Here is a 114798-nt window from a genome sequence, read left to right as displayed (position 1 = left end):
TAGGCCGATACACAGGGGCTAATCCCAAGCTAGGGAGGTGACTCGTACGAGAAAACTTTAATACATTAAGGAAGGGAAGAAACGGTCATGAAAACGTAGTCACCTCAATTTAAAAAATGAAGGGGAGCTCGAGAGGGTAAAGCACTCTCTGTCCCCGCTTTACAGTAAAAGAGATTTGTAGTTTATACATCGACTGAAAAGGAATTTACATTTTAAAGAGATGAGTTATATACTAAAGGTTTCAAACCCTCCCCGAGAGTTAGACTGCTGAGCTAGCAAGAAATAAAGATGTTAAAAGGCCATTACCTTGTTGAAGAACTGCTGTCTGAAGAACGAGGCGCTTCCCGCCCCCTGCTACATATTCACACACTGAGTTAGATGTTATACCAGTGGCCTGGAGACAAGAAAATCAGCAGTTTTTATACCCTCGTGGAAAATTCGAGACCTTTCAAGAATGAGTAGACACACACCCTCAATTTTTATTGGTTGACTAATAATTACACATGGAAATTCGAAGAAGAAAGCAATGATTGGAGGAAAATTCATTACAGAAATTACTGATTGGCTAAATTCAAAACAGGCGGAAAGAGAGGATTAATGTTGCCAACCCACAAACCGCAGAACTAAATTTAGTAAAGACAAAACTTATGAATTCAACATTTGTCCAAGAAGGTACATTCCTTTACACCAGAGTGCGTTATCATAGTTCTTGGTAGAGACCTCTGTTAGAGTCTGTCCACACTTCTTGAGTAATAGAAAACAAAAGCAAATCAAAAACACCCAGTGACATCTTCTGATAAACAGTAGAGTTAGTTCAGTTTTTAAAGTTCCGAGCTTCTCCTGTAGAGGAGTTTCAATTGGCGCAAGATTTGAACTTGCGTCGTAGAGGTGTACCGCCCGGTACAATTATTATTATTATTATTATTATTATTATTATTATTATTATTATTATTATTATTATTATTATTATTATTATTATTATTATTATTATTATTATTATTTCGTTTCGGCTAACTACGGACCACGTCATTTCAACTGTTTCCCTTGAGCTTTAATGTTGGTCCAGTATTACCTCATTCGTATACGGTGTTGCTCGTTTCGCTCTTTCGTCCATGCCTTTCCAGTTTTCATCTTCGGCTTTGGTTGGAAACTCTGATGTTCTTGGAGTTTTTTCTTAAGTGGGACACGCTCCTGGATATCTTCAAATGAGATCCCGATCTCCTGCAGATATTTCTGTACCTCACTGAACCATGCCCCCTTTGCCTTTTTCTCTTGGAGGAAGGTGAAAATGCGGTTGGTTAACCGTGTTGAATTCATTCGGGCCATGTGTCCATAAAAAGTAATCCTCCTTTTTCGCATCACATCAGTTATTTTTTCCACATGCGAGTACAACTCCTGGTTGTGCCGTCTCCTAAACTCGCTGTTTTCTTTGACTGGACCTAAGATTTTTCTCAAAATCTTTCTTTCCTTGGCCTCCAATTTCTCCATCATGCCTTTTTTATTCACGGCGAGGCATTCCGCTGCATATAGAGCCTCTGGCCGGATGACAGTGCAATAGTGTTTGATTTTTGCATTCAGAGATATAGATCTTTTGTTATAGACATTTTTAGTCAGATGGTAAGCCATTTCCATTTCATTCATGCGTGAAGAAAAGGCTTCTTTTCGGACATGTTAGGTTCTATCCATTCAGCAAGATACTTAAATTTGTCAACTCGCTTGACTTTTCCGTGAGTCCCTTCTAGTTCACTTGGCGCCAGTTTGATGTTTGTAATGAATTTCGTTCTCTCAAAGGAGATTTGGAGGCTCGCCTTTGCAGCTTGTGTTTGAAGCTGGTTGATCTGCTTCGTGGCCACATCCAAGGAATCAGCGAAAACAGCGAGATCGTCTGCAAATGCTAGACAGTCAATTGAAAGGCTCTTGTTCTTGTGGCCTAGTCTGACTCCGCTTTCGACTCCTTCATAACTCATTTCCCTGCGTCATTCACGGATCACTTTCTCAAGAACGCAGTTGAACAACAGAGATGAGAGACCATCTCCCTGCCTAACTCCTGTTCGTATTTCAAAGGTATCTGAAGTCTCTCCTCTAAACTTCACTTTTGAGATGATGTTGGCGAGAGTCTGTTGGATGATCACTCTTGTTTTACCGTCCAAATCAAATTCCTTTACGATCTGAAGTAGGGTAGTTCTATCAATTGAATCATAGGTCTTCTTAAAGTCGATGAACGTTACTACAAAAGGCTTGCTCCTTAGTATAAAATATGAAAGGACAGATTTCAAATTCATAATCTGCTCCACATATGACCGTACTTTCCTGAAACCTCCTTGGTAATCACCCAGCTCCAGATCTAGCTGTTCTTCTGCCCTGATTTGAAGAGCTTTCGAGAGAATTTTGTAGGTTATAAGTAGGATTGAGATGCCGCGATAGTTGTTAACATCCGACTTGACGCCTTTCTTATGAAGTGGGTGGATTAGGGCAGATGTCCAGTCACTTGGAAGTCTTTCAGTATTTCAGATTTCATGTATGATCCGTTAATTTCTCCACTGCATTGTCACTAGCAAACTTCCACAATTCAGCTATTATCGAATATTCACCCGGCGCTTCATTATTCTTCAAGGATTGGATAATCTGTCTGACTTCCTCTTTTGTAGGTGGAGCTGAATCTCGGTGGACTGTTGTTTTATCTTCAAATGTGAATCTGGACATTGGGGCCTCGCAGTTAAGAAGGGATTCGAAGTATTTTGCAAGGATCCGACAGTTTTCCTTGTCGTTATGGGCTTGTTTTCCATTGGAATCTCTGAACTGTAGGCTCGGTGGGTCGTATTTCCTCAAGTTGCTTTTAAATGTTTTATAAAAGTCGCGTGTATTGTTCTTCTTGAAATCCTGCTCAATTTGATCCAGCTGGTGTTTATCAAAAACACGTTTAACGCTGCGGATGGTTTTTGGTGCACACTTTCTCTCATTCAAGAAGTTTGTCCAGTTTACTTGGTTCTTTAGCGAGTTCCATTTCTGCCAGGCGAACTGTCTTTGCCTTATCGCTGCATCGCATTCACTGTTCCACCAAGCATGCTTCCTGGGCTTAGTAAGCTGAACCATCTCTTTAGCTGTTTTCACTAGGGCCTCGCGCAGTTGTTCCCAGTTCTCTGCATCCACCGATTGTAGTTTCTGAGTGAACTCATGGTTAGATCGTAGTTTTTCTCTATCAAATCTTTCAATCCTTTTGGCTTAAACTTTCCTTGTGTTTCTCGGGAGCAGTTTGATTTTTATCTTGGATAGATAGTGATCTGAGTCCAGTTTTGCTTGTCTTAGAACTTTCACATTCTGAATTTCTCTTTGAGCCTTCCGTGCGATCGCGACATGATCAGTCTGGAATTCACCAAGGTGATAATTTGGGGATTTCCAGGTCTTCTGTTTCTTGGGCAGGTGTTTAAAAACAGTAGACTTCATTACGAGGTTAAATGCCTTACACAGCTCTATTAGCCTTTCTCCGTTACGATTTGTTCGCTGGTGAGCAGGATAGTTTCGAACGATGTTTCGGAACTTTCTCTCTTTGCCTACATAGGCATTGAAATCTCCAAGCACGATTATGGTATGTTTGTCTGGAATCTTGGATAAAATCTCCTCAAGTTCTTCCCAGAATCTGTCGGTTCCCTCTCTTATTCGCTTGGTTGATCGGCGCATGAACGTTCACAATTGTATACATTGTGTTTGTGCTTCGAAAGGACAGAGTCAAGACTCTGCTATTCACAGAGGTGAAATTCGTTATTGAGTCCAGAATCATTTTGCTGACTACAAATCCTGTGCCGAGGTGGGGGACAGCTTGTATGACACGTTTACCAGGTTTACCCTTGAAGATCCTGTAACCTTCAGATTCAAAGGCCTGCTCATTTGTAGGCCTAAATCTCGTTTCCTGAATTGCTGCAATCAAAATTTGCTGTTCCGATAGGATATCTGTGAGCTGTTTCAGTTTTCCTACCTTCTGGAGAGAATTGGCATTATTATTATTATTATTATTATTATTATTATTATTATTATTATTATTATTATTATTATTATTATTATTATTATTATTATTATTATTATTATTATTCCAGGAATTTTGTGGATCACAGAGTTGTAAGAAAGTGGTAGGCTGAATGGATGGACAAGGAAACTGACAAGAGCTTAATTTAATGCACTAAATTTTGAAATTTTATTCCTTCCTTCTTGTTTTTCTTATTTAAAATTTGGTAAACAGAAGATCTGAATAAACAATAACAATACAATACTGAGCTCATTAGCTCCAACAACAATGACTTAAAGTCCAAAATCAGGTACAAAAGTAGAGAGAATTATCAGCATGATAATATATGAGGGATGAGTATTATATCTCTGAAACAGGTACACTATTTTATAAGAGCAAGTTTGCTTCATTAACTTCCATAGCCTAAGAGTCTGACACCAAGCTCGATAGCTGCAGTCTCTTAAGTGCGGCCAGTGTCCAGTATTCGGGAGATAGTGGGTTCGAACCCCACTGTCGGCAGCCCTGAAGATGGTTTTCCATGGTTTCCCATTTTCACAACAGGCAAATGCTGGGGGCTGTACCTTAATTAATGCCATGGCGCTTCCTTTCCCACTCCTAGCCCCTCCGGTCCCATCATCGCCATAAGACAACCCATCGGGCGATGCGTCCGGTATGACGGAGCCTAGGCAAAACCCAGCTGAGCGCCTGATTGTCAGTCTCCAATTCAAATTTAACGTGCTCATGGAAAGATAGAATTTTTCTAAGGCAAATAGGACGTCCAGTCCTTTTAACTCATAGTACTTGGCCTACTTAGGTGACAAGGCTCTAGATGTATAGGCAATTGACCTCCTTCCGAGTTCATATTCCTGAATAAGTACCGCCGCGACCGCAGATGAAGGGGTGTCTGTCTGTAAAATTAACTTCTTTCAGAAATCTGGTGTTAACAAGCCCAGGGCATTTCACAGAGCTAATTTCAGATCCTCAATCGCAGGTTGCTGCGACGGCCCCAGTTCAAACTTGACACCTTTCTTGCAGAGAAGGTGTAGGTGTGATGCCCAATTAGCGAAGTTTAGGAATTCACCATATTGATGAATCTGGCAACTCCTTTAATATCTTTGGGAGGCTTGAAGTTACGGATTGCGTGAGTTCTGGAATGATCGACCGAAACTCCACCAGGGAACACAATATGCCCCAAGAAAGGCACCTTTGACAACTTGACCGTCAATCCAGCTTTACGAAGGCGTTTCAGGCTTCCTCTAGTTGAGCGAAGTTTTCTTCAAAGGTCTAGAAGAAAATAACATCATACAGATAATAGTACAGATATTCAAATTTAATATCGGTGAAGAACCTAGTAACCTAGTAAGAACCCCCTCATCCGTAAGGAGCCCGGAAGGCATCCAGTTGTTTTCATACAGGTTCCATTCAGTAGGGAAAGCAGTCAGATATTTCGATTCTTCCGCCAGAGGTATCTGGTGAGAGGTTGTGAGTATTTTATATTTTAATTCCCCAACTCCCTCCGGACCTCATGGCAGAGTCGAGTGGGGGTCTAGGTATGGAGGAGGAAGCTATTGAAGTGGAGAGTCGGGAGTTCTCGATGGAAAACACGTTGGTGATCCCTGCACCAACCCCACCTAATAGTAACAATGCTCCATCTAACAATGTTGATTTATTTTCCTTAAAACCGGAAACACAGATTTATGATGATAAACATACAGGACCCTATTTTGTCTTCGTGGAGGCACTGGATGCCAGTAAGAAATTGGGAAGCATACATCCCATGGCGTTAGGGAAAATTTTTTATGATAGAAAATTTGAGGGTGTCACTCAAATTGCTAGGCGTGGTCGCCAGAGGATACAGATTGAATTCCAGAATAGACATAAAGCTAACCAATTCCTCACCAACCCGGTCCTAAAGGAAAAGCATCTGAAAGCATTTATCCCTTCAGCGGCTTTATATAAGATTGGCGTGATCCGTGGTGTTGATAAGGATTTGTCAGTGGAGGAAATATGTAAGGTAGCTGAATCGACCACCCCCATTGTGGGAGCTCAGCGCATGAAACGCCGTTCAGTTCAGGAGGGCAAGGTTCTTTATATTCCAACGGGCACCATTAAACTAACGTTTCAAAGTCAGACTTTACCTGCTTTCATTTAAATTTATCGCATGCGTACTCCGGTGGAACCATTTGTTTTCCCACCAACGATCTGCCGGCGATATCAACGATATGGCCGTACTAGAAAAACTGTAGAGCTCAAAACCCGAGATGCGCTAATTGCGCCCATGAGCATGAATCAACCGAATGTCAGAACTCGACATAACTCTGTCTCAATTGTTCAGGGGAACATTCAGTCGGATCGCTGCAATGTCCGGAACATAAGAGACAACAGGAACTGAAGAAAAAGCAGGCCTTGGAAGTCGCGACTTTCTCCTCAGATTCCTTTTTCACTCCGAACAACAATAGATTCAGCCCACTTTTATCTCTACACCAATTACCTCCTCTCCCGAGTGCTCCTCATGTTGTTCAACCTCAACTGCCTAGGAAATGTAAATTTACGGCGGTAGTTTCATCACCACCACCGCGTCAGGATCGGTCGCCAGGTTTTGATGTTCAGGGATATCGTGAACTCCTAAAAATGCCCCCTTCGGTCCCACCTAAACCAGCTCCTATAGCCTCTGTATCCGAGAAGATTCCTTCCAAACAGGTTGAGTCGACTGGGACGTCACAGCCAGAAAGGTCCCGGGTTTCGAACCGGCTTGTGGACGCCATTCCACAAATATCCGGCAAACTATCTGCGTATGCTAGAGCAGCTGAAAACGACCCACGATGGTAAAAAATGCTCCTCACGTTCCATGATGAAATTCTGGTACTCCTAAATAACTTAGCAGCTTCCCTTTCAGTAAAGGATAAGTCGCCCAAAGTAGGCAAGTAATATCGTTACCCAATCATACGACCTCCTTCCGTTACTTGCTTTTTCTATCCGCATATACTTTTGCATAATCTATTCGCGTTATACTTTTATTTGACGTGTTGGATACTAGATCCTACGCAAAATACGCTAGTTGCCTTCTCGAATTTTCTTTAGGTTAACCAAATATTCCTGTAGGTTATGTCCCTTTCTATCCCCTTTAAGTGTTGACCCGGTCTTGTATGTGATTGGTAGAAAGTCGCCAAGTTTCGGTCGCTATGGCGTGAAGCTTAGTACCTTGTGTCCTTGTGTTTTTCCTGTGTTGTAGGTGTATCGTTACATTCCATATTCCCTCCTTACGCTTTATTACTTTGTTCTCCGCCGCCTCCATGTTTTGTGTTGGATTATAGGAAACGTGGCTGGGTATACTGCTCCCAAGCGAAGCCCATTAAATTATCAAGACAAGACAAGACAAGACAAGACAAGACAGACAGAAATGGCAGCATGGTGAGCACTGAGTTGTGTTACTGATGAGGAAATACCGTATTTGCAGGATGAGTGTGTTGGTTTAGGTGGTTAAACCGATGAATGTGATAGGTACAGCAGTGGTGGTAGTGATTTTGAAATATAATTTGAAAGATTTGAAGATAAGGAGTGTTAACTGCAGGAAGATGTTGGACCTCCGCCAGCGAAGATTTCTCAATGAATTATTCATGTTCCGGTACAGTTGTCTAATAATTTGAATTATATCATTCCCGATCCCTTCACTGAAAATCAAGGTGCTTTCCAAAACTTACTTGTAAGATTAAGTGTGTTGGACTAATTTTCAATGTAATTTGGAGAGGAAAATTGTTTTCAACTTTTGGCAGACAATACAAACCAGTACGAAAAAATAAAGCAACAAAATAAAGTGGATAGAAGTGGGAGCCTAGAAGTATATAATTTATATTATAATGAAAATAAAATTTTCTAAAATAAATATGCGGTTAGAAAAAAAAATTGAACTATGAGTAAGGTTTCTCCGGTTGTTCAAATCACCCACTATAAATTTTCCAAATTATTTTAATTTGTCACAATTAAACTGCCCAATTTAGGTTAGTGAAATTTTCATTTCCCTTTGCCACAGTGTTACATGCATTTCTCGTAAGAATTACAGGTATATAAGAGTAGTAGTTTTATAATTACTACTCTACAGATCTGAAAAACAAAAAAGATGCCTGGATACTTGCATTTGAGTAGCCTCAAAGATCCGAGGAAGAGTGTTAAAGTCCCCTGACAGTTACTCTGACATCCTACTCCAGTATCTCCAGAAATGTATCTTCCTCTTTGCGTCCAATCTGGGATGTATACACTTTGATGCTGGAATGGAGACAAAGCAGGACTTCATTAAGATAAGTTCCAAATTTCAAATCCCTAGGTGCTTGGACAGAAATAAACATTAATATTTCCAAATATTGAGTGCGATTTCATAGAATCTTAGGATGTTCTTTTAAGAACAAAATATGTCATTCTCTGTTTGAGATTATATTTTCATTCCTTGTTTATTAGTGAATTAATTTTTTAAAGGTATGTCATAGAGTTCTCCAGCATATCTACGAAACCTCTTCAGCCTTCGTGAACATCAATGTGCCAACCACGGATTTTCCCATTCAAAGAGGTGCTAAGCAAGGCGACCACATATCTCCCAAGCTCTTCTCTGCAGTATTAGAAATGGCCATGTCAAAAATCAACTGGCAAAGCACAGGGGGAAAGGCTGAACAATTTAAGTTTTGCAGACGACATTACACTTTTGGCCAACGACATCGATGAACTACAAACTGTAATACAAGATCTTGTCTCAGCCTGTCAGAAACTGGGACTATCCATGAACCTTTCTAAAACCAAAGTAATGCTCAACAAATGGGCCCCATCAGGAAAGCTGCATGTGAGAAACACCACATTACAACAGGTCAATGAATTTGTCTATCTTGGGCAACTTGTAAACATGAAAGGGGACTTAAGACCGGAAATCTTCCGACGTATCAAACTAGGATGGCAAGCCTACGGAAGAAATTATTCAGTCTTCAAATCCAACATGCCACCCCACCTAAAGAAGATAGTCTTTGACCAGAGTGTTCTCCCCGTACTGACTTACGGTTGTGAAACCTGGACATTGAGCGAGTTTGTTAAGCAAAAACTCAGAACAACCCAAAGAGCTATGGAACGGTTCATGCTAGGCTTGACAAAGAAAGACAGGAAGAGAGGAGATTACATCAGGTCAGTCACAAAGGTCAGTGACATTTTAGAAAGGGTGTTTACCCTAAAATGGCAGTGGGCAGGCCATGTTGCTCGGAGAACTGATGGTAGGTGGACAAAGCTTGTGCTTGAGTGGTGTCCGAAAGATCATCTCAGACCAAGGGGAAGTCCACCGGACAGATGGGATAAAGACATCCGGAAGATTACTGGGATCAATTGGCAGAACATCGCTCAAGACCGTCCCAGATGGAGAGACCTCATGAAAACCTACCTTGCTTCGGATTTAAAGAGGCCACATAGTGAAAACGACTGAATATGGCTGATAGTGATAGTGATGTCATAGTGTAATATCTTTATTGAAATCGTGTGTTTGACAGGCTTAAAAGCTTTTAAGTTACATTTGGATGAAATCCTTCACTCCATTCTCTATACTTAACTGTATCATTTTTATTTTATCACTTATCTAGTCCTCTTTACTTTTATACTTATATTGTTTGTTATTCTGACCTCTCCATTATGTCCTCCACTCCAGTAGAGAGTGTATCCCTTCTTCAAGTCTTCTTTCCTTTTCCTCTCCACTTATGCTCACTCAATCTTATATTTTCCTTCTCCATGAAATCAATCACTTGTTCTTACTTTCCAGTCAGTGACATGAGGTTGATTATTGCCACCATCATAATGTTCTCTACTGGTCGCCCACCTTTCACAGTTCCCTGGCATAAGGACTGCACATCACTCTCAGGGGATGACCTGATCTTTCTGTGGCTGATTTAAAAGTCCCATTTTCATTTTAGGCAGTTATTATGTTGGGGTCACCACTTCCAAAGGCATTTCAGAGCTTCTGCCAGCAGGTAATAAGGCCTCCCCTAACTTGGGATCTGATGTTACTCAGTGGATTCCAGTGTCATTTCCTATACTGAGGGGACCATCGCCTCATTTAAGGAAGCTCGTCCATCCCTCATGCCGTTGGTCACCTTAAGGGATCGAGTTATAGGCTTGTTCCAAGAATTAGCAGTCCATACGACCACTTCCAGCAACTCAACTTCCATCTTATCAATGTTTCCCTCGCCTTCTTCCATGCCTAAGATTTGAGGTGAAATAATTTTTTGCCTATGGTTGCTTTTCTATGTTGTTAACATGACCCGATCCATTGCCTGTCATAATGAATACACATGACAATAGTTCAACTTGCAGCTCTTCACTGTCAGAGTATGATCAGGCTTTGACAAAGATGAAATGTAATTTTAATAGCATTTTTTTTCTTTTAAATCCTTTCCTCCAAAGAAACAAACTGTTCATGAATCCAGTCCTTGAAAATTACACCATCCATCTATCCATGGATTTGACTGGCTTCAGTACCAAACAGGCAGGTCATGAGAAGTGCTGTTCTTACCTGTGCACCTTTGTACATTTTTAAATGCACAAGGATTTTTTTTTACTTCCATGTAAGAGTACTTTCAACATATGTTTGCTTCTAGCTAGGACTGTAAATCTCTGTTTACTTCCTTTGTAGCCTGGGGCAGACTTTTCATCCCTGTATGCAAGAGCATTCAAAGGCAACATTTGACAATTCAGACTGAATTACGTGATCAGAATTGTAAATTCAATCTCAAGACGCCCTTCCTTCTACCAGCCCGTGAAAATTCTCCTTGAATTTATGAGAATACCTTCCATGAAAGCAGAAATCTTTTCTCCACAAACGCTCAGCTGCCTGATCCCACAGCAATTTTCTTTTTTTTTCTTTTTTTTACATGTCCAGCCAGCCAGTGTTTGCAGTAAATTCAGGCTCTCTTTTGTCATTAAATTCCTCATACAATGTGAGGATTCTCTTCTGCAGATTGAGTCCTGTAATTGGTGATCATTTTCCCCCTCTTGCACATAACAGATTTACAGAGACTCACTCACTATTTTGTATTTGCCTCCTGTAATACCTTTTGTTTGTTTAAAGAACCCCTTTCTATGCATCAGGCCTCCACCTCCAAGAGCTTTTCCCCAGCCTCATTTCACTGCCCACCTTATACCTAAATATTTTGCACATTTATTTATATTCCTCCACTTTATCTAGTTACTTCAGTAAATTTAATTTCACCTCCATTGTCACATTGTCATGTTTTCTCTTTTTTTAGACCTAATGTTTTAACTGAACTTACAATACATGCTTCTATAAATCGTTTCTGCACCTTGTCTCTGTTTATCCAAGTCAAAATTCTGCAGAAAACTGAAACAAGTAGGGTCAGGAAAAACTATTAAAATATTATAATCTTCTTTTGTTGCTCAACGGATGGCTCTCAAAATAGAAGGGCGAGTTGAGAGAAAAGCGCCAGTTTGCTTGACCTTCAACAATCTGTATTTGCAAACCCTGTTAGTGTTGTTGGCATTTCAAAGGATCAATTGAAATATTATTCAGAACTGTACCTGCATGGTTAGAATTATGAATGCAGCTGCAAGATAAACTGTTTGGGCAAAAGTAACCATAGCAATTTGTGAAAATAGAAAGCAATACAAATTCACAACAGCATAAATGGTTTTAATCATTTGATGTTATTTATGAAACATTCATGCATGACAGAGGTCCAATAGACTCTCACAAATAGTGCCGCTTCTTTCAGGAACCTTTGCCTCTCAAGTATCAACTGCAAAAATATTCATTACCAGGATTGTTTGGTATGAAATGACAACATTCCTTTAGCCGTAGTCTTGTGCCAGACAAATGCTGGGGCTGCACCTTAAATAAGGCCACGGTTGCTTCCCTCCCTCTTCTAGCCCTTTCCTGTTCCATCGTCGCCTTAAGACCTATCTGTGTCCGTGCAATGTAAAACAACTTGCAACTTGCTAGTCTTGTGACTCATCTACTAATTAAAATCCACAGCCTGTTTCCAGTCACTTGACCAGGTCAGGAATGGAATGAATGAAGCCCCAATCTAGCAGCGAGGATAGGAATAGTGCTGGCTGCCGAAGCCTGTCACATTCTTTTGGGGCAATTATTAATGACTGACAGATGAAATGAAATGATATTGGAGAGTGTTGCTGCAATGAAAGGTGACAGAGAAAATTGGAGTATCCAGGGAAAAATCTGTCCTGCCTCTGCTTTGTGCAGCACAAATGTCATATGGAGTGACCAGGATTTGAAACACGGAACCCAGTGGTGAGACGCCGGCATGCTGCCGTGTGAACCACGGAGGCACTGATTCATGTATGAGTACAAAATAAAAACAGAATATAGGCTTAATTTACGATCACAGATGGGTGATGATTTCAGTGGAATCATGCGTTATTGTGTGATGAGATTCACAACTGCACTGTGACCTATACAGTATCTATATTGACAGTTCATGGCAATACTATAGTAACTAGCATTTTTTACATTTTATATTAACGCAAATTAAAGTTCCTGTGTATGCCAGAAATCACTATTGCCTAGAACATTAACAACCATAATTCATGGTGTTTTCTGGGATACACAACCTTTTAATTTGCTTTAATATAAGATGTGAAAAATGGTAGTCATTATAGTATTGTTCTGATTGACCATGGCCTTAATTAAGGTACAGCCCCAGCATTTGCCGGGTGTGAAAGTGGGAAACCCCGTAAAACCATCTTCAGGCCTGCCAACAGTGGGGTTCGGACCCACTATCTCCCGGATGCGAGCTCACAGCTGCGCGCTCCTAACCGCTCGGCCAACTCCCCCGGTGTTTTGTAAGGTAGGTAGTGTCTTCGTTTGCCCCTCGGCTTACATCACCCTTTGTACCGTACTTCAGGATGGTGTTCCTCACATAGTGGTACCAATGACAGGTAAACACCAGATCCGTGGTTCCCTCGAAACGCAAACCCATTATGTTCCTCACATCGTTGTACAAATCTCAGGGACTCGTACTATACCTTGGAGTTCCTCACATAGTGGGTACTAATCACAGGGACCCGTACGATCCTGTGTTGTTCCTCATATAGTGGAACTAATGACAGGTAAAACCCAGACCCGTGGTTTTCGTAGAAACACGAACCCATGGTGTTTCTCACATAGTTGTAAGAATCACAGGTACCCGTACTATCCGGTAGTATTCCTCGGAATGCAGGCCCATGGCATTCCTCACACAGTTGTACAAATCTCAGGGAGCCGTACTATACCATGGTGTTCTTCACATAGTGAATACTACTCACAGATAAAAACCAGGCCCGTTTTGTTCCTTGGAATGCATACCCATGGTGTTCCTCACATACTGCTAGTAATCACAGGCACCCGTACCATACCGTGGTGTTCCTAACGTAGTGGCTATTAATCACAGGGACCCATACAATCCCATGGTGTTCCTCACACAGGGGTACTAATGACAGGTAAACACCAGACCCATTGTGTTCCTTGGAACGGAAACCCATGGTGTTCCTCACATAGTGGTACTAATCACAGGGACCCATACTATCCGGTGGTATTCCTTGGAATGCAAGCCCATGGTGTTCCTCACAAATCTTAGGGACCCGTACTATACCATGGTGTTCTTCACATAGTGAGTACTAATCACAGGGACCCGTACCATACCGTGGTGTTCCTAACGTAGTGGTTTTAATCACAGGGACCTATACAATCCCATGGTGTTCCTCACACAGGGGTACTGATGATAGGTAAACACCAGACCCAATTTGTTCCTTGGAGCGGAAACCCATGGTGTTCCTCACATAGTGGTACTAATCACAGGGACCCATACTATCCGGTGGTATTCCTCGGAATGCAAGCCCATGGTGTTCCTGACATAGTTATACAAATCTCAGGGACCCGTACTATACCGTGGTGTTCCTCACATAGTGGATACTAATCACAGGTAAACCCCAGACCCATGCTGTTCCTTGGATAGCAAACCCATGGTGTTCCTTACATAGTTGTACAAAATCTCAGGGATCCGTACTATCCTGTGGTGTTCCTCACATAGTGGGCACTAATGACAGATAAACCCCAGGTCCATGGTGTTCCTAACATAGTTGTACAAATATCTGGGACCTGTACTATCCCGTGGTGTTTCTCACAGAGATATTACTAATGACAGGTAAACCCCAGGCCCGTGGTGTTCCTCAGAACGAAAACCTATGATGTTCCACACATACTGATAATAATTATAGGGACCCGTAATATCCCGTGCTGTTCCTCACATAGTGGGTACTAATCACAAGGACCCATACTATCCCATGGTGTTCCTCACATAGTGGGTACTAATCACAGGTAAACCCCAGACCCATGCTGTTCCTCGGAACGCAATACCACGGTGTTCTTCAAATAGTTGTGCAAGTGTCAGGGACCCGTACTATCCCATAGTGTTCCTCACATAGTTGTGCAAATCTCTGGGACACGTACTAACCCGTGGTGTTCCTTGAACGCAAACCCATGGTGTTCCTTACATAGTTGTATATATCTCAGGGACCCGTACTATCCCGTGGTGTTCCTCACATAGTTGTGCAAATCTCTGTGACCAGTACAATCCCGTGGTGTTCCTCACATAGTTGTACATATCTCAGGGACCCGTACTATCCCGTGGAGTTCCTCGGAATACGGACCCATGATGTTCCTTACATAGGTTGTACACATCTCAGGGACCTGTACTACCCCGTGGTGTTCCTCGGAACGCGAACCCATAATGTCCACAACCAGATGCTGAAACACCCGAGCGAGGATAGCCTCTTTTTATATCCCTGGGATTCTCCAACCGAATCTGTGGAAAGGGTTAGCCTCCGTCATATTTTTGGGTACTGTAAACCCATAGTGATCCTCCAACAGAAACATGGTATTCTGCATTTTGAGATACTAATCACAAGGATAAAGGAACTAAGCACATGCAGTTTGGTTCAAAATTGAGCACCCCTTGGTCTCGTCCCCCACCTACAGTCGTTTGTATGATTTGTCCTCGAGAGCTCTTTTATTTCGCTCAAGTCGGCCGGCAAATCAGTTAGGACCCATCTACCCGCTACCTGGGACGCAGTACGTGAAAGTAACACCTCCCCTCCTGCTATGACAGCATAGTAGGATCGTGGTTAATCTGCCGTAATCTGATGTCGTCCATCCCTCCTGGCTTACCGCTCTTACAACTCTCAATGTCTGCCAAGCAGAAGAGCCGCATTAGATGACTAGACTCTAATTCTACTGACCGTAAAATTCTGATGGTGAGGTTTACCATTTTCCACGAGATGGCGGGCAGTCTGTTTGGCTGTTACATTAGCATGACCCTCTCTACCTGTTGGATCATAACTTAGACGCTTAAGAAACCTCCAAGCTTTCTGGCTACTCTTCCTTAGATCAGTCCCTTCAATCGCTTCTGTTATTAGATATCGCTTTTAAGAAATCTCTCCCAGCTTGGACGGTATCGGAGCTCAAAGGATCATTGTCAAAGAGATCATGATAGTTTCTCAGTATTTCACTAGTTTCTGTATATAGTGTGCAACCTCAGGGAACTGAGATACGAGAACAATGCTTCACGATATTTACATAATCATCATATGATTCAGGAAACAGCACTATATTTAGGATGATCTCGTCCAGTGAAATTGTACATTTCACCCAATCAGCCTTCTTAAAATGATATGTTTTTCAAAATGGAGCTCAGATTCTAATGATTTTAAGATAATACGTATAGAACTAAGACAAGGCCACAGAACTAGTTGCTAATAGAGGATTGTGGTGGCGTTTAGTAAATGCACAGAGGGTCACAGAATGAACGCCGGAAGCTACAACAGTCTGTAATGAATATTATAACCGTTCAATGGCATGTGAGTCAGTGGTTGAGCCATTGAAGGTTATACTAAGCAAAAAAGGTCAACCGGATTTACTCGGATAATACGTCCAGCATCCGCAGATCAAGTTATAATACATCCAGTTGTATCAAATACCCGGTATAACTCGCTCATTCAAATAAGAAATTGGATGGATATAAACTATAAACGGAAATTCATAAGCTCAGAACCCCGTGGTCACCGGCGGCTTACGGTCGTGAAATGTTAGTTAATATGTAAGAAGAAGTTAGCAAAAAAGTCTACATTTTAAACAGCATGGATAGCAAGTCTACCACATGATACTCAGGTCCAGTAATAACGCGGCGGAGGCCATGACTGGACGTTATAGGTCAAATGATCAAGAAGGCGCTGAAGAAATAAATCGATTGCTTACGTCATGAAGACAAACATATGGTAAAGTGTTCCTTTGCGCATCTGTCTAATCAGACGAGATGGTATTATCAAAATTAATTTCCTCAAATGTCAAAAACATATGGAAGAGAAATTACAAGTTAACGAACTTAGCCTAGGATATGAAACGTGGACCGATATTATTAATATAACAATTCTAAAAAGAACTTATGTTTTTTATGAACAATTGTATTAAATGAGAAATATCTGAGACAGAAGGTTGATCTTATGGCTGTGCACGCATTTTGATAAGGAGTATTTGGAATAATAGGATTCAAAGGCCAGTATGTAATGTCCTGTACAATTCTTATGTATGAGCCTGCAGGCTCGTTGGAATTAATTGAAATAAATGAATGAACGAATGAATGAAAGGAAATGTTTAGACATATTAAGGATATAATTACATTGCAGTATAACGATTCCGCATTTGTTGTTAAATAAGGCGAGTTTCCAAGAATAATAGTGGGAAATTATACAATGCCTATATCACTATGCTAACTGTATTTTATGTTTCAGGTCCTTGGAATCATAATGTATAAAGACTATTCCTGCGATGTGGTGATGAAATCATATATGAAGGCCTAAAATATTTAGCGTCCTAACAGGCCCGGGAGATGATGCTGAAATGAATGCCAAACCATGATCATGGAACGAAGGAAAGGATTGAGAGCAGTATCACCTGACGTTCATTGATGAATATCCATGATTTCATTTTCTTTTCTCTATCTTGTAGTTGCATAGTGGTAGTGTAGAGTTATGTTATTTTCATGATGAAGTGATATTGAAACAGCTTGAGTGACCTAAAGCGATCGTCATAAATGCCTTGTTGTACTCGTGATTACGGTTAAGTCTGATGCGAAGATATTCAGATCACTTGTCCTATGCGATATCTAACTCGTAGAATGCGTACTTTGCCGTGAATTACTCGGAATTTCTCTATGTTTACTGCAAATAAAAGGAGGCGTTGTCTTCGCAGTTTAAACCATACGAGCACTGCATGAATATTTTGTAAGGTGATGCGATGTAATGTCTATTTTAAGAAGGTTTTCCTGTGATTGTATCATGTGCGTATATTGTGCAGTTGTGTATATTAGGTAATATTGATGCCGTGATGATTGTGATATATTGGTAATGATTATAAGGTTCTTCGGACAGATGCTTGAGATTTTCTTGGGGTAAGCAATTTTATTTATGTGTTATGCGCTCGAATTGTGGTAAATAATATGAGGATAGTGTCGTCGAAAGTGTTTAATAATGAAATAATGTTGTTATAATAAAAGGCTTCCTTGAGAATAGGCATTATGAATCACAATGATTAAGTTTCGGGATTTTCAATGAACTTAGGAGTGAGAAGTGGATTTTAGCATCCATCATCCGAGATAGGCAAGCGTTAAGTATGTTATTAGTGTGCTGTGTGACATGTCCGAAGGTTATGAGTAGATTGGCTAGCGTATGATCGAGACATTATTTTACGGCATGATATGATACGGATATCCAATATATTTTGATCAAATAATGAGAGACAAGAGGTCTTCGACGTTGAATGAACATAATATGGATAAGGTAGGATGTCATATTGACCAATTTATCATCACCTAGTGTAATGTAGTTTGTGTTATCTATGTAGTTGCTTGTAGAGTGAAATTCTGTAGATAGTGGAACTTCACGACTCTCTTTCAGGAGGACAGTTCGGGTGAAACCAGATGCCATTAATCATTTTTTAGATGTTGTTGATTATGTAGTATCAGTTAGACATTGTGAGTCATTTTTAGGTGGTGAACGTGAGGTCCTGGCGCATGCTGTTTTATTTTAATTGAATCATTGATGAGTCCAACCATTATATATTTTAAATATTGGATGATCGCATTTTAGGATGGTCATGCTGATGACAGATCACTGTTGGGAAACTCAAGTTGATTAGCACTTAGGCAATTTATGAAAAGAGCGATAGATTGATAGGGCATTGAATATGATATCTTCGGTAAAATGAATGATGGAAATAAGTGAAGTATTTTTATTTATGGGCGGACAGATAACAATAATAATAATAATAATGAATCATTTTTTCTGAATGAGAATAAGCCTTCATCAAGTTCCATATTTGTTTTCATCAAGGTAGGGTTTCAGTTAAAATTAAAATTTTATTGATGGAATTATATAAATATCAGCCAACAAAGATTTTAATTTCACTCATCTGGCTATTTTCCAATCATCTTACGATGTAAAAATTGTTGTAATAGCTTAATAATTATAATTTTATTAAACTGGAAAGATCCTTCCAAGAAACTAACATTTGATATCTTCTTATTTTAAATGAGGTATATTTAGTCTTGCATAGTTTATTGACAATCATGTATTACGATAATGAGAATTTAGCGTTAAGTGCCAGTAGAACTGCATAGATTTTCTTCGAATGTCCATGCCCTGAGTGGAGACTTATGCATCAGCGTTGACTCCGGCCGAGGCTTAACTAAAACATCTGTGAACCCTCAATATCCCCGGGCAATGGACGGTTAAAACATATATGTATGAATAGGAACTGTCTGTGGTCAGATTGCAGCAGATATCTGGATATAACAGAACGATGAAGGATTAGATATGTGCTAGCTTACGCAGATACTGTAAGTTAATATCTGGATTATACCCATACCTCCAACCTGCACTGTTGAATGATGCTGGAAGTTTGTTAGCATACTGTAGAATTAGATCACACGAATCTGCCCATTCTACCTCAGCTTATCCGCATTTGTCGGTACCTGGGTAGCCCCATGTTGTACTATGAGTTTGAAATTACCAACCACAAACTTCACATATTGATGCTGGAAGGCTCCACAAATTTAAATACAGTATCTGGTGGCTAATTAATTGAGATCTACTGTGAGAGTTTCTACGCCATCACGGGAGAGGACCTGGATGCAGGATAGCACTGAGGGCGTTCAACCATTCAACGCATGCACTTGATTTTTGGACGGCGTTGATTCTAGCTTAGGTGAGTTTCCTGAATGCATATTGTTACCGGGTGGAGATAAATATTTTGTGTGGTCTTTCAGATTCTGAGAATTAAGTCAATAATAGAAATCGAATAATCAAAATGCTAAATATTATGAAATCTTGCGTAAAATAAACCAGTAAACACATACATACAAAGGACGACGATGAGCAGAAATGGGAGCTGATAAGTGTTAAATGAAGTCTGTGAAATCCAGTAACTTCTACAATGTAGTCCGGTGTATTTTGCTATGTATAGAGCTGATTTAACCTTGTATTATTTTCGTGAAAATTTATCACAGTTTCAACCATTAACTTTTGTGCTGAGAAGACACGAGGCAAAATTTGCAATACTTGCGTGTGTCACAAGTGTCACTTTGTTATAAGAAAAATTTTGTCACATTTTCCCTCAGGATGGGACCTGAAACTTAGTGCAATTCTCATCGAATTTGTTCAGACGTAATGAGGAACATGTTTGCAGTAGAGCAGTGAAATTTAGAGGAATTTTAAGTATGTAAATTTGTGAGATTTCATGTCCACATACGTAGAATTAGTTGTGTATGCAAATTGGAAAGTTTTGGTCAACTTGTAATTGGTAAATGTCAATAATTGTACCGGAAGGTACACCCGCCCCGTGCATTTAAATGAAAGAAAATGCCATCTCAAATCTAAAGCTTGCAAAAATGAGTGCAATAAGTTTGAACTTTTGTCAACAGATGTCTCTACTACAAACCGTCTTATGTCCTTTGGTGTGAAGATGGACTGTTAAAATATTTAAGTAATTTTGTATTCCTAGTTTTCCTAAACTGAGTTGATTATTCTTTGTTTCTGGTGTGTTAAAGTTTACAACACTTCTATCTCTTCCCGCCTACTTGAGATGCTGGCCAATAGAATTTTTTAAATATTTGTTAGCCAATAAGCATTGTCTTGTATCTATTTAATTACCCAATGAAAATTGGGGACTGTGTCAGACCTCAGCCCAGAGTTTTCTGGATCCTTCCTCTCGGGTATAAAAGTTGGCACATTTTTCGGGCCAGTTGTCTTATTCATTGCTCCAGTCCAGTGTGTGGTAGTGAAGGAGGCAGGGGTGCCGCTTCCACCGGCGAAAAGTCCATCAGCTCAAGGTAATGGCAGTCCTGGTTTAATTAAGTAATAATCTTTGACGGCTAGCTCGAGGGGAATGTTTCTAATCCTAATGATGTAGCTTTAAAATGTAAATTCCAAGCTTCTAATGTAAAGTTCAGGCAAACCATAGGAACATAACTGTAATCAGGGAATGGAGAGTGTGATACCCTCTCGAATCCGCTTCAATTTGATTCAAGGTGAATATGAATTTGTAACCTTCTTCAGTTTGTAATTGGAATAACTTAAATTTTCTCTGCATCTAGTCACCTCAGTAGTATAGGCTTAGCCCCAGTATCTGCAGGCCGTCAGCCCAAATAGGGTTTTATTCAGTGAATTGTAAACTTCTAGGAGTGCAAGTGTTCACCTCCAAAATTTAGGGTCAGTAATTGAAACTCTTTTTCACAATGGCCTGGTAGAATGTGTACATTACACCCCTGTTAAGCTTTATTTCATACTTTAGACTGTTAAGCATCAAGGACTGTTAATTGGTTGTGTTAAATGTAGGTTGTGCCTTTGGTAGGATCAGACATTTCTAGAAATAGGTTCATAAGTTTAAATTATTATTGAGTGAAGTTGCTCTGGTTATGAATGTAAAGTTGAATGTTGCCTTTAGAAGGCTATAATGTTATAAAGTTCGGAGTGCAGTCTCCTAGATAAATTTCTAGAGCAAAGATGCTCTGATCATGATGTAAAAGATACTGGGAGATCCATCTCTGACTTTTTTGAATGGAGACGCAGTGCTCTTGGAGAATGTATAATTAGGGAGCTTCAAGGTCTAATCTGTTATTCGCTCTTCTAAAGTTGTTACCTAGCTTGTAAGTGAAGTTTTGGTACCTGAATTTGTAAAGTTTGTCTTTGAAAAGAAAAATGATAGCTGAGAAAGAAATATAACCATGATTTTAAAGTTTTAGATCAATCTTCTGATTGCCTCATATAGACCTATTCAGGCCCGCACCTTCTTTGACCTCTGTGATCTACACAATCCTGGTAACAATAACAATAATTTATTTATTTCTTTATTTATTTGGCATATGGCTATATTACTAGAAACAATTAATATTTACAATAATTATCTTATACTAATAACAATAATGATTGATTCCAACACACTAGTAAGTCGAAGATAGGGGAGAGTTTGATTTTAATCTATCTCAGCAGTACAACTAGGGTATTAAACATTAGAGGTTGCCTCAAGACATTTTCTGGCAAGCTACTTAATCATAAAATTCATATCAAAGGTTTGGCCTTCACAGATGGTTTAGTTATTCTGTCCAACAATAGGCAAGAATGAATTCAGTCCCTGGAAGAAATAAATGCAATGCAGCTAGAACAACTTCAAATCTCATATAAGAATACTTGATACAAGGAAGGATCTACGTAATACTTATACAAACAAAAGCTGGTAACTACGTTTGGCAAAATTCCTCAGGAAAATAATTTCAAATACTTGGGGAAATCATCCAACCATCTGCATTAAATCATGAGGCAAACAGAGAGAGATTTCTATATTACAAATAGGCCATAGAATCATATGGGTCATGCCTAGCTTTAGAATGTTGGTGAACAAATATGATTCTGCTAAAAGCCCAAGATGAGAACACCACTGCATGGACTGAAGAACAGATGAAAAACAAAGCAAGGGAAGACTGGGAAGAGAAGAAAGCACACTCATCTGCAAAATAAGTACAATCACGCTCCTTAGTTGGGCACAGCATTTTGAAATTATTATAGGTAATGGAATAAGTAATAGTTACGATCCGTGGGGTATGCTTAATTTTGTGAAAGGTCAGTCTGTGATAAATTTGACAGGAGGTGATTGCACGGGGTTCGGTCTAATGATGTTTGGGGTCGATGTTGAAGTCAGTGTCATATGGGTCTGGAGCACTTTATTTCCAAGTGAAGTGAGAAACTTTGTAACTGTCTAATTGTCTATGTAGTTATGAAACCTTGTGACTCAGTGAGGCATATTCCTAGTAGATATTCCAGAGTTAGTAAAGGAGATAATGCCAAGGTTTCTTTGTTAAAAGGCCCGAGGGAAAATCGTCAGGACATAATATTTTGAAATATGGTAAGGTCCATGGTTTCAACACTGAATAGGACCCTATATCCAGAGGGATCCTTTGTTCATCTAATAACTCTATTCATACCGGTGAAACGCATATCATATTCCACAGATCCCATTAGACTTGAGTTCTTTCATGATGGCAATACTGTTGACTGATAAATTGTCTGATAATACAGGGATTTGGACACAGATTTCTGCTGTAGTAAAGGGCCATCCGTGGCGAGATTTGTTTGCTCACTTGTAAGACAATGGAGAGCGGCAGGTATAAACCTGTTACATAACAGGTGTTCACATTTATATGAGGCAGACTCTGTTCGGAAATAGAAGGGTGTGTTACAACATTACTGATGTTAAAATAAATGGTGAGTTATTTGAATTTCAATTCTATTGCATAGGGAAATGATAGAGTGGATTCTCAGTAACAGTTCCAAACATCTGCCTTTGTACTCCAGTTTCGGTGTTTGCATAACACAGTCATAGTTCATAATCCCACTGAGCATTTAAATAATTATTTTGGTGTCAGAAGTATGTCCTTAGATATTTAGGATTTCCACTTCTTGATATGTTTGTAGTACAGCTATTTGTTAAGGATTGTCGAAGGCGTGTCCTCCAGTGGAAGCGTAGGATGGTGGTTGAAGTGCATGGAAGGGATACTTGGGATTTGCTCGACTGTGCTAGGGCCATGAAGTGATGTAGCAAGCCAACCTCCCATAGATGAGAGGTGAGTATTCCAGTCTGACAAAAAGAGTCAGTACCACAGGGTATTCCACAAGATGTAGAAGCACTCTGCCATTAGTCCATGGGATACCCATGATTTATGGCCATGTTGTTCATAGAAGTGTTGTAATATTTTGCATGTTTATATTTTAGTAGGACTATATAAGTGGAAGCCGGTCTAGAAAGCCAAGAATAATGGCCGAGAGGTTTCGTCGTGCTGAGCAGCGGTTGCTTGGTAGGCCAAGGCCCTTCAAGGGCTGTTGTGCCTTAAGTGGACGTAGTTGAAATTCGTGACAAATAATATTTAAGGGTTGCCCATGGGTAGAGTTTATGTTGGGGCGATTAAACCTTATAAAAACGATAGCATGGGTGACATCATAGTAGTAGAGGGTTTCTTTTCACAGGTTTTCATGGATTTATTTCAATCACCAACTTCAACCTGTTGTTTGGGTTCGAGATATAAATTCACACATTTAATATAAATAATACTATTTTATGTTGTGTAATGTTACACAATTAATTCACTGGCACTTGAAGTCCTCTTATTTTGGAGGTTCACTTTTGTCATATGGCACGTTCAATTAACTTCAGTAAAGGGTCATTTTTTCATCAGGCATGTTTCCTTAACCTTAAATACTAATTTTATTGGATGACAATGATAACCCAGTGATGTGAATTGGAGGTTCTCGGATTCAATTGAGAGGCCAGGTAACTCGACCTATGCTGATGGTCAGTTAGTGGACAGCTTAAATTAAAAAAGGTCTGGAGATCAATACCTGATATTTAGATGATTGAGAAATCGAAGGCATAATGCACAGTTGTTTATGGAGCTGAGCAGATTGAATTTTGTGTTTTTTCTAGTTAACCATGAAGTGGTTTTCTGTAAATAGCCCATCAGGCTTTCTTTTGTGGATATTAATTTCATCATTAAATCATCCAACCACAGCATTATATTAATGTCATTGACTGCAGACCACTGTTTATGGCCATCATATTCATTGTTTTTTGTTTGAATAAACACAGATTATGTAAGCTTTTAATTTCAGTAAGTAGGCCTTCCTTGATACCCGCTAGACATGTCTGGAAGTGACGAAGAGCCATTAATACCCCCTGAGACACAAGATTTAACAATTCATACTGAAGACCTGGAACAGGCAAATACCAGTGTGAGACAGTGAAAAGTGTTCAGTACTCGGTATATCTCTTCAACACTTGCAACGTTGAGATATAAGAGATTTTTAGTGACTTATTTGAGGTTTCATTAGAGAAAAGCGAGTGGAAAATTCTCTGTAACCCGGTAAACAAAAATGGAGAAACTTATGCACAAGTATACTGCAGCTGTTGACATACGACTCCTTACTTACGCCTCCTCGAGAACTATGTGATCTTCATGAATAGCTTTGGGCACTGAAGTTAAACTTTCAATTTGCATTCATAACAGGTTGACGGACACAGTATTATCGTACAAGAGCCGAGGGAGCAGGTACAGTTTTGAGCTTCTGGCCTGCTCATTATTAAAGGAACACACTAATGACATGTAAGAAGGGAGCACAGCTGTGCACAGCTTCAGCAACAATTTCTTCAAACACATACCCTAGGATGACTTGATTTGGCACTTCCCTTGAACTGTTTATTCAAATGTTTGAATATTTTATTCTAGTCCTTGTCATATGATTCTTCTGTGTTAATCCGGATTAATACTGATCCCCGCATCTGGACGCATCTGAGCATTACTGAGCACACTTCTACTGAAGTTCAAAAACAGAAAAAGAGTCATCCACCGCTGAGAACAAGTGGATGTCATATCTGTGATCGATGAGGAGATAACTCATGAAATGTCCTTTGCTCCTTTCATAAACACATCTGGCTTAATGTTACCTGAAAATTGTCTCAGAGAAAATGGCAAAAAGGTATGGACCCCTCTCTGCTGTACATCATGTGGTGTGCTTAAATGGTGCCGTCCTGGCTAAAGAAATTATTACTTCTCTGCTTTGTGCAATCGCAAGTGCCTGGCTACATCTCTAGAATTGGCGAAGGTCGTGTGAATTTCCGAACTCTCGAGCAGATGTTAGTGGGACGTAAAGCAAAATAACGTTATTTAATCTCCTGCCACTTAATCCCGGCGTGACGTTATGCATGTCCGCCGTCTCGCCAGTGTACTGCAGCATGCGAATGATTTGCTACAAAACACAGCTTCTCTCCAGTGTGGTTCACAATTACACGGTTAAGTTACATAATTCTTCGAACTTTTTATCGTATTACTGAACAGTCTTGACCTTAACACCTGTGTGCATTAGGATGTGAATTGTAGGATATAGCCTTTCTGGATGACGTTTTGAACTGACATTTAAGCATTGTGGCTTCTCGTCTGTATGTGTTTCGAGAGTGGAATTCTCCCTGAAAAGAGCTTAATACAAATACTGCAGAGGTGAGACTACTCGCCTGTGTGGGACTGCTCATATGCTAGTTTTACTTCTAGATGAAGAGTTTGCCACACACATTGCACCAGTACGGCTCCTCATCACTGTGTTGCGTGGCCTTTCGCCTGTATGAGACAGTACATGACGAGTTAGGTGAGATTTAGTGTTGAATGACTTGCTACAAACATCGCAACAGTACGGCCTCTCTCCTGTGTGTATTCGCATGTGATGTACTAGGTGGACTTCCTGAATGAAGGATTTCTCACAGACATTGCACCAGTATGGCCTCACTCCTGTGTGCGTCCGCATGTGAACCGTAAGACGGGCTTTCTGGATGAATGACTTACCACAGACATCGCAACAAAAGGGCTTCTCTCCTGTGTGAGTCCGTATATGCCTTATTAGTAGGCTCTTTTGACTTAAGGACTTGCCACAGACAATGCAATAGTATGGCTTCTCTCCTGTGTGGGTCCTTACGTGATCTATTAGATGGCATTTCCGGCTGAAGGACTTGCCGCAGACATTACAGGAAAACGGTTTCTCTCCTGTGTGAGAGCAGATGTGCTCGCAAAGTGTAACTCTATCTACGAAACGCGTATCACAGGAATTGCACCAGTATGGCCTCTCGCTTGAGTGAGACCTCATATGAACAGCAAATTTGCCACTCTGGCGAAAGGACTTTGCACAAATAATGCAACAATATGGCTTCTCGCCTGTGTGCGTTCGTATGTGATCTGATAAGCTTTCTTTCCGGGTAAAGGACTTGCCACAGACATTACATGAAGGCGGCCTTTTACCTGTGTGAGTCAGCACATGACGTGTTAGGTGACAATTCCTGTTGAATGACTTGCTACAAACATTGCAGTAGTACGGCTTGTCACCTGTGTGGGTACGCATGTGGTATGGTAGGTAGGCTTTCTGAATGAAGGATTTGCCACAGACATTGCAGGAATGCGACTTGTCTCCCGTGTGGTTACCTGTATGCAACCGTAAGTGATCAGTCAGCGTGATCCTGTTTGTAAAGCATTTATGGCAAACTTCGCACACTAGGAGAGGGTGGATATTGAGGTGTTCCCACAAGCTGCTTCCGCTGCCAGAGAGCTTTCCACAGTGGTCGCACTTGAAGGGGCAATCATCTTTGTGTCTCTTCAGATGTTGCAAGAAGTCCAACTTCCCAGCCAGGACATTACTGCACACACTGCACCTAAAGCAAGGTGCTCCGCCACCCAGACGTTGATGATCTGTGTTGCTCATCTCGGGTCTCGATCTACAGTAACAAAATAAGCCCATGTTATCAGTAGTTCAACAGCAAACTCCACTGCAACTCTCAGACAAGGGAATTGCTACTATACATGCCACACACTGATATCCCATCCAGAGAGCTCGTTACATCACATTCCTGAGAGTAAACATCATCTGAGGACAAATTCAGAGTGTATTCTTAAATTTCAAAAGCTATCAACTGTTACAAGAATGTGGTGTGTCTTTTATCTCAAATCACAATATCATGTGCAAGAATCTCCTGACAATTCAGGGATGTACAGGCTCATAGACAACCTCATTTAAAGAATGCAGGAGAAGTGGTCTAGCCTAAAAGGAGAAATACAAGCTCTTTAATCCAGCACAAATTTATCTGTTGAAATCTGAATATATCCGTATTCCTACATATAGGACAATATATGCTTTGGAGTTTTGATCTTGTTCAACTACTCTGCGCTTTGTGGCAGGCAAGTAATGATTTTTGTAAAAGCCTTTTTTTGCTGAGGTTGTCTGAGAGAATCTGTTGTAAATGTTAATAAGTTGAGGACATTATTTGCTGACAGCAAGATCTGCTGAACCATGGCTAATCTTTTTATGAATGTTATTTACTGTCATGCAAACATACCTATAGTATTTATACATTGTTGTCATATCAGTGTAGCATACTATTACGTGACATTGTGGTTATTTCTAATTACATAGCTTTGATATGCAATAAAAGAGAACCGTCCTACATACCGGACGGTAGGTTTATACAAGGAAGTTCATACTTACTACCATGTATTACATCAGTCTGTCTTAACTCTTACACTGCCAAGATGCCGATGCATCGGCACTTACATTCTGTACGAAAAATGCCAGGATGCCGATTCCATCGGCACCCTCTTATAAGTGGTGTAGTTATGTAGTAAGGCGCTAGATTTCGTCGCAAATCAAGTAGAAAGAAGGTAGAATGTTTGTAATTCCTTCTTATGTCATTAGATGGCACTGGCATAGCTTCATTTTTGCTAGTTTACTCGTCGATTGCGAGTGTATGATCTGTGAGCGCTTGACATCTATGATCCAATATGCCAGCCTCCTTGTTTGTTTAGCTCCGCTTGTTGTGACTTGTTTTCAATAATTTTACGTTCTAATTGACACATTTGAGTTATTTTTCATAATATATTAAGTTTATTATTATTTATACCGCAGTTATAATTACCTAGCAATTTATTTAGGTCATAGTAAAGTTGTAAATAGTACAATTATCACAACAAGGCATGTCGTCACGTAGGCCTAATTCGGGAGAAGAAATTGAGGAACTTTTGGGTTGCTTTGAAGATGTAAGCGACTCTAATTTTATCGAAAGTGATGATTATGATATTTTGGGGTCGTCAGGTAGCGCACCAGAGAATGATGAAGCCGTGCCATTGGCTAATGGGCTTACAACATTTCGTGCAATGTCAAAGAGCTATAGTGACAGTGCTAATGAAAATGACAGTGACGGTGAATTAGATGATTCTTGGACAGAATGCATATTCCCTGAAAGTAATGTTGTCCATCCCCGCCATTTTTATCAAATCCCAGGGCCTAAACACATAGGCCTACCTCAATCTGATGCTCCGCCCATAGAATATTTCAATCTGTTCTTTACACTTCCATTTCTGACACTATTACTTGATTTTGTATGTTGTTCTGATCTTCTGAACTGTTCTGTAGTAACAAATACTGCTACTAGACACAGTTCTTTCAAATGATAACTATTACTCTCTCAAAATTCATAAAATATTCAATCATTGACAGGTTACACTGTTCGTGTCTTTCTCTCCACATGTTCAATGTTTTTGGAAATTAGTTAATAAATTGTAAAGTAGACCTACATTAACAACATAAATTGGTATATATGATCACAGATATGAGTTAAGATTAAATATCTTCACTTAGTCACTTTGAGTTTAGTGTAAAATGTGCTACTTAATTTCAAATTAAGTTTTTCCTTGTTTTAAATAAAAAATAATAATATTTTTGTGCATATTATTCCACAAAATTTTGTTTCTTGAAATGCAAGTCACATGTTTATATTCCTTGGAGTATATCAAGCTCACATACCAAATTTTACCTAAATATCTTTTAAACTGAGACGTAAATAAAATATTTTATACAGTGATGCAAAATCCATTGAAACATGCTTGGCATTCTATGCATATGATGACCTATTATGGGTCGGCATCCAAAGGGTTAATTGCTGTCTTTAATAGAGGCTGTAAGCAACATGGAAAACACTAATCCTGATGAAATCCTGGAAAAGCTGGAATATAACAAGCAGATGACAGCTCTTTCCCTAACACTGACGCTTTCTTTCCCCTCCAGATAGTGCTGTCATAGACATTATGAAGGTGGCAAAGAACATGGCCTTGGAAGTAGTGTTTTATTACAATGTTCTGATATCATGAATTTGAACACTAATGCAAGCTACCATGTCCTTGAATATTCTAATAGTGTTCCTTTAACACTACAGCTAGAAGGAGCATGAAATTCAAGGTTTGAGCCAAAACTCGAGATGACAGGACATTGTATTTCACCATCGTAGATATTGCTGCTATGTAAAGGAAAGAATGAGATTCCTTTCATTTCAAAAGATCACTGACAAAGTGATTAGTGGAATGATAACATCGCTGGATAGCATCCAAGTCTGTGCCTGTCTCCCCACCACAGAGTAGTTCTGCATATTCTAGGAAAGAAGAGCAAGAAATACAAATTTCTTGGTTAAAGGTCAGATCAGGCACATGTGAAAAGTCAATCACACAGGCCAAAATACATTGTAACATGAAGCGGCACTTCTCAATTAATGCTGTATGAACTAAATTCACATGGCCCAGTCGAATGCATGACTTCCTTACAAGCAAAGTAGTGGAAGGCTCGACCACGTGTTGTTGCTGCACTCTTAGGAGAAAATAAGTGAACAAATAGAAGGGGGGACACTGATTCCAGATACGAAAGGCTAGACTTCTTGACCATCACACAAGACATTGATGTTGATACCACTAGACAACAGGGGGCAGAAAATAAAACACTGGATTTTACGCCATATGTTTTATGTTTAAAGTTAAGAACTTCATTTTGGTCCGTATTGAATCTAGATTTACACTATAAATTGAGGATAATTATGTCCACCTTTTCAATACAAATACAATGTGACGTCATTAAAACATCACGAATTTATTACTATTCAAAAAATTTGTATGCCATCATCAGCCATAGGAAACTTTGTGACAAGGCTTAAGTACAATATTAACATGACTTACAACATACATATATATAAAAATTGAACATATTCTTACATAACTATTAAAAATTTGGTGTACTCAATAAAAATTAAGATTAAAATTGGTAGCATACTATATGCGACATACTATGACTTATTTCTTCTATACAATTTTTTGACTAAAGTTAAAGCTTTTATCACGTTTTTTATAAATATTACAAAATGCTAATTGAGCATCCAGTTAAAAAATTTCAATCTTTGAAAACTTTTATAATTACTAGGCGGTTAAAGACAATTGTGTATTTTTCATCAAAAGTACCTAAAACTGACATGCAGTTAAAATGAGTTCGCCTACTGTCAAATTGGAAACAATAACCTATTTGTACTAGGTATAGTGATATGTTACAGTATAAGTTTTGGTAATTACGTCTTGTGTTAATACAGTTTGGTTATTTAACAACAATTCGAGTAAAATGATAAGTTCGGCTGATATTATTTTAGACTTTAAAACATTATTTGTCCATTATAGAGGTCCCTTGTAGTAAAGATTTTTAGTGAGCAAAACAGTTCCTCTTAGAATTGATTTTGGTTCACTGTTTTAGGTGGAATTTGAATTAAATGAATTTCTTATTTCGTAATATAATGTCGTTGAGCAATATTCATATACGTAATGTTCCATCTTTTATGCTAGTGTTCTTAGAATGTAGATCGATTTGATAGGAGTGGACTGGTGAACCGAAATTTCTTGGACCATTACATTCAAGGTCTTTGAGGTTCTAGAAATACCTCGATCCAAGACGGACCTAGGGGAAAAGAAATATATACTACGTATTAGCATAAGAAATACTAAGTTGAGAAGGCACTATTTCTATTTAAATAGAAACTCACCTCAAGCACTAAGTTGTCGAAAATAAAGCTGGAGAGGAACTGTCTAGTGGAAAGGCAGATAACAGACTACGAGTACTAGAAGAGGGGTGGAGCATGTTATGTAGGGGAAGGGGGATCGCGGTAATGCGAGGTTATTGGTCGGGAGGGCGTGGATGACGGAGGGGATGGTAGATGAGCATATTGCGCACCATTTTGTGTACTGGTTGATTAATTGGTCTTTTAAAATTGTTGATCACTGAAATGAGCGTGTCAAACAATATCGTGGGTTTTTCAGATACCTCATTAAGATTATAATTAGGCTTAAAATACTGATCCAGTGATATGAAACATTGTTCCGTTATGTCAATTAAGAGCCCTTTTCCCATTATTTCTACGACGTCAATATCATGGTTGATGTCATGAAAACTATGTTTATAGTCATTTATGTGTTGTCCTATAGCTGAAAATCTCCTATATTTAATGGCGTTGACGTGCTCATTATACCTAACCTTAAAGGATCTCCCTGTTTGTCCAATGTATGTACTATCGCAGCTGTTACAGTGAAATCTGTATAGGCCCGATTTATCATATGGGTTTGGTGCATTGACTAGTTTAGCGTTATGAAATATGTCAAGATTTCTGTTGTTGGTTTTAAAAGAAATGTTTATATTTTTCTTGAATATTTTTGTAATTCTACAGATGTTAGGATTAAATGTGAATGTTGAGTAGACTTTTGGTCTAGTTACTTCTTTTTGTACATTTGATTTCGGTCTGTGCTTGAACTTATAAATTATTCGTTCTATGGAACTACGATTATAGCCGTTTTGGCTGCAATGCTACGTATTGTTTTTAGTTCTCTATTTAAGTCTGATTTTGACATGGGAATACTAAAATCCCGGTGTATCATACTATTATAGGTTGCCAGCTTTTGGCTGGGTGGGTGTATGGAGTCATTATGAATGGTTGTAGCGGTATGTGTTTGTTTTCTATAGATCCTGTGTTTAAAGGAATGCGGGAGCCGAGTGATGGTTAAATCTAAGAAGTTAAGGACTCTGTTGACCTCTGATTCTATTGTAAACTTAATATCTGGATCAATATTATTAAGGCGTACAAGGGTGGTGGGTGCGTCTGAAATGTGCTGGTCCATGGTCAGTGTATTCTAGCCTGAATGGAATTTTGCAATTCATATTTCTGCTTACATCCATCATAGATAGCAAACGATCAGAATAATCAATTTGTTATTTTCATCTCAATCAAGTCTATAAATATGAAGACCATGGAGGAGTGGCACAAAGTGGTCGACTCAGCACCATGTGACACTTGACACTCTACATGTGGAAGGAAACTGCATCACTAAGTTGTTAGTTCAGGACCATGTGTCCCTAAACAAATGGAAGTTAGCCTCATCACTAATTATTTACCTCAGGGCGATGCATCTCTCCACAAATGGAAGGTAATCCCATCACTAATTGGTTAGCTCAGAAATATGTGTCTTTCCACAAATAAACAATTAGAAAATTTTATTAATCTTAAAACCTGTTCTTATATAGTTCAGTACCAAATTGACAGGGCAAATCTTATGACATTTTATAAGAAGTCATTTAAGTTGCTTTCGTAGACTGCTGAAATGAGAGTCACGATAACATAGCTCCTGAGGTAAGATATAAAACAAAGTGGGAAGCAGTAGATAAGATCCGGTCAACTGAATCCTTCAGAAGCATCTAAAATCTATGATACACAATGGACTACGCTATAAAGAAAATGGACTGTCCTCTGCCTTATATATCAAGGAAAAAGAAAACACACAAAAAGCATGTTGCTTGTCTGGTTCAAGAGTAGTTCTGCACAAGAAATGTTTAGGAGGAAGAAACTAAACTCCAACCAAAATTAGAAATATGCATTTTATGTGTGAAAAGTATTCATAAGCAACATTTTTATTGGTGGTCATTATACAAGACTGTTCTCTAACGTGGCCTATTGTGTCCTGTTACACAAGAATTACAAAGAAACAGCAGAATCTTAACCTCGAAGAGTTGACGTATTTGGGCGATCTTCAGTTGTGTGCACGGTTCTACTCTGACTAGTGAGAATGTAGGCTGGTACTGGGCAGTTCTGAGGACTGAAATGAATATTTCTTGAGAATGTACAATAGGAACAAGTCAATACATCGCATAACAGTCGAAAAGACTCTAACCACCCTCAAAATCAAATAAAGCTTTCAGAATTCGTAGTTTCCATCACTAATCTGGTTTGAAGTGAAACCTTAGGTTATGACTAGCCATTGCAGGACCTGCAAATACAAGGGCTCGGTTGAGAGCAACAATCCGTGATTATACAATCATTTCCACGGTTTATCAAAGATCATTTCACACTGTATCCAACAAGAAAAGAATGTAGAAGTTTATTTGAAACCTATGATATCTACTGACTGATAGTTTCATTTCCACAACACATTATCTGCTCTGGCACCCACAAATGGAGGAATCTGACTTAACAAACAAGAGAACAGAAAAGATCATAAAGAAAAGAATCCAAACAAATAAATACTTTAAAATTACATTTTTTTGAGTTATCACACTATTGATCTCAGCCATCATAATGTTGATTAATGAACCTAATTATGTTAGTTTGATATTATATTGTTGACAATGTACATAAAACCTAACAATTATGAATTTGTAGATTTAGTTTATATTCTACAAACATGGCTTTCCCTGTGTGTCACTGTTGGTACAAACAAACAGAATTACTGAGAATATCTGCAGGTAATAGTTGCAGACGGCATTTCAGGTGATAAGAATGTGATGAACAAATGATGCAGTGACAGTGACATTTCCACAATGTCTAGCTATTTTCTTTATCCTGTTATACTCACATTCCCCTGTTCCCTTCTTTCTATACGTGACTTGACATGTCACCTCTTTGTTCACTTTTCATGGTTGCTTAAATGTATTGTAAACAAATACTCTCCAAAAATATCTAGCTTTACCAGAAATTCTTTATTAGACATTTATTCAAAAAAACAACATGACAGAACATTAAGTATGATCATAAAGTACCTGAATATTTTAGATACCTTTAAACAATAGAATTTTAAGATAGTGTTTGAATGTAACCTTGTAAAGAAAGGATTAAACTGATGAAAATGGCCACATTTTGGAGATAAACCAACCAATACTGAACTCAACTATGAATAGGTACAACCTATTCCATACTGTATAGGATTTGCAGTGTACGTACTTTGTTTCTTCTTTGATGTATGGCAACAGCTGATCATCAGTATGTTCTTCTATGAATATTTCCTCCTTAATATCTTCTGACAGCTATAAGTAAGAAATAAGACGAGTAGAATAAAGAAGGGAATAAAAATATATAGGCCTAAACAAGAAACAGCAGAGAAAATAAATTTCATAGTGTCACAAGAAGAGTATAATTAATTTATCTCCCTTTTTTAAAAATATATAAGAATGGAAAGGAACAATTAAATCGAAATTGCTCTAAATGCAAAAGAGGTGTCTGCATTGGTGGCAAATGGTACACAAAAATACATTATTATCAAGCACTAAATGTTAAATGAACAGAGAAGACGACAGTTTTCTAAAATACAGTATTATACAATTTACACGAATATTTTTCTATTATGCACACAACTCATCCTTTATAAATTTACATTATTTACAAAATTCTACTCATAACATCTTCTGTATTTACAAACATAATCAACTCATATACAACATGTGTAATTACTTCAAATAATACTATACACTGCTATTAGATTAAAATTTACATAGCATTCAATTTTATTTTTTTTACCCTTTTTGGAATCTAACTTCCATAATGACCTGCTGCATCTTAACCCAGATTCCCTTTTTCCACTGCTTTTCAGACAACTGATAAGAGAGATAAGACCATGAAAAGGAACACACTGTAGTAGGATAGCAGTAGACAAGGTAGCAATACAAAAGGAGGGACATTTGTAAATATGAAAATTTAAAATTGCCTACATATTTGTGAATATTCAGCAGAGTATATGTACACATTCATGTGGGGATGGAGGCACTTCCATGTACATTACATGTACAATTTAAGGAATAATAATAATAATAATAATAATAATAATAATAATAATAATAATAATAATAATAATAATAATAATATATCCAAATCATTACCCAATACCATTCCTTGCTCCTCTTTCACTGTTGATCCCTATTTCCACAATGACTAGCTATTTTCTTTATCCTCTCATATTCACATTCCTCTGTTCACATCTTCCTACACACGACTTGACTCATCACCTCTTTGTTCATTTCCATGTTCCTATATACTTTCTTTCCCAAAACACTTCACTGTAATATCAAATAATCCTGCATTATTCCTACCACTTTCTCAACAAGTGCACAATTCTTAAATATAACCATTGAAATATCCATCATCCCTCTCTGTACATCACATTAAGACCAAAATCAATCAATCAATCAATCAATCAATCAATCAATCAATCAATCAATCAATCAATCAATCAATCAATCAATCAACAGCACTTAGGACTGTTGTTTGTTTATGTAGAAAAAAATTGTGGACATATATGAAACAACTTCCTTGGTAAATTATTTCAATCAGTAAATCATCTTCCTATAAGTGAATATTTGCCAAAATTTGTTCCCTTGAATTCCAACTTATCTTCATGTTGTGACCTTTCCTACATTTAAAGAACATGACTTAAATTTATTCATAAACTAATGTCATTCCAAGCCATCTCTCCAATGACATCTCAGAGTATACTGCTTAAATGAACAGCTTGTCTCCTTTCTCCAAGTCTTCCCAGCCAAAACTTTGCAAAATCTCTGTAACACAACTCTTTTGTTAGAAATCACCCTCAGAAAATAGAGCTGTTTCTGTGGATTATTTCCTGTTCTCTGATCAAGTAATACTGGTGATGGTCTCATACTCTCATTGTGGCCTTGCTGGAGATTTATATGCCCTCCCTTTCACAACTCCAAAATAACCTCATAATCATATTAAGAGATCTGTAAATGTTATTTTCAATCCTGTTTATGTGATTACCACAAGGAAGATCTATCCTTATTATGGATATCTAGGTACTTACAGAGATCCCCATGAGGATCATTCACACCATAAACACAATAATGAAACCAAAAAGGACTCTATTTGTGAAACATAGAACGTGGCTTTCCACCCAGTTTACCAACATAACATTGACTAATGTTCATCTTACAGTATTGTCAAGGTTTTTTGTAGTCACTCACAATCTTAAAACTTCTTTATTACAAAGAGCCTTATCTCTGATTAAAGTTCACAATTCATTCAGTTTATATATAAGGAAATAAAGGTTTCATAATATTGCCCTGTGGGACCCAATCCCATAATTGTTACAGGATCAAATAAAGCTTCACCTACTCCAATGCTCTGAGTTCTATTTTCTAGAAATACACCAGATGTGGCCTAATTATTAGGGTAAAAGGAATATTTCTATCTTTATGTAAATTATCGACCTTTACAACCTAATCCTTAAACATGTTTGGTGGTAAAGTTACCCCTTGGGATATCCTTGTCCTTTGAAATGTATTTTTTCATACAGCGGCTGCAGTGAGAACCACAATGCAATTTCATTACTCAGTTGCTTTTGTGTCATTTTTGTTGGTGCTCATGTTCTGTTGATTATCGTCTACACCTGTATATTGTTGTTGTATGGAAGTAAATAATGTGACCTATTGTAAAGACTGTGCATTCTGTAAGTTACCTGCATTATTGATACTATTCATGAGTTCAGTTGATGTTTTTTAAGAATGGTTCTAGAGAACTGTCAAATTTTGAGGTTATGGGGAGACAAAAGGATATCTCGGCAAGAAGGATAGGCATTGTCAGAGAGCTACTTGTTGAGAAATGTTATTCACAGCAAGAAATAGCTTCTAGATTGCAAATAACACAACATACTGTTAGTAAATTTTAAAATTTGAAGACAAGAGGAAGACCAAATGTCAACAATATGTTGGAAACTGTAGGCAAAAGATGAAACTAACCCCCAAGAGTAAGCAAAAACTGAATCATTTGTCAGTAAACAATTACAAGGCTACTAGTTAATATTTATGTAAGAAATTAGAAGAGTGTGGGTCATTTGTATCAGCCAGGACTGTGAGACGAGAGCTGTTTAATGCCGGAATGAAAGCAAGACAACCTTGAAGAAAAGCAAAGATTACGCCTGCTATGGTTGCAAAGAGGTTCCAGTGAGCCAAGAATCTCCAGAACTGGTTATCTAATGACTGGAAAAAAGGCAAGTCCATGAGAATAACTGTGATTCCTAAATTATCATTCATTATTCCATTTTTAACACAATCTAACTGATGTAACCATACACAACAAGTATGAAATTTTTCTTTGAAACTGTACAGCTTATTGCATTTAATGCTAGGCTTATTTGTTTATGTAATGTCAGGTTTGTTTTAGTGATGAAACAGTATTTAGTGTCGAAGAAGAGACAAGTCAATATGTCAGAAGAAAAGATGGAGAAGCATTCCATCCAGATTGTTTCAAGCAGTGAGTGAAGCATCCAACTTCAGTGATGGTCTGGAGTGTGTTTTCCTGGTATGGCTGTGGATGTTTATATATTGTTTGTATATATATTATATATTGAGATGTGAACAGTATAGTCATGACGAATAGAAGAACAAGTGTGAAGACTCATCAAATTCAAGCGCGCCCCACCAGGCAACGCTAGAATGTGGTACGTCCACAGTACCGATCAGCTGGTCTTAGGAATAGTGACACAGGAAACGTATTACTCCATAACTGGTAAGTATATACACTGTCTTTTTTTTAAATGAGAGATTACAATTAAAATATCACGGCAGAGAACAATGGAAAAATATCATACATGGAAATAAGGGCTACGACCTTCATCACATGTTACAAAAAACACAAGTTACTTGAGTGTACATATACATAAATAACACAACTCCAGCATATTAAAACAAACATTCATTAACTATTTAAAGGTAATACTCTACCTACCAACTCAGTTTATCGGTTACTGGACTTTCAAAAGCTTGCGTGAAGATTTGGCGGATGCCCGAGATTGTAAATCTCGCCGGATTTATTTCATTGTGAAGAAAAATCAGCACTTCAGATAATGATAAACAAGTCTGGGGATTATATCCATAACATGTTGAAGACAACAGCCAGCTCCTGAAGGATCAACTGAAATTGTGTCTATAGAATCTATACAATCAAAAACATTTTGCCCCACATCGATTTTTAGTTCAGTTTTCCACTATTTACTTTCTCGGCTTGGGAAAGATTGTCACATATACTTTTCGAAGGGCATGTTAAAAACACTTCATTTTTGCTTGAACCGTAGTCTTTTATTTCGGAGAGAACTGAAAATGTACTTTGATTATTATCACATAGAGAATGGGCACAAGGCGAACATTTAATCAATTTAGAAGTGATTAACAACGTACCCAGCCAAATGGTACAATAAACACGTCTCAATTGAAGAGTTTCGAACTGCGCTATCAAATTCAGGTACAGAACTTTCCCAGTCTTTGACATTTACTTCATCTTGAACCACAATGTTTTGCTGAATGGAAGTTACCACTGATTGTTTCACTATCTCATTATGCACTTCCACATTCCAGGCTAACATACGCATCTGATTAACATACGAGGTCAAGATCATCTCCTGTTTCGGTTCGCAATTTCCTCCTACATTTAAAGGCTGCTTTATAGGGATGTAGACACACTGATGTACATGCAAATGAACTAAATCTATTGTCGATGGATGATCATCTTAACTGAAAGAACGCATAAGTGCCATTCCAAGGGATCCTGGGTGAGCTTTCCTGTTAACACATACTTATAACGTCATTCCCAAAGCCATTCACACATTTCCAAAGTACTCTGCAGGGTAACCATCAGTGATTCCAAGGTTCTATTGGATGCAAAGGTGTTGTTAGTAGAAAACTCATCTTGACTTGAAATATCTCGCACAATAACATCTCCCGCACTTTCCTACACATGTCTTGCCGGTACTACTGGAGCACGTGTTTGACACCGTCGCTTGGAGTGCTCGCAGTGGCGGATCCACAAATTACCACACTACAATGGTTGAATCATCACACTTGGTTCTCCTATTAGCCATGGTATAGTATTAAGAACCCGTCTGCTACCTCAGGTGTAAGAGTGGTTTGGCCTAAGTGAATTTATATTTATGCAAGAAGGGGCTCCTAGCCACAAAGCAAAAAAAGTAATGACATTTTTAAAGGAAAACAATGTAAAAGTGCTTGATTGGCCAACAAACAGTCCAGATATGACCCCCATAGAAAATCTTTGGCCGACAGCAAAGAACAAATCCGAAAAACAAACATAACAACAAAAGTTCGCTTGATTGAGAAGCTCGTTCAGATCTGGTTTAATGATGACGATTTAAAGAGTCGGCGTAAAATACTGATTGAGGATATGCCCAGTTGAATCAAGTGACTAATTAAAGCTAAGGGGATGCATACCAAAAAGGTACTAAAGTCATAAACTTTAAAATTGGTAACATCTTATGTGTTCAATTCTCAAATTTTTAATGTTTACTCTAATAGTTTGGCCATATCTTTATAGCCACCCAATTCGTCACTATTTTATCTAGCCCAAATGCACTAATTTTTGTCAGTAGTCTCCCAAGATCTATCCTATCAAAAGCCTTTGACATGTCAATCATGATATATTTGACCTCCTGAATATAATATATTTGCTATATCTTGCTGGAATCTAAGGATGATCTTCAGTGGAATAATGTTTCCTAAACCTGAACTACCTTCTATCGAACCAGTTCGTAATTTTGTAAATGTGTATAATATAATCAGAAAGGATGCATTTCAAGAGCTTGCATGCAACACCAGTCAAGACGACAAGTGTGTAATTAATGGCTTTATGTTTATCACATTTTCTTTATACACAGGGTGCTACTACACTAATTCTTCATTCATCTAGAATAATAATCAATTAAGCACTACAGATTTGGTTCTATATCTCAACGAACTGACTTTCATATATGCCCAGAAATTTTGCCACTCCCAGCAGAATTTCTAGTTTAAAATTTTGTATCTTAATTTCAATGTCAATTTTTTATTGTAGGTCTATGTGTACATTGCAAAGTAATTTCAAAAGATTGGGTGAAAATTGTCAACTGCATCAGGTACTGCAAAAGAACATGACCACAACACTGGTGACATATCCTATGCCTTACGAGTGACGGGTGCGATGCCCATTTGCTGGTGAACGGTGCCTTTTTTACGTGATGCAGGACTGTGATCCCCATTGACTAATGGAATATACACATTCCCATGTTGTGTCCGGCTCCATGGCTAAATGGTTAGCGTGCTGGCCTTTGGTCACAGGGGTCCCGGGTTTGATTCCCTGCAGGGTCGGGAATTTTCACCTTAATTGGTTAATTTCGTTGGCATGGGGGCTGGGTGTATGTGTCGTCTTCATCATCATTTCATCCTCATCACGACGCGCAGGTCGCCTACGGACGTCAAATCAAAAGACCTGGATGTGGCGAGCCGAACTTTTCCTCGGACACTCCCGGCACTAAAAGCCAAACACCATTTCATTTCATTCCCATGCTGTATAATTGCTACTTCATACCTTTCACAGTCTGTCGACATTCAACACCGTACACAACAAGATGTAGTACCATGCAGTGTATTCTGGACTTCAGATGTAGTGGCATCCTTCAGTCACAGAGTGTGTCTGTGACTTCCCTTCATCTCATCCATGCTGCCTTTATCATAATTCGCACTTCAACAACTACCCCACTATCTGTCTGTAGGCAAGATCCCAGATACTTGAATCAACTTGGATGGAGCCATTAGATGGTTCGGATGACTCCAAGTATTCACTGTTCTTTTTGTTCATTCAAAGGTTGTATTGTGAGAAACAGGTATACCAATCTTCACCTTGATGCTGCAGTCCCATTCTGGGTCTATCAGCAAGTGCAACATCATCTGCATATAGGAGACTCTTAGGAACACTCCTTTGCAGGTCCCATGCAGTGGTGTCCATGCTGAGGACAAAGGGCAATGGAGACAGAGTGGACCATTGGAGTACACAACAACTTTCACTGAGAAGCTGGCATTGCAACCCACCAAACCTCTGGTGTTCGTGCATAGCATCTTGATCCAAATTATAAGCATTTCTGATACACCATGGTCACGAGTGCAGACCAGATCACCCGGTCTGGAACACGGTCGAAAGTCATTTCAAGAACAAGGAAGGCAAGGTACACTGCCTGCTGAAGCTCTCAGTGTTTTTCTATTAGCATTCTGGCAGTGCAAATGGCATGAGATGTTCCAGCATCCTTAATGAAGATGCATTGGTTAGCAATAAGGCCTGGGACGATGACCTTCAATGTTAGGCCCCTTTAAACAACAAGCAACAAGGAATAATGCCGAAGATTTCACCCAGTCAATAATGAAGGATACTCTGAAGATCTTCTCATGTACAATTGGGGGCAAATTGGACAGTAATTTGCACATCCTGCTGGATCGTCACTCTGCTTAAAAATAGGCACAAGGATGTTTGTATCCCAATGACTAGGAACAGAGCCAGACTCAACTCTCGCACTGAACAAGCTTGTCAGCTAGTTGATAATGAGTTCTTCAAATTGCTACAACCTCCAGAAGTTTGTTGGAAGGTCATCTGGACCTGGTGCATTCTGGTTCTTCATAGGAATTCCTTTGAGATGATGTATAAGATGGGACATACTGCCTGGAATAGGGTTAAATGTTGTTGCCAATGTTTGTCGATTTCTTGTTTGTCCTGTAATCACTGGCCATCTTTGCCTCAAATGCACACAGAGTGCTCAATACTAGTGTCAAATTCGATCAGCTGGAAAATAGTTCTCTTCTCCTTCCTTTCAGTTCAGTGGTGTACAGTGATTATCAGAACTATTCTAATATAAAAAATCAAGGATGCTCTTTGTGTTATGTTAAGAACAATGGTTCAATCAGACTGGCGGGGAAAATTATTCTTTTTGGGAAAACAAGGTTAAATTGTTACTTCCGGGTGCCCGATTCAAACTGACGAGCTGCTGCCATGTTTCAGGGAAGAGAAGGGAAGGGAGGGGTGGTGGAGTGTATGATGCAAACAGAAGATAAGACTTTGCACGTATAAAAAATTCCCTTATACGACTTTGATAGGATTGTCTCTAACAGGCAATATCCACAGTTCATTTATTAAAGAGCCGTAACTGCACACACAATTAAAGAACACACTCGTCAGTCAAGGTAAGCACCAGATTATTCCTCCTCTCATCTGTTTGTTGCAGTAATATTCTAAATTAATTAACATGCTCGAAGATGCAATGCTGCCACGTCGCGATTGTGGATTCCTTCACTCACACCACTGTAAATTCAATGAAATATTGAATGAAGGAATCAACACGCCCAATGGTTTGATTACAGCAGATGTTCAATATGGCCCCCTCCTACTTTGGTGCATAGTTCACAATGGTGTAGTAGTGAGTGACTTTGGACACTGTTCAGGATGTGTACTGTGTGGTGAACATTTGGAAAGTTGCCTCTATTCTAGGTACAAGTGTGCCTTCCCTTTTTATGAGGTTCACATAGTAGTCAATTTGTGTAGAACAAACTGTACACTTCCTACCTGAGCTCGGAAGTGACTATGCAAAATGAACGAGAAACTTGTGCATTTGCAATGAGCATTACCTCTGTCTCCAAATTTTCACTTCCTCCCCCTTCTGTCTTCTGACGCACAGTGGCTGACTCGCTGGCATAGCAAATACAGCAAGTTCGTCAATTTAAACTGCATGCCCGGATGTAATAAGATAACTTCATTTTCTCGAAGAGACAAAAGTCCCTGGGGAAACTGCACCATCATTCGCAACATCATACAAACAGCATGCCTGATTTCTTCATCAGTATAGTTCTGATACACCTTGTACACAGGTCATTACAGTGAGTGCACCTCGATTCAGCAACAGATTTCTTAGCCACATGTTCGGCAAAGATAATTCTTTCCCTGTGTTCTGGAGTCTTTTGTGAAACCCAGTTTATATACAGTATGTCTTTGTCTTTTCTTACACCTCTTCTTGGACTGGAATCATCCATAAAAACATTTGATTTTCAATACAGTAGGCACTAGGTTATGTTGTACCCAAGTTTACTGTGATGGTTGCAGTGAAAGATCAGTAGAATGTGACCACATGTTGTCAATTGCATTCAGGTCAACGAAAGTAAAATTTATGCTGTCTGCTAGGGCCTCCTTCTAGTATTTAAGCTACCACCACTTGATCTTCTCGGGGGCATTTATCCCTCCACCTCTATGATGCATTAAATCCGCTATGACTACCTTATGCTGAGGTGGTACACAGATGACATGACATTCACATACTTTCTTAGTCGGAGACCATGGTGCCGCATGATAAGGTCAATTCAGTTGCTGCAGTCACCACAAGAATAGGTGATGAGGTGACTGATCCTCTTTTGAAGAATGTATTACCAGCAACCATGTCATTTGCCTCGATGAAATCTAAAATATGAGTCCCATCATCATATCAGATACCGTAGGTATTACCACCATAGCAGCTATAACAATTCTTAGTGTGACCAACATGCGTGTTAAGATCACCACAGAGATATGAGAACTCACCTTCAGGACACACTGAAACATGAGCTCGTAGCTCCTGCCAATGCTGTTCCTTATCTAGGTCATCACAGCCGGATTGTGACAGAGAAAACACAAGTTTGAGAGGATGCAATATTGAGTGTAATTGACATAAGGCTGTCTGAATAGTGCTGAACCTCAGCAATTCAATCATGCAGGCTTGTGCACACAATGAAGTCAACAGCGTTCCTGCTGGATGTAGTCTGGTAGAAAAGTTCATAGAAATCTGTGATGTCATGAGATTTCTGACCTTTCCAAAGCAAGCAACATACTATCTAATAAACATAGCTACTCTTCTATTTTAAACCGGACTTACATTATCCTAATTCCAACAGGTTAACTGCAACATACAATTTTAGTGAGAACTAAATTATTAGGGAGATATGTCGCCTACAATGAAAAGATTATGTAATAATAAATCAAGCATAATATTTACTAATAAAGTAACTACACTACAATAATTCTAAACCACATTTAGATGTATCCTAATTACAATAGTTTAATAGAAACAACAAATATTTTTTAACTATGAATCTATGGAAGTTATGGGTCTGTAAATTTTCATTGACTATGAACATAATATTTAGTTTCCTTGTTTATCAGTCAAAGAATTGAATTCATAGGTGAATTCATAAATTCTAGACTTACTAACGAAAGTTAATCAAACATAACGTACGGCATATTGGTTTTTCAATGATTTCTGCCATTTCTCTTTCACCAAAGAACTGTTTTTTTACTATTGTCTTACATCACACCGACACAGATAGGTTGTATGGCAATGATGAGCTAGAAAATGGCTAGGAGTGGGAAGAAAGCAACTGCGGCCTTAATTACGGTACAGCTGCACAATTTGCTTGGTGTGAAAATGTGAAACCATGGAAAACATGCATTTCTGGGCTGTCCAGAGAGGGTTCAAACCCAGCATCTCCCGAATGCAGGCCGATAGCTACATGGCCAGTTGTTAAGTACCATAAAGAAGCAGTTGCTTGTATTCCTCTTCCAGTACTTATTGTGAGAGTATCTTAATATGTAATTTCAAACAATACATTAAGAAGTAAGTTTTTATTTTAAAAATTCTGTGTTCACAGTTATCCAGGTTTACATGCACCTCTGGACATTATTTTTCATATATGTATCCTTTACGATACATGGGGTTACTTTGGAAAAATAGGGAGTAAAACAGAATCCCATATGCAAATCTTTCAAAATTCCATGCAGAGTATGCTTTTTCTCCTTTGAAGTCAAGATGGGCTGCCTACCTATGCTCCTCAGTTCTACGATTGAGGTAGCCCTTACTTCTTTGCAGCTTCTCCATATGTCATTCCCCAAGAAATCCTTTAAGAGAATTAGCAAGCATATCAGCATTGTAATTACGATAGACCATGTCTCCAAGTTTATGCTTATATTCTTGCAGCACAGCCTGAAGTAACCCCATGAAAACACCCTACTCAGAAAAAACTGCCAAAGACATGATTCTTGAGGTGATCAAGCTAACGGAAGTTGATCTTAACAGAACATCAGTTGGTGTAAAACACTCAAAAACAATTCACTTCAACTAACATTTGTTGACAAGGTGACATTCAGTACCACACAATACAACAAACAAATTCTTCCCCTGAGGGACAGAGAAAAAGAGACAACAATCAAGAAATAGGTTTATCACAATAGTTCTATGAACTTTGACTGTCCTCTATCAACACAGATCTATCCATATTAAGAAACAAAGTGTACACTTGTTTGAAGATCAACCGACATCGAGAATTATCTCATGGAATATTTGGAAGCTAACACTGAGAGAAATGTAAGAAAACACTAGTAAATTGCAAAGTATATGCTGTAAAAGGGAAACATGGATCAAAGTTATCTGGGCATAGAGAAGTGCACATGGGTCAATTTATCTCCAAAGGGAAGAGACTGGGTTGGATCAAACACATTTCAATGATACTTGGGTGAATTATCAATTAACAAATAGTAAATTTAATGATTATCATTATTTTACTGTAAAACCAATTATAGTATTAAAATTTAAAGCTTAAAAGTAACTGGGCATCTCAGAAAAGTTAACTGTTAATAATGTCAAATGACACTGCGTAAGCACTGTACAAGTCTACAGATAGTTTTACCTTAAAATTCTACACAACAATTTATACTGAAATAAAGATTTTCACACCACACATAGGATTTCTACAAATCAATTTTACTAATTCGACAACACATCAATATATCAAAATATTACATTTTAAATACTTCTGTATCATTTACACAGTACTATATACTGTTGAAAGAAATGTCTTATTGTACCTGTATATTTTGGCATAATTAGAGTTAAAATTGAGACTGCCACAAAAGCCGAATTTAATTCGGTCAGTGGGTCATTTATAACAGCTGTGGTGAAGGCCAGGATCAGAGATAACCTTGGAGCGTAGCCTTTAAGCTCATAGCTGTATGACTGCGTAGGGATTAATTCCTTTTCTCTTATTGTTCAGATATCACACCCTCTAAGCTGAGAACTGATGAAGGCGGTGTGTAATCAATGCTCAACTTACTCAGCTCTTACTCTACTGCTTTCATACTGCTCTACTTTAGAGCACAACTTCACTTCGTTTTCCCACTACAGTTTAAAGAAAAGAATTTCATAATGTTCCATACTGAACTGAGTTCACAATTAAATTGAAATAAGATATATAATGGTTCAACCTTTTCAATGCAAGTAGAATTAGAATGTTACATTTCTAGTTGATTACAAGCAGTACCGGTTTCGACCACTGGTCCGGGTCATCATCAGCTGATCACTTAAAATATAAAAAACTATGCACAGGAAAACAATAGTTGATGTATAAATCTTTCACCAGTTGCAGTTCATGAAGCACTATAACACTTTAGGGATTAGCACTGCGAGCTGATAGTTCCAAAATACTGAAGAAGTTGAAGTTCAATCACATAAATGAAGCCAGATGCAAGTTCTTGGAGAGCCGCAAAACATATGTGCTAACTGGCACTGTGCTTCTGAATGATTGTGAAACTCGATGAAAAATTAAATAGTTCAAGGAGCAAGCCTGCAAACTGTGCTAGGCATGAAATCGTACAATACTGTTTAACATATTTGACGAAAGAAATATATATTAACGTTTATAGAAACCCGTACGTCAGATTCTTGAAATTAGGAGATGCAGAACAATTGATTTAAAAAACAACTGTGAAAAGAAAGAAGTTAAAAGTGCAATATTAGAACAACTGAGAAATGCATTTACATAGCGTGTGATTTGTTTGAATATAAGAGCTCAGGTAGTTCTTGAGGTGGTGTAAGGTTTTAAATTTAAATGTTGTAATGATCTGAACTGCAAGTTATATTATAATATGCAGTTCAATGCAGAAAAGCAAAAGAGAGAAAAACAAAGATGTTAATAGAATATAAATAGGTGTGGATCAGAATACAAATGACTAAAGCATGTAAAAGCATTATATATAGAGAGGGGTTGAATTAGATAGGAGATGGTTAACAGAGCGGGAAGTAGAAGGAAGAAAGAAGAAAGAAAGGATAAGATAGGAAAATAATGGAGTAGTAGTAGTTCAAGGTGGGGCAGATGGATGGGTTATTGGAGGTAGAAAAAATGGGTAGGAACTGTGTAAGGTGTGGAAAATCGAATTCGAGTTTAGAAATTTAGCACTTTTCAAAATGAGAATGACCGGGCGAGTAGGCCGTGCGTGTAGAGGCGCGCGGCTCTGAGCATGCATCCGGGAGATAGTGGGTTCGAATCTCACTGTCGGCAGCCCTGAAAATGGTTTTCCATGGTTTCCCATTTTCACATGGGGCAAATGCTGGGGCTGTACCTTAATTAAGGCTACAGCCACTTCCTTCCAACTCTTACATCTTTCCTATCCCATCGTCACCATAAGAACTATCTGTGTTGGAAAACATAAAGCCCCTAGCAAAAAAAATGAGAATGAGGAATTCAAATAGAATATTGCAATTTCAGAAATGTCATTTAAACTAAAATTACAGTTGAGGTATTGGCCAAGGTGAATGGAAAAATTTTCTGTTGTGTTTAGAAGGGGGCCCATGTTCATGTCCTGTTCAATTTTGGTGAAAATATTATGGCTTTGTCATGTTCAGAGTATCTGATAATGAAGTTACGTCCACTCTGACCAATGTACGAAGAGCTACAGTTGTTACATTCTAATCTGTACACTCCAGATTTAGCAAAAGCATTAGATTTATTTAATGAGTTAAAGTTGTGTAATATACGAAGATTTCTGTTATTGGTTCTAAAAATATATTTTCATGTTGTATTTTTTAAGAAAGTTGGTGACTTTATAAGCATCTTGAGTGAAAGTAAATGTGGAAAATGCAGTAATGAATGCAGGTGTAAATGACTGAGTGTTAATAATAGGCTTTTATGACACAGTATGCTCTATTTAAGAAGGCAGAACAGAGCTCAATAGAAATAGCCTAGTCTTGTTAAGTGACAGAATGGGATGATAACGCATATTTATGAACACTGAGGAAGTAGCAATGAATATTGCATTATGGAGAGTATATTACTGTGCACATGAGGTGACCAGCTCAGTTTAAGATAGTAATCACTCTCTGTGCTCACTCAACAACCCCAAGCTTGTCTAATTAAAGAAACATATCTAATTAATGCAAATTATAAACCATTATTAGCCTGTCATCTATAATGTGTGAATATAGATTGACAAATCTTCTCAATGTCCTAAAGTGATCATGATTCTTATAGTGAGGTTGAAATAAATTCTCGAATGTTCATAAAGTTAAGGTTTTCAATAAATGATGAAGAACATATGTAATGTAATAATCATGCCTAAATAAAATGACTAACTTCACATGATCTTATTTTGGGGGGGGGGGAGGAGGGAATTTGAATAGTAGGGCTTGGCCAAGAGTACAAGCTTAACCTAACAGCCATGGATTGAACTCAAGTTCTAACATCACAGGCCCTGGATTCATTCTTTTTTTGCAAGTTGCTTTACGTTGCACTGACACAGTTATGTCTTATGGCGACGATGGGACAGGAAAGGGCTAGAAGTGGGAAGGAAGTGGCCATGGCCTTATTTAAGGTACAGCCCTAGCATTTTCCTGGTGTGAAAATGGGAAACCATGGGAAACCATCTTCAGGGCTGCCGAGAGTGGGGCTCGAACTCATTATCTCCCGAATACTGGATACTGGCCGCACTTAAACGACTGCAGCTATTGAGCTCGGTAGGCCCTGGATTCAACCCTAGGCTTAACCTTACAAGGTCATTAGCTTTACAGAATCATGTTTGATATCCAAGAGTGCTAGCTAAAGGGCATGGATTTGTTGCCCAGCTCAACCTAACTAGATGAGACATGGTCAATGGGCTTTAGGAGCTGAGCTTGGAAGTGGATGGTGGCCATACACATTTTTAAATAGGACTAGGGAGATGGTGTAAAGCTTAATACATGTGCTATATTCATAGAGGCATAACGCTGAAAGATGACATTAGGTCATGGAGTTGAGTGATTGCAAAATGGCTAAAGGACAACATGGCAAAAGGACAAATGTGCAAGTGTTAAATGGCTAAAGGACAAAAGGGCAAAGGGGCTAAATGGCAAAAGGGCTAAAGGGCAAAAAACTAAAAGGCAAAAGTGAATGAGTTATGGTGTATGGCTCAGAGCTGAATGTGGAACAAGATGGTGGTAGGTTTAACACATGTGCATTGTTCATAGGGACATAACTTTATAAAGCTACTTCAAGGTCCTTAAGTTGAGCGGCTGCAGAGCCAAAGATTATAGCGTGTGGGCTGATGCATAAAGTGCTGTTGGTTTTTAGTGTTTGGAAACCTATATTTTTATTGTAACAATTCAAGTGCAGAGATTTGAGTTCTAGAGATTTATAGTAGCTTATAACACAGTTGATATCACTTAGGAGAAATAATTAAACTTTAGTGTTCAGAACTGAAAAAAAATGTTCGCACTACACAAGACTGGGAATTGAACCCAGGGCTCATCCCTTTGGACGGCTGAGTATCATGCTAAGTAAATGACTGCACGTTGAAAGTGTGCAATTAATCCAAAATACCTAACGTTTGAGCTGCGAGAAATTAAAAAATACCCACACTGACTGGGAATCGAGCTCAGCACTCTTTCCCTTGGACTGCTGACTACCATATTAACTAAATGAATGTGCATTAAATTCAAAAACACCCAACCTATGACTTACAAGAAATGAAAAATTTCCGACCCGACTAGGATTCGAACCCGGGACTTATTTACTTCGGAAGCAAACGAGTATGCTAACTAAATGACTGTACATTAACAGCTTATGAGTTTCATTGAAACACCTAGCTTTAGCATTGTAAGATTCAAAGGAAAAAATCACCAAGAGAACTAGGATTTGAACCTGGACCTCACTTAGGCCCAAAACTGGAGTGCTATTGAAATATCTAACTCAGAAAATTCAAACTTCTAATTCTGGGCAAAGAAAACAATCACTGATTTGGGATCTCAAATCTGGAGCTCACCTAGACACAGAACTAAAGATCTTAAGTTCATAAGAAGAAAAAAATGTTAAAAATCTTCAACCCAACCTGGAATTGATGACGAGCGTTTCATTCACAGAAGACAAAGTGTGAACAATTAGCTCAAACTATGTTAACTGATTGTGGAGAGAGAATGCAACAAATTTAGTATAAAGTGAGATTGTGACATGTGAATCCCAGCAACAACAAAAATAAATGGCTGTAGAAACATGCTGATAAGACTTGGAAGAATTTGCTGTGACATGAAATACTAAGTTCATTGCTTTTGCAATTAGCCTAGCATGCACATCTCAGCAACAGAACATTGACAGTACCAGCAAGTTGACTAGACTTGGAAGTAACTTATTTGCTAAGACAGGGAATACAAAATTTATCATTCCTGCATTGAGCTCTGGGCTGCTGCTTTGAACCCTGGAAAATTACAATTATTGTTATTATTATTATTATTATTATTATTATTATTATTTGCTAACTTTTCAAACGTTGGAGTGACATAAGTAAAACTTAAAGTGAATATTATTATTGTCCCCACCTTGAAAGGAAGTCAAACTAGAACTGTTTTAATTAAGCACACAAGCCTTTAAAATAGTCATTTAGTTAGTATGCATGTTTGCTTCCCAAGTCCAGTAGGATTGTAACCTGTTCAAAGCACATTCATTTTAACAATTACTAAATAACATAAAAAATTAATATATCAAGTGTATCAATAATAATCTGAATATTGTAATTTTTGTTTGCAGATGGTTTACAATTACAAACAAACCAGTGATCAGGGCAGCTGATCCGAAGAGACGAAGGAAGCTCTGGAGAAATGTAGGACAAATCCTATTAACTCCATTGGTACAAAACACGGTCTGCCTTTTTCTAACACTGTACCGGCATTACAAATCCGGCTCTAGCAAGAAGCAGTTAGGCAGATTTAGAATAGTTTTCAGTGAGGAACAAGAACTCGAATCGGTTGACAATTTGAGAGAAATGGACAGTCATTTCTATGGACTTACAAGAAGGGAGTTTATGAAATTGGCATATGATTTTACCAATAGAAATAAAGTCCCTTGTCCTTCAAGATGGAAAAAAATGTTAGTGCTGGAGCTGACTGGCTGAAGGGGGTTTAAGTCGACATCGCGATATTGTATTGCGGACACCAGAACCAACATCAGTTGCAAGGGCTCGCTGGAAGTAGATCGATTGTACAGTATTCTATAAGAACAAATAAAGAAAATCAATATAACGGCAAGTACTCTGTTCAGTACGGACATTGTGATATAAAGTTTGGATTTCACTTAAAGGAACAGAATAAGAATGATTAATTTTCAGTGTATTGAATGTGTGCTTATTTTCTCTCGTTTTTATCCTTAAATTAGCTATAGCAGGTAAAACTGTGAACACTATAAAAACTATTGAAAACAAATTTCTGAATTCCATTTGTATGCAAATATCAAATATATCTTTTCTTAGTAATAACATTCCCACTTTTAAACAATTCTCATCCCTATCCACTTTGCCCGCATGTGAATATCCACTCTGCCCGGCTATGTGGGCAAAGTGAATAATTTGATAGCATTACTTAATACCGAATTTTAACTATGAATAGCTTAACAATTGATTCTGTTTTTTTATATCAGTTAAATGGAAAAATAACAAGGAACAATTGCAGTAAAGTTCATGTCATTGTCGTTCGTAATTACAGAAATAAACTGATATAAATATAGTTTATTCACTTTGCCCAGTCTTCCCCTAATAGTGGAATGGAAACATTAGAATTTCTGTATCATATAATCTCACAAACATAATTATGATGGCAAAACACCTTCGACTACTTCATACTGGCACTCAACTCTCTGAGAGACAAGTTTAGGATCTCATCAGCAAGAGGGATGGAAAGAAGCCACACTCATGCATGTCTTAAATGTGATGCAAATTGAATGCAGATACCTCAGAACAATTAATGCGAAATACACAACGGGTGCATGTAACCACGACATACCTATTCCTTAAAACTAGCATAGACTATGCTGGCCCAATTCTCATAAAAAATGGTGTGAGATCAAACAAGACCAGACTGCCTAGCCACCAAGGCTCTCTACATAGACATGACCTCACCACAACATTTCTCTCCGTACTTTATCAACTTAGTTCTCCTATAGGTCAACGCCTGAACATTTACAGCAATAACGGCATGAACTTCTTCGGAGCAGCTAAATAAATCAAGGCCTTTCTGCAAAACAACCATCAGAAAACCAACTTTTCACACAACTGCAGGCATGGGACTGACATGGTATTTCATCCCTCCTGCAGCACCACACTTTGGTAGAATCTGGGAAGCAGCTGTCAAGAGTCTGATACATCACCTCGGATGAGTGATGGATTCTTATTGCTTCACCAACAAGGAATGAACCACTCTTATAACACAATCACATCCTCTCACCAAAGTTAAATGATGACCCTTTTAACATTTCTTACCTAACTACATTCCATTTCCTTATAGAAGAGCCAATTACTACACTCCCTGATCATGACTATACCTCCTCTCCCATCACAACCTTGCCCACTAACCCAGAACTCCTGGAAGAGGTCGTCAAATGAATACTCTATAAATGGGCAAAGAGATACCCCATAGCAACATACTCATGCTGAAAGAAGACGACACACCTGCTATGAAGTGGACGATGGCAGTGATCAAATGTGTATCCTGGTAGTGATGAATTAATTCATGTAACAAATGTTCAGGTGAATAACGGTGAACTTACAAGGCCTATTCACAAACACTATCCCTTATGAAGCATGAAACAGGGAGGCAAGATCACCACTTAAGCCCTTATTTATTCACTGCAAGTTTATGTAATATTATAAGTCACAATGGACTAGTAACACCATAGAACAAGTTAGGAAGAATAAGAATGTTTTTCACTTGCCATGAGATGGCTGCAATGTGTGTAGTATAAAAGTGAACACTCACAGTAAGCAAGCATTTCACCTGCAACTTGTATCTACAAATAACTGTATTATCTAGAAATCAATAATTAATATAATCAATAAGATTACAAAGTTGTTTCATTTGGAAACAACTAGTAAAATATCCTGTAACAGTAAAAATGAATGATTCTTATAGCTACTTTGTGTTCAAAAATATTTACAAAATCAAAAGTGTTAGTAGGAATGATACCAGCTCCCATATTATATAGAGTCGAGGTCTCCTAACCACTGCACAATTCATAATACAAGATCGTGGAACAACTTGAAGGAAAAATGAAAACTAGGTAACTAAATAGTCAATCTCATAAAAAAGTATATTTTCCATAGTACTATCAATCATGAGCACTGAAATGAAGGGTCAAACCCTGATATCTGTCGAGTCATTTTCTAACAATTTACATTACCTGGTGATGGCTTATCAAATTATGTAAAATGAAATGAAATGGCGCATGGCTTTTAGTGCCGAAAGTGTCCAAGGACGAGTTCAGCTCGCCAGATGCAGGTCTTTCATTTTGACGCCGTAGGCGACCTGCATGTTGTGATGAGGATGAAATGATGATGAAGATGACACATACACCCAGCCCCCGTGCCAGCGAAATTAACCAATCAAGGTTAAATTCCTGACCCTGCCAGGAATCGAACCCGGGACCCCTGTGACCAAAGGCCAGCAAGCTAACCATTTAGCCATGGAGCCGGACATCAAATTATGTACATTACCTGAAGAGAGTTTTCCTGCGTTGACCCTGGCTCTGTTAACTCTGATTTAACTTCTTCTTTCAGAGTTATCATTTCTGATACTTGTTCAATATTTCCCTGTGGAAAATAAGATATATTAGGTATGCTCATAATATACATCTACAAATATAGTCACCAAGAAATGAGCAAGTTAATTCATTAATTGCCAGTATTACAGTTACTTTCAAAATTTCACAAATGTTTAACACATTGCTGACCGGATGCTTGAGCTTGTCACATACCCTGTGGACCGGACATTTTTCTACTAAGCATACTAGGGTGCACTTGATTATAAAAATGTACATAAATATTAAACCAGTCAATATTTTATCTTTAAAGTTGGTATGGGTACTCTCCAATGCCCCTAGTAGTAGTCGATCTGCTTTTACAAAACCACCTTCAGCGTCAATTCCTAACACATCATTAATGTTTACATCGTTGTCGCCTTCAGAATCACTTGAATAAATAAGTACACTAGGTAAATTACGGCCTGTACAGCCTTGAATATCACTTCAACTATCACTCTCACATTCAGTTTCCACTAATTCATTAGACTATTTCCATTTGAATGATCATCGGCATATAATTCTTCTAAAATATCGTCATCAGCTAACACCGTATTCCGCGGGCGCTCCATCTTGTCATTGACTGAACCGGCAGGAAGAAAGTCGACGTTTCGAAACTAAATCAAAGAATAAAAGAGGCCGTGAATAAAAGAAAAGTGGCAGATATATATCTACGATTTATTCTACTCAATGTGCACGGCCGAAATATTTGAAGATATGGTCAAGATATGTCACAGGAAGACCGATAACAATGTTGTGAAGAAAACCCGAGATTTCTTGGGGCCCGTCACCTACCGCTGGCGAGCGTACTACGAGATTTCTCGGGGCCCGTCACCCATGTGTTAAGGAAGATTTCTACCAACAGAGGACTGTTATAACCAAAGGCTGTACTGAGAATGATGATACTATTCCTGTTCACTCCTTATGTCTGAGAAAGGATGAGACTGAGAACAAAATATAAAATGAGAAACATTTTCTAGCCATATCAGAAGATATCCTACCAGGGATGGAATTGGGGCCATCTCGCACAGAATTTGGAAGGAAGCAGCCATAGACATAAAGACTAAATTATATGAATCATTTTCATATGTACAATCATATCAGTTAAATCTTAAAGGTTGTTTGAACCAATTACAAGTGTTACAACTTACTGTTTTAAATCATTTTTTGTTCTCAGCATAGAGTTTGCTTACAGACAGACTAAAATACCTTGAAATATTGGAATCACATTCTCTACTCTGGTTTTGACGAACTCACGAGGGGCTACATAAAGCATTAAGACAGTTCTGTTTCAAATAGCATATTTCAATGCTTCCAAGTGTAGTATAAGAAAATAAACATGAAAGAGGCAGGCTTCACAGTCATATACCAGCAAAAGATGTGATGTAGCCAAAACTCAAGGAAACTACAAATGAAATACTTTACTACTACAAGGATGTTATGTAGTGTTCTGTGAAGAACTGTGGGGATGAGAACACTGTCAGTGGAGAGTCATCAGTGTTGGAGTGTACATCTGCATTTTCAGAAGCACTTTTATGATCTACTATGAGGCATTTAAATTTCTCACTTGGATTCATAAAACCTTATCGGCACTGAAAGGGGAGAGGACTGCAATCAAAAGTTTATGTTCTAATATAAGTTAACTTACTAATAAAAGTGAATTAAAGTATAATGTTCTAGGATATACCGACTTAATCATTCAATATAGAAGAAGGAGAACAGTAGCTACTTAGAACAGTAGAGCTATGTAATGGATGAAAGGGATGCACAAAAAGGAGAGGGAAATAAGGACAAAGAGGAAAGAAACTTCTTGTTTAATGTGCCTCTAAGTCCTCAAAATGTCAGAGCCCACTAAGAAGGGGCATATTAAAGAAAATTGTCTAATAAATCATGCATTCTAGAGCCTTTAGATATGGTTCTCTATATAACATAGAATCTGACCTGTACTTGAATAAAATGAGCTAATCACCATTCTGCCTTTCTAAATGAATTCAACGTCTGAGCAAAATACTTATCTTGAGAGAACGTACATTCAGATTATGAGCTACTTTATCTCTCGTATGCCATAGGAAAATCTGCTCTTTCCTTAACATACATATCTTCCAGCACATTCTGCATGTCAAGGTAACCCAGAGTAATCACACCTGTATTGACATTTTGTTTAGCAGACTGGTGTATCCAGACTCAAAAACACTGACAAAAGATTAGTTATTTAACTTCTTCTATACTAATTATGATAGGAGTAATAATTTTTAACATGTGGTGCTAATGGTGCTGCAGTAGTGTTGGAAGATATTAGTTTTAAAAAAAAGTACAATGGGCCAACCATCCTCTATTATAATCAGAGGGGAAAGACAGAAGAGGTGGAACCCCTAAACCAAAGTAATTTCGATACTGGGAGTAAAAAATACAGACTTATCTAACCCCAACCTTAACACACTCGCTAACAGTTTCTGATATTGGCACACATTTCTTTATCATAATTTTCATATCTGTACAAGTTTGATGCAGTAGCATTATAAGAAATATTAAACCTACAGTTCTTGATCAGGAGTGTGCTCATATGCCAGGTTCAAGTCTGTCACAGAACATAACAAAAAATATCAAAGGCAGAGATCTTGAACAGCAGGATATGTTCAAACACCGTTCTCTTCTGTAGTGCCTTTAACTCAGAACTCAAAAGCACACATTTATTCTGAGAATAGCATTCATTAATTAAAAATTTTTAGCTTTAAGCAACTATTGGACAATATCTCATTAGTAAATTAGCAGTTCACAGTGTTTGCAATAGTTTATTACTGTCAAGTCACAGTTATTCATTGAACATCTCTCTTCAAACTGTCAAGGTTTCCAAAGACTCTGAGGTGCCAGAATGATGTGCAGGAATTCACTTTTAAGCCAGTAAAACTACAGACTTGTGCTGGGATAATTCAGGTTCTTCACATACCTCTAGACTGAACCTCAATCACACTCGCAGACATGAAATTAGCATGTCATCAGTTTACCCTCTGAGCTATCAGATGAGGAGTCACTGAACTGAAAGCCACGCACGCAGAAGATTCCAATGGACTGAGATTAGAGTATCAACAGACAGAGCAAGGGAAGATGATGAAAATATCTTGCATCTTCTAGAAAATTTTCCACTGCATGTCCACTTTCATCAAGGTGTTTGCTTTAGAAGAGCTATGCTCACAATAAACTTCCAAGGCAAAATTTTACTACATGCTCACCCAACATTAGTGTCATTGTAAAGAAGTTTAAATTAAGCAAATCACCAGGAATTTCTTTTGGAGGAAAAAAATGTTCTCCATGAGAACCAGGGACCTACTGGCCATAACATAATGTCGAATACCACCCGCACTGTTTTTTTTTTTTCGAAAATATCACTTCCAAATTTGGGTGCCGGTCTTATTTAAAATTTTGGAAAATTTCTCTTTCCAAATGCGTGAAAATTGGGCATCACCACTGGCACGGCTTGGCAACAATAATCTCTCCACTCTCAGTATCCGCTACTTCCACGCTTGGCGTCAGTCCCATGCACGTTCTCCGAGTATCAACATGAATTTCACAAACCGTTTGCGATCTTTTACTGTGAGTAAGAAACTGAAAATAGTTCGGGAAACTGAAATTATTGGAAATCGTGCCGCCGGTAGGAAACACGATATTAATGAGTCGTGTATTCGCGATTGGAGAAAGAAGAAAAATGTACTATTAACATGTAGTGGTGATCGTAGAGCTTTTCGAAGACTGAGTGTACAGCTTCCAGAAACTGAAAAGAACTTTATAAATATGTGACAGAAAAGCGGGAATTGGGATATGTTGTGTCAACCGAAATGTGTCAGCTATAGGCAATAGAGATCGCAAAGGAACTTTCATTGGAAGGTTTTAAGGCAAGCCGAGGAGGGGTTTGTAATTTTTACAAAAGAAATGGTTGAGCGTACGAAGGCGTACCTCAATTTCACAGCGTCTTCCTGGTGCCTACGATGAGAAGTTATTGTTGTTTCAGCATCACATAATTCGGTTGTGGAAGGAAAATGCATATTTGCTTTTCCAAATTGGCAATGCAGATCAGACACTAGTCTACTTTGAAATGCCTGTGGAAAGGAATGTGAATGTTAAGGGTGCAAAAAGTTTTACCATTAGAACTGGTGGTAATGAAAAACAACGGTGTACGGTAAAGTTGTGTATTCTCGCCGACGGAACCAAATTCCCACCGTACATCTACCCGCTGGTGTTATCATCAAATCTCAGAACTCCAGATGGATGGACAGTTCACTTGTAGAAAACTGGCAACGTCGACCTGGTACATTATTGGGACAAAAGAGCTTTATTATTATTATTATTATTATTATTATTATTATTATTATTATTATTATTATTATTATTACTATTATTATTATTTATTATCCGCTAATTGTAGTTACAATTTAGGGATGGTGAATGGAGAAAGGGCATAGCCCCACATACACAAAAGTGCCTCCATCACCACTTAAAATTATAATATACAAATATACAATTACATTCTACATAGTGTTCTTATCTACAGTTAAAATATTTACATAGGCATATTTACATACAGTAATACTCACAAGACCTGTTCAACACACACACACTCTCTCTCTCTCTCTCTCTCTAGAAACCCCCACATATTTTAGCTAGGCCGGCTCACTCATACCCATTTACCGTCCCAATCACTCGGGACCCCATAACTTTCATCCATCCTCCCACTCATACTGAACATTCTCACAGTAGATAAATTATGTTTTGTACAGAGGGTTTCGTTATATATACATCCGTTTTACGTCTTTACAAAAATTTTCTGCAGGTAGTTCTTTTATCTGCGGTGGGAGTTCATTCCACAACAGAGCAGAACGACTAAAGAAGCCACTTTGATATGATGCTGTTCTTGCAAATGGAGGAAAAAGGGACACACCTCGACCTCTTTGAGCGGAACGATAGTTCAGCTGTAAGCAGTTGAAAGGGTTTATATGAATGTTACCTGTGAGGGATTTTATCAGGAAAGTAATATCTATTTGTTTACAGAGGGATGTTATGGAGGGCAGTGGCCTGGTGGTATTTAAATGACCGTGTTGAGTAATTAGTCGTTCTGCTCGGCGTTGAACTCTCTCTAGTTTCGTCATGTTCTCCACTGTAGTAAGGTGCCAGGAAGGAAGGCCGTACAACAGTAGTGGCCGTACTAATGACAGATAGGCTGTCTGAACGGCTTTCTTCCTGGCTTCCAGTAGAGATCTGCGGATGAATCCCAGGACTCTGTATGCTTTACACCTTATTTCCTCAACATGTTTATTCCATTTTAAATTGCTGCAGATGTGAATGCCAAGCAATTTTATTGAGGTACAAGGCATCAGGTTTTTACCACACAGTGAAATTTCGTGTTGTAACTGTGATCTTGCTCTAGCAAAGCGGATATATTTACATTTCTGTACATTTATACACATTCTATTTATTTTGCACCACAGAACCACGTTATCGAGATCTGACTGTAACTTATTTACGTCGTTCTCATTGCGAATGACTCTGTAAATGATGGTGTCATCAGCGTACTGTGCCATAGAAGACGATATACAACCTGGCAGATCCAGCATAAATATTGTGTACAGCAGCGGCCCTATCACACTACCTTGAATCACACCTGAGGAGACTGAGGTTTGTTTTGACCTGGCCCCACTGAACACAACGGTCTGCGTCCGACCTACCAGGAATGATCGAAACCATGCCTGCAGGTTGCCTTGAATGCCATACTTGTTAAGTTTTAACAACAGTCGTTGATGAGGTACCTGATCAAAGGCCTTACTCCAGTCGAGAGTTACGCAGTCCACTTGGGATATATTAGACTGGTCCAGGGAATGTTGCCACTCATCAATTACTGTTGTTAAAAGTGTCTTCTTCTTAGCGTGCCTGTCCGCCTCGGACGTTGGCGATCAACATGGCTATTCGGGCTTTATCCATTGAAATTCGGAACAGTTCTGCAGATGTTTTGTTGAACCAGGTTTTAAGGTTGTTGAGCCAGGAAATTCTTCTTCGCCCAGGAGATCTTTTTCCTTCTATTTTCCCTTGCAGGATAAGTTGAAGCAGCTCATACCTTTTCTGATTCCTCATGATGTGTCCAAAATATTGTAGTTTACGGCACTTGATGGTGTTGATCAGCTCTGGTCTCTTGTTAGCTCGGCTTAGAACCTCAATGTTTGTAATCTTCTGAGTCCATGATATTCTCAAAATTCTTCTGTATAGCCAGAGTTCAAATGCTTCCAGTCTAGCAATGGTGGCTTTTGTAAGCGTCCATGTTTCCACACCATAAAAGAGAACTGAAAACACAAAGCACCTAAGGAGCCGCATTTTGGTATCCATGGTAAGGTCGTGATTCTTGAAGGTTGAGCTCATTGAATTGAAAACACTTCTCGCTTTTCCAATGCGACACTTTATCTCTTGCGAATTGTCCCATGCTTCGTTAATGGTGGTACCCAGGTACGAATACTGTGAAACTCTCTCTATACTTGCTCCATTGAGGAACAGATTCACGCCTCGGATGTTCTTCTTACTGATGATCATCAATTTTGTTTTATTAGTGTTGATGTCCAGACCATATGGTTAAAAGTGTAGTACAGGATTTTCCAGGGAGGAATCCATGTTGGTTGTTATTCAACAGGTTTCTCTCATTCAGAAAATCCAGCACATGTTTAACAATTAGGCGTTCCATGCATTTACATAAGCCAGATGTAATAGAGACTGGGTGATAGTTGTCTACATTTTCCCTGTCACCATCTTTGAATATGGGAACGACATTTGCTTTCTTCCATTCTTCTGGAACAGTCATACTGTTCATTGAAATGTTAAATATTGCACAGAAAGAAGGTGCTAATGCTTCTGCACAACGATGGAGAATTCTGGCCGGCACGTTGTCTGGGCCGTTCGCAGTATGAGGTCTAGTTCTCCGAAGACTTGTTACGACCTCGTTAGCAGTGAAGTACAAGCTAGTTAGGGGCAGAAAGGGAGGGGTTGACCTTGGAGTGAACATGTCTTCATCCTTGTCAGCAGTGGAGAAGTTATTTTTAAATTTACTATTGAATGTGTCTGCTATTTCTTGGGGAGAGGAAACTGATAGTCCGTTGTACTTGAAGACGGATGGAGCACTTTTGCCACTTTTGTTTCTAATGAAAGCCCATAGCTCTTTACTATTGGAACTAAGGCTGTGGATATATGAACTGTAGGCATCACGGATTAATGATTTGAGTTTGTTCCTAGCCAGTCTGTACTTCTCCCACCTACTGTCACTTGGGTTTTCCTTCCATTTCCTGTATAAACAATTTCTCTTTCGAATACCTGATGTTATCTCTTTATTGATCCATGGCGTTTTTCGCTTATTAGAGATATAAACTTTCGGCACAACTTGATCGACACATTCAAAAAATACTTTTTTCCAGTTTTCCCAGATCTCGTTGATATTTATATCGCCGGTGAGGGACGCGAGGGGAATAGGAAGAGAGGAAAGATCGTTCCAGTTGGTGCGGGAAAAATTATATATTGTTCTAGAGTGGAGTTTTGGTGAGGGTTTTCTGTAGCTCAAAGTTGTAATTATGGCTTGGTGATCACAAAATCCAGGTATTACATCCAGAAACTGGACGGATGATGGAGAGTTAGTAAGGAACAGGTCTAGTGTGGAGCGGGAATTTTGAGTAATACGAGTCGCCTTGAACACTAACTGATGGAGGAAAATGTCGTAGAAGGTGGAGAGAAAACTATATTTTTTTTTTTTTTTTTTTTTTTTTTTTTTTGCTAGGGGCTTTACGTCGCACCGACACAGATAGGTCTTATGGCGACGATGGGATGGGAAAGGCCTAGGAGTTGGAAGGAAGCGGCCGTGGCCTTAATTAAGGTACAGCCCCAGCATTTGCCTGGAGTGAAAAAGAAAACTATTAGCAAGAGGATTGTTTGGTACTGGGGCGGCATTTCTAGACCAAGTAATTTCAGGATTGAAGTCACCAGCAATATAAATTGCGTCATAATTATTCTGTATTTGTTGCACACGATCCAGAGAGGAGAGCAAGGCATCGTTCATTGTTTGTGAGGACTTCGGTGAACGATATACAGATCCGATGAGGAATTTATTACTACCGCACGTAATTTCTACCCACACGGCTTCAGCTGTCGTCTCCAACTCGGGACATCTAGTTGGATTACACTCTGGTTTTGCGGCAATAAGAACTCCGCCTCCTGTGGTTAGAGTGCGGTCCTTACGGAACAGGATGAAAGAATCTGGTAGCACTTCTGAGTCATTAATTGTGTCTGAAAGCCATGTTTCACTGATACACACAACAGAGGGATCTAGGCTTGAGAGCGAAGCGAGAATATATTCTTTTCTACCTGGACGTAAAATGCTGCGTGCATTAAACGCAAAGAGAGTTAGATTATTATTTACATATTTACAGTTGTAGCTATTTACAGAGTCACTGGTAACGTCACTGGTATTGGTAAAGAAAGAGTTCGTTCTCGACAGTTACCATGGCCACACAACAGAATCTGTGAAGAAACACATCAAGTATGGGAAAACCGACCTAGCAGTCATTCCGGGTGGGATGACGTCTATGCTACAGCCGCTGGATGTCTGCGTGAACCGTCCGTTTAAAGCAGCCTTGAAACAGCTCTATACAGAATGGATGGTAGCTGATAATCACACACTGATGCCAACTGGTCGCAATCAGCACCTGGAAGTTCAGCAGCTGTGTTCGTGGATTTTAACAACAACAACAATAATAATAAAATAATAATAATAATAATAATAATAATAATAATAATAATAATGTTATTTGCTTTACGTCCCACTAACTACACTTTTATGGTTTTCGGAGACGCCGAGGTGTCAGAATTTAGTCCCGCAGGAGTTCTTTTACGTGCCAGTAAATCTACAGACACGAGGCTGACGTATTTGAGCACCTTCAAATACCACCGGACTGAGCCAGGATCGAACCTGCAGTTGGGGTCAGAAGGCCAGCGCCTCAACCGTCTGAACCACTCAGCCCGGCTCGTGGATTTTGACGGCATGAAATCGTAACCCTGGAAACCTCATATGGAAGCACTTCAGGAAATGTATCATTACTAATACTATGGATGGCAGCGATGACGACATTTTCTGAGAAGGTGTTTTGTTTCTTTTTGTTTTTTGCTATTTGCTTTACGTCGCACCGACACAGATAGGTCTTGTGGCGTCAATGGGATAGGCCTAGGAATGGGAAGGAAGCAGCCATGGCCTTAATTAAGGTACAGCCCCTGCATTTGCCTGGTATGAAAATGGGAAACCACGGAAAACCATGTTCAGTGCTGCTGACAATGGGAATCAAACCCACTATCTGCTGATTACTGGATACTGGCTGCACTTACACGACTGCAGCTATCGAGCTCGGTGAAGGTGATGAAAGTTCCAAAGTTGGTACTGATGATGATGGTGATGATAATGAATGAACTCATTGGATATCGTTCTGGAAATGTTTGTTTACTTTTATTTGTATCTTCTAATCTTTTGACGTGTGTTATTAAAGATTGCCATTAGTTTTATTTCACTTTTAAAAAAAATTTTGTTCTTTCAAAATAAAGGTGCGGATCTTCTTTGGTGGCGGGTGGTATTCGAGGTTATACGGTAATTCATACTAGCACCCATCATTTTCCATCACTTCAGCATCTACTAGCAGTGCATTTGGCCGATATACAAAATTACCAAACCAGGCAGGATAAATACAAAACCACCCACCCACCAGAAATCCATTTCAATAACCAACAGAGGTAATCAATTAACAATCAGTCATTGGGTACTTAACACATGAAATGCCCTGAAGCCTCAATCTTGAGACACTGCTAATCACAACTTTGTCACTAGCTGGTCCTAACCAAGGCTCCTTCAATATCAAGCCCACAACATTCATTCAACTTTATGCCACTATCAAACACAGAATGCTATGCCGTCTCCCTAGTAGAATAGAATACTCCCGTCTCCCAGCTCAGGATCACCTGAAGCAGAAGAGAGAGCATTCGTTTATTACAATTCATTAAATTTGATACATGACTTACATTTCCCTCTCACAATTATTGACTATTACTATAATATAATTTATCTTGTCCTGAAAATATTATATTAACAATATTATATAGTCTAGGACAACATGTATCTTCCCCTACCCTAGCAACAATTTTTATATTACTACATTAAAAGAGAAGTTAAATTTAGAATGGGAAAATTAAAATTAATAACAGCATTATGGCACACTGGCACCTTGGCGCAAGGCCATCCATGTGGAGGAGAGTATCCTCCTTTATCTCACCTGACTGACAAAGCACGTCATAACATTCCACTTCTACCTCTCCTGACACGATCCACTACCACTTGTTGTACAGTCATCATATTACATCTCTGCTGAGCTTGTGTCTTACACTGTCTTCATGTTTCTACTTAGGGCCGGTTCTACCATCTGCTGGTAAAGTGGCTGGCAGCTACGCGGGAGGTAAACTACCTGGGGGTGTAAATCACCTGGTAATTTGGTTTGCGTGTGACCACGTCCGCGTAAGTGCCAGGCAACTACCTGGAACATTGCACCACAATACGTATATTGGCTAGACTGATTTTGGTCTTCGATTACCGTGCACTCTATCGTTAGGAATATTAAACTCATTTCGATAGTCTTATTTTACCGTATTAGGCATCATCTGAACCACGTTGTGGCCTAGTTTGCATCATTCTCTTTGGTTTGGATTGGTGGATTGGTTGTGACTTGTGAGTGACCACGTTTACTGCGGATATAAAAATGGCAAAAAGAGAGCGTAGTTCAAATTTTTCTCTAAGAGAAATCCATTTATTAACCAATTTAGTTTTGAAATACAAAGACATTATAGAGAATCAGAGAACAGATGCGGTAATATGGCGGGAAAAGGAAAGCCAGTGGGAAAAAATTAGCCAAGAGTTTCACGCGGTTGGATTTTTGCGATCGGCGAAGAACCTTCATTCCAAGTATGAGTGTATTTTAAAAAAATGTGGAAGGATGCAGCTGAGAGAAAGATCCAATTATATGGTACTGGAGGCGGCCCTCCACAAAATGTGAAGGATGTGGAGCCTTGGGAGGCGAAGCTTGCTCCACTACTATCCTTAAGTGTGGGTGGACTGGAGCCTTGTTTTGATTCAGATGACATTGGTGTTGAAGTAGAAAGTAAGTTGAACAGTGTTATAGCTTTATTATGGTATAGTTGTTGAAAGTAACCATATTATGATTTGAATTACCATGTCTGAAATTTACTTTATAGTTTAGGTATGGTACGTATTTTGGTCTTGCATTTCTAATACAAGTTTTCTTTTATTTTTCAGTTTTAGAGGCTACTTTACCCATCGAGGAAAGTGCCGGGGAAGGTGCCATTGGAATGGGATCAAGTATATCATGCACGAGTACAGTGGTAAGTTCCTTCTTTAACATATATTTCAAGTGCTGTGTAAGAACCTCAAAATATTAGGGACAGTGAAGGTCTGGGCTTTTTTTTTTTCTTCTTCAAACTCACAGTACATTTCCGAGGAAAATATATGGTCGTATGCTTTTGCTGCTACTGTACTGTACAAGAATTGTGAATGATCGCCAGGTTATAAAGAAGTTTTTTGTTTACCTTACCATTGTTATAAGGAGATAACTTTCAACCTTATTTTATTGCGACCACGAACTAGCCAATACGTAAAGATAAATTATCATGTTTTTAGGTGGCCTCTGGACCTGCGGAGGAATGGACTGCATTTAGCCCTAATAATTTAAAGATGCCACTTCATCCCGCTCTGAAGGTACAGCCTCATATGGAGGTGGAAGATTCCTCAGGTAATTTTTATATTCCATTTATAAGTAGTGACTTTATAGAGTACCATTTTCATAAACTGTGCTGTGTCCTAACCATTTTGTTGTAGGGAAGGGAGATATGGTTCGCTAATGTAGGATTTTATAATGCCCCTGGAAATCTAATTTCTTGGATCTTGATATGTAATTTATAAATTGTTAAAGATTTATTCATCGTCGCCATAACACCTATCTGTGTCGGTGCGACGTAAAGCAAATAGCAAAAAAAAAAAAAAAAAAAAGATTTATTCACTAGAAATAAGTTATTTCCAGAAAATGAGGGATGGATAGCAGGTACAAAGAGAAAATGGAATACATTACCCTTTGCATAGAAATTCTTGACTATTTTTAATACTTCTGATTAGTGCCACAGTCATTGACTGCAGAGATGTACCCTAATTTATAGCTCTTAACTCCATCAGACTGGTTAGAGGAGATATACATAGGTCTGAATGTTCATGGCCAGTAATAAAATATATTCAATTGTTACCACTACAGGTATGCTCTGGGAATAGTTATTTACTAGATGTAGATTTTATTGTAGTAGAATTCTTCTACACACAGTGTACTGATTTCATACAGTTCATATTAGTTCCTAACCTGGCCTTTGTGTCTCCATTGTGAACAGTATCTCGAATTTGTTTCTCGACATATGTGCCATCAATTATACTTGTTGAAAACTTGTCACCGTAGGATTATTTTCAGCTTACATAACTCGTTTAGAATAGGTATGTGTGTGCATAATAACTTGACACATTGATTTATTAGTCATAAGAGTTAGAAAACATGTCACCATTGGTTTATTTGCAACATATACACCAGGTGGAATGATTATTTGTAGCACTTCACTTGTGGGAGTGCAGATCATTAAAAAATTATGTGAAGCGGTACCTTATGTAGCAGAGATCCTTCCTTTACTGTATGCTTTCCGCCAGGGAAACAACCAACCACCCCTAGAACTATTCTTATGTATATAGAAAAATAAAAACTGACACTATGTCACTCCGTGAAATGTGACTATTTTCTGTGCTCCTATTGGCTGGAGAGCAGTTTCCTATTGCCTCTGATAGCGCTTGCATCGTGTTGCCCAAGGCTGCGTAAAAATAATGATTCTGTGAAGTTTGAATGTGATGTGTGCAACTGTGTATCCATGTTGATGGTATATTATGTACATGAGTGAAATTTTCATATTTTTTACTTGGCCGCAAGTTAATTGATTTGAATCATAATGAAGTTTGTGGTAGAGATCTGGAAGCTTAAGTGTGAGAAAGTAAAGTAATTTTCATGTGCCAGAAACATACCTGCAAATTCAAGCACTTGGCTAAAAAGGGAACATTTTTTGAGAGGAAGCACTCTTATTCTCACTAGTCAATGGTCTAAATTATCCAGACCAACAGTCTCGTAACTGGCTGATACTGTTGTAGGGAATATTAGAGGCCTATGGGCTGTTTTCCCCAGTGCTAGGCCAATGGTCTTTTCTGTAGCCAATTTAACTAAACCAGACCAGTGGTCTTGTCACTAGCCGCACCCTAATTAGCAGCCTTGTGTTGTGACATTGTGCGAGCCTTGCTAAGTTGGATTCCTAACCTCTCTTTTGCATCCCATTAGTAAAATTTTATCTGTTATTTTCAGTATATACAGTATGCTGAGTAAAGGTGTGTGTATGAGTTTATCACCCTTGGTGTAGGAGTTCTTATTATGCTGCAGTTGGTGATGACACTTGTTGAATTCTGAGTCTGGCATCATATTGCATCAATTTCAGCCATTGATAGTGGCTAGTGACACCAGTGATACTAAGAATGCCCTATGATTTGTGATATTATGTTATAAAATTAATTCAATTTCTGGAAAGGGGTTGGTGGATTCCTGGCCTCCATTCTTTCAACATTTATATGATATACCTTTGCAAATATTGTGATCAGTGTTCTCACTAGGACCTTTTCAGTCAGTGCACCATCCAACCGTTTTTTCAGACCGCCTGGCTAACATAACCTAAATATATGCCAGTTGATAAACCTATTATTATTTGCTCACTTTTTAGTGATTGATTTTTGTATAAGGGTGAGGAGTAAGGAGGGAGCTCTCCCAGTTCCGGTAATACTGCCAACTGAAATAGAAATGAAATCTGAATTGAATCGATAGTATGATCGAGCGATATGAATTTTCTAAACCTTTACTATCTTAATCCAGCAACTGGGTCAAACAGACATTATATAACATTTCTCGATGCAAGTCTTGTTCCTAGCATGAATTCTATAGTTTGGCTTTGCTGTGTAAACAACAACAGTACAAGTACATAAAGTGTAGCCTGTGCCAGTTGTCGCACAGCAATGCATAAGCGATTCATAGTTTGTGTTTCAAAGATTGCCAATATGAATCTCAAAGATAACCGTGTTCGACCGATTCAGCACTAGGGTGTCCATGTATCACTAAAAGGTGCGCGCACTATACCTGTTTTCCAATCAGTGACCAGGTCAGGGATGGAATTGATGAAGCCCCCATCTTGTGGCGAGGATAGGATTTGTGCTGTCTGCCAAAGCCTGTCGCACTCCTCTGGGGAAATGATTAACGACCGACAGATGAAATTATATTGGAGAGTGTTGCTGGAATGAAAGATGACAGGGAAAACCGGAGTACTTGGAGAAAAACCTGTTCGCCTCCACTTTGTCCAGCACAAATCTCACATGGAGTGACCGTGATTTGAACCACGAAACCCAGCAGTGAGAGGCTGCTGTCTATGCCACGGAGGCTTTTATGTGCTAGTTACATAGCATTAATAAACATTTGAGTCATCAGATGCTTCAAATTAAAATGTAGGCCTAAATGCCATAAAACTGATTATTTAAATATTAAATCTTCATTATTTTGCTGTTAAAGTTTACCTGTCTGATATTACTGAGGGGAATAGATTGAAATTTTATCGTATTAATTTTTTAAAATGTAGTATTCCCCGCCCAGCTGATGAAAATTTCTGGGGAGAACACTGTGACCTATGTTGGGAAGGGTATCGTTAGGTTGTACCACACAATCCTCCTGCATAGTCAACATTTTTCCACACAGTACTCGCCTTAACCTATGAACATGCTTCTCTTTAACTTTCATAGCTTTTTAACTACCGTACATAACAGAAGTTAGAAATCTGATCTGAACAATCAATTTGTAATACACTGTCTCACAGATTTTCATGTCTCTTATGCCTAGTTTACACGATACCAGTTGGGACACTTGTCAGAGGACAGTTGACTAGCTGACAATGATTAGCTTCGTGTGAACACTCCGGTACAGTTGTCTAGTGAATTGCCTTCACAATTGTCTAGGCAATCGATTGTCCCCAGGAGTAGACTGAGGACAACCAACTGGGCCCAGCTGTAACCCCCACCATCTGGAGCTCAGTATAATCGGAACAGTTTGGCGCTGTGTGAACGTCTGAGGCCAGTAACTGTATATTTATTTTGTGCCAGTACACTTGTGTCAACCGAGAGGTGCAGCCACCTGAATGATCTTGATCATTTAAATACTTTAATTTTTAAATTATTTTTAAGCTGCTTGCATAATTATTATGGCTCCAAAGTAGGGTGACAATACTAACGTCAAACTTGTTGAGCTGTATAGGGAACAATGATGTTTGTGGGACCAGCATGAAGACAAAAATGTTCATCAACCAGCACTTTCTGAGATTACGGATAAAATTAACAGCAGTGAATTCCTGGCACATACATTTACTAAATAAATTTAATTCCTCACGGGATACTCCAGACTCTGCACACTCAGCCATTTCTCGTCAGCTACTGGCGTGGCAATAGCTTCCTCTTGTGAACGGGTTCTCGTTCAACTGGTCTAGCTAGCGATTGTCCTGCAATAATTAGAAGACAACTAGTGCTAACAGTTGCCTCATCAACTGACATCGTGTAAACTAGGCATTAATCTCAGCCCACTATTAAGTTATTCAGTTTCCCTCTATACATTAACTGTTAGTCTGTTATTCCTCACTTCTTAAAATATTGAGAGTGAACAATAAGGCACTTGACACAGCACTATACAGTGTGAGGGTTCTACTGCTCCGAGGTACGTCCTTTCTTCTTTAATGGGCTACAATGATTTGGTCAGTATAGGTAAATAGAGATTATTTAAGAAACAGGCAGTGTATCGTATATTGACAATTTTACTTTTGGCTGGTATTGCCATTCTTTTGGCAAAAAGGATAAAAATTTATGTTTAAACTCTAGGCAGACATGCATGCTTCCATTACAAAATTTAAGTGCTTTACATCAAAATGTGACAAGACAGGTGTAATATATTATCATTTTGTTTTCAGATAAAGTTACTCCGCCTATTACACCATCCAGCCACAGCCACAAAAAGAATGATGTGCCCACGAGGAAGCAGACTAAACGTTTGAAGTCCAGCCACAACAGTCTCCTGCAGGCAAAGCTGGACTTGGTCTCACTCCAGGTAAGAATTTTCAAGCAGCAAAATAGGAGACATCTTGCTGAGTACAGAATGCGAATGAAGCTGCTCAGATTGAAATATATGGCTGCCAAGAAAAGGCAGATGTAATATTATACTCTGCTAAATATATATACTCTGTAAACAAATGTATTTATTTAAAAACTGATTCCCACTGAAAACATTCTGAGCTTGGTAACTTTCTTTGAAGCAGGATGCTACTCGGCTGGCCCCATGCTTTAGGGATAGTGTGCCTGCCTCTTAACTGGAGGTCCTGGGTTTGATTCCTGGCCAGGTCAGGGATTTTTATCTGGATATGAGGGCTGGTTCAAGGTCTACTGAGCTTACATGTTTATAAATGAGGACCTATGAGGAGATAATAGCCACGATGATTCATCGTGCCAACCACACGACACTTCACAATCTGCAGACCCTTTGGGCTGTTGTGCCACGAGTTTCTTGTTTTTCTGATGCTACTCATTCCACAGATAATTTATTTTAATGATTTATGGACCCCCCCCCCAGTGGATTGTATAATCCTAGCTGCTTGTGTACAAGAATGACCAAGGCTCAGAATAATTCAGAGGTGCCCACCTCTTTTCCATAGCAACTGGCATCCCAAATCTGAAAAAAACTTACTAGGCCATTGTCCTGCTCTTTGGCTGAGTGGTCAGCGTAGTCTCCATTGGTTAAGAAGGTCCAGAGTTCTATATTTTGACCTTAGATGGTTAATTACCCTGGCTTTGGACTGGAAGTTTGTACTGTCCCGATCATCCCTGCAACTCTCACACCACTATTCTTGACTACAGTGACCTGCAGTTTCCCATGACAGCTGTTGCCACCCACCCTCAAAGGGTCTCTACCAGACTAGCAATAGCCACACAAATTTCTAAAAATATTAACTAGGCCACTCAGCCATTACCTGTGGTTCACAAACTAAGATGCGACTCCAGTCAACCTCATCTTGGTAGAAAGGAGGTAGAACTGGCTGAGTCAGCAAGGAGGATGCATAGTTTCTCTTAGACCAGGGCCTCTCAGGGTGCATGCACCAATGTACAACATTTATGATCAGAAATCTGTGGCTTGGTTCTAAAAGGGCCAATGTCAAAAAACCTGTTTTTGAGCTATGAGCATTTGAAGTTTTGCTTATAGTTTTCCAATTATTTTTTTGACAACTAACTTTAAATAACTTGATACTTTCTTTGTGGAAGTCACCTTATTAAATGCTAATTTTTTTCTATCGTATTCTTTAAAAATTGCCACGTCTCTAATCTTTATTGGTAATCTATTATTATTGGCAAGGGGTCATTTAATTAAACGTTAACTGTTCGTTTAGTACTTAACAGAGACATTGGCCCATTTAACATGTTGCAAGCCAGGTTAAAACGCGTTTGTATCAGTTAATATCTCAATATCGGTACAGAATGACATTGGCCCTTTTAGAACCAAGCCACAGAAATACTCGCACGCAATATAGTTTTCGTACAAGTCAAAACAGAAAAATGTTTCACATGTGCATGTGGAAGAAAACGCAGAAATAATCTTAGCTGCTTCTCAATGCAGGTTAGGAAAATCTCCCAACACATTGGGTGATATGAATAAACCAGAGACGTATCTCTTGTCTCATAAATATTAAGACATGTCTCAAATGTATATGAATAAGAAAGCGATCTCTCAGCAGTGACCTTTGCTCCTTGAGACACAGCTCGTTAGCGGATTCTCCCAGAGACACATCTCCAAATGTATATGAATAAACTGGAGTTTAGACTCAATGAATGGAAACTGGTCTCAGAATTTCTTGAGACAGCCCAGAAGGTGACTCAAGCCGATAGAATCAGGCTGAAAACGTGATGGCGGAGTTTATGATGGTTTTACAATGGAGAAGAAAAATTTATAAAGCACGAAGAAATTCTCTCGAACATGATTATAAAGATCTCTACCGTTACCGGAAAGAAAATGTGGAATGGTTAGCACATTTTCTGGAACTAATACACGAGATATTCATATAACAATAATGATAAAGATGATGACGATGATAGCCATTTGCAATAGGATTTACATGCATCATAAAGTCTAAGATGTTCAAAATCAAAACCAGAAATATGCAAAACCGTGCAACATACAATTCTGATAATTTTTTTAGTAATTATTAAATTAATTTAATTATTCTTAATCTATTCTACATTTGTGATTTTTTCTGTACGTTAACATTTTTTCTATTCACAAAATACGACTAACATTTTATAAATGAAATTCACAATCACGGAAAAGGCCGAAACAAAACATAGCTATATTTAAGATATGACCTACAATTATTCAAGGGTTTCATTATTCACTTTGTTCTGCTCCTTAGCTGAATGGTCAGCGTGGTACTTTTCGGTTCAGGGGGCCCCCGGGTTTGATTTGCTGTCGGGTCAGAGATTTTAACCTTAAATCCTCAACATTCCTGCAACTCACACACAACACTATCCTCCACTACAATAACACGGCAGATGACACCTATCCTCGTCGGAGGGTCTGTCTTACAAGGGCTGTACCAGGCTAGAAATAGCCACACGAAATAATTACTTATTATTATTATTATTATTATTATTATTATTATTATTCACATTTTGATATCTGGAAGGATATTTTTTAAAGTCTGAAAATTATCGCTCTCTATCACGTGTTGGCCAAATGGTGTTGAACGAATGTGCGAGTATCTTTGGTCCTGGTGTAAGCTATCCCATTTATGTTTAAGTGCCGTAAAAAACCCTGCCCATGCCTTTTTCGATTGCACTGTTTCTAAGTTTATTTAAAAGTTTCAACCGGCAGCTCGTGCCCTTGGAAAAATATGCTGTAACTGGTTTCACAACATTTAACAGATTCGCATAATGACATTATTCGGCCAATGATTTGCTGTCTCTATGTGTGCTGCTCTTTCTCAACCATCGCACCAAAATCTCACTTGTGCCGAATACTACGAGGGAAGCATTTGGATTGAATCAGACAGATTTCGATGAAACTTCCATGAATTGTCAATCTACCGGTCTTAAATTTATTGCTGATATTCACTTTGTCATAAAATCAACGACATTGTTATAATGAATTGCTAAAGAACAGATGGGTGGTTTGCAGCTGTATTGACCTCGCGTATGCACTGATAGTTCTGTTTTAAAGCTATATTAAACAGTGCGCTATAGAGTGAAAATTAGATTTTGACAACATGAACAGAATGTCTTGCTCGTCAAACCCATTTTACTAACGCACAGTATATGAATATTTCAAAATATTAGGCTTTTAATACTTCTTTGTCGTTTACAATTGAGGCTAAAATATCTAATATGAAATCCTCGTCATTTGTATATAAACTTGCATGCTATAAATAGCCTTAAACTTTCGGATTCTTGTTGAGAGTGATTCATTTTGTCACACTGCGGGTAACCTATATAACAACGTCAATCATGCAGCGATGTTCTGATGTCTTAATTGATCATCCTACCATGTTTCATTGAAATCGCTGCCATTTACACACCATGTTCCATGTACAACTGAAGCAAAAATTTACTGTCGATAAATACCGGTACGAAAATGTTATTTCGCGGCAGAACGGTTATCAGCATTGAGTTCTGGATGTCTATAGCTCATCATGTTACTATGTTTCACTGCAATTTGTCCGGTCCAAATCAAACAACTCCCTTGTTAGTTATATTCGTTAATGAATACGGATAGCATTTTGTATTATTTCTATGTTTTGAAAGTTTGAAATTTAGACAGTTTATGCAACAGTATATAGGTACTGGTTGTATATTATATACCGGGTGAGTTGGCCGTGTGATTAGGGGCGCGCGGCTGTGGGCTTACATCCGGGAGGTAGTGGGTTCAAGCCCCACTGTGGGGAACGCTGAATATCGTTTTCCGTGGTTTCCCCATTTTCACACCAGGCAAATGCTGGGATTGTACCTTAAGGCCACGGTCGCTTCCATCCCACTCCTAAACGTGTCCCATCGTCGCCATGAGACCTATCTATGTCAGTGCAACGTAAAACAAATTGTAGAAAAAGTACATTATATGCAGAAACACCCCTAGCTATGCACAGGTATGATCAATAAACTCCTCATATTCGTGAAGAATGAAGTACAAAGCGTGTTTAAAAAGTGTTTGAATGACTTTCAATGACCGCAGAAAATTATGCATTTGTATGTGGATCCTAAATGTGATGATAAATACAATGTAACTTCTTACACAATATCTAGAAGGAAACTTACAAGAAAAGAAACCTTAAATCAGTCGTTCCCAAGCTAGGGTTCAAGTATACTAAGTGTACGAGCCACTACGTTATGTAAGCCTAGAAAGAAGTGAAATAAGAACTAGTGATTACTGAATATTGATAGGTAGAATAGGCTCCCAAGTGAAACATAACTGAAGAAGAAGAAAAGTCTGTCAAGAACTATTCTAAATGAAAAAAATATCGGTGGGTGATCCATTTCGGTTGTACTTGTTTGTTCTGCTCTTTTCTCCCTTTCATGTAAAATATTTTCCATTTGCAGTTGCAAAATCTGTTTTTGCACTGAAATGAGTTCTTCTATTTTTTCGAGAACACACTGTCGCTTTTCAATCTTTTTCACTTTTAAATCTAACACTTTCATCTGTTCCACCAAACCCACTCTTCGTAGCTCTCTGATTGTTAATTCACTCGTCAGCTGACAGATACCAGAACCAGTGTGCGAGACTCGTCTCAAGCAGAAGGAGACAAGTCTCGTTAGCGAGAAACAAACTTTATTCATATACAAGACGAGTTCTGTCTCGCAAGTGACTTCCGTCTCAATCCTCCTTCGAGACTTGTCTCCGAGTTACATCTCATTTTTATTCATATCACCCATTGTGGTAGAAATCAGCAAAGTCTTTGTATTGAAAAATAGATCTTTCTGATGATCACATAATTGTCTCACAGATTAAGCATTTGGCTTTATCATCATGACTGACAAAAAAGATGTTAAAGTTCCCAGTTTGATTGAAATAGACTTTTGTAGGTCTGTGCTTTCTTCAAAACAGGTTGTTCCGTTATTATGTTGTCTTGCACTTGTCTATTTCACTGATAAACAAGCTGTCTATCACTGAGCGCTTCATCGTTCTCAACGCACTACACCACCCGAGTTGGACTGATGCACAGTGCCTCTGTGCCTCGGTTTGCACGCATGAAATTTTGGGTGTTTGAGAGGCCCTGTGTTAGACACTTGAATGCTGTGGATAGATTTGTTGTACAGAATGTTATCTTTAGAAAATATATAGACTTTTCAATGCTATTGTATTTCAGTCTTGTACTCTAAAAATTGAAGCCTATCGTCATGATTAGAATTAAACAAACTACAAGTCTCTCTTTTGAGCCTTTTTCAGCTGAAGGACAAAAATCTTCAATTTTTAGAGTAAGAAATTGAAATATAATAGTACTGAAAGGCAGAAAAGTCTATACATTTTCTAAAAAGAAAATTTTGTACAACGATTTTGTCTGTGAATACGGAAAAATTATGAAGTTCATTACTTGTGGACAGATTTAGCGTTAGAGGAATTAGGACCATGATTTTCTCGGTGTATTCATCACATGAGGGAGCACATGAGGATGAAATAGACAAGTGTTAGGAAGCACTGAAAGACATCGTAGTCAGGGTCAACAGCACGGATAGGATAGTGCTAATGGGTAATTTCTATGCAAGAACTGCAAGTAGGAATGGCAGCATTTGGTGGACTTCTCTGCTAGTATGGGATTATCGGTTACGAATTCATTCAAGCATAAGGCTACTCAATGTTGCACGTAGAAGGGTAGGGGCAGCAGATCTGTAACAGACCATATTATACCTGAATTTGAATTCAGGAAACCTGATAGGAATGTATCTGTATTCCAAGGATTTTTTGACGATTACCTGATCTTCAGGGAACTAAGTATCACTGGGTCTAGGGTAGAGTCTGGCCACAGAGAGATAGGAGTAGGAAATCTTCAAGACAAGGAAATGAGACAAGTACACATATGATTTCTGAAATGCTCCAAAGAACAGTCATTCAGTTCAGGATTAAAAGAGTGGGTGGCATACAGGGGTACTGCTCAAGAAATGGCAATCAAATGCTAAGATAGAAAAAAGTGAACATCTTGGTGGAATGATTTATAAATAAAATAAAATATAGTAATCATAAATGTTTGTAAACGTTGGCATCAGATTTGACAAAAATGGATCCCTCAGATTATAAAAGGCATGATTTTTTTTTCTCTCAGGGCTTTGGCACTTGCGCTTCAGGCTGTACCTAACCCACTGAAAATGACTAGGGTGGGAACTGCAGCAAGGTATAACTTAAATGAAACCTCCACAATAATTTGGAATAAACAACCTATATTCTATAATGACTTTATACATAGAGATTCCATTTATCAAACACTTGTAAGATATATACAAATAAGACTGCACAGTTTCTCCCCACTAACACGTGAACATATAACCAAAGCTAAGTCTGAAATAAAACACGACTCCTCCTTGATGAATTTGTATAAGCATACACAGGTCTTGAAGATCATAACATTGACACATGGTATTCTGATTCTAAACAGTTATATGCTGTATCTTAAGAGACAATTGCTGATCTGTGAATATATTAGAATTTCTGACGTACAGTACACATATATACAAATAATATCCCACTCAGAAAACCTTCCTGCTTCTACATGTAATATATGAAATAAATTAACACTTCAATTGACGTTATATTGTCGTTTGCGCCTGCAAAAACTATGTAAAATATTTCAGCTGTGAACTTCAGCCTATGAAGTTATGTCATTTAAGGTTCAATTCTGTGGCAAGTAATGTCAAACAATACTTGCACCTGATGTATGTGCTGCGGATCAGTATTTCCCCCACAACTTTATCGCACGGCTGTTTTTGCAGGCTCAAAGACGATAAATATTGAGGGGTTGTGATGCGTAAACTATCACTCAACGCCCCCATGCTGAACCACATTGTGATTGCACAAAACCCTCCTCATGAAATCAACTTTAAAATGTAGAAAGAAAGTGTGTAAAAATGTAGGTAAGGAACTGCATACAGATGAAAGAAACAAGTCATTGTAGAGCCCAGGAAATATTCATGGGAAGATTTCGGAAATAATCTGGAAAGGACTGGTCAAGTGGCAGGGAACTATGGTATTGTGAACTGTCAGAAAGGGAGGGAAATTAATAGCATTTTGGGGAAATCATGTGAACACATTGTAGGTGCTAGGGAATCACTGGACATACTGAAGGAATATTTTGAAGAGGAGCTGAATGCAAAAGGGAATATTTCTTCTGAAGTCCCCAACAACGGAGGGGAGCAGCACAATGATGACAGTGAATTATAGTTGACGTGGGAAGGAAAATCAGCAGGAATAGATGAAATTACAGCTGAAATCGTGGAATATGCAGGAAGGCAGGGATGAAACAGGTTTATACAGTAATTAGATTAGCATGGAATGCGAGTGTGGCATTGGGCAGAAACGCATGAACAGTTTCGATTACGCCAACTTGGTCCTAATGGCAGATTGTGTTGAAACTCTGCATCTATTCTGGAGCTTCAAAAGACGTGCAGCAAATATGATATGAAAATTAGCATTTCCAAGACTAAAGTAATCTCAGTAGGGAAGAAGCCTAAGAAAACACTGTCAGGTTGGAAATACAAAACTGAAGTTTTACAAGTGTATTCTTGCAGGATGCTAGGATACTTCAGTAAAAATGAATGAAGATGCAGCAAAAGAAATGCAATGAGCTTGCAGTTGTGATGGAGAAATATGTAAATGCACACTATTTTTTACAATTTCCTTTACGTCGCACCTAAGGTCCAATGTCGACGATGGGATAAGAAAGGCCTATGAATGGGAAGAAAGCGTCCGTGGCCTTGATTAAGATACATTTGCCTGGTGTGAAAATGGGAAACTATGGAAAATCATCAATCAGATCAAAAATTAGATGTATGGCTTTTCAGGAGTTTGCTCTATTAACTAGCATTTTGTCCACTGTGGAGTTTTATCTCCCGTATGCAGTTATCAGACTGTGCCTCATAAATAGGCTTCTGATAAATTTCACCTGCATACACCCCAGCATCAGTGGGTAGGGTCTGACACATCCCACTCTGACGAGTCCAGTGTCAGACCTAAGACGAAATGCTGGTTAATAGAGCAAATGCCTAAAAAGCCATACATCTAATTTTTGATCTGATTTTTTAAATGCTCTATTGGTGGAAACATATCTAATTCCCTCCATGGGAATTTAGAATTTCCAAATGGAAAATCATCTTCAGGGTTGCCGGACAGTGGGGTTTGAACCCTCTATGTCCTGGATGCAAGCCCACAGCTGCGCGTCCCTAACCACAGCGCCAACTCGCCTGGTCAGACTATCTTGACATTTGTATGTTTTTAGACTAACGGGAGTGAAGGCTGTGTGGACTCAGGATATCTCATTCATAATATCAATGTAGTTGGCCCGTTATTGGACATTATAAATTTTCCAGCTAACTCATTCCTGGTTGCCAGCATTTCGCCTGAGTGTGCCAAGTTGGGCACATCAGTTGGTAAACAGCACACTCACTAAGACGCATGGGTAGTGCATACCGCGGAGGCCACTGCATAGGTTATTTGGGGCTACCGGCAGTGGCAATGCTTTGTCTCATTTCCAAAAATTGATGCCTGCCTGGCCATCAGCTGATACAGATGTTGATTCTCACAGGGATCTGTATTCTATCAGCTTTATGTCCGTATTGATAATTTGAGCACACAAGTATGAAGGATGAGTTGTCCACCTAATCAATACTTTATTTTACAAAGTGTCTAGAATATTTACATTAAAAGACAGTACCAGTTTCGACTTGTAAATAAGTCATCATCAGCTGTTGATGAACCTGCTTAATAGCGACTGTGCAGGATAAAGCACTACTAAAATTAAACAAGAATGCCACTATTCTAATAAAATACTTACATAATGTTATAGTTACATATGGTACAATAAAGGGCTTTGACTTGCTAGAATCCTATGAATGCCACATTTTCCAAAAACAGTATTGCTAAAAGGTTAAAAATAGGGTACCGTTCTTAGGGAGCTGGAAAATTTATAATGTCCAATAATGGACCAACTACATTGGTATTATAAATTTACTCATTCAGGACAAATATTTCAGGTTCCCTATCGGAATCAACATCTATATTTTATTCATAAGTTGGAAGTAGCAAGCAGAATCAGGTGGGAAGAATGGCAGTACGGTACTCAGAATAAGGAACGAATGGCTAAGGTAGGAATAAACTCTTTGGGTGAAGCTGTATGCATAAATTGGCTGCAGTGGTTGGGTGATAGGTGAATAGAGGATAGGTTACCTAGGAGAATAATGGAGAAGATTGTAGAGGTGCATGGCTAATTCACAGAAGCTTACAGATTATCTCCCCTCATTTAGCAACTGGGAAAAATACTCGTTCACAAGCCTCTCTCGGGAACATACATGTCCTTGTTCATTGTTGTGCAAATGCGGAATCACTGGCACGTTATCATCGAGAACTCTAAGGTCAGGATCAACTGGTGCAGAACAGCAGTAGCAACGACAATGGCTTGTGCTTTCTCGAGGGACACTCTCATTCCCAGAGATAGTACTGGTAATCGCTGTTTCCAAACTCCATATTGCCTTTCGACAACACTCCTTGTTCTAATTTGTGCTTCGTTATAGAGGTTCTCAGCAGCTGAGTTGGGATTAGCGAATGGTGTTACTAAATATGGTCTATTTTCATAGCCACTGTCTGCCAATATTAAAAGATTCCTCCATTCATTCCTCTCAAGTCTGGCTTTCAAGTGGCTATTATTGGAAACAACCTGGTCATGGGCTGATCCATGCCATCACATGACAATATCCTGGATTTTCAGACTTCTATCACTCACTGTTTGCACATTGAGTGAAAAGAAGCCTTTTCTGTTCCGGTAATATTCTGCGTTATCACCCCCTGCAAATGAAAAAGAAAATGCCATTAATATCAAGCCATTTTTTATTCTTCCCACATCTACTGCACCTCTTAAGTAATTGAGGATAGGGTATACTAATAAAAGGAAAAGATGTAATTTAGGTATTGGTTTACGTAATCTGTAGGGAAATCACATCTATTTGTCATTTGGAGTTACTAACTTTTCTACATTTACTATTCTGGCTTGTTTAACATACACTAGCATGAGCTTTCTATCCTCTAATGTCAAGGATTGGTTGTGGTTGTACAATGCTTTAAATTGTATTTCATAAGACCTTGTAGGGTATTGCAATACAGTTTCTTTCATTAAAAAGATGCCATTAAAAATTTCATCTGGAATATATGATTTAATTTGGACTGTATTGACTGCTTCTTAAAAAAAGGTAACAGTATTAACCCTATACTGAGTAACCTACCTGTTACTTTCTGTCGGTAATATAGTATATGCAACAAAAACTGCTTTGTAATACCCCACATTTTGCCTCTAATAATAAGGTATGATACAATAACGGATTCATCCAGATGATCGCCTTGAATGAAATCTGAGACAATAGCTTTCTTAATACATACTCTTCAGCTGCTTATTGCATACCAAATTGTGAATGCACACAACTTTATAACTATTATAAAGGTTGCAATGTTTTAGCCTACAGGGAAGAACCTTTTTCTTCATATACTCAGTCTGGTTCTCAAACATTAATTAAATGCATGAATATTAAAGAAGATATAATACTGAGTTACATCTTTGTTAGACTATATATGAGTAAAGATGAAAGAAGCATGCTTAGATCTGACAAGTCCAATTAGTAATAAATACCAGTTGATAGACTTCCTAATGCAGGATATTGCTTGTTTCATTTGATCAACCCTGGTAAAAATGTGATAGTGTGCTGAGTGACTTGTATATCTAGTACCTGCAATGTGTATAGCAGCTATTTAGTGGTAGAGGAAACCACAAAGGTCAGTGGGGAAACAGTCTGACCACTAACAGCATGTCAAGTACAAAGTGAAAGAAGGTCAACTGCCTGGGGGTGGGAGTTGGGAGAGGTTAAGAAACAAGAAATAAGAGAATGTTTACAGCTTCAAAATGTAATCATGAGACACACTTTGCCCATGGCAGCATTGCATTAAGGTTCCAATATCACCATATTCCATAGGCTGGGCATATCTAGATCAAAGAACTCATTCTCACAAAGTGCTACATCTAGACTCTGGAAAAGGCTATATCAGAGCAGGAATATTTATGTGATATTCTAAAAGTGTTAGTGTACTTGCAGCACAGTAAATTAAGATCTGAGCTCATCGCCAACTATCAGTGTAGCAGGTGTTCTTGCTCGGCAACCCAAGTTTACACAGTTTCTATAGAGCATCCAGCGTTAAGAAAAGACTACAGGCCTTACGGGCTTTTACTTCTATTGGTGTTACCCACTTTAGTTCTACATGTATATAAAAATTATAATGAATTCCTATCAAAATGTATAATTTTTCTTATGAAACAAGCATTTGTTGTGCCATACAATACTGAAGAAGACGTAAAATCATTTTAATATCTTTGAGTTTATCCTGTTAAATATCGTATATGCGGTTCAGTACACGGAACAGCCGGCCATGCTTGTCGCATTGCGCGCCACATTTCAGCGTGTAGTGCGGAAGTGTGTACAGTAGTCAACACGTGTAATAACTCAGCTTAACCACTGCGAATCATCATTGGTGGGGTCAGTGTGGCATGTTTCCCTTTTTGTGTGTGTCACTCATTACAGTGATTGCTTATGTAAGGGAGATATACAGCAGAGTGAAGTGATCGTCTTCCTGGGGCGCATAGTGTTTTGTTCTAAATACAGTATATTGTGTTTCATTTTTCGTGTATTGCATTGCTTTTGGTTGTGTGTATCGTGTATTGTTTTCGTCTGTTTAGTATTTTATATAATCGATCAGCGAGTAATACATTTCAATTATAGCTGAACATGTGAAATGGTGAAGTAATCAAGTTGTCAGGAGAAAGGAACGGCAAATGGTGCTTAATTCATTTTCATATTTGAAAACAAAGCATCCAGGACAAAGTGTAAACTGGGTAGTAGATAAAGCTGCGAAGTTTTTAGGAATTTCGAGATCTTCCGTCTTCAAAATAACGAAGGAAGCCAGCGAAGGACCACTCCGGAGTCCCAGCAAGAAGCGGGAAAGGAAAAAGTTAATTCGCAGTAATTCCAGACTCATTAAATACGATGATTTTGTCAGAAGTGGAATACGGCACACTGTTCATGAATTCTATTTTAGAGATGAACCGCCAACTCTGAACACAATCCTCACTTCCGTAAACAGCAACCCCGAACTACCTGATTTTAAGAAATCATACGAATAGGTCATTCAGCATTCTGTATTTTATGTTGCGGAAGAATATTTAAGTTATCGTATTTTGTGATAAACATGAAGCCCTTGCATCTGTTGTCACGAGTAAATTTATCTGAAATGACCTGAAGGATACATCACCAAGATAGAGATATCTCGCCGTCAGCTTCCTGTGTTGTAACCACACAGTATTTGCCTTAATAATGAAATGTTTCTGGGGTCTAATAGATTCAGCACTGCGCTCCCTTAAAGCAACAATGATCATGAAACTTTCTCAGATATAAGAAACAAGACAATCATTTCGGTTTCTGGACATGCATGTTATTATTATTTAGTTCGCATCCTTGCATGTTCAAACTCTTACTCTATTTCGAATGTTACAGTCGGTGGGCTATTATCCTTAGAAACGTTACGGCAAAACGAAATTTCATGACTGTAATTTCAGTAATGACTGGAGATAATCTGGTATTTATATTATTATTAGTCTTGGAACAGCTGTACCAAGCGATGTATAATTTTATGTCATCACTGTATTTCACAAGCAGTGTCCGAGCCACGGTGAGTGAGCGAGTATGGCAACAGTGGAAGGCAGCGGGCCCATAAGGCCTGTAGTCTTTTCTTAACTCTGGATGCTCTATAGGATTGAACATCTACAGCCTGTTTACAGTCATTCGACCGGGTCAGGAATGCAATGAATGAAGCCCTCATCTTGCAGAAAACCGGAGTATCCAGAGAAATAGCTGTCCTCCCTTCACTTTGTCCAGCACAAATCTCGCATCGAGCGACCAGGATTTGAATCACGGAACCCAGTGGTAAGAGGCTGGTGCAATGCCGCCTGAGACGGAGGCTCCTAGACAGTTTCTAGGATTTATTTGTAAAAATAAGTAGGCCTAGGTGAGCAAAGGTCGTCTGCAATATTCATCCCAGTGATCACTGGCCTCAGAAGAGCCATGTTGCCCGAACAGTGAGAATATGTTCTTTCTCCAACATATTGCTCACCAGCATGAGGTACTTTGTAAATCTGACAATATCCTAGAAGTAAAACATGATGCTGGGTTGATATAAGTTGAAAATTGATAGCTTACCATGCTCTTCAGCAACAACATTTAGGGTAGTTCAGAGATATAGGAGATGTACGATTACACTAGACTGTACAGATGGTATCTAAGAATTACAATTATCATGGTTAAATTATGAAACCAATCAGGTAGTTGGAATGATAAGCCTCTTCTTTTATTTTATTTATAAGCAAGTACCGGTATGGGGTAAATCCGGTCAACGTAATTTGGGACGTTAAATACTGTTAAGGACTTCTTGAAAAGGTCAAGTAAACTTAGCTTTGGATGAGTGGTATTCTCTATGATGGAAACGGTAAGAGAATGTTGTGAACAATATGTCAGCTCACTGTAATTTGTGGCTGTACACCAACGTATATCCTTGATTCACCACAACAGTTCATAAGTAGCAACAGGCTATTACACTGGTCTAAGTTATGTGAAAATATTTCAGCAGGCCTACATGTTCAGTACCAATGAAACATAATAACAACAGAGAGAAAAGGATAATGGTAATGTATTTGCGATTGTATGGATGCACAATAGCTGAATCTAAATTCACATGAAATTAAAGTAACAACAGGTGAAAGGGCAGCAAATAGGATAAAGGAAGAAACAGAAGTGAGGTAGCCTCACATACCAGTAATGTGTAGATGGAGAATACTACTGTATAACACTGCATATTTACCTGGAGATATATATGAGTACAGTCCAATGCCCCAACAACTTTGGGAAATCGAGCAATTCTGTAAAATTCCATCTGTACACTCTGGATTTCACATTCGGTGTATGGCATTCTAATAAACTGAGGTCGCAGCCGTGCAATAGCCCAGGTGACTTGTTTTACAATTGAACATGCTGTTGATTTACTAACACCACTAAAATCACCAGCTGCTACGAACATTGCCCCAGTTGCATGAAACCGCAATGTTAGCAATAGGCAGTTCATGGGTGAGACTGCAAAATTCCTACAAAAAGAAAAAACGATACACTTGATTTCAAGGGAAAATAGGTATCCATACATCATATACAGGCTTCCTCAGCACAAAATGTAACTTATTAGGCATATGAGTATTAGGATAATTGAAAGTATGGTATCTGAGCACATAACAGTGACAAAAATAGTTGTAATTTAATAATAATATGTTAAATAATCTGAATCCTGGAACCGCTCTATTTTCACCACTCTACCAAAACTAACTCCTTGCAAGCTGTAACCTAACCTGTCCTTGTTGAACCATGTAACCTAAAAGTCGTTCAACACAAACGTGAACACAAATATGAGCAAGGGAACAAGCTAAATGTTTGATCTTTCCGTAAATCTCAGTTTGTTGCGAATGTATACAGTGCCCATCTTCGCTGAACAAGTTCTTAAAATCCTGTAATTAAATTTCACTTCAGAATAACACTATATAGCGTCACTTCTTAAATCTTTTGAGTGATAATTGTGTGACTCCAAGAATTATGTCAAACTACTAATACAATAACGTAACTTACCGATCACTGACGTTTCGTAGTTCATCTTCAATTAATCCCAAAAGGTAGAGCACAGTGGGCTTTTTAAGCCTGAATCTTCAAAAAAACTCGGCGTCAGTCCAGATACAGAAATGATCTGGCCTTTCTCGTATCGGCGTAGGGGACGCCTAATTGGTACTAATTGTTCATCGTCATCATAATCATCAACAATCTCAAGAAGCTCATCCATGATTAAAACCTGCTAACCTTAAGACATATGGAATTACGAAACAAAATTACGTATACCATGACATACAATCTTAAATTAGTGTATCCTGCTGAGTTTTTACTTACTGCAATGCAATACCGATCCCGAATGCTGTCACTGTATCTTGTTTTTTATCAACAACTTGAGATAACAAGATGCAAGGAGCTTCAAATACAATAAACAGTTTTCAGCTCTCAAGAATTGCCCGGCAGCTAAAGGTTTATTGGCAGCTTCGGGAGGCTGATAATTTATGCGCCGGGTAACTACGATTTATGCTGCCGACAGTGCTACCCGGGAATGGACGAACGGAAATATCGTTTTACACGGAGGGCAAATTACCTGCTGCTCTACCTGGAGGTGGTAGAACCGGCCCTTAGTGCACTATTCTGTTTACATGTTACCTCTCATTACTCATTGTACTATATATAATTCGAATTTACTTGTCTATCATCACACCCATCAAAATCACATTTACTAACAATGGCATTACTTTTAGTTAGTGCTAATCTCTTCTCATTTCTTTCTGCCACATGTTTTTTAAAATACAAAAAGGTTTAGCTACTCTTCCTGGGTGGAACCATTTTTTATTTAACAAATTAGCTATTGTATACAATTCCTTCTCTCGTTCTACTTTAAATTTATATTCATCACCAAGATATTTAGTTCTCAGTGCATTTGTTCCCTTACATGTTCTCAATAAATGAGCTTCTTCCATTATTTTGCCACAGAATAAACAATGATTTTCATTAAGTTTATCTCGCAGTCCCTTGTTTTTATATAACCCCATTAGCCACCACACCACACCTCTTAGTTCCCTATTTAGGATTCTTTTTTTCTTATTGATATGTTTTGAATAATTCTGCAGAATTCTGCTAGTGTTCTTTTGGTTTCACATTCTGTTTCTCTAAGTCCCTCACTCTAATCGTTAATTTTTTAATGAATCTGTTCTCTTTACTGTTCATCTCTTTGTCCCAATATTCTCCTATTCCTATTTTATCTAGCATACTTTTCACTTCCAATAGCCAATAATCATCATCTAACTGTCTCATCTGGTGTTGGTATGCTAGGTTCAATATTCCGCTCCCCTCTCCCCTTCTTAATCTTAACCAATATTTTACTATTTTCCTGCTTATATCTGCTAGGATGCTGATATCTTCACATATACTTCTAGCTCCACTATTTGCTGTATATTCTGGTAGACCCATCATTATTTTACAGAACTGATTACTTATTACATCTAGTTCTTTTTTGTCTGCTTCGATGCCCCATATTTCTACACCATACAGTGATCTTGATACCACAAGAGCATTCAAAACATATTCGTTCCTCTTTTTACAAAAATCTGCTCATAAGTCCTGAGATCCCTGATTTCTGTACATTTTCAAGGCCTTGATCCCTTGATTTTTCTTTTCTTTACACTCCTCAGTATACCATACATTTCGTTTATATTGCCTTCTCTTACTAACAACCATTTCTTACCAGCTACTTCTATTGGTCTTTCAGGCATTCTTATTGCTTCATCTATGTTATTATCATGTATCATATACTCCATACCTATCTTCAAAATTTCAAAGGTTTTACCCCTTTAGTAGTCCCTAAATTCTTCTCTTTTTTTCCTCGCTCCACCTGTATCTTACTAATTTTCTCTGTTCGTAGTTGAAATATTGTTTACCTTCTTGTTTAACTTCATCCCTCAGTAATAGAATTGCAACTGGGAAATGATGAGATGCTGTCCACATTTTTACCTGAATGTCCGTAATGAAAGTTAAAACCTCTCTAGATGCCAACACCAAGTCTATAACACTCCCTCCTGACTCAACTATGTACGTTAGGTTACCTGATTCGTCCCCCAGCCAGCCCCCATTCAAGATGTACAATTCCTCTATCGCAAATATTTCCAGTAATTTCTCTCCATTTTTGATAAACTCTTTGTCTTTGCTTCTCCTTCTTTCTATTAATATTTCATCAGTTTTTTAATCGTATAATGGATTATTTAAGCCAACCCTTGCATTAAAATCACCCATTATAATTATTCCCGCTTCTTCACTTCCTAATTTAATCTGATTTACTGCATCAACAAGCTCTTCAAAGAAGTTTATCTTCTCTAACGGGGATCCCGATGGGTGATTGTAACCAAAACCAATGAAAATTTCTCTCCCACTCTGGTTTCCCTTTTTTACTTTTACCCAAATCATTTCCTCACATCCCGATTCCCATATCTCCACCTGCTTACATATTTCGTCTTTTACAATCACTGTTATCCCTCCCGGGTAATGCCCTTTCAGGCTCCTTTTATATTTCATTTTACTCCAGACCTTAAATGCTGGTATTTTCACATTTTTGCTAGGCGACAACCAAGTCTCTACTATCCCAATACTCTCAGTATCTCTCATTAGATCTATAAATTCATCATTTCCCAGTTTGCTTAATATACCCGCAATATTTATTGATACCACTAGCCAGCCTAGTTACTGTTCGTGGGTATATCTGATTGTATGTAATAGACAAGAAAAATGTTCCACCGATCAATACATTTATTGTGAATGAATTATTGCACTAGTACCGGTTTCGACCTATCTTGGCCATCATCAGCTAGCACACAAATTTACAGTCAAAGGACAAAATTACAAAAATGTTACGTAAGAGCATCCGGATGTCTAATGAAAAATGGAAGTAAAATATATTGCAGTATGTTGCATTAAAATATCTCTGATTAAAAGTGGTGATGGTTAGAATAAACTAAAACCTATTGATTGAGCATGGATATGAGTACATAAACACATTAAAATATATATGCCACATCATAAGACACTAAAAAATATAGCACATTAAACACATTAAAACATGGTATATTTTAAAAACGTCTATTAAAATTTGAGTTCATGTTGCGTTGCATTCATTCTTCAATCCTCTTGTAGTTCTTGTGTTGATTAAGTTGTATAGGTGAATATCGAGAATGTTATATGGCTGATATACTTTTTATCGGTATGTTATAAGAACTCTTGTCATTAAAATTTAAAAATTGAGTACTGTGCAATTCAACTGTTGATGTAGTCAGGTAAAATTTATATATACAGCAAGATAGGGTTTAATTTTAGAGCAGTTGGTGGTGACACTTCTCTCGTCTATGCTGTTATATCATTGTTATCTGTAAAGAAAACCTAATTCTCCCTGTGATGTCTTACCTCCTATGGACCAACTCTCCTTCTTGGGTTAATCTCCTGAGTTGGTGATGCCTGGTTTTGGTCGCCGCGTCATTCAGTACATTGTCCCTGCTTTGTTGCCACACACAACTGCTGACTCAGATTTATTGCCGTCACTCACTAGACTGCTGGACTTCCGCATAGCTGACGCATCAAGGCAATGTCCCAGCTCGCGGAGCTGACTAACAGTCCATATCCTGCTCCACAAATCGGCCGCTATTATAAGTCCGTTTCCATGGATAAATGCTTTTAGGCCCGAGTGCCACGCCTTTCCTTGATGAAACGTATTTTTTGCATATTTTCCATTTCTTCTTGGTCCAATTTTTCTTGATCCATATTTTCGTGCCATTCAGGTTTCTCATGTTTTCCAAAAATCTTCGAGCCTTCAAATTAGATGCCATACATAATTTTACTGGGCTTCTCCCCATATTCCTTCCTAATCTAAAGGCACTATCAATATCACTCTTGTTGCACTCGACCTTCAAACTCTCCCTGATTAGGGAAAGTATTCTACCTAGCATATCATTAAAGTCCTCTCTTTCTGTTTCTGCCAACCCGTAGATTATTATGTTTCTCTTCCTATCTTCCCTTGATCGTGTCTTTCCCTTATCTTTGAGGTTGCTTAACCTTTCTCCTAGCTCCAGTACTTTCGTCCTCATTCCATCTATTATGTTTTTATTCTGTAACACGTTCTCTTTGATATCCTTGAATTCTGATTGTATGAATGACTTCAAATCCTTCATTTTTTTTGTTCTGTTAAAATTTCCTTGGTCTTCTCTGCTTGGCATTCTTGCATGGCCTCCTTGAGCTTCTCAATATCTTCCCATGACAGTGCAGGGCCAGGATTTATCTCCACTCCACCGATCACTAGTAGCACCATCACCACCACTAATTAAACTACTGTTTGTATAATGTTGAGACTTTTTTTTCAACATTTGTGATGATATCTGCCTATAGCACACCTGTATTGATCAACTGAAACTCGCACCACATGGTCAGCACTACGTATATTCACCTCACGAGCTGAACTGTAAATGGGTCTCCCTAGTGAATGCTAGAGGCCAACTGTCCACTTGGCAGCCATTATCTGGTGGCTTATGCCACCAAAACCCCTTTCCTTGTCCCATGAACAATGTTTTTGTCACTAGTTTGACCCATAGATATCATAAATGTACGTCAATATTGTAGTTTGTAGTTCCTAAGCATTGGCAGCTTTGTGTAGTACGCTGTGGCGTATTTCTAGACAAAGAAACAAAACAGAGTCATACTACACCTAGATGGTCACGCAGCAAATGGTGACTGCTGGTGTTAATATTGAGAAAGCACATAGTAAATTATGCACATGCCAAACTTATTCTGCTACTAAGGGTTAAATTCTGACCTCAATAATGTTATCTAGAATGAGACTTACAAGTGGTGCATTTGTTGTTCCTTCAAGCCAGGCTGGTTCCTCTTTGATCTTTACCTCCATGTCCATTTCACACTGCAACTGAAGTAGTTCGAAGCTACTGGGATTGTTGATTAATTCCAGTGACCTTACACTGAAACATAAGCCAGAAAAATATATTATTTTATTGCTGTCATTGCTACTAACATTATTTCTCAATAGACTAAGCAACAAGCTTGTAATTTTACCGTCAATAATATGATCATACCGAAAAGACTCAAAATTTTACATGACTGTTGATATTACGATCATACCTATAGGACCTCAAGTTTTCTGTGAATGATACTATGATCATAGCTAAGGACCTCCTGTTTTACATGAATTCTAAAACAGTGATCACTTCCATGAGAAATATAATTTAACATCTGTCGATATCAAGATCATAGTCAAAGGACACCTAGTTTCACATGGCACCTTATATCATACCCATAGCTATATAACAAACAGGTTTTTATATGGAACTGAAACCACAGCAAGATGACTTTCTTTAGATTGTACAACTTTACTTGGATAACTGTGGTAATTCTAGAGCTATACATACAAACAGAGTCCTGACCAGAAGTGGATGAAACAGTAATATGGGAAGATAAATTGGAAGTGCAAGAACAAAATACTGTATGGAAACAGGAGATAGAGGAATACGGAATGAAAGTAAGTGTGGAAAAGTGTACGATAGTAGTAATGGTGAGAGGTAATGGAGAAGGAAGAGTGAATATTGAAGGAAATGGAAGACCATTAGAAGTTGTGGAAAGTTTAAAGTATTAAAATTTACAATTAATTTATTGAAAACCAACTATTCAGTACTTAACAATCTTTATGACTATAATATAATAATTGTATTATATAATCAGTCATAAATTCCATACTCTAAGCCAGAGCTCTAGAATGGATGTTATATTTAAAATTATTCCTTAAAAACTATTTGTTTACAATAATTTACAATGATGTATAAAAACACTATGGTCACAATTTGGATTGAATTGGTTAGTCTTGTCGTGAAGTTTTAATGGGTATCATATTATGTTTTAGGTAGCAGGTAGGGACCCTCTTCTTAGGCAGCCCTACCCAGGGAGTGGCGCCCCTGCCTTTGTGAGTCCCAGAGCACACTGACCCGGTGTGTAACATCTGGTATGGGTCCCAGCTCAGGGTTACGAGTGAAGACCTCAACGGCATCTACGCCGGAGAAGGTGGACTTCGGTACGGTGGAGATGACAGAAGGGGCAAACCCGTAGCGTCTGTCTCCATCTTAGGGGCAGCCTAATTTTGAATCTGGCAGTAGGTTTAAAATGCCTTTGGGTATGGTGAGCCCATCGTAACAACAGCCTATATGGACAAAGCAGATATGGTGCCTCAGAAAATGTTAAGGCGTCCCCTGCTAAAAGCGACGCGCAGCTCTTCAGCTGCTGGGGGAACTGTGATAAATGGGCAACCAGCACCAAACTACATCAAGATTGCAACAGTAAATGTACTGACACTGACGGGAAAGACAGAAGAACTAGTTGACTTCATGATAGAAAAAGATATAATCATACTTGGACTGTGCGAGACCAAGAAGAGGGGTACAGGGGAGATTTCTCTGAGAGAAGGGTACAGGCTGTATTACAGCGGAGGACCTGAAGCAAAAAATGGAGTGGCTATCATACTTAGAAAAGAAATCCAAGAATATGTGGAATATACAAAATACATCAGAGATAGGATGATGATGATGAGACTCCAGTTTGAAAATGGCGTGAAACATCTATATGAGTTGTATGCCACACAAACTGGTTGCATAGATGAGCATCTAGAAGACTTCTTAGAGGAAGTGGAGAGACAGATAGAAGATAATGAAGTGCTATTGATTGGAGATCTAAATGCACAAGTTGGAATGGAAAGACAAGGAAAGGAAGATGTTGTAGGGCCCCTTGGATATGGAAATGTAAATCCAGAAGGCGAGTTGTTGGTGGATTTTTGCATGAGGAATCAAATGATTGTTGGAAACACCTGGTTTAGGAAGAAGAACAGTCAGAAGATTACAAGGTATGGTTGGGGAGACAGACGAACAAGGACCATGATTGATTATATAATCATAGAGAAAGAACACCAGAAGAACCTTTTAGATGTAACAGCCATGCCTGAAGAAGCCTTTGGTGGAGATCATAGAGTTGTGATAGGAAAATTGTAAGTCGGAAAGATTGAAAAACTCCCATTAAGAAGAGAGAAAAGAATTAAAGTATGGAAGTTGGAGAAAAGCATTCAAGAAGAATTTCAAAGGGAAATAATACCCTTGGTACCCAGGACGGAGGTGGGGAATGTTGAAGATGAATGGAAAAGATTTAAGGAAGCACTGGTTGGATGTGCAGAAAAGGTATGTGGTAGAACATCAGGAAATGTGAAAGACAAAGGGACACACTGGTGGAATGATAGAGTAAAGATTAAAGTCAAGGAAAAGAAAATGGCATGGAAAGCATGGAAAACATCTAAGACTGAAGAAAGTAGAAGAAAATATGTGTAGACAAAGAATTTGGCCAAGAAAGTAGTGGAGGAAGAAAAGAGGAAAAGCTGGGCATTGTTCACACAGAAATTGAGAGATGATATGCAGGGCAGCAAGAAATTACTGTATGGTATCTTAAGAAACAAAAAGAGAGATCAAGTAAACACCAGATTTATGAAGGATGAAGGTGGCATAATTTTAACAAAGCCAGAAAAAGTAAGAAATAGATGGAGAGAATATCTTCAGAAGCTGCTGAAGATGACAGTCATTCAATGGACGACCAGGAAAGGCAATTAGTTAATGAAGAAATGGATAAAGAAATTACAATGAATGAAATTGAAATGGCAGTAAGAAAGATGAAGAATGGAAAAACTGCTGGAATAGATGAAATTTCAGTGGAGATAATAAAGGCAGCTGGAGCTGTAGGCCTTCAGTGGACATATCGAGTTCTCAGGAATGTCTGGAGGAATAAGGAAGTCCCTGAGGATTGGCATAAAGGAATAATCATCATCCCAATTTTCAAGAAAAAAGATAAGAAAGTTTTGAAGAACTACAGGGGAATTGCTCTAATATCCCATGTTGCTAAGATAATGGAAAGGATACTGGAAAGTAGAATAAGGTTGAAGGTTGAGAATCAGATACAGGAAAATCAGTTTGGTTTCAGAAGTGGAAGGTCAACAATAGAGCCCATTTTCATTATGAGACAACTAATGGGAAAACAATGGGAGTACGGGAATGATATGGTGATGACTTTCATCGACATTGAAAAGGCATATGACAGTGTCCCCAGGACTAAAGTTTGGGACAGTCTGGTGCAAAAAGGAATTGGACAGGGATTAATAAAAATGATCATGGCATTGTATAAGGAGTGTTGTAGTTGCACGCAAACACAAGTTGGCAGGACAAATTGGTTCAAAATAACTAGTGGGCTGAGACAGGGAAGTGTTCTATCACCAACCCTGTTTACAATAGTAATGGATGACATCATGAGAACAGCAAAAGCAGCATATGAAGGAAGAGAAATAAACATGATGTTATTTGCAGATGATATTGTGATTTGGGGAGAAGACGACAGGAAGGTTCAAGAACAGTTGAATGTGGTGAATGGGAAGATCGAAGAATGTGGATTGAAAATAAGTGTAGAAAAGAGTAAAACTCTTGTTATGACTAGAGGGAGAAAGAAGGGAAAGGTCAGCCTAGACTTGCAAACAAGCCCCTCGAAGTAGTGGAAACGTTCAAATACCTGGGGAGTGAATTAATGGAGAATGCTCGACTGGATGCTGAGATTAATAAGAGGATTCAAGCTGGTAGTTGTTTCTATCATAGTGTAAGAAAAATGTAATGGGACAAAGATGTGCCAATGGAAGCAAAGGATACTATGTAAAAGATGTATTACGTACCCATAACAACTTACGGAGCAAAAACTGGCACAATGAAAAAGAAGGATGAGAGTCGAATACAGGCAGCCGAAATGAAGTTCTTGAGGAGTATGATACAGAAGAGTAGAAGAGACAAAATAAGGAATGAGAAAATCCGGGAAGAAATTGGAGTGGAAAAAATGAATGATAGAATAGAGAAGAGCCGACAGAGATGGTTTGGCCACATAAAGCGAATGAGTGACGAAAGAATGCCAAAAAAGGGGATGGAAATGAAAATCCAAGGAAGGAGAGGCCGTGGACGACCACGATTGAGAAGGAAGGATACAATCCAATGCAGTATACTAGAAAGAAACCTGGACTGGGACACAGTGTTGGAGGAGGAGTGGTCGAAAGACCGAAGAAAGTGGAGAGCAACCATATTTGCCCCTACCTGGCTACAGATGGATAAAGGGAAATGATGATTATGATGTTGATGACAATGGTGATCATATTATGTTCCCACATATTAGAGACATTGTAGAAATATTATCGACACACACAACATTGATACCAGGTTGACAATTGAAGTCAAGTAGGAGTCAAAATATTTACAACAGGTTTTTTAGTATAATATGCTCAGCTTAAAATGATTTGTTTATTAGCTATAATCTACTATAAGTGAAAATGCTGGTTAGATAGCAAGCACAGTAGTGGAGGATGCTCCTTCAAATCTCATTCATGTGACAAGTTATTCCATCTTCTCTTAAAAGATGCAAGTATGCTGCCTGGGCCGTGAAGCTTGTGAAGTATTCACCATGTAAGTCTGAAGAGGAGTTGAACGGGATTCTTAGGTGTAAATGAAACTGCTATGTGATGCGTATTAAAGTCTGTGAAATAAGACAAAAAAGTGTTTTTGTTTTTTTTTTTGCTAGGGGCTTTACGTCGCACCGACACAGATAGGTCTTATGGCGACGATGGGATAGGAAAGGCCTAGGAGTTGGAAGGAAGCGGCCGTGGCCTTAATTAAGGTACAGCCCCAGCATTTGCCTGGTGTGAAAATGGGAAACCACGGAAAACCATCTTCAGGGCTGCCGATAGTGGGATTCGAACCTACTATCTCCCGGATGCAAGCTCACAGCCGCGCGCCTCTACACAAAAAAGTGTGTGAGTTGCTATATATTAGAGTTGTTCACTGGTGAAATTAATCTTCTTAACACATACCCTTTAGACATTAGGACAGATGTCCGGCAGCGTTGCTTGTGTGTGGTGGTCTGACAATCGCTTTACCTCTACTCCTCGTGTTGTAGAGGTGTCATTAGTGGCGGAGAGTATGTCGGGTGAAGAGGGCTGGGCGGGGCATTAAGATCGCGGGTGGTATGCGTAGGGGAAAGAGTGTCAAAAGAGTAAGTAAGAAGATTAATTCCACTAGTGAACAACTCTAATCTTAGCAACTCACACACTTTTTCATCTTATTTCACAGAATTCACATGCATCACATAGCAGATTCATTTACACCTAAGAATCCAGTCGAATTCCTCAGACTTAAATGGTAATAACTTCACAAGCTTTATGACCGCAGCAGCATATTGCATATTTAAAGAGAAGATGAAATAATTTATCACATGAATGAGACTTGATCAAGTATCCTCCACTAGCTATGCTTGCTATCTATCCAGCATTTTCACTTTGAATATTATTAATAAAGACTCTTGTTTTAATCAAGAAAAGATTTTTAGCTAATCTGCAAATCATCTTAAGCTGAGTGTTTTGATTCTTGCACATACTGAAAAATCTGTTATAAATATTTTGACTCCTATTTGACTTCAATAGTCAACCTAGTATCAGTATTATGTTCATCAATAATATTTTTACAATATCTCTAACAGATGGGAACATAAGATACCCCATTAAAACTTTTGTTTTTGCTATTTGCTTTATGTCGCACCAACATAGATATGACTTATGGTGACGATAGGATAGGAATGGGCTAGGACTGGGAAGGAAGTGGCTGTGGGCTTAATTAAGGTACAGCCCCAGCATTTGCCTGGTGTGAAATGGGAAACCACAGAAAAACCATCTTCAGTGCTGCCGACAGTGGGGTTCGAACACACTACCTCCCGGATGCAAGCTTACAGCTACGCACTTCTAACCGCACGGCCAACTTGCCCTGTCATTAAAACTTTTAAGACATGATTAACCATTTTAATCAAAATTGTAATCATAATATTTTTATATATCATTGTAAATTATTGTAAACAACTAGTTTCTAAGGAATAATTTTACGATGAAGGAGTGTAGAGACAAGAGGAGAGTCAAAGTGGAAAAATCTTCAAGGAAGGGAGTGGTGGAGAGAGAAAGGAACAAGGCCAGAATTCGCCGGCACAGCTATGACGACATACTTACGGGACCTCCTGGGTAAGAGGGGTTTCGGGTGGGGAGAACTTAAAAGATACTGAAGAACTTTCACCTTGTATTTCCTATCCCTTCACTTTCTTTCAACTCCCGCCTGTACTTCACCGGCATCAATTTAACCTTTTTTATTCATAGTTATTCCACTTATATACTCGCACACTAATCCAATTTCACTTACCTGTTATAAATTCCTGGCGACAGGCCGTCTTGAACCAGCGATCTTCATCTCCATAGTCTATCAGCTTATCCACTCAGCTAACATGTTACTTGATAATTTGAGGTGTAAACGATGTAAATATAGGTACATTACCAGTAATAGAGATGGCATTGCAAAGTAATTAATATTTACCTCAAAAGATGACTCTGTCGTCTCTCTCTCAACTGTTGCCAACTTAACTTCTATGAGGGACAAAAATACATCAAACTCAAATCACGAGTTTCATTGCCAGCAGTATGATTATTGTTTGAGAGGGAGTACAATTAGACGCAAAGAGATCAGTCGTGTGTCGAGCTCTGTGATAGTCGTAATTATTGTTTTAAGAGGAAGTATAACTAGACGAAAACAATCGAGTTGTGTGTCCAGCTATGTCAAAGTCGTGATTATTGTTTTAAGACGAAGTACAACTAGCCAAAAGAATTAAAACTCCTGTTCAGTGCTGTATCCATACTAGTAATTATCATCATTTTAGGAGGGAGTACATCTACGCAAACACTCTTGTGCCAACTTATGGTGAGTACCCATAAATTCATATCCTGTCTCAGTGATTGCAATATACTCGTATGTATAGTGTTGCTTTCCCATTCGTGATGTCATCACCAAAAGTGTACTTCCAACAACAGTTGCTCAATTAGCAATGCTGTCGCACCGAACCGAACCTAATCTAACGTGTCACTACCAGTGGTTTTCGGTGAATCACAACCTAACCTGTCACTATCAGCGGTTTTTGGTGGATAACAACATAACCTGTCACTATCAGTGGTTTCCGGTGGATCACAACATAACCTGTCACTACCAGTGGTTTTCGGTATATCACCCGGCTAAATTAGTAATATTGTCGCACATAACCAAACCTAACCTAACGTGTCACTACCAGTGATTTTCGGTGGATCACAACCTAACCTGTCACTATAAGTGGTTTTCTGTGGATAACAACCTAACCTGTCACTATCAGTAGGTTTTCGGTGGATCACAACCTAACCTGTCACTATCAGTGGTTTTCGGTATATCACCCGGCTAAATTAGTAATGCTGTCGCACCTAACCAAACCTAACCTAACGTGTCACTACCAGTTGTTTTCGGTGGATCACAACCTAACCTGTCACTATAAGTGGTTTTCGGCTGATAACAACCTAACCTGTCACTATCAGTGGTTTTCGGTGGATCACAACCTAACCTGTCACTATCAGTGGTTTTCGGTATATCATCCGGCTAAATTAGTAATACTGTTGCACCTAACCAAACCTAACCTAACGTGTCACTACCAGTGGTTTTCTGTGGATCACAACCTAACCTGTCACTATCGGCGGTTTTCGGTATATCACCCGGCTAAATTAGTAATGCTGTCGCACCTAACCAAACCTAACGTAATGTGTCACTACCAGTGGTTTTCTGTGGATCACAACCTAACCTGTCACTATCAGTGGTTTTCGGTGGATCACAACCTAACCTGTCACCATCAGTGGATTTCGGTGGATCACAACCTAACCTGTCACTATCAGTGGTTTTTGGTGGATCACCCCGCTAAATTAGGAATGCTGTCGCACCTAACCAAACCTAACCGAATGTGTCATTACCAGTGGTTTTCGCTGGATCACAACCTAACCTGTCACTATCAGTGGTTTTCGCTGGATCGCAAAATAACCTGTTACTATCAGTGGTTTTCGGACCGGGCGAGTTGGCCGTGCGGTTAGGAGCGCGCAGCTGTGAGCTCGCATCCGGGAGATAGTGGGTTCGAACCCCACTGTCGGCAGCCCTGAAGATGGTTTTCCGTGGTTCCCCATTTTCACACCAGGCATATGCTGGGGCTGTACCTTAATTAAGGCCACGGCCACTTCCTTCCCATTTCTAGGCCTTTCCTGTCCCACCTATCTGTCGGTGCGACATAAAGCAACTAGCAAAAAGAAGTGGTTTTCGGTGAATCACAATTGCTTTCGTGAGGGATGCTGGAGGCTGTTGGCCGCTTCACGGCCCTAACCTGGGTGCTTACGCCTGAAGACTCCCTTTTGCTTGTCTCTAGACCAATGGCTTTGCCACTAGCCGGACCTAACCAAACCAGACCAATAATTTTTTAACTTGCCGGACGTACATCATGTTCGTAAAGTTTTCGCGAAATCAAGTCAGCCCCATCATATCGCGCCGCTAATATCTATTTCACGAATCAACTAGTCAAGTTGAAACCCAATCCGGTACCTGTGAATTGTGTTACGCAGTCTCAAACAGCTAAATATACCAGACCATTATTTAATACGTTTAGCGGCCGCTACACGTTCCTTCGAATTATCCGCCATGTTTGCAAACATCAACTCGCTAAACACGTCATACATGACGTCATATAGACGTACGAGCAGCAGCTGCGGAGCCCGTGCTCGCCCGTGCCGGCGGATTCTGGACTTATACCGAGAGAAAAACTGAGGAAGTTCTTGATTTAGATTTCAACCCAGAAGACAGGAAATTGAAAATGAAGAATAATTTGTTGAACTAAAGACAAAAATTTATACAATACTGCCATCAACTCATTTCATCGAACAATGCCACCAACCTTTACTTAATCCTTTCTTTATTTTTCTGTGCATGTCATGTCTAATGACACAACCGAGTGGTGTTTATCAGAGCGCCCCTTGTAGGGAGTTCTGTGCCAAACAACTGGTTTAAATGTTCAGCAGTTTTTATTGTCCCTCACGTAGTATGAAGCTTGTCTGTGTTGAATACCTCGAGTAGTGCCTCACAGAATTTATTTCAGCCAATTTCGTTCCTGTGGCTGAGTGAGTTGATTCTTGTGAATTGCCAGGGAACAGATTTCTATGTAAACACATATCTATTCAGAAAACTATGATCAATTGTATTTTGTATATTTCAATGTATTGGACAATACTGAAGTGTGCCATGTTTACTTGTTCTGTACATAATAGGTTATTGTATTAATATACTATTGGCTTTATTTTCAAGTAGCTACCTTTAACAGTTTTTCTCTTTTTTTGGTTGCCAGTTTTCTTATGTTGCACAGACACAGATAGGTCGTTTGGCAACAATGGGACAGGAAAGGCCTAGGAATGGGAAGGAAGCGGCTGTGGCCTTAATTAAGTTACAGCCCCCGCATTTGCCTGGTGCAAAAATGGGAAACCATGGAAAACCATCTTCAGGGCTGCCTACAGTGGGGTTCGAACCCATTATCTCCCAGATGCGAGCTCACAGCTTTACAGTTCTCACAGGCAAAATATATTCCTGAAAATGTTTCTTCCATTCCTGCTAGTAGTTTAATGTTGCATCAACAAGTCCAAGGGAAAGGGACAGGATTATGTATGCAGCGGCATTAATTAAGGATAATTAATGATAAAATGGGGATACCACGGAAATGATTTTTAGGGCTGCCAATCCTGGGATTCGACCCCATGCAAACTCACCACCACCCACCTCTGAAGATCTTTTACACACCAATTAATCATGAAATACCTTATGAAAGAGAGGTAGCCTACTGTTACCTAAATCATCACGAGTAACTACCAGATATACTGTAGCTGTTGTGGGGTAAGTATGTGATACAGAAGAATCTCCATAACAACACTGATATAACAAGATACAGATATCCTAAATGGAAACCTCTCAAGATTTTGAACATACCACCATATGTCACAGGCTACAGTGTAAAGAACAACTCAACATTCACAGTGTCACTACTAAATTGCACACAGAGGTAAATAACACAGCAACACAATAATTAAAATTATACAAAACATATTGTAATGTCTTTCTGAAACTACCATCCGCATTTCACCTGCGTAGCTCATCAGAAAAAATCATCATTCCACTATATTTAGACATACGATACATTACTACTACTACACACGACTTGCCCGCACTTGCAATGCAAGGGTTGGGCATTTTCAAAAAGAAAGCTACTTACTGCGTATACATTTTTAATGCTTAGTTGAAAATAAAATTTAAAGCTTTAAAGATTTAAAATATGTAGAATGTTGGAACTGAGAAAGATTAGTATTAACTTCTTACTGTTCTCAGTTGAGATGTATAAGTTTCAGAAAAGTAAATTATTGAACTTGAACTTTACCGGCAATATGTTACCGTAGGGGTTGTGGACACAGCGTAAAATGATAGAAAGCACAATACCTCAATGAAGAAAATCCGTAACACAATTCACGGAATAAGCGGTACAACTGGCTAATACTGTACGGGTCGTATATAACAACATACCTTCCACTTCGAAACAAAATCGGATATTTTCATGTAGTTCAATCACATAAAGCAAACACTTGAAGAACAAATTTGATTTGTATCAGTCAGTAGAACGGGCTGAAATTAAGAAACGATGTATTACCAGTGACAACTACAGAGTATACGACACTTACTGAAAAGAGCACTGGGTGGCATGTCCCGCTATGTCAGGCTCGAAAAGGATTTATAAGAGAGAAGGACAGTCTCCGAGTATAAAGAGCCGGGAATACACAAATTCGACGTCTGTTGCTTCACCGGAAAGAAAAGATTACGAAAGAAGGTCCATAAGTCGTAACGTATGTGGACAGCCATGGAAGGAAGGACCAAAAGACTAAGCTTGACGATCCAATTTTCGTTTACTTTTTTTTTTTTTTTTTTTTTTTTGCTAGGGGCTTTAAGTCGCACCGACACAGATAGGTCTTATGGCGACGATGGGATAGGAAAGGCCTAGGAGTTGGAAGGAAGCGGCCGTGGCCTTAATTAAGGTACAGCCCCAGCATTTACCTGGTGTGAAAATGGGAAACCACGGAAAACCATCTTCAGGGCTGCCGATAGTGGGATTCGAACCTACTATCTCCCGGATGCAAGCTCACAGCCGCGTGCCTCTACACGCACGGCCAACTCGCCCGGTCTTCGTTTACTAACGGAAATAAAATCGTACAGTTTTTTTTTATGCATACCTGCATGCACTATCATTATAGTCCGTTATGCTTTTCAGCGTTCAGTCTGCAAGCCTTTGTGAATTTACTAAACGTCGCCACAATCCTCTATTTGCAACTAGTGCCGTGACCTCATTTAATTCTATACCGTACCAGTACCGTTACCCCTTATTTTTAAATCGTTAGAGACTGAGTCAAACCATCGTCGTCTTGGTCTCCCCCCACTCCTCTTTCCCTCCATAGGAGAGACTATTATTCTCGTAGGTAACCTATTCTCCTCCATTCGTCTCACATGACCCCACAACCGAAGCCGGTTTATGTGTACAACTTCATCCATCAAGTTCATTTCTAATTCAGCCTTTATCTCTTCGTTCTGAGTACTCTCTTGCCATTGTTCCCACCGGTTTGTAAAAGCAATCATTCTCGCTACTTAAATGTCAGTTAGGTACCTCTAAGTTATGAATAAGAAATCCTGAGTCCACCCAGCTTTCGCTCTCGTAAAGCAAATTTGGTCTGAAAACAGACAGGTGCAAAGATACTTTCGTCCGGGAGCTGACTTCCTTCTTACAGAACACTGTTGATCGCAACTGCGAGCTCACTGCATTACCTGTAGGCTACTACACCCTATTTCAATTTCACTTACTATATCAAGCTGGGAGAGCACACAACCTAAATACTTACAATTAGCTACCTGTTCCAGCTTTGTATCACCAATCTGACATTTGATTTTGTTGACTTTCTTACCTACTGGCATCAGTTTAGTCCTTGAGAGGCTAATATTGTCTTACCGTACCGGTACTCATTGTACCTACTTTCAAGTTCCAAGATATTAGACTGCAGGCTTTCAGGACAATCTGCCATTAAGACCAAGTCTTCAGCATAGGCCAGACACACTACATTTCCACCTGACTGAATCACTCCCTGCAAATGTATACCTTTCAGCAGATGATCCATGTACCGTGAAGTGGGGTAACTTAGGCCATACAGGGCAACTTCGGCCACTGACGAATAGCAACACTTATTTTCTCCGGCCTTCTACACTGGAAAGGATGAACCAGTTGCAACAACTAAAATGCACATACAATAGAATGCTCTATCAATACTCGGTAGTCCAAATAACATTGGCGGGCTCATTGTGGAGTCAATCGATTTTTTCGCAGCCCCGACTATTGTCTTGTCTGGTAACAGCAGAAAACAAACTGTTCTCTAGCCCCAGCATTCGATTCTCCATTCTAGTGGTTTATGGGATCAAAATGTAAGTTTGTCTAGTTACTGATCAACACAATTTGATGCATGTTAATCAAATAGGTTTTTCAGGGAATAGCTTTGTGATAAATGTTGTCCTCTTCCGGGGTAACTTCGGCCATGCCAAGAACGTACAGGAAAACATTACGCGGCCGCGGATATTGTAATTACAATCATGTTTACTTCAAGAACGCTTCAGAAGAGATTAATAAAGGCACAATAACAATAAACGGGGAAGTTTATCCCGACACGGAGGGGAAAGACAGTTTCCATTTTCAATGATAAATAGACGGATATCAGTTGATTTGGATGATACATATTTAAGAACTTAACGCCGGCCCAGATATTTTCTAATTTAGAAGACAGTGTATTATGAGAACAGTCTACAAGATTGTTTCTCTTCCGACCGCCTTTTCTCTCCATACAATTGGGCTTTATGATTTCCGTACCTTTTATTTATTATATTTTGTACCATTACAAATATTTACGCAATGCAACATGTAATTTGTAATATCATACAATGCTTGTATGCTTAGGCTAAATAAAATAGTGTCTTCTTTTGGGAAAAAGTGAATTTGATCACTATACATCTTTTTCAGCATAAATCGTTTTAATTTGTTTGTGATTGTTGATACGGGGCGTTTTGCAGGTTTTTAAAAAACATTTACGGTGGCCGAAGTAACACTGCATCGAAGAAAACTTCGTTTCTTGAGTTATTTTTATGGCGGCCGAAATTACCCCAAAACACGGGGTAACTCCGGCCACTTTTCGATAATCATTATTCCTTACTGAATTACGGTGAGAACAAGACCAACTACAATATCTCAGACCTTAATCGACCTATCGAAACGGTCCATAATGGCGGCAGCTGGATGCTAGCAAATACAGTAGAGACAATACAATACAATACGATTCCATAAATAATTTTGTTTTACAGAACATCAGTTCATATACAGTTGCTTCTCACCTGGACGGAAGCAGCTCTACTGGCCCGTCAGAATCTTACAGTGCGGTTAGGTGCATGTACCTAAACAGCAGCAGTATCCGAAACAAACTTGAGGAAATAGAAATTCTGTTGCACATTATAGGCCAGGTAGATATATTGGTTGTGACAGAAACTTGGGTAAAAAGTGAGGAGGCGAAATACTATAATATACCAAATTATAGAAGCATCTTTTCACACAGAGACGGCCAAGCTGGAGGTGGCTTAGGTATTTACATTTTGCACTGTTGGAAAGCAAATGTGAAAATGAATTGTGAACTTGATCATAGCTTGATATGGGTTGAAATTTATAGGGATAAATTTACTAGTAGTAAATATAAAAGTATTGATTTAATTGCAGGATATAACCCAAATAGGAATAATGCCATTCCATTTCTAGCGTCCCTCGAACGTTTTCTAAGTAAAACAACTAACAATTTATGCCTATTTTTGGGTGACACGAATATTGATATCTTAAGTAGTGACCAACTAAAAAGAAAATATATGAACCTGCTTTCTTGCTATGATTTCAAGCAATGCAATAATGTATATCCAACACGAATATCTGATACCACAAGCACTTTAATAGATCATGTGTCTATCTGGAATATATTATTATTTATCAAATGTTGGTAAATTGAGTTATTTTTATGGCGGCCGAAGTTACCCCAAAACACGGGGTAACTCCGGCCACTTTTCGATTTTATTTTAAAGAAACTTAGTTATCTTATCCCACAACATCTTCTAAAACAGATCTACTACTCTTTAATTCATAGTCACCTACAATATTTGACCATAATATATTAATATTTGATATTCCTTTGCCAAATTCTAAATCTCCATCACAATCGCTAGAACTGAAAAGGCTGAAAACAACTAATGTAGACCAAAATGATGATAGACCTGAAAGTAGTAATATCACTGAACATAACACAAAAGTCATAAACAACACTACTAGTAGAATTGACATAATGTATAATTCCTTTATTGACCAGCTACCGCGTAGTACACAAAAACAGAAAGCACAAAGTCATCGAACATAAAGAACTGGTAGCTTGCCATGGATATCTTCTGAACTTCTCAGCCTTATTTTAAGCGACGTGACATTTTACATGCAAAACTTAAAAATCCCACCCTAAAGAATAACATCAATCTCAATCAGGAATATCGCAGGTGTAGAAACAATGTGACAAATCTAAAAAGGAGCTTAAATAATAAATATTACTCTGAAAAATTTAGAATTCATAACAAGAACCCAAAGGAAACGTGGAAAATAATCAATGAAATCATACATAACAGAAAAACAACAAAAGGCGATAATTGTACATCTCTAGAAATAGATAACAAGATAATTACAGACAGTCAGGAAATATGTGAATCATTAAATTTATATTTTTCAAATATTGCTAAAACCCTGGCTTCAGCAATCCCTCCCCAGAGCACTGAAACACTTGCGGTTCCTAGTTACTTGAACTCATTTTACCTATATCCAACTGATGAAACAGAAGTAAGATCTATAATATCAAATCTAAAAAACAAGAGTACCTGTGGGCAGGATGGTATAACTGCCAACTTTCTAAAAGAATTCCAGGATTCTTTAAGTGGGATGCTAACAGATATCATTAACAAATCCTTGGCATCTGGTACATTACCTAGTGAGCTAAAAATAGCTAAAGTAGTTCCTGTCTTCAAGGGTGGGGACGGGAGGAATCCTAGTAACTATAGGCCTATCTGTATTCTTTCCATAATCTCCAAAATATTAGAAACTATTGTTAAAAAGAGACTTCTCACTTTTTTAAACAAAAATAATTTCTTTTACAATGCACAATATGGCTTTTGTGAGAACTCTAACACTGAAATAGCAACCGTAGATCTCATAAATATGCTGCAAGAGTCAATAGATTTTAATAGTTTTGCTGGTGGGTTGTTTATAGATCTAAAAAAGGCCTTTGATACAGTGGACCATGAAAGACTGTTAGCTAAATTAGAGAGAGCAGGAGTTTGTGGTGTTGCATTGAAGTGGTTTGATAATTATCTGTCCGATAGAAAACAGTATATAGTGCTGAATAACTGTAGGAGCTCAGCAATTAGGGTTACCCATGGCGTTCCACAGGGGTCAGTATTAGGGCCGATTCTCTTCCTAGTCTACATCAATGATATTGCAACTTGCCGCTTGAAAGGACGTATCACACTGTATGCCGACGACACAAACTTGTTCTATACTGGTTGCAGTATAGACTCCGTTGTTAAGGATATGCAGGAAGACCTCAATACTCTGTGCTTTTGGTTTCAAGCAAATAAATTAACTATTAATGTGCAAAAGACTAATTATATGATAATGACAAAACAAGGTCAGAATGAAATCCCACACAGTAAAATATATATGCAGAATACTGAAATAAAACTAGTTAGAACTGTCAAATATCTTGGGTTGGTTATTGATAGGAACTTGAACTGGACAGACCATGTTGAATACATTACTAAAAAGATCACACCTGTTGCAGGTATTTTAAAGAAACTTAGTTATATTATCCCACAACATCTTCTAAAACAGATCTACTACTCTTTAATTCATAGTCACCTACAATATTTGAATGTAATCTGGATGCGCTGTAAGAAGTCTGACTTGAATGAGCTAATGGTAGTACAGAATAGAGCTGTTAGAAATATACTTAATCTTCCCTACTTAACACCAATAAAATATCTATACCTGAGTGCTAAAATACCACCCCTAAGCATGAGTGCAGAATTCAATACAGCTGTACTCATGTATAAAATAAAACATAAATTTATACAACACAACACTACATATACTCTAAATTCTGACAACCATCCATATAGTACTAGGCATGCAAATGACTTTGCCTTATACAATGTTTGCTCTTATAAATATGGTATAAACAGCTTGAAGTTCTCTGCAGTCCAGTTATTTAATAACATCCCTGTGGAGATAAAAACAGCACCAACTTTGGCAAAATTCAAACAAAGAGTCAAGCATTATTTTTGGGAAAGGTACAGTACTGTTTAAATCAGAATATCAGTTGTCATTTAAGGCATTCTCCCAAACAATCTTGCAAACCGTCCGGAACTATTCTTGTACATCTACAGCTTTTATGTTATGTAAATGTAAATACTCTGTAATCTGTTCTTGTACCTCTGCAACTCTGTGTTATGTATATATACTGTAAATACTCTGTAATCAATTCCTGTACGTCCGCAACTTTTATGTTATGTAATTGTAAATAATCTTAAATCTATTCTTGTACTTCAGCAACTCTTATGTTATATAAATGGAAATACTCCATAATCCATTCTTGTACCTTTGGAACTTTCATGTTATGTAAATGTAAATACTGTCAGAAATAATTCTCTGTAATCCTCATATTAATGATGTACAAATTTTATATATTGTATGTGTTTATATGTTCAACCGTTTACTAATTATCATATATACACAAACTATATTTTGATGTGTAAGTGCCCGCCAGTATGTAATGTCCTGTACAATTCCTATGTATGAGCCTGCAGGCTCGTTGGAAATAATTGAAATAAATGAATGAATGAATAAATGAATGAATGAATGAATGAACAATACGCGACACTGAGCGAGATATCGAGGGACAGCTATTGGAGCCCTCTCTACCGAGTAGACCTGAAAACTACTGATTCTGTCACAAGAGCACGTGTATTTTTGTGTGAAGTTTTTGGTGTTGATTATGCGTTTTCAGTGAGTTGACATAATTAAATAGTAGCGTGTGTCATTCCTTCATATCTCCTCTCAACATGAGGGGAAAGGTATGTGCTGTATTTGGCTGCAGTAACTATGAAGTAGAGAAGAATGCGCGGTCGTTCTTCAGGTTCCCTCGTGACAAGAAAATGTAAGTAATATTGTGTTTGCATATATATTCTTCCAGTGACAGATTTTTATAGTACTTCATAATCTTCTGACCTCCTCGACCCATGTTTTAACTGGCTTAAAATGTAATAGGCATATTTTTTTGTATAGTGCAGCAGTTAACCTTCAATACCGATGTGTTGTTGTAGGTGTGATCTGTGGGTTTTGAAATGTCACAGAAGTGATTTGGATATGGTGTACAAGAAAGAAGGGACGTTACACTTATATAGGAATATATTATAAGATCTGTTCAGATCATTTCCAGGCCAGCGACTTTAAAAATCCTCGACTATACAGCCAAGGGTATGTTACATTTTTACTCTAATTGTACATAAATATTCCTCAAAGCATCACTATCGACAACATTTTCATACTTTTCTTTCTTTCATCCCTCTTCTCTTTTATAGATTTTCTTTCTGTTATTGGGCTTCATGTTAAGAGGAAAATTGTGCAGCTATTAAATGTTAATTCATTGCATCATATGTGTAAGGAATGTGTCAATATTTTTATTGACAAGTGTCTTAATGTGATGATACAATGTTTTTAAATGAGAAAAAGTGACACCGAGGTGTCATATTTTTTCACCTTCTCCTTCCTAACGTTTTTGGACCTGGCGCTAATGCTCGTAGAAATTGGTATTTTTCCACCTTAATTTACTTTGAATTCCTGTCGTCGCTCTCCCTAACTACTTCTAGTTCTAATACTCTCTTTGACTCCGAGATGGCGTGAGTATCTGTTCCTTATACAAGCTGACATCTAGTCGGAAACTTGGTACTACGTTGCTCCGCCCACTGGCCAATGGGAGTATCCTGCCTCAGCGAGGCCTTTGTTGCATTAAGAAGGTGGCCATTTTTCTGTAGTGACTGGGAGAAGATGTATCGTGTGTCGAGTGGCTACTTGGTACTTAAGTATCTTCCAAAAAATGTGATGGACAACGGCTGAAGATTTACGGGTGAGAGGGCTCACCTATTAGCCTCGGAATTTGCTGTTTTAATTTCACCTGGGGAACGTCCACAAACTGTATGTATCTTTGTTTATTAAACTTCTTTTGGAAAACATGAAGATAAAATGGTGACCGGCGTCCTTTCAAACTTCTGATCTTTCGATATTGGGGAACCGAAGTAAAAAGGATATAAATCGCACGGAAGTGGTGATGTGTCTAGAAATTGTCTGCGTAGAAGCGATCAATCTCTTTTTTAAAAAAAAGAAAAAAAATTGGTATAAAATATATTGCAGTGCAGGTTGGATTTATCAAATACTATTATTGGCACTGGATCCTTGTAATGTTTTGGTGAAGGACTAGTAAATTTCAATCTAAATTGTTTTATAAGAGAATTGAATACGATACTAAACTAATTTTAACGACGCTGTTAATTTCATGGTAATGTGTCTGATTTTGAACTACTTAGCTCTAGTCAAGGGGCAGTGAACTTATTTTATTGTTTTCTGGGTTTCCTACTTATTTTTCTTACCCTTTGGGTCCTTTGACCTAAATTTGATTTTTTTTCTGCCTTTGATTCCGGTGGGATTTGATTTTGCGATGTTTTGGCGTGGGTCCGTCGGCATGGCAACGGATGTTGGTGATGATTGTTGAAAAATAAACAGTCCTGACGGTGGATAACTTTGCTTCCTGGTTCGTCCTTCTGGACTTGATTTCTTGAGTTTCCTTTAATTTATTGTATGTTTTGTCGGTCTCCCTTCTCTTGCATCCGTGTAATATGTTATTCTGATTCATTTGTTAATTTTAACTTCTCCCTACGTGTTGTGTTTTTAGTAGATTAACTTACTGGTCTCCCTGTGAGGACTGCCCTTTGATTGAACTGGGTAGTTCATGTGACTTGGCGTTTAACTGATGTTTTTTCATTTTATACTAATAATATTTTCATTAGTTCTAGTTCGTGGGGCCCCCTTAATAACCTTAGCATATGATTAGATTATTTTCTTGCTATTAATTCAATTTCATCTTAAATGTTATATTTTCAATCTTACGTCGTGGGCGTTTTCCAATTTCTATTTGCTGTTTTTTCTTTTAACTAATAAATACTATCTTACTTTAACAAAAACGCTGGTGTCCTTCCTTTTAGTAAAATGACTTCTGATACCCGGTTTAATTTTCAACTGTTTGATGTGTCATCCCGTTACTTCTGGTGGTGAGTAACAACTAGTTTCTTACTATTGTTTGGTGGGTACGTGAGCGCGCTTCTTGGCCTTTCTTCTAACCCCTTGTGCTTTACCTGATTTGATTGTTAAAACCTTGCTGACTTTAACGTGGTGTTTCGGGTTTTGGCTGCGTATCGGGTCAAAAGACAAATCGAACCGTAAGAGTTTAGGCAGGAATGCTAAAGCTAAAGAAGTAATGCATAAGTGAAAGATCAGGCAATTTCACAGCAGGCCATTTCGCACCTTGTTTATATGTTTAATTTCAGTCTTTGAATAATAACCTTTTAAATAATTCTTCATTCATTTATCCAGAATTGCTTTAGCAACTTTGAAGTTAATATCTCAATAACACTTTCATTCTAGACGTAATTTATTTATCCATTTCCGTATATACATTTCCATTGATATTTGAATTTAGCGCGATTTTTTTGGTCAAGTCACTAGGAGCGTTACCGTCGAATTGTCTCCCATTTTAGCAAGGCTAAATCCGTAAGTGTCGCGTATTGTCTCTACTGTATTTGGTGCTAGCATGCGTTTGTTTTGATTTGTGTAAGCCGTGTTGTTACCAAATATTTACGGAAATTTGAATATTATTAATCGTACATTATATATATTTATTTATAGTCTTAAGAAGGTTATAGATTTTCTTTCAGTGCCGTAAGAATCTGTTTGTTCTCAAAGAGCTTATTTATTCCAACAATGTTTGGTGGTGATTAGGTTACTGTTGATTCTCGTGTTCTCCGCAGAAAATATTTTCTTCATTTTTAGTTACATATGCAATATGTTTATAGTTTAATGTGCTGTGTGCCTGGATGTAAGTAAGAGCTTCAGTGTTCCCGTTACCAAAAGACCTAGTATTAAGGCAAAATTGGGTTAAGAGCATTCGTAAGGAAAAGTTAGAACCGAATCATAGACTAATAATGTTGTGTGCATTAATCATTTTATCATTTTCGAAATCAAATGTATTGTGAGGGAAGACATTATATACCCATAGAAGGTGATGATCTAATTCGAGTGCCGCACAAATTTCCGAAGTTAAAACTAATGATGCCTATGCTAGCATTTGCCCTATCAGCCAACGTAGGTCCCTTGCTACAAAGAAAATTAAATAAGTCCCAGAAAGATACGGAAAATCATGACTAAATTAATCTTGAACGGTGGTGCAAGAAAGTAATTAATTATCAACGTTTTACAATGAACATGCGTAAACTAAACCTAACCCCATTTCCCGGGAGTGAACATGAGGATTAGTTTCTTTTTTATATAAAATAATATTATGGCATCAATTCTGGTGAGTTTTAAGGTGATGAGTGCTCTAGTTGGTCAAGTGTATCATACAAATAGTGCTTGTACCTACTCAACAATATAGGTGGATTTTGGAGGGTTGAAATTTTGTTGGAGAAACTTGTTTGCATTTTATTTACATAATTGGCTGTGGATAATGGTGGTGTTACATAGTATTTCATTTAAAGTTAATAATGTTCTTTGTTGACATCTATATATCGTATTTGCTGACCGGAGATTTATATGTGAAATATTCTTATACTCTGTGTCTGTTTCAACCGGACATTGATACAATAATTTCCCCTTCATTATTTTCCTCTCTGAAATTTCATTTAGACTTACAATACGCGATAAAGCTACTTTTGGTGTTTAATTATTCATATTTTGAGTTAGTGAGTTGCATTTCATGACGTTCGACTTGTGATATTTTCTTTTGGTGACTCGGAATAAGCAGACATAACCTTTTCCACAATCTCTCATATCGCACACCGATGTCCGCCATGTTTTTTCTGGATTACGGTCTGATGTAATTGCAGTTGGTCTTGATGAGAACTATGTTCATATTTAAAAATGAAGAACAAACAAGGCAGAATTTACATTATATTTTTCAGAAAATTAGAGGGAATATTTCAATTTTATTTTTAAAAATATACGAAAAAGTGGCTGAAGTTACCACGTTTTACGGTAAACTACAAACAGCAAAGGTGAAAGTTTACAGCCTTGTCTAAGCCCTGTAAGTATCCTGAACCAAGAAGTCATTATACCCTAAATTCTCCTGCAGCCCAATTGTCATCATATATTCCTTCGATTGATTTTAATAATCTACCCTTAATTCCATAGCCCCCCAGTATGGTGAACACCTTTTCCCTCAGTATCCTGTCATATGCTTTCTCTAGATCTATGAAAAATAAACACAGCTGTCTATTTATCTCGTAACATTTTTAAATTATCTGGCGCATACTGAAAATCGGACCCTGACAGCCCCTCTGCGGTCTCTAACCACACTGCCTTTCATCCAACTTCCTCTGAACCACTGATTGCATCCTATCTTCCAAGATGCCAGTGAATACTTTGCCTGGTATAGAAATCAATGAGATACCTCGATATTTTGTTGCTATCCTCCCTGTTTCCTTGCTTACAGATAGGTGCAATTATTGCTTTTGTCCAATCTGAAGGTACCTTACCAACACTCCATTCTAATCTTACTATTCTATGAAACAGTTTCATGACTGCCTTCCCACTATACTTTATCATTTCAGGTCCAATTTCATCTATTCCTGCTGTTTTATGACAATGGAGTTTATTTACCATCCTTTCCACTTCCTCAAGCGTAATTTCACCAACATCATTTTCTTCCTCTCCATGCGCGTCGTTTACTACCCCACCAGGAGGATTTCCTTTTACGTTGAGAAGATTTTCAAAATATTCCCTTCACTTCTCCAGTAATTCCCTGGGATCTATTATGAATTCACCTGAATTACCCTAAACACTGTTCATTTCCTTTTTCCTTCTCTTCCTAAGATTCTTTAATACTATCCAGAAAGGTTTCCCTGCTGCTTGACATAGCCTTTCCAGGTTCATACCAAAATCTTCCCGAGATTTCTTTTTGGATTCAAGAACAATTTTTTTCACTTTGTTTCATTCATCTACGTACAATTCCCTGTCTGCATCAAAACTTGTTTGCAGCCATTTCTGATAAGCCTTTTTTTTTTTTTTTTTTTTTACATTTACAAGCTGTTTCACTTCATCATTCCACAAAAAGTTCGCTTTTTACCACCTTTACACACAGTTGTTTCTAGGCATTCCCTTGCTCTTTCTACTACAGCATTCCTGTATGCCACATATTCTCTTTCTCTACCCTGAACCTGCTTACTGTCCATTGTTTGAAACTTCTCACTAATCATATCCATGTGGTTCTGACTAATTTTTCTACTCTTGTTCGTTTGCAGACAGATTTCACTTTCTTTATATTAGGCCCAGAGATACTTAGTTCACTACAGGTCACTGTATCATCGAAAAATCCCCGAAGAACTCATAGATTCCTAACAGACTTCCTGAATTCGAAGTCGGTTGAGATATAGTCTATTATGAATGTGGTACCCCTAGCCTCCCATGTGTAGAAGTGAATAGCCTTATGCTTGAAGAATGTATTCGTAACTGCTAAAAACTAGCACAGATGTCCAGCAAACGCTTCCCATTCCCATTAGCTTCCATGTGTTCGCAACATTTGCCAATCACCCTTTCGAATCCTTTAGTTCTATTTCAATTCTCGCATTGATATCGCTCATTAGCACTATGCTGAGATAATTCTCGTCCTCATTCCTCCAGCTGCCAAATCTACCCACATTATTCGCTCATTTACGTGCCTAACAGAAACTATGTTGCGTGCAATGGTATTTCTGATAAGCAGCCCTACCCCATACTCTGCCCTTCTGTTTCTAACACCCGTCAAGTATACTCTATAATCTCCTATCTCTTTCTCGTTATCTCTTCTTATTCGAATAGTACATCCAGATGCATCCTCTTTGCTGACTCAGCCAGTTCCACTTTATTTCTTATATAGGCCTCATTCATATTGATAGCCCCCCATCGAATTCCATTTTGTTCACCAAGTTGTTTCCAAGGAGTGCCTCGCCTGTCAAATGAGAGTGAGACTCCATTACTCCCATAGATCCGAGGCTTAGTTAAAACGTTCTGAGCTTGGTAAATAAATGAAGCAGGATACTACCCCACTTACACAGAGTCCGTGTGAGGACCTCTGTTCTAATGGTTAGGGACTACCGGTGGATTGCGTAGTCCTAGCCGCCTGATCACAAGAAGGGTCATGACTCAGAGTATGTCTGAGAACCCATTACCATATGGCGACCAGTGCTTAGTAGCGTGTGTTTCAGTCTCCAGGTTTATCAGTGATTTGAAGGTGTAAGATCGGCATTTACGTGTGGAACTTTCAACTAAGTGATAAGTAAAACTACCGTGCTACGAACAGCCAGTTCAAAGTGTACCACAAGTAATTAAGAACATAATCCTTCTTGTAAACAGCCATGCCAGGGAAAGGAAAGGTAGTAACAACGGACAGCCCAGTGAAGCGCGCCCTACAGGAAGCTCTGAGAGACAAGGAAACACTCGCCACGCTAGCAAACATCATACAAGACCAGGTAGCCAGGGCCGTTATAGACCAACTTAAAGCTACGATAGATTTTAATACGAAAGTAATCGAGGAGGTGAGGGAAGCGCTCGAAGCCAGAGACAAGACAATATCAGACCTCAGGGAGCAGCTCGAAACTAAAACCGATGCTCTCGAACAATATCAACGGCGGCAATCACTGCGTGTGTTCGGGGTGCGGGAATCGAGTGGTGAGGACACGGACAAAATTGTCATTGAGCTAGCTGACAGTATTGGAGTACATTTAACGCACGAGGACATAGACAGAAGTCACAGGGTAGGCAAGATAAGTACAGATAAGCCGCGTCCGATAATAGTGAAGTTCGTGTCATACCGCAAACGGAACGAACTATTCAAATCTAAAAAGAAACTGAAAGGAATGGGCAAAACAATTAGAGAAGACCTCACGTCAATCAGGATGAAACTGTTGCAAGAAGCGATCACTAGATTTTCTGTGTCCAATTGTTGGACAATAGACGGTACGATTATTGTGAAACACAATGGTGTGAAATATCGTGTGTCGAGCCGAGCGGAATTGGACAGGATCAAATAAACCGACAGACTGAAACTAACATGGCACTACACATTTTACAGTTTTAACTAACTTAGACACTAGACTTTTAATTACTAGACTATAATTACTATTCAAACTAT

The 114798-nt window shown here is 38.5% G+C and overlaps 1 protein-coding gene across 1 annotated transcript; it reads right to left on the bottom strand.

Moving 5' to 3' along the window:
* Positions 1–8196: 8196 nt before the first annotated feature.
* On the bottom strand, positions 8197–96618 carry LOC137502871 (zinc finger protein 184-like). The gene is made up of 6 exons (XM_068230030.1): positions 96488–96618; positions 90031–90160; positions 53898–53993; positions 34227–34309; positions 26413–26882; positions 8197–8324 (listed from the first exon to the last, which is right to left on the bottom strand). The coding sequence occupies exons 2-6, from the start codon at positions 90094–90096 to the stop codon at positions 8197–8199; spliced, it is 843 nt and encodes a 280-aa protein (XP_068086131.1). The 5' UTR covers positions 90097–90160; positions 96488–96618.
* Between the last annotated feature and the right edge of the window lie 18180 nt (positions 96619–114798).

The sequence above is a fragment of the Anabrus simplex genome, chromosome 13 (genome assembly GCF_040414725.1).
Source record: "Anabrus simplex isolate iqAnaSimp1 chromosome 13, ASM4041472v1, whole genome shotgun sequence".
Lineage (NCBI taxonomy): Eukaryota > Metazoa > Arthropoda > Insecta > Orthoptera > Tettigoniidae > Anabrus > Anabrus simplex.
The sequence above is the reverse complement of the archived record's forward strand: the minus strand, read 5'-3'. Positions and strand labels throughout refer to the sequence as shown.

Excerpts from the sequence above, each read along its gene's own strand:
- LOC137502871 (XM_068230030.1), bottom strand. The coding sequence starts at position 90,096 with ATGGACATGGAGGTAAAGATCAAAGAGGAACCAGCCTGGCTTGAAGGA. Across the intron at positions 34,310-53,897 it reads CGCAGGAAAACTCTCTTCAG|CTGTCAGAAGATATTAAGGA; the intron begins GTAATGTACATA and ends TCTTACTTATAG. Across the intron at positions 26,883-34,226 it reads TACATCAAAGAAGAAACAAA|ATCGAGACCCGAGATGAGCA; the intron begins GTACGTACACTG and ends TTGTTACTGTAG.